Source organism: Choloepus didactylus, chromosome 17, assembly GCF_015220235.1.
Source record: "Choloepus didactylus isolate mChoDid1 chromosome 17, mChoDid1.pri, whole genome shotgun sequence".
NCBI classification, from domain to species: domain Eukaryota; kingdom Metazoa; phylum Chordata; class Mammalia; order Pilosa; family Megalonychidae; genus Choloepus; species Choloepus didactylus.
The window spans coordinates 76101041-76241329 of record NC_051323.1 but is presented as its reverse complement, the minus strand read 5'-3'; the positions used below and the strand labels follow the sequence as shown (position 1 = coordinate 76241329).

Sequence of the window (140289 nt, the reverse complement as noted above, 5' to 3'; positions counted from 1 at the left end):
TTTGCTTTGTGTTGCTTTTAGAAAGGGGAAGTTCTCTTTATAATTGAAAAGAAAGCTGATGGTTGGTGGATGGCTAAGAATGCCAAAGGAAAGGAAGGTCTGGTTCCCAGAACCTACCTGGAGGTTGGTATTTTTTGTTTGCTCTTTCTTTTTTCTTCAAAATTTTTCATTTTTGACAAAACATTAGTCTGTGTTCTTTGATCAGTTGACTAGGAATGACTTGAGATGGAGAGTTTCTTTAATTTTAGAGGGACAGGACATGGGGAGAATACTGTGTGTCTGTGGGCCTGGGATCTGCTCAGTTCTCGTGAGAAGACTTTGTGATTTATGCTGGCCATAAAAGCCGATAGGTTTTATTGTTCACTGAAAACATGCCCGCAGTTAACTTTGTGCTAGCTTCCACAAAATCAGGATTCCCTTACTAAAATGTGAACATATGCCTGAGTGAGTTTTTGTTAGCCTATTTTTTATTTCATAATATAGCATGGTCATTTTCTATGACAAGAAATATAGCTGTCTGTCTAGGTCAGTGCTGCCCAATAGAAACAGAATGCAAGTTGTGATTTAAACCTCCCCCGTAACAGCCTTAAAAAAAAGTTAAAAAAAAACAGGTGAAAATATTTGTAATCATATTTTTATTGTACTAGTATATCCAAAACATTACCGTTTCAACATATAATCAATATTAAAAAATTATTGGGATATTTTACATGGATTTTTCATACCCAGCCTTCAGAATCCAATGTGTGTTTTAGCTGACAGCACATCTCAGTTTGGACCAGCCACATTTCCGGTGCTCGGTGGCCACGTGTGGCCAGAGGCTCCTGTATCAGACAGCTCAGGTTTACATCGTCTTCTTCAGAAGCGGCGTGGTGTTCCCGTCTCAGATAGCTGGACATTTAGGGTGTGTCCAGCCTATAATCACAATAAATTATGTTGCAAAGTAGCTAGAGTTAGCTTCTACTGTGAGTTACAAAAGATTCCCCAGAGCATGGCTTCAGTAAAGTAAAAGCATATTTCTGTTGCACATGGAAGAAGTGTGGAGGGAGGCTCCAGGCCCCACTTAATACTTTACTCCATAGTTAGATGTAAGGCAGCTCTTCAGTTTAATTTGACTGCTGGATCATTTAGTGATTCTAAGCAGCAAAAAGGTAAAAAGGGAAGGAGTCGAAAAAGAGTGAGCTGCTACCTTTTTAAGAAGGTTTCCTAGAAGTCACACAAAAACTTCCATTTATACCTTTTTCAGTGGCATTTAGTTCCATGGCCACCCTTAGCTGCAAAGAAGGTTTGGAAAATGGTAGTCTTTCCACTGGCTCTGTGTTAAAAATCAGGGATTCTGTTGAAAAGAAGAGATGTAGACAGCCGGCCACCCCTCTGCTGTGACTGATCGGCACGTCCTGACTGGCACGTCCTTGTAGGCTTGTCTCTTCCGCCCCTTACCGGTAAATTCCTAGGTGCTCATTGCTGCATTTACATCTTTAGGTTTTGGTGTGTTTTGCCAACCTGCTGTTTTATACTCCCACCCACCAGATCTGAGAGAGCTTGTTTCCCCACATATTCTTCCAGCAATGGCTGTCATTAGTCTTTTTAATTTTTGCCAGTGTGAGAGGCAAAAAGAGTCTCGTTTTTATTTGCGTTTATTGTACTGCTAATGAGGTTGAGTATTATTTCATATGCTCTGTTGCGAAGAATATTTTTCTCATGGATTTATAAGAGTTTTGTAGTGCTTAATAATAAAGATATTAACCCTTGGAAATTTGCAGATTTTTTTTTATTGTCTTTTAGCTGTGTTTATTTCTAAATCTATCACTTATGTTTTTGCTTTTTGACTTTGGCATCATAATTAGAAAGGACTTCCCCTTCTGAAGTTTATTTTATATTACTTTTCTTTCTTTCTTTCATTTTGCATTTTAATAAATTCCAAAACTCCCTCTGGAATTTATTTTGATTAAACTTGATCTCTGCCCCAGTCCTTGTAATTCTTCCAAAAAGTGAGGTTTCCACTCATACGCTAAAAACCTTTTGATCCTGGATATGCCCCTCATTCACTATATTCCCATCGACACTTGGATGTATATCTGAAAGTACTGGTATTTTTATTGGCTGGCTTTTGTATCAGGTAAAAAACATTTCATATCTCAGTGATGTTTTCAGCCCTATAATAAGGAAGGAGGACAAGAATCGAGTGGAGAAGGCAGTGAGGAAGATGCGGAGGTTGGGGAGACAGCGGGTGGAGCAGAAGTGAAGCACGGGTAAGAAAGCCTGCGAGGATATACAAGTAGGTTTTGGGAACCTCTTATTTATTTGATTTTCACTATTACAGATGAAGCATTTCTTGAAAGGCAGATAGCTTGTGCCTTGAGAGCAGTACTTTTCATGAATTGTTTTGCTTAAAGATCATTTCTGCTTTAATTTTGGGATTATTTTTAGTGCATGATGGTATTCTATCTTGGTTTCATCTAGAGGCTGTTAGGTTTTCAGAACTTATTGACAAAAAAGTACCTTTTTCCTTAATTAATGAGGTTCCCTATTTGAGGGATTAGACATAACCTGTCCTTGCGCTCATCATGCTATTTTGCCTTGCCAGAACTGATTCTCACTGGAGTGCTGTTCGAAAAGCTATCTCAGAGGTTAGTAGCTCCCATCTTGTTTAAAGGTATCGTGTCTTGTTTTGTGACCTAATGTTTCTGATTGGGTTCAGATTCAAAAAAGGCTAGAGACTTTGGAAGATGGCATTTGATCTTAAACAAGATGTAAAACATGGAATGTACAGAGCATGCGGCTTGCCTGTTGCTGTTTTAGTGAGCCTGTTGTCCGAGTAACACTTCTCGTTGGGTCTCCCGTGTAAGCAGAGTAGATAGTCTCATACATGCTATGATACAAAGGCTTGGAAATATCTTTCACTGAGTCTGCCTGAATTTCCTGTCATTTGGGTGAAGACTAATGTTCAATTTCTGTTAAATATTTTAAAAAATGCCGAAAAGCTCAAAACAAAAATTACCTGTGGTCCTATCATTTTAAAAAAAATGCATAACAAAATGAAAGTCCCCCCCCGTACTTTCTCTGTCTCTAGTCCCATCCCCATAAGCAAGCACCGTTAATGGCTCAGTGAGTGTCCTCTTGACCTGTTATTCTGCTTATCGCTTATGTGGATATATGTGTGCAAGTAAGTGTGTGCTGCACATGCACGCACATGAAAGCTGCAAATGATCGCTGTGTATGGGTTTATGCTGGAGCATCTGCTGCTTGCCAGCCGCTGTGGAGTGGGTGGGAGCAGGCTCGTTCTGACACAGGGGCCTGGGAAGCGGCTGGTCTGGGGTGCCGGGCCCCACACTGGGTGCTGCACGGGGGTGCAGTCTGGGGGGCAGGAATCAGTGAGTAACGGGAAGTCCTGCAGAGGTGTGGAGAGTGACTGAAAAGATGCGGAACAGCTTTGCTTCTCCCTCTCCGCAGCAGATAAGCACTGTTGACGCGCTGGTGGCCATGGGCGCCGTCCCTGCGGGCTTCAGGCCTTCCACGCTCTCCCGGCTCCTGGAGGAAGGTAACGCGCTGCCAGCCGCCTCGCGGCCTGGTGACCCTCACGGCCCGGGTGACCCTCACGGCCCAGTGACCCTCACGGCCTGGGTGACCCTCGCGGCCCGGGTGACCCTCACAGCCCAGGTGACACCAGCAAGGCTTAGGGTCAAGTGTTCTGAGTAGCCAGAGCAAGTCTCATCGCAAGTCTCTAAAATGTCAGTGGAACCTTGTAGAAATAAGATTTTGTGAAGTCTGCTTTAATGGGAAGAGGTGTAGTAGATGAATGACTGAGGGCTCTGGATTTATAAGGGAGTATTTTAGGAAATCGCAAGTCTCTCTGTCGTTCCTTGATCACACAGCCACCGTGGCTGACATTTTCAGTGTAGGTCTTTGTTTTAAAGAAAATGTGGACTAAGGTTACAGGAATATTAACTTAAGGAAATTCTCTTTTCTCTTTCTCTCAGACTTCTCCTTCTTAAGGAATAAATTCCTTCTTAAGGAATAAATACCCATATTGATTTAAATTATAAGTTAAAATTTAAAAATATATGTGTACTTTTCTAGCTGGAAGGGATCCTGGAGATGGCATCTATAGGGAATTGCTAATTGATGAAATAAGTAAGATGATGGTTTATTATTTATAGGCAATTCCTATTTTAGTCACTATAGTTGGAAAAAAACCGTACAATTTCAAAGGGGAAAAGTAAACTCGGAGTACAAGTTCTGTGCAGTTCTTCTTTTGTACATCTTTCGGATTGCTAACTATCCTATAATTTATCTTGAGGTCAATTACATTAATTCCAAAAAGAGAACAATGATCCTTTTCTGAAATCAAAATAGGTCAGACACCAAAAAACAACTGATTCTTGTTCTGGGTGGTTCCGTTCTGTGACGTTACTGTGGTCACTGACTTAGCGAATGCGGGATGCTTGCTTCTGGGAGGTGATGCGGGGTTAGGCTCCTGGGCCTCTGGACACGTTTTCATCAGCTGGTCAATATATGACCTTGTTTTGTATGCTTTCTTTTTAAAGACACCTGTTTAACACATAGTGTTGGTTCGTTAACGTTGAACTTGTGGCCAGTGGCACTCTAACGCATGCCTCAACACAGCTTGTCTCACACGGATTTTCTCCATAAGGCACATCCCAGCCTTTTTGCACTTAGGAACACTAGATAGCCCCTAACAAATAACCAACAAAAAGAACAAAAATGTGAAAAACATGGCACTAAATATACCACAAAAAGGGCATTGTTCATCATAAGTCAGACGAGAAGGCACTGTGTCACCTCGTTTGATGTCAGCTGGGAATGTCAGCATCGGGCCGTGCAGATTTGCCTCCACTTGCTTATGTCTGCAAGTGACCTTGAAAGTGCTGCACCTATTGATTTTGAGGGTACAGGTGAATTTTGATGAGTAGGTGAATTCGCAAATGTGGAATCCATAAATGATGAAGATTGACCGCACCTAGCATTTTACACCGTGGCCCCACACACCCACAGCATACTGGAGGATGTTGGTGTAAGAGCCATGGCTCCTGCACACCCACAGCATGCTGGAGGATACTGGTGTATGGGCCGTGGCTCCTGCACACCCACAGCGTGCTGGAGGGTGTTGGTGTAAGGGCCATGGCTCCTGCACACCCACAGCATGCTGGAGAGTGTTGGTGTAAGGGCCGTGGCTCCCACACACCCACAGCATGCTGGAGGATACTGGTGTAAGGGCCGTGGCTCCTGCACACCCACAGTGTGCTGGAGGGTGTTGGTGTAAGGGCCATGGCTCCTGCACACCCACAGCATGCTGGAGGATACTGGTGTATGGGCCGTGGCTCCTGCACACCCACAGCGTGCTGGAGGGTGTTGGTGTAAGGGCCATGGCTCCTGCACACCCACAGCATGCTGGAGAGTGTTGGTGTAAGGGCCGTGGCTCCCACACACCCACAGCATGCTGGAGGATACTGGTGTAAGGGCCGTGGCTCCTGCACACCCACAGTGTGCTGGAGGGTGTTGGTGTAAGGGCCATGGCTCCTGCACACCCACAGCATGCTGGAGGATGTTGGTATAAGAGCCCTGGCTCCCACACACCCACAGCATGCTGGAGGATACTGGTGTAAGGGCCCTGGCTCCCACACACCCACGGCATGCTGGAGGATACTGGTGTAAGGGCCCTGGCTCCCACACACCCACGGCATGCTGGAGGGTGTGGGTTGTAAGGGCCGTGGTGCCCGCATGGCTTTGGTGCTTTGCTGTTCCTTTCCCACCCCTCCCCGTGACCCTGGAGGAAGGACTCCTGGTCCAGTCAGGGCCTCTCTGTGGTCTGGGCCCCTGCCTGTTCCCTTTTTTCAGAACCCAGCTCTGTTCCTCAGCTCCATGCTGCCTGTCAGCCTGTCCGCCTTCCCGTTGCTGGCTCCGTCCCACCTGCAAGGCTCCCACCTTCCAGGGCCCGCGCCTCCACCCTGCCCCCTGGCAGCCCAGGCTTCCCTTCCTCTGCTCCTCCTCCCGCTAGGCCTTCCTTCTTCATTCTTGGATTCCCCGGTACTTGGCACCTTTTGTCTGCAAGCTCACTTTCAGAGGACTCCCGAGCCTGTGGGGTTGCTGAGCTGCTGCCGCCCTGAGGACAAGGCCCTGCCCTGTCGAGTGCCCAGCTCCTTCCCAGCCCCAGGGCCGGGCACATCTGCCTGCTCGGAGGCACCTTCCTGGACTGGTGTGGATTCCCCGTTCCGCCTTCCTGAGCACCCTTTGTACCTCTCAGTCATCTGGTAACTGTCTTACTCATTTTGTTTTTACTGCTGTCCTCGCTCAGCGGTAAGCTGCCCAGGGCAGGGGTTGGGTCCGGGCTCACCACTGTGCTTCTGGCTCCCCACGCAGGACCTGGCACCCAGCAGGGGCTGAACGTTACTCCTGAATGAATAAATAAAGGATTTTGTAGGAAGTCTTCTTCATGACTAAAGTGTGTGAAGAACTGGATGAAAATGCTTTTCCGTTAAGAACTGAAACTAAGGACTGGATGTTTGGGTTTTTTTTCCTAAAATCTCCACAAAGTGTTAACAGATTTTCTGCATATAAAGACATATTTGAATGGATCATCTGCCATAGGGCATGCTATTGGCCTGAAAGCTTGTAAGGTCTTCCGTAAGCTATTTTGATATCAGCTCTTACACGCTTGGGACTTTGTTTCCTACTGCTGTGGTTTCATGTATAAATCTATACTGGTGCACCTGCCTTGGAAAGCAAGTTCTTTGTAAGCGGCTTGCAATTTTGGAAGTGTGTAGTTCCTAAATTTGTACCATAACATCATGGATTTTTGGTTTTGAATTTCGTTAACTTTTTTGTAAGAAAATAAAGGAAACATAATTTTTTTTCAGGGAATCAATTTCGAGCCAGTTATTTCTTACAACCGGAGCTCGCTGCCTCCCAGCTGACCTTCAAGGACCTGGCGTGGGACGCTGACGCAGGCGGTGTGAGTGTCCCCGCAGGCCGCGCCGGGCCTGGGAAACGGCGAGTGCGCTGCTGTGCTGCACTGTAATCTCTCAGCACTTAGGGTTGCTTTAATAGACAAAACAAAACTCAGGCTTGTTGCCTTGACTTTATCTGTTTTTCTTCTCCATTTTTCTCTTCTTCCATTGTTACAAAGGGGATAACACCAGGTTCCTATCTTATTCATGCCCTGCCTCAATTTCCTCATCTGTAAAAAAGGAATAACAATAATAATGTTGCCAGTGTCATTAGTAGTAGTAGGGGTAATATTTTAATTCGGTCGGAATGAGGAAGTTGCCAGTACTTAATGACCATACTTTCTTGGGGAGAGCTAAGAGTAAGTACGAGTTTCAGGTAGAATTAATTCTGCCCTCCTGCTTTTTAGCAAATATAAATCCTGTCCTGTTCACCTTCTCCTCACTGTTGTCCCCCACCCCCAGGGCCTCAAGGGACAAGTGAGAGGACCAACTGGGTCAGGTTGGTGGGGAGAATTTTAATGTCCTTTTTCCTCTCAATCCCAGCATCGCCTGGAACCTTCTTCATATTAATCATCTCTTATTGCAAGCTAACAAAGATGTTGTATTTGGTCTAGGGTGTGCTAGTGCTTGAATAAATAGCATTTAATTTTATGAACGTGTGTCCAGAAAACTAAATAGTCTGCCCTCATTTCTTAAATTGACAACCATTAGCTATTGTATTGTTTTTGGGGTTTTTTTGCAGTGACATAAGTTGTTTAAATGAAAAGGTCCATGACCATAAAGCAGAATCTGAATCTTAGTGAATTGAAGCTATTCTTAAAAAATAAAAAAACAATGCCAATTTATTTATTCACCATCTGAAATTTACCTGGGAACTGGATCTGAATAATTATATCAAATAATCAGTATATTCTCTGTCAAAACATCCATAGAAGAAGCCAAGCAAGGAACAGACAGATAATTGCTCAGTGTCAGAACAAAGAGGAGTCAGCTGGGCGCCACCAGGGATGGCTCAGTGGTTATTACACCAGGGCACCCTCAGGCACCTCAGGAACTCACCCCCGTGCTGCGAGAATGTGCTGGGCGTGGGCACACAGTGGCCAGGGCAGTCCTTTTATCTGATGGTGCTGAGTTTTCTTTTCATCACAATTTTTTGGTATTTAAGAAAAAAATGAAAATATTTCAAATATAAAGATTTTTTTTTTAATTTACCTGAAATGACTGAAGTTTTGATTTGAAACTTTTCTCTCATATGTATAAAATTTCCCCCTTGTTCTTTTCTACTGTGTACATTTTCTTAAGAGGTGTTTACAAAAGACGCTTAGGAGAATGAAAAGTCATAGATGCAGGTCTTATTTATAAACAATTTTTCTCCCAGATTAGGTCAAGACCAAGTCGCGTTTCACTGATCCTGACCCTCTGGAGCTGTAAAATGATCCCGCTTCCCGGCACGAGTGTACAGGTCCTCAGCCGACACGTGCGCCTCTGCCTCTTTGACGGTGATAAGGTGAGCTTACGAGGAATCAAGTGCATTCACATCAGGATGGAAAAACCTTGTTTAATGCTGCATATTAAAAATATGCCAGTCTGGCTGTCTCTGTGTGTGTGTGTATATGTGTGTGTGTGTGTGTGTGTGTGTGTGAGAGAGAGAGAGAGAGAGAGAGGGGGAGAGAGAGAGAGATTGCGGTAGAGAGCAAACCTCGCTGGATCTAATGGTCTAGGCTTAACCCCTGGTTCTGTCCATTGCTGAGTGTATGACAGTGGTGAAGCCAGCCTACTCCTCCGAGCCTTAGCCATTTGTCCTGAGAAAAGGTACTGATGTCGATCGCTTAGGGTTGTTGTAGAGACTTCGGGTCTCACGTGTGCAGAATATTGCATTTTTCACAAATGTCCCCATCTCTATAGAAACTGTTGCATCTTTGAAAATTGCCCACACCTGCGTAGCCAATATCCCAGTCAGACATGGAGCCTTGCCATCACCCTGGAAAGTTTCCTCATGTCCTTTTCTGTTTTACTCCTTCCTAATTCCCAGAAGGGAATTTCTTACCCAGTACCAAAGAGTTTAATTGACTCTTAAAGCATTAATTGATTTGCTTGTGGGATATGGCTTAAACCCTGCTTAAAAGGAAATTAACAGCATCTAGTGCATAGATTAGAAAAGAAGAAAGATTTAAGATCAGAATCTAAGCTACCAACTCAGAGCTAGAAAAAGAAGAGAAACCCAAAGAAAGTAAAAAGAAGGAAATAAAGATGAGTAGAAATTAATGAAATAGAAAACAGATGAGAGAAAGAAAATCAACAAAGGCAAAAGTTGATTCTTTGTTAAGTGTAATAAAATTGAGAGAAATTTTTAAAAGGGAGCAAAAAGAAAACACAAATTGTCAATATCAGACATGAAAATGGAGCATTACCACTGACTGCACAGATGTTGAAAGATGACAAAGGGATATTATAAACAACTCCATGCCAGTGAATTTGACAACTTAGGTGGAACAGATAAATTCCTTGAAATAAATAATCTATTGAAATTGACACAAGAAGAAATAGAAAATGGGAATAACCTCTTCTAAAGAAATTGAGACTGCAATTAAAAAGCTTCCCACAAAAATAACTCCAGGCCCAGATGGCTTCACTGGTGAATTCCTCCAAACATTTAAGGAAGAAATAACAATCTTACACAAACTCTTCTGAAGAATGGGATAAAAGGATATGATTCCCAACACATTTCATAAGGCCAGGAAGTGCATGATAGCACAATCTAACAAGACATTACGAGAAAGAAAAAATACGAGACCAGTATCCCTCACAAATAGAGAAACTAAAATCATAAATAAAATATCAACAAATTCAATCTAGCAATATATAAAAGGGTTAATATGTCATGACCATTTGAGGTTTATTCCAGAAAATCAAGTTCATTTAATATTTGAAAATCAACCATTATAATTCACCATATTAACAGAACAAATAAGAAAAATCATGTGACCATCTCACTGGATGTAGAAAGAATACTTGACAAATTTCAATACCCATTCATGTTTAAAAAAAAATAAAAATAAAAACTCAGCAAACTAGGAATAGAAGGGAACTTTTTCAGTTTGGTACAAGGCAATGAGAATAACCTATAGCTGGCTTCATACTTAATGGAGAAATATTGAATACTTTCTCCATAAGATCAGGCACAAGTCAAGAATGTCTAATAAATAAAAAGATAACCTAATTTTTTAAATAGGGAAAGACTTGAACAGGTACTTCAAAAAAGAAAATATATGCAAAAAATAATAGGCACATAAAAAGATACTCAACATAATAAGTCATCAGGGAAATGCAAATTAAAACCATAATGAGAGAGACCAAATATATGCTATGTATAAGAAACCTACCTTAAATATAATATAGGTAGTTTAAACTTAGAAGGATGGAAAAAGATATACGTGCAAATACTTTTCAGAACAAAGCTGCAGTGACTGACTGTCTTTATGTCAGGCAAAGTAGAGTCCAGAATAAGGAAGATTCCTGGGGATGAGGAGGATATTATATACAGACGAAAGGAGCAAATTCACCAAAAGACTTAGCGGTCCTAAATGTGTGCATACCTAACACCCTTGTCTCAAAACACATGAAGTAAAAATTGGAAAGGAGAAATGGACACATCCACATTGTAGTTGGAGACTTTAACATTTTCTTCTCAAGAATCAATAGGATAAGTAGGAACTCAGTAAGGATATAAAGAGCTGAATAACACAATCAACAAACGGAATCTAATTGGCAGTTGTGCAGCACCTCACCCGAAAACAGCACAGTACACATTCTTTACAAGTGTACTGGGACATTCACTAAGATTGACCATATGTTGGGTCAGAAGACAAACGTACACCAATTTAAAAGAGTTGAAGTCATGTAGTATATGGTCTCTGATCATATGGGATTAAATTAGAAATCAGTAACAGAAGATAATCAGAAAATCCCAGATACTTGTAAATTAAACAACAGATTTTTAAATAATCCATAGGTTAAAGAGAAAATTTCAAAGGAAACTAGAAAATATTTCAGACTGAATAAAAATGAAAATGCAGTGTATCATCATTTGTGGAATGGAGCTGAAGCATTGCTTAGAGGGAGATTTACAGCACTCAGTGAGAACCTTAGAAGAGAGGAAATCACTCCAGGCAGTGATCTGCGCTCCTTCCTGAGGAGCTGATGCTTAAACTGAGCTCTGAGGACCACACAGTCCCTGCCGGGGGTGGGAAGAGAAGAGGCAGAGAGAGCACAAGCCAAGGGCCTGTGGTGGGGAAGGACCCGGCAAGTGGGAGGCACATGTGGCTGAGCAGAGGAAGCAGGAGGAAGTGTGGAATGCGTGAAATGGGGGGTGTTGGGGCATTCAGTGAAAGACGCCATAAGCTAGGATTTTAAGGAGTTTTGTCTTTATCCTAGAAACAGACAAAGTCACTGACAGTAGTGACCTGATGAGAGTTAGGTTTAGGGAAGATCTCTGGTTCCTCTCTGAAGAAACGGTTAGAGGGGGTCAAAGGGAACAGGAGAGGAGCATTTGAGGGGTTGTGCTCAATGTCGTCTTCAAAAGAAGGAAATCTGGAGCCACACTGCCCGGGATGAGCCCTGGCACCACCGTTTGCTGCTCTGGGAACTCGGCCACATGACTTGCCCTCGCTGGCCCCATCCTCATGTGCTGGGGCACATGGTTTAGGGTGGACATAGAGCCACTTGTGGGACAGATGAGAGAGGATGTCCCTTCCATTAGAGAAGGAGAGGTGGGGATGAGAGAAGGATAGAGATATTTAGGAGGTAAAAACGCATACAGCTCGCTGATGGCTCGGGCCTGCCAGGTGAGGCCTCTGACGCCTGCATGTGGAGGGTGGCGCCAACCTTCCTCGTGTCCAGGACGTTGGCAGAGGGTCGCTTTGGAGGAGCCCGCGGTGCATTGGCTTTGCCCATGCTGAGGACATGTCTCATCCCAGCTTGAGGACGGTGCCTTCCCTCCTTTCTTTCACCTGAGCCAGGAGAAAAGCCAGGGGACCCACGCCCTCACAGGGCCCTCCCTCACCTCAGCACCACGAACGAGCCGGCGGGCACCACAGGGCCAAGGGAAGACGAATGGCTTTTCCCCTTGGATTAGGTTTAATTGATTTTTTCCTTATACCTCTCCCTATTCCTAGATAAGAGAACATTAAAAAAAGATTGGAATTCTATTTTGATTAATATGTTCAAGTCTCTATATCAAAATAATAGAAGTTAACATGTCAAATTTCCAAATCAAGACGTTGTAGAACATATTTAATAGTTATTCACATATTCACACTGTTTACTTTTTTAAGAGTGCTTCCTTAATAAATCTAAACTTTAGTACAAATTAAAAGACTTATTAAAACTAATTAACGAGGTGCCACTTCAGTGATTGCTCACACACTCCTTGGAGCACCCCTCCCGGAGAGAGCTCTAAACCCTGAACTCTGGCACCAAAGCGCCTCCAAGAGCAGGTGGGCACTGGCAGGGGTGTAAGTCCTAAGTCTGCCCTTTGGTTTTGTGTTCACTCTTTGACCCTCCATTTTCGTTTTTCTGTTCTCTTTTTCTACTTTCCTGTGTGTTCCTTGAACACTTTTTAGAGCTCTGTTTTGAATTGTTTGTAATGTCAGAGTGGCTCTCTTTGTAGAACTTGTTGGTGTTGCTCTGGGTGGGGCTTTACACATTCACCCCTCCCCGCAGCCCCTCGATGCGCACCTTCCCACCAGGTGACACAGCTGCCTCACCTCCCTCCAGCTTTCCGCGCCCTCACCATTTGTAATGCGATTTTCTTAAATACGTCCTCGCCCTGCACTGAGAACCACGTCACACAATATTATAAACTGTGTCAACCGTCAAACGTAATTTAGACAACTCAAGAGCAAATCTTTTGTGTTTACCTATATTTGTATTCTTTTCATTCTTCCTGATGTTCCAAGATTCCATTTAGCGTCCTTTCTGTTTGGAGAACTTCCTCTAGCCGTCCTTTTAGGGTGCGTCTGCTGCGGACAAATTCTCTGAGTTTGACTTGACTAAGAAAGCCTTTATTTTCCCCTCATGCCTAAAGGATAGTTTCACTGGGTATAGAATTTGGGGCTGACAGTTCTTTTCTTTCAGTACTTGAAAACGTTGTGCTGCTTCCTTCTGGCCTTCATGATTTCTGATTAGAGATCTACTGTCACTTGAATTATTAACATCACTTAATCTGGGTGTTGTTTCCCCTGGCTGCTTTCATTAGATATTTTCCTTTGTGATCAGTTTTCGGGCGTTTATGATGTCTTAGCCTGGATTTCTTGGATTTATCCTGTTTGGAGTTTGTTCTCTCAGCAATTCATAGAAAAACTAATTTAAAAAATCTGTAAAATCATAGAGGATCTGAACAATATCATCAAACATGATGACCTGATATTTATAGAACACCACAGCCAAAATCTGCTGAGTATGTATTCTTTTCAAGAGGAAACGGTGTTTTCACCAAGATTGATTATATGTTAAGACTCACTAAATCTGAAAAGATTGAAATCATATGGAGTATGTTTGCTGACTACAATGGAAATAAGTTAAAATTAACAATAAATCTATTAGAAAATACCTAGTTAAAAAAAACATACAAAAGAAATTACAAATACAAAGAAAATCCTAAGGAATCTACAAAAAAAAACTGCTACAGCTAGTAAGTGAATTTACCTAAGTTCAGTATAAAAGATTAATGTAAGGAAACCAATTGCATACTTATATATTAGCACCAAAGAACTGAAAAATAAAATTTAAAAACAATCCCATTTATAATATCATGAAGGCATAAAATACTAAGGAAAAATGTATCCAAAGATATTCAGAACCTTATTAAGAAAAATTAGAGAAAACCTAAATGAATGGAGAAATGTAGCATGTTCATGATTGTTAAGATCTGTCAATTCTGGTTCTGAAATTTACGTGGAAATGCAGAGAATCTGGATTATCCAAAACAACCTTGAAAAAGAACCATGTTAGGGGACTTAACTTTCTGGCCTTAAGACTTATTAAAAACCTGTGACACTGGAGGAACCTGGAAAACCCTCCCTTGGCCAAGTGACCATGGTCAACATCAACCATGATCGTTCACGTGGAGAGCAGGCTCCCTGGACGTGACGGGGTGAGAACGGTACGTTACTGTGGTCTTCTGCCCGTGAACCTGTAACTCCAGTCTAGTCATGATAAAAACATCACAAAACAAACAAAAAAATCAGAAAAACGTCAGTTGAGCGATGGTCTACAATCTGACCAGTGTGCCTCAAAACTGCCCAGGTCATCAATAGAAGGAAAGTCTGAGAAATTGGCACAGCCCAGAGGAGCCGAAGGAGAGGAGTAAGAGAAAAGGACATTAGGTTAAAAACTGAGAAAATCTGCCTCAAGTGTGCGCTTTCTTTAATTATAATGTATTGATACTGGTTCATCAGTGATGTTAAGATGTTAACAATAGGGGAAACTGGGCATGAGTTGTAGGGGGACTCTTTATACTACTTTTGCAACTTTTCTGTAAATCTAAAACTATTCTAAAATAAAAAGTTCATTAAAACAAACAAACAGAAAGCTACAGTAACCAAGTCATACGGTACTGGTATAAGACATGACAAATAAATCAAAGGAATAGAATAGAAAGCCCAGATATAGATGCACACTTAGAAATTTATTTTGTTTTTGACAAAAATTCCAAGAAATCCAATGAGAAAAGGAAAATGTTCAGTGCTTAGCTGGATCTCCTCTTGGGAAAAAAAAAGAATCTCAGCACCTAGTCAGATATCACATAAAAATTAATTCACGATACATAATAATAAATGTGAAAGGTTAGACCATAAGACTTTCAAGAGAAAACATATGAAAATATCTTCATGAGTTGGGGACAGGTAAAGGTGTCTTTGACAGAACAGAGCAATAACCCCAAAATAAAAAAAAAATTAATAAATTAGTTTGCACCCAAGTATAAAACTTATATTCATTGAAAAACAGTGTTACAAAAATAAAAAGGCAAGCCACAGATGAGAGAAAGTATTTGCAAAACATCTGACAAAGAACCAGCTATAACAGGCTAATTAAAACAGAATAGGATAAACTCCCCAATTAAAAGATATAGATTCGCAGAATGGATCAAAAAAAATGAACCATCAATATGTTGCATACAAGAGACTCATCTTAGACACAGGGACACAAAGAAACTGAAAGTGAAAGGATGGAAAAAAATATTTCATGCAAGCTACAGCCAAAAGAAAGCAGGTGTAGCAATATTAATCTCAGATAAAATAGACTTCAAATGCAGGGATGTTTTGAGAGACAAAGAAGGCCACTACATACTAATAAAAGGGGCAATTCAGCAAGAAGAAATAACAATCGTAAATGTCTATGCACCCAATCAAGGTGCCACAAAATACATGAGAGAAACACTGGCAAAACTAAAGGAAGCAATTGATGTTTCCACAATAATTGTGGGAGACTTCAACACATCACTCTCTCCTATAGATAGATCAACCAGACAGAAGACCAATAAGGAAATTGAAAACCTAAACAATCTGATAAATGAATTAGATTTAACAGACATCTACAGGACATTACATCCCAAATCACCAGGATACACATACTTTTCTAGTGCTCACGGAACTTTCTCCAGAATAGATCATATGCTGGGACATAAAACAAGCCTCAATAAATTTAAAAAGATTGAAATTATTCAAAGCACATTCTCTGACCACAATGGAATACAATTAGAAGTCAATAACCATCAGAGACTTAGAAAATTCACAAATACCTGGAGGTTAAACAACACACTCCTAAACAATCAGTGGGTTAAAGAAGAAATAGCAAGAGAAATTGCTAAATATATAGAGACGAATGAAAATGAGAACACAACATACCAAAACCTATGGGATGCAGCAAAAGCAGTGCTAAGGGGGAAATTTATAGCACTAAACGCATATATTAAAAAGGAAGAAAGAGCCAAAATCAAAGAACTAATGGATCAACTGAAGAAGCTAGAAAATGAACAGCAAACCAATCCTAAACCAAGTACAAGAAAAGAAATAACAAGGATTAAAGCAGAAATGAATGACATAGAGAACAAAAAAACAATAGAGAGGATAAATATCACCAAAAGTTGGTTCTTTGAGAAGATCAACAAGATTGACAAGCCCCTAGCTAGACTGACAAAATCAAAAAGAGAGAAGACCCATATAAACAAAATAATGAATGAAAAAGGTGACATAACTGCAGATCCTGAAGAAATTAAAAAAATTATAAGAGGATATTATGAACAACTGTATGGCAACAAACTGGATAATGTAGAAGAAATGGACAATTTCCTGGAAACATATGAACAACCTAGACTGACCAGAGAAGAAATAGAAGACCTCAACCAACCCATCACAAGCAAAGAGATCCAATCAGTCATCAAAAATCTTCCCACAAATAAATGCCCAGGGCCAGATGGCTTCCCAGGGGAATTCTACCAAACTTTCCAGAAAGAACTGACACCAATCTTACTCAAACTCTTTCAAAACATTGAAAAAAATGGAACACTACCTAACTCATTTTATGAAGCTAACATCAATCTAATACCAAAACCAGGCAAAGATGCTACAAAAAAGGAAAACTACCGGCCAATCTCCCTAATGAATATAGATGCAAAAATCCTCAACAAAATACTTGCAAATCGAATCCAAAGACACATTAAAAAAATCATACACCATGACCAAGTGGGGTTCATTCCAGGCATGCAAGGATGGTTCAACATAAGAAAAACAATCAATGTATTACAACACATTAAAAACTCGAAAGGGAAAAATCAATTGATCATCTCAATAGATGCTGAAAAAGCATTTGACAAAATCCAACATCCCTTTTTGATAAAAACACTTCAAAAGGTAGGAATTGAAGGAAACTTCCTCAACATGATAAAGAGCATATATGAAAAACCCACAGCCAGCATAGTACTCAATGGTGAGAGACTGAAAGCCTTCCCTCTAAGATCAGGAACAAGACAAGGATGCCCGCTGTCACCACTGTTATTCAACATTGTGCTGGAAGTGCTAGCCAGGGCAATCCGGCAAGACAAAGAAATAAAAGGCATCCAAATTGGAAAAGAAGAAGTAAAACTGTCATTGTTTGCAGATGATATGATCTTATATCTAGAAAACCCTGAGAAATCAACGATACACCTACTAGAGCTAATAAACAAATTTAGCAAAGTAGCGGGATACAAGATTAATGCACATAAGTCAGTAATGTTTCTATATGCTAGAAATGAACAAACGGAAGTGACACTCAAGAAAAAGATACCATTTTCAATAGCAACTAAAAAAATCAAGTACCTAGGAATAAACTTAACCAAAGATGTAAAAGACCTATACAAAGAAAACTACATAACTCTACTAAAAGAAATAGAAGGGGACCTTAAAAGATGGAAAAATATTCCATGTTCATGGATAGGAAGGCTAAATGTCATTAAGATGTCAATTCTACCCAAACTCATCTACAGATTCAATGCAATCCCAATCAAAATTCCAACAACCTACTTTGCAGACTTGGAAAAGCTAGTTATCAAATTTATTTGGAAAGGGAAGATGCCTCGAATTGCTAAAGACACTCTAAAAAGGAAAAACGAAGTGGGAGGACTTACACTCCCTGACTTTGAAGCTTATTATAAAGCCACAGTTGCCAAAACAGCATGGTACTGGCACAAAGATAGACATATAGATCAATGGAATCGAATTGAGAATTCAGAGATAGACCCTCAGATCTATGGCCAACTGATCTTTGATAAGGCCCCCAAAGTCACTGAACTGAGCCATAATGGTCTTTTCAACAAATGGGGCTGGGAGAGTTGGATATCCATATCCAAAAGAATGAAAGAGGACCCCTACCTCACCCCCTACACAAAAATTAACTCAAAATGGACCAAAGATCTCAATATAAAAGAAAGTACCATAAAACTCCTAGAAGATAATGTAGGAAAACATCTTCAAGACCTTGTATTAGGAGGCCACTTCCTAGACTTTACACCCAAAGCACAAGCAACAAAAGAGAAAATAGATAAATGGGAACTCCTCAAGCTTAGAAGTTTCTGCACCTCAAAGGAATTTCTCAAAAAGGTAAAGAGGCAGCCAACTCAATGGGAAAAAATTTTTGGAAACCATGTATCTGACAAAAGACTGATATCTTGCATATACAAAGAAATCCTACAACTCAATGACAATAGTACAGACAGCCCAATTATAAAATGGGCAAAAGATATGAAAAGACAGTTCTCTGAAGAGGAAATACAAATGGCCAAGAAACACATGAAAAAATGTTCAGCTTCACTAGCTATTAGAGAGATGCAAATTAAGACCACAATGAGATACCATCTAACACCGGTTAGAATGGCTGCCATTAAACAAACAGGAAACTACAAATGCTGGAGGGGATGTGGAGAAATTGGAACACTTATTCATTGTTGGTGGGACTGTATAATGGTTCAGCCATTCTGGAAGTCAGTCTGGCAGTTCCTTAGAAAACTAGATATAGAGCTACCATTCGATCCAGCGATTGCACTTCTCGGTATATACCCGGAAGATCGGAAAGCAGTGACACGAACAGATATCTGCACGCCAATGTTCATAGCAGCATTATTCACAATTGCCAAGAGATGGAAACAACCCAAATGTCCTTCAACAGATGAGTGGATAAATAAAATGTGGTATATACACACGATGGAATACTACGCGGCAGTAAGAAGGAACGATCTGGTGAAACATATGACAACATGGATGAACCTTGAAGACATAATGCTGAGTGAAATAAGCCAGGCACAAAAAGAGAAATATTATATGCTACCACTAATGTGAACTTTGAAAAATGTAAAACAAATGGTTTATAATGTAGAATGTAGGGGAACTAGCAGTAGAGAGCAATTAAGGAAGGGGGAACAATAATCCAAGAAGAACAGATAAGCTATTTAACGTTCTGGGGATGCCCAGAAATGACTATGGTCTGTTAATTTCTGATGGATGTAGTAGGAACAAGTTCACTGAAATGTTGCTATATTATGTAACTTTCTTGGGGTAAAGTAGGAACATGTTGGAAGTTAAGCAGTTATCTTAGGTTAGTTGTCTTTTTCTTACTCCCTTGTTATGGTCTCTTTGAAATGTTCTTTTATTGTATGTTTGTTTTCTTTTTAACTTTTTTTTTCATACAGTTGATTTAAAAAAGAAGGGAAAGTTAAAAAAAAAAAAAAAGAAAGAAAAAAGACAAACAAGGAAAAAAATAAAAAAGATGTAGTGCCCCCTTGAGGAGCCTGTGGAGAATGCAGGGGTATTCGCCTATCCCACCTCCATGGTTGCTAACATGACCACAGACATAGGGGACTGGTGGTTTGATGGGTTGAGCCCTCTACCATAAGTTTTACCCTTGGGAAGACGGTTGCTGCAAAGGAGAGGCTACGCCTCCCTATATTTGTGCCTAAGAGTCTCCTCCTGAATGCCTCTTTGTTGCTCAGATGTGGCCCTCTCTCTCTGGCTAAGCCAACTTGAAAGGTGAAATCACTGCCCTCCCCCCTACGTGGGACCAGACACCCAGGGGAGTGAATCTCCCTGGCAACGTGGAATATGACTCCCGGGGAGGAATGTAGACCCGGCATCGTGGGACGGAGAACATCTTCTTGATCAAAAGGGGGATGTGAAAGGAAATGAAATAAGCTTCAGTGGCAGAGAGATTCCAAAACGAGCCGAGAGATCACTCTGGTGGGCACTCTTACGCACACTTTAGACAACCCTTTTTAGGTTCTAAAGAATTGGGGTAGCTGGTGGTGGATACCTGAAACTATCAAACTACAACCCAGAACCCATGAATCTCGAAGACAGTTGTATAAAAATGTAGCTTATGAGGGGTGACAATGGGATTGGGAAAGCCATAAGGACCAAACTCCACTTTGTCTAGTTTATGGATGGATGTGTAGAAAAGGAGGGGAAGGAAACAAACAGACAAAGGTACCCAGTGTTCTTTTTTACTTCAATTGCTCTTTTTCACTCTAATTATTATTCTTGTTATTTTTGTGTGTGTGCTAATGAAGGTGTCAGGGATTGATTTAGGTGATGAATGTACAACTATGTAATGGTACTGTAAACAATCGAAAGTACAATTTGTTTTGTATGACTGCGTGGTATGTGAATATATCTCAATAAAATGATGATTAAAAAAAAAACAGAATAGGAGCATGGACATAAACAGTCGTGTTATCTTCATACGATGGAATACTACTCACCAATAAACAGGAATAAACACCCAACTCCACGGATGACTCTCAGAAGCACCATGCTGCGTGGAAGAGCCAGACCCAAAAGAGCTCCTACCGGATGAATCCATTCTGTGACATTATAGAACAGGCAAAAGGAATTAATGGTGCAAAATAGAACAGTGGTTGCCTCTGAAGGCATTGACGGGATTGACTTGGGGAGACCTTGAGGAAATCTCTGAGGGTGCTGGTGATGTTCTAACTTCAATAAGGGTTTGAGCCACACAGGCATCTTCCTTTGCCAGAACTCATCAAGTGGTACAGTTAAAATTTGTGGATTTCGTTATGAATATTGAATTTTACATCAGAAAAAACTACAAACAAATAATGAACTCCAGTTAATGATATGCATGCTAAAGTATTTAGGGAGAAGTCTACAGATGTCTACAAATTTGCAGTAGGTGAATTGAGGGATGGATAGATGATAAGGCAGGTTTAATAAAATGTCGGTGATAGAATCTAGCTGATGAGCATCTGGTGGTCACTACAAGACTCATTTAACTGCTCTGATACATTTGACACGTTTCATAAAAATAAACCACTGTCATATGTTTTTCCCTCTTAAAAATTAATTGAAAACCCTTAATTACTCATTAAAAAATAATTTAGTCACTAATTACCAATCTGTTTTGCCAACAAGAGAAAATAGAAGACAAGCCTAAATCTCACACTTAGGATCTTTAATAGAACAATGACAATTTTCCAGTTTCTGCCTATTCTTTTTCTTCTATATCTATTTTATACCCCTATGTGATTTTTTATTAGAAGTGTCAATGTTTTTAAAATTATGAACTATTTCAAACGTACAGAAACATTTGGAAAATGGCATAACAGACACCCACGGCCTTCTCACCAGGCTCTCTTGAAGCCTGCCATTTGCAAGCCGGTTTGCAATATGTACTTGTGACTTTCTTTGGAACGAATTCCTCCTCCACCCTGTCTCTTTCTTCCCTCCACAGATGTAATCACTATTCTAGATTTTGTTTTATCACCTTTATATAGCCTAATTTTTGTTTTCAAACTTTATAAAAACAGTGTCAAATGCTTGTATCCTTCTGCAATTTTCTTTATCCAAGTTGATGAATTTTGCTCTTGGTCAATAGAATAGGATGGTATTCCATTTTATGGATGTGCCACAATTTATCAGAACATATCCATCATCACTGACAGTCCTGTTGGACTTCTAGGGGACAGCACTGGCTCAAGGGGATATCACTGAGTAACACATTGAAATTATGACTTCTAAAGGTAGCAAAGCATGACGTCAAGTTGGTAATAGATTGACGTGGTTATCATTTCTAGCCTCCTCTTGCTTTTTCATTTAAAATCAACTCTATATTAATGAAATTTTTCAGTTCACAAAAGTAAAGAGGTTAGTGTAATTATCAAGATTTTATTTCACTGGTTAATCTTTCCTCAATTTTTTTCATTTTTAATGGAAGTGTAATGAAAAGCTCTGCTGTTTCATTACTCCTACATACGTCTTTACATTCATACATCTGTCGAAATAGAAACTTTTTCTCCTATGACCTCCATTATCACACCCTGCAGTAGTGTCTGTCGTTGTTTCCGATAACAGTCCGTGTTCAGATTCCCGTCTTACCTCAGGAATTCCTCTTCTAGTCAGAGGGTTGGAATCAGGTGGTGGCCTGGGCCCCAGTGCTGCACTTGGCTGCCCCGTGCCTTACGTCTCTTCTCACCTGGCAGCCCCCTCTGCCCACCTGCTATTTTCGTGCCCCGGACTTGTTGAGGGAAACCAGGTGAGCTGTCAGGGAGCACGTGCCACGCGCAGAAGGAGCACTGTCCACAGAACCTTCTGCGATCCTGGCCCTGTTCCAAGACAGCAGCCGTAACCCCGGGGGCTCCTGGGCCCTTGAGAGGTGGCCAGTGTGACCGAGGAGCTGAACTTTTAAGTGATTTAAAACTAGCATGTGGCTAGTGGCTACTCTGTTGAGGGCAGTGAATTGATTTGACCAAATATGGCATGTTCACGATCACTTTAAATTATCTTTTAAAGCGTAATTTTGGAAGGGTTATATTAAAATATTTTTATGGAAAATAAAATTAAATAATATCTATTCATTTGAGAGATGCCCATTTTTGGCCATAACTTTACAGAATTTGAACCCTTTTTCACAGAATTTTTGCTAATTTTGTAGATAGATAGATTTGGGCCTAGATCTCTTAAAGAAGAATGTAACTGTGTATCTGAGCTGTAAGCATTGTCTGTCTTAGTGACAGGATAATGACTATATATGAAACACTTCTTTGTGTAACATTTCTTAACATATCATCTTTACCTGAAATTTCACTTACTTTTTTGGTTAACCTATTTAAGGTATCAAGTATTTCACTTAATATAATTAAATTTTTTTTTCTTTATTAGAGAATTTTTGGGTTACAGAATAGTCATGCACAAAATACAGGATCCCCATACCCCACCCCATTACAAACACCTTGCATTGGTGTGGAACATTTGTTACAATTGATGATAGCACATTTTAATAATTGTAAAATTAAGTAAAGTCCATGGTTTAACTTAGGGTTCACTGTTTAGGTAGTGTACTTCCATGGATTTTTAGAAATATTTTTATTCTGTTACCATATATACAATCTAACATTTCTCCTTAAAATATTTTTTTGTTAATGGCAAGTGTCCAACTCTGGATTTATTTCATCAGTTCCTTCATTGTTTTATTAAGTGTTGTAACACTTATTTTTGTTAATTATTATTAAGTCATGCATACTTGATTTAAAAAGAAAAACACATTATGGAATTGCACAAAGTAAAAAGTGGAAGCCCCTCCCCATGCGCGCCAGTCCTCGCAGCCTGATAACTGGCCTTTGGAAGGTCAGCATCCGGAAGCACTTTCCACACAGTCTCACCTGGGAAATTCTCATTTCAGGTTCTGAGCAACATCCACGTGGTCAGGGCCACATGGCAGCCCAAGAAGCCCAGGACGTGGACCTTCTCCCCCCAGGTGGGCCCCACTGAGCGAATGGAATGAAAATGAGCTGCTTTACCTGCTGTCAAACAGGAAGCATGTATTCCTGAAATAACATATTTGCAATTAGCACAGTGTATGTGGAGTCAGGTTTGTATTTTTAGATTCTTCATGTTCTCTAAGGACTTTAATAGAAATTCTTCATGTTTCTGACTTGGCAAGTTATAATTCCTATGAATCATCTCATTCATTGGACTTTAGGGTTTAATTATTGAAAACGTCCATTTGATGAAAAATAAAAATCAAAAGATAAAATTTAGGAAAGGAGTATTTTTTTTTAAATGGAATCCTCATCTGTGCTGCTGAGAGCTGTGCTTTCCTGTGATGAAATCAAGTGACGCCTGGGCCTGGTAGCTTGGACCCAGGTTCTGTCAGGACTGGCGTGAGTTGGTGGCCACTGAGCTGGTGTCCTACAGATGCCGGCTTGCTGCAGTGATGATGAAGATGTCGTTAAGCTCCTTTTATACTGTTACTTGTCTGTAGTTTACTTCTCTTTTTCGCTCCCTCCGAAGTTGCTCTGCGTTAGTACTCATTTCCCTCCTGCGTCCCTTGGGTGCCCCCTTGCCTGGCCTCCGCCTCTGGCTGCATCGGCAGGTCTCGGAGCACCGCGTGCTCAGGGAGGGCCTGGGTGTGCATGTGCCCGCACTCGTGTACGGTGCCAGCCCTGAGGGTCCGTGGTCCTTCACAGTCCTGGCATTGCGGCTCCGTGTGTCCAGGGTTCGGGTGGAGCTTTGTCCTCTTCTCCCGGGATGTAAAGACGAGCCGTTGGTGGGGTGGGGAGTGGATGAACAATGCGCGGGCCTCTCTGTTGAATAGATCAGGCAGCTCTTACTGGGAGGGAAGAAGAAGCACGTGCGTGTTTCCTGGTGACTGTGCCCACCCGTGGGGCTCCTACCAGGCGAATGTTGCCGCCTTTGATTCTGGGCACTGCCTTGCAGGGTGGGAGTGGGGCAGGATCCGGTGGTCAAGGGGCTCCCGGGGCTGTGGGAGCCCAGAGGAGGGAGGAGTGAACTCGGGCCCTTGGGCTCAGGGAAGCGCTGTAGAAGAGAAAGCATGGATGGGCTTGTGCAGGCGAGGCAGGCTGACACGGCTGTCCCTGCAGAGGGGCTGGAATGAGCAAACGGGCAGGCAGGGGACGTTTACCTGGCGCTTCCGGAGGGCTGCACAGGCGTGTGTGCCCGGCCTCACTTTTGTTCTGGTTACGAAGAACAGTGCTTAGCGTATATGTTTTACTGTAAATGCAGACTAGTTTTTGCAGTACTTCTGGGGACCTAGGCATTCAGTCCTTTTTTTACATCATCCTCTCCTCTAACAGAAGAGGAAATAAAGGTGCGGGTATTTCCCCTCAAAAGAGACGTTACGTTTTTTTATTTGAAATTATTGGTATAACTGAGAACAAATGTGGAACCTCTCAATCCATTTGCTTTTCGTTTCCTTTAAAAGACTTACATTATGTGGCACAAGGCATAAATACCATTTACAGAAGAGTAGGATTGACACTCCCTTGCAATTTTTATTTTTATTGTAACTTTAGTTTCTTTCCTATTCCAGGTTACTGGCATCTTGCCATGCTTGCTTGATGGTGATTGTTTTGTCAGATCCAATTCTTCATCACCAGATCTTGGAATACTCTTTGAACTTGGAATTTCTTATATTCGCAATGTATGTCAGTAGAAAGATAACGTTTTCTAATGTATCAATTAAGAGGGAAGGGTATGTGTGTGTGTGTGGTGACCTATGTATAAAGGGATGTTTTAAACAAATTGTGTATTTATAAATAAAATAATTGCTATTTATTGTGAAACGAACTTACTCCCTTGCGGAATGAGAATGACAGTGATTCTAATTTTATACATAGTGCTGCTTCTTCAGTAGCATTTAAAATAAAGGGTATTTGTTAACATTTATAGCTTGTGCACCCTAAAGTGCTTTTAAAAATGAAGATTCAGAAAGGACAAGACTTTGCAGAAAGTGGTAAATGCAGCTCAGTGAGATCCCAGCACTCATCTCACCTCCATCCTGGGGGAGCAGAGCGAACTTAGGGCTCTGGATAAGGGGCCTGGTCGAGTGGCCATTTTCATAAAGGAGCAGAGTGAAGTTGACCTTGTAACCGAGGGCTCTGGGTAAGGGGCCTGGTTGAGTTCATTTTCATGAAGGAGCAGAGTGGACTGGGATTAACTTGTGTCACCAGCAGGTGCAGGTCTGTACTGGGAATTGGCTCCACATTCTCATAACAGCTTAGGAGCTGGCTTGTATCCTTGACCTCAGGGTAACCCGGAGAGCCGAGAGCTAGAGAAGGGTACTGCATGGTCCTTTCCTTTATTCAAGGAAATGCATCCTGCCCAGCTGCCGGCAGGTGGGACAGGGACAGGAGCAGCTCCTGCAGGCGAGCCCACTCGCCTCTGATAATGGACGCTGGGTAAAAGTTCCAGACAAAAAGACCCTTGAATGATTTCTGTGTTTGATGTCTCAAGAAACAGCCTCATCATCTCATGTAGTATTGATATAATTTGAGATATTCCGTGAAATGGTTATGTGACTCAAGAGTGGCAGCAGTTGCCACATCATCACATTTAAGTGATTTTCAACAGCAATTTCGACAAAAGAGGATTTTCACTTTACATACTGCCTTTAACACCTGACTCCACTGCTCTTATCTTAATTTCCTGTGAGAAATGTTTTCATTTTGAAGGCGAATACTGATTTTGTTGTTTTAAAAGGGTTTGGTATGTACTTATGATTGGACTAGCTTGGATATTAAGTTTCGTGTCCTGGTTTTGTTTCCTAGTCAACTGGCGAAAGAGGAGAGTTGAGTTGTGGCTGGGTGTTTCTTAGACTTTTTGATGACAGCGGAGTTCCTATTCCAGCAAAGTAAGTTGGCTGTGCATTACTTCCAAGTGAATAATTGTGTGGATGTTCATTTTTGAGAATCGAGGAATCTCAGGTTTTCAGAGTGTAAGTTCTATTAGCATTTCAATAACCTTTTGGTTTTAATTTTAACCTTGGTGTTAATATTCTTTAAGGTAGTCTAGGAACACCGCATGCATCATCATTACTTTTGAAGTGAGTTTCTTGTACACAGAACATAGTTGGTTCAGGTTTTTTTAATCTACTCTGCCAATCTCAGGTTTTTTGTTTGTGTTTTCAGGCCATTTATATTTAATGTAATTATTGATATGATAGGGCTTACATCTGCCATTTTAGTTTTTGTTTCGTTTGTATTCTGTCTTCTTATTTCTTTGTCTTATTTTTCCTACTTCCTGCGCATTACTTAAATATTTTCTTTTTGTAGAATTCCATTTGGATGTATAGTATCTCTTCGTATAACTTTCTAAGTTGTTACTCTAAGTATTACATTTTATATATATGAAATTTATCACAGTCTACTTGTTTTGACAGTCTACCAGTTCAAGTGAAATGATATTTTACCACCCTTCACATCCCTTTGCCCTTCCTCATTTATAATTGTCTTAAATATTTTTTCTACATACATTGAGAACCACATCAGACAGTATTATGATTTTTGCTTCAACTGTCAAACATGATTTAGGAAACGTAAGAGAAAATCTATTGTGTTTACCCATATTTTTACTTTTTCTGTTGTTCTTTTTTCCTTCCGGATTTTCCAAAGTATATTCTTTTAGCATTTCCTTTTTCCCCAAGATCTTCCTTTAGCCAGTCTTTTAGGCTAGGTCTGCTGGCAATGAATTCTCTTAGTTTTCCTTTATCTGAGAATGTCTTAATTTCTTCTTCATTCCTGAAGGATATTTTCAGTGAATATAGAATTCTGGGTTGACAGTTCTTTACTTTCAGCATTTGAAAAATGGTGTGCTACTTCCTTCTAGCCTCATGGTTTCTGAAAACACAGCTAGTTAAAAAAAAAAAAAAAAAAAAAAAAGAAGGGATAGAGAGAGTTCCAGTTTGCTAATGCTGCCATGTTGCAAAATACCAGAAATGGATTGGCTTTTATAAAGGGGGTTTTATTTGGTTACAGAATTACAGTCCTAAAGCCATAGAAGTGTCCACGCTAAGGCATCAATGATAGGGGACCTTCACTGAAGAATGGCCAAACACATCTGGAACACCTCTGTCAGCTGCAAAGGCACGTGGCTGGCATCTTCTTCCTTTCCTGCCAGGTTATGTTTCAAAGGACGTTCTCCAAAATGTTGCTCTTGGGGCATTTTGTCCTCTCTTAGCTTCTTCAGATCCTGTGCATCTAAGCATGGGGTCCTCTCTTAGCTTCTCCAGAGCAAACTCTGGGCTAGCATTTCCAGACGTCTCCAAGCATCTCCAGGTGTCAGTGTCAGTGTCAGTTCTTAGCTTTTCTCCCTGTCAGCTGTTCTGAGCTCCTTCTGTTTGTGAGCTCTTTATAGGACTCCAGTGATTAAACCAAGACCCACTTGATTTACATTGAGTCACATCTCCATGGAGACACTCAATCAGAGGATTCCAACCTAATCAGTAGTAATACATTTGGCCCCAGAATATTGCATTAAAGAGTATGGCTTTTGAGGGGAAATGATATATCCAAACTGGCACAGAGAGGAAGGAGTTAAATAGAAAGAGCTAACACTGGAATTCAAGCTAAGACCCTTTACCTCTGCTGCAAGCTTCCTTTCAATTCCCAGCATAAATGATGTTGGAGGCTCGTTTCCACCCAATGGGACAAAACTCTTGGCTGCTTCTGTGGCCTTCTCAGACACCTCCCCATTGCAGAGGTAGAGTCACCCCGTTACAGCCCGTGGAGGGGGCAAGTCTAGGCTTCCTGCCAGGACTTTGCTGCCGGGAATCTGGGTGGAGCCGTAATTTTTTTCTGTAGTATTTGGCTTGGGTAGACCAGTTATTGTCTAAAAGTTTTTTTTCTTTCTAGGCTGCTCCTGTCCTGGCCCTTTGGCTAGAGAGAGTGGGCTTTGTTTATTTTTTTCTGCTCTCATTGGCGTCTCTGAGTTCCTGGCTTCTTCAGCTCCAAGTTGGGGGCTTGTGAGGCAAATAGAAAATCCGGAGAACTCAGTGCTGTGTTGTTCCCTGGGTGGTGTGCCTCCTTCTGTCACCCTTCTGTGTCTTATGTTTCTGGTGGTTTGTGTGTGTGTGTATGTATGTGGGTGCTGTGTGTGTGTGTGTGGGTATGTGTGTGTGTAAAATGCCCAGGGATTTTAGTTACGTTTAGTGGGAGAAATAAGGAAAAGTACCTCTACTCCATCTTTCCAGAAGTGAAAGTCATAGCTGTTTTTATAAATGAGATAGGGCTATATATAAATAAGAAGGATCTCCAAAGTAGAATATTATATGAAAAGAACAATTTGCGGAATAGTGTGACTACTTTTGTTAAGAAAAATTGTGTGGGTTTGGGTGGGTGGGCCTGTGCAAACTGTTCCCAGAGGTCACCTCTGAGGAGCAGAAGTGGGGAAGTGGGCAGTGGGATTTCAGAGCCTTTTACCTTTTACTTTCCATGTTTAGACATTAGGTAACTTTAAAAAAGAAAAAAAGCTTATGTTAGTTTTGGAATTTAAACTGTGTTTATTTGCAGTTACATGGAAAAAGATACATCAGGATACTCACTAAATTAGGGGAGAAGGAATGAGGAGAGATTTTTTGCTTTTTACTAATATTTCTATGCCACTCAAATTTTTTACAACAATCTACATGTTACTTTTATAAATTAAAAGTAATGTAAATTCATAATGGCTTTATTTTAAATGATGATTCAAAATATTTGAAAATACGTCGTGGAGGGACTAGTGAGGCACAAATGAAAAGTCTGTGAATGCATCTGTGCCAGAAAATGTCTTACTGCCGATTCCAGGGTTTATCAAATGTCCACAGCCTGCATCCATCATGTCCGTTCCTCTTTTACAGAACTTACGAGCTCGTCCTGAATGGCGGCACCCCTTATGAGAAGGGTGTTGAAGTGGACCCTTCCGTGAACCGAAGAGGTACAGCTCTTGGGCATTGCCTTCCTTTCCTTAAATAGTAAACAAATAGAAGATGTATTGGAGGTGGCTGTATTCTAATAGGTATAGCATTTTTCACTTGAATTCTGATTTTAAAACATATGTTATTTGATATTAAAATCCTAATCCTTTTCATCTAAGTGTTTATTTTTTGGTAGCTCATCTGAGACTCTCATGAAGCATGAGGACCCTGCATTCATTCCTTTTCAGTGACCCTTGGGCCAGCCCTTGTGACCACTACAGAATTAATCAAATAGACTCATTGAGAGATTGCCATTGCTAGTTCGAAGGGTGTAGGCATTTGAAATTGTGAAAACACATGCCAAGTTGCCCTCCAGAAATATTGAGCGTCTTCTAATGCACTCATTGACCAGGCTGTGTGCTAAACAGTGGAAAATGGGGAATGAGATGGATACGGGCCTGGCCTCATGGAGCCCAGAGCCTGGTAGAGTATAACTGCCTTGGTCTCTTCCTGGACATTCCCATCCTTGTTCCCCCATTTAGGACACATGCTGCTGTCCTCCTCCTTGGGGCCCGAATGCAGCAGTTTCACCTGGATTAAGCTCCCTTTGTTTATTCCTTTGTAACCTGGCAGCAGGATGCTGTCAGAGCATCTGACCTAGTGGTGGCTCTGGTCCAGTCGGGCCTTGAGGAGGTCACTAGGCCTCACAGCGCATCTTAGCTTATCCTCAGCTTTTCTGGGGTATTTGGGGCTCCTGCCTTTTGTACAGTTCAACATTACTGTGTGGTATGTGTTCTTAAAATATTTTGTTATCTTATAGTCACTGACCCTGACACTTAAAGTTTTGAGGTTTATTTTTCATTTTCTTTTAAAGCACATGGCAGCGTTTTCCATCAGATGATGGCAATGAGAAGGCAGCCGCAACTTCTAGTAAAACTGAGGTCTTTAAACCAAAGGTCAAGAAACATGCTAAGGTTGGTACCTGCTTTTACCTGTCCAGTGAATGCTAAATTGTTCAGCATTTGTTGACCATGTCTGCTTTTGGCTTCTTCTCTGGCTTGGTCATCTTTTGTCAGTTCTTATTTTCTTCATTAATTCTTCTGCCAAAGATCCGTAGGGGAATGAAATAGAAATAAAGCTCAGGTTAGCTTACTTTCCACTTCCTACGTAGCTCAAATGATAGATTTAGTCAGAACTAATATGGAAAAATTTGGCTAAATGGGGCTAAGTGATCCTCAGTCCTTACCCTCAGGGAGCCTTTTTTTATGTCCAGTTTATTAATGTATAATTAACATACAGTTTACGGATCTTTGAGTGTTGATGAATGTATACAAAATGTAACTCCCACCATAAGCAAAATGGAGAATATTTCCATTACCCTAAAAATTACCTCATGCCCCCAGTCTCGGGCAGCCACTCTTCTGGTTTCTTTCCCAATAGTGTTGCCTTTCTAGAATGTTACATGAATGGAATCATATGGTGTGTAGCCTCTGGAGTCTGGCTTTTTTTTTTGCATGGCAGAAGGTGTTTCAGATTCATCTATGTTGTTGCATGTATTACTGGTTTCTTCATTTTATTCTAAACAGTGTTCCATTTGATGGATATACCACAATTTGTTTATCCGTTCACCACTTGATGGACATTTGGGGTGTTTCTAGTTTTGAACAATGATGCATAAAGCCAATTTAGATATTTGCATGCAAGTGTTTTTGTGGACATATGCTTCATTTCTCATGGGTACAAATACCCAGGAATGGGATTACTGGGTCATATGATAAGTGTTTGTTTAACTTTATAAAAAAATGCCAAACTGTTTTCCAAAATGACTGTACCATATTACACTCTTACCAGCAATGTATGAGGTTCCAGTTGTTCCGTTTCCTTGTGAGACATTTGCTATTGGCCATTTTTTCTGTTTTAGCCACTCTGATAACTGAGTAGTGGTATCTCATGGTGATTTTAACATGCTCTTCCTCAGGGAGCCTTTACTCTAGTAGAATCACAGATGCTTCGATTTCTAACACTTTGGACAGGTCATTTCGCCATCTCTCCAGGGCCTCAGTGTTCACATCTGTAAAACAGGCACAGTAATAATCTCACTCATACAGAGCCGTAATGAGGCTTAAATGAAAAGAAAGCATGTAAACACTTAGCTAGTGTTCATAGCACCTGGCACACAGTAAGACAGTAAATGTTAGCATAATTATATTATTACTACTACAGTTATTATTGGTGTATATAAAAATAATGCCAGGTAGATGTTGCTATGTGTCCAAATAAAATGTCTGCGTAGACATGTGCTTTGTAGCTGGTGAGATCGGGGGAATCGGAAATCAGTTATGAAGGATGGGGGGATGTGCCCATGTGAAGATGGGGAAGAAAGTAGCTTTCCATCAGAGAGCACCCAAAGGACGGTACGGAGGAGACGAGATGTGTGAGAACAAGACTGATCTGGAAGCACCAGAACTGCTCAGGGCTTACGGATCATCAAGAAGCAGGGGAATAAATGAAGGTTTGCCATGCCCCCCACTTTTGTTTATTAGAGAAGTTATAGGTTTACAGAAAAATCATGCAGAAAGTACAATGTTCCCATAATCCACCACCCACCCACCCACCCACCCCACACACACACACAGTTTTCTGTTAGTAAACACCCTGCATTAGTGTGGTATCTTTGTAACAATTGACGAAACAATGTTATTATAATTATACTGTTATCTGTAGTCCATAGTCTACAATAGAGTTTGTTTGTGTTGTACAGTCCTATGGTTGGTTTTTTTGTAAATTTTTATTCGTTACATATACAAAACCTAAAGTTTCCCCTTTTAACCATATTCATATACATAGAGATATATATAACTCAGTGGTGCTAATTACAGTCACAATGTCATGCTGCCATCACCACTATTCATTACCAAACTTACCAGATATAAAATTCTTGGTTGGTAATAATTTTCTTTTAGTAACTCAAAATATTTCATCCCCTTGCCTTTTCGCTTCCATGGTTTTTGATGAAAAATACGCATTTAATCTTATTGGGGCTCTGTTGTACATAATACATTGTTTTTCTCTTGCAGATTTCAGGACTTTCTCCTTGTTCTTGGCATGTGCCAGTTTGATTACTGTGTGTCTAGGTGTAGTTCTCTTTGAATTTATCCAATTTGGTGTTTGTTGAGCTTCTTGTCTTTTGTTAAAATTGGGAAATTCTCTGCCATTATTTCTTTGACTGTTCTTTCTGCCCTCCTCTTTCTTCCACTTCTAGAGTGGTCTCATAATGCATATGTTGGTACTTTTGACGGTGTTCCACAGACCTCAGATTCTGTTTCCTTTTTTTTTTTTCATTCTTTTTCTTTCGGTTCTTCAACTGATCATTTCAATCGTCTTGTCTTCATGTTCACTGATTCTTTCTTCTGCCAGCTCCAATCTGCTGTTGAAACCCCCTAGGGAATTTTTTGTTTCAGTTATTGTGGTCTTCAACTCCAGTGTTTCTGTTTGGTTACTTTTTAAAGTTGATATCTCTTTATTGAGACTCTCATATTGTTCGTTCATTGTTTTCCTGATATCCTTTAGTTCTCTTTCTGTTTTCCTTTACCTCCTTGAGCATATTGAGAATCATTTTTTTCAGGTCTTTGTCTGGTATGTCCAAAGTCTGGTCATCTTTCTTGATGGTTTCTGGATTTTTATCTTTTTCCTTTGAATGGTTCCTATTTCTTTGTCTTTCTTGCTATCTTTTGTTGCACACTGTACTCTTAAATATTTTAAAGTGTTAACTCAGGGATTTATTCCTTGAACTGTCTGTTCCATAAGTTTGTATCCAGCTAGTAATTTGACATAGATGTCTTTCAGTGCTGGGAGCTAATGATAACAAACCAACCAAAGCAAAAATCACCTTTTACAGTTTGCAGATTGGCTGTGCATTGGCTGGTTTTCTCCTTCAGAGTTTCGTGCTTTTATCATCATCAGCCTGAGGCCAGAGTGCAGAGCAGGGTCCTCTCTGTCTTTTCTGAGGACAAGCTTCCTGGGGGCCTTTAGGACTCCCCTGTTTGTGGGAATCTGAACACCCCTGTACTCTCTGTGAAACAGACTTTCTCCCCGTCCTGTGCTCTGCTGTGGGACTCCAAGCAGGTGATCCTTTGCCCAGGGCTGTTTTGACTTAATTGTTTCTTGTACTGCTTTAGTTGTCAATGAGCTGTTTCTCCCTCAGAGTATCTTCTGGGAGAGCAAGCTGGAGAGTGTGTCCTGGTTCAGTCCTTCAAGCTGCCACCTGATAGAGTGGCACCGACACACAGGCACCCCAGTGTACATCTGGGGTGACTGGTCCCTCTAGAACAGGGACAGGGACATACAAGGGAAGCCGAGCCTGGCTCCACACTGGCAGAGTGGGGCAGGGGGTGGGGTGGGTGGGCCAGCAAGGGCTCCCTAAGCTTCTCCTCCTGCTTTTAAAGCTGCATTTTCTCCACAGCACTTGCCCAGGTAATGCAGCCCTTTAAACCTTTTCCAGAGTTCTGAGGAAGTTGGCTCTGCCAGTGATCGCTTGCTGTGTGCCGAGTCTGGGGGCAGCAGCCCCCTGCTGCATCTTGGACAGCACCCTGGCCCGCCTCTGTGTGTGGTCACCTTCCTCCTGGTAGATGACGCCCTTGCTGTAGATGACCCTGTTTCTTCTCCGGTACTGTAATTGTAGCGTTGACAGTTACATCTTTAACCAACCATTAAGCATTTGTTCATAGGTATTATTCATTCCTTCAACTTTTCTTCCCCCCTGCAGGTTCATAAAGCCTGTAACATTCCTTTCTGGGCAATCTTGCCCTGGAAAAATATAATTTTTCAAGATTTAAAAAAAAAAACATAGAGCAGTCATTGTAAAAGAATGGCTGGGGTCTCTTATGGCTTCTCCCTCCTCCTCCTCCTCGTTCCCCTCCTCTCCTGGCACAGACCCTGCCAGAGCCCCAGTGCTCTCCCAAGTGTGTTCTTCCAGCACAGCTCTAGCTAGTGTTTCTCTGGCCCAATACCGTTCTCCAAGGCTTTCTGTGCGATTGAGAGCAAGTCTGACGGGGCGGTGCAGAGGCCGGGAAGGCAGGGCCGCTCTTCCGGAAGCAGGGGACTCTCTTGGAACACGTGGCTCCCAGAGAGGGGCACCAGCCTGTCTTCGGGCCTCAGGAGCAAGCGCCTGGGGGTGTCTGGAACTGTGCTGGAGTGAGGGCTTCCCCAGGGTGGAAGGGCGAACATCTCAGCGCGCTGCCCTGCCTCCCGCAGTCCCGGGGTGCCTCCTCCCACCCCTCCTCTTCCCGGAGCCCACCAGAGGGGCATGTGTGCCGTCCTGGGCCGCCGCTCCACTCCACGTGACGCTGACCTTGCTCCTGGTGGTGTCGAGGGCAGCTCAGGGCACCTGCTAGCACTGCCCGAGGGCCTTGCTGCCCGGCCGCGGGGCGAGGCTGGACACCGGCCTGGGCACCTTGGGGCAGCAGTGCCCTGTGCCTGCGCTCCCTGAGGAGGGGCTGTAGCGGGGTCAGCCCCCCGCAGCATCCCTGGCCCCTGACTGTCGCCCTGGGGCTGCGGGAGGCCTGGCAGAGGCACCGGCAGCCTCCCTCCTCCCTTCTTTCGGAGGTGCACCCCACCCTCCTTTGCTCGAGAACCTCACCTTTGTTTAGCCGAAGCTCTGCTCAGAGGAGAAGGGAGAGGGGCTCTTTCCCTCCGGCCAAGGGGCAGACGACAGTGGGGGCAGGGCCAGGGCAGGGGCCCCCCAGAGTTCGTGTCATTGCCTGCTCACACCCACCTCCCTTGCCAGGTGGCTTTATCCTGCCCTCGCAGCGCCAGCACTTACGTGCTGTATCCTTGGGTGCCTGCAGCTCCCGTGGAGATGTGCCAGCGGGTCCGTCTAGAACCACGTCCACTAAAGAAGGGCGTCCACGTGCCAGCTGTGGAGCGCAGCCTCGCTTTCCCGAGACCCGTTACCATGGCAGCCCTCCCGGTTTCAACAAGACTCAGTTTCAGTAAGACTTGCCTGTCTGACCCTGAAGCCGCTTTCCCAGGGGGCATCCCTGGCTGGGTTGGGGCCGCGGGCAGCATCTAGGCCCCGTGGGGGAAGGCCTGGGCGCAGCTCTCGGGCCCGAGCACTGGTTCTGGAGGCCAAGCCCAGAGCGTGTGCTTCGCTGTGAATCTGCTCGGTTCCTTTGCCTCTGCGGCATCCCACCTTTTCTCGTTTACTTCCCCTTTATCGTTGCTGGAATTCAGTGAGGCCGCGCACCACTTGCCTGCAGCCCATTTGCTCCTTTAGTGTTGCTGCATTTCTGGCCCCAGGGTTTGCTGGTCTGCAGGGGAGGTTGGAAAGCCCTTCTCCGTAGTGTCGCTCCTTCAGCCCCTTCAGCTCCTTCAGCAGCTTCGAGCTTTTTGGTTGTCTTGGGTTTGGAAAAATCAGAGGAGTTCCCAAAGAAAATTCAGGCAAGCAGCAAGCAGCATTGCCTTGTGTTGTGGAAGGGCTGAAGGCCCCTGGTGGAGGCTGGAAGTGGTGCCTGCCCTGCTCACAGAGCAGCAGGCCTGTGAGAGAAGGGGGTGCAGAGGGGAGCGGAGGAGGGCCCCATGGCTCCCCTGGCAGAATCGGGCTGTCTCCACATGAGCCGTGGGCGTGAGCACGCAGCGAGACCCCACTCGTGGGCTGAGGACCTGGGGGCGGGATGTGGAACCGTCCTTGGGAAACGCGGCTGGCGGGGGCTCTGAGGCAGCCCAAGTGGAGAGGCCTCCCCTGTGTCCTGTCTGAATTCCAGGTCAGGGGTCAATAAGATCAGAATCGAGCAGGGTTAGAAAAAGATGACTTCTGGCTTCGTGGACCGAATGCTGTATTCGTGTGTTTCATGCTCGTTAAAGGTGTGAGTGTCAGTTGGTGAAGGCACCTGTCTTGCATCTTTGGGTGTTTAAACCTCGGACATTTATCACATTATGAAATGGAAGCTCAAGAATGACAACCAGAGTTGAGAATTTTAAAGGTCTCCTTTTTAACCTTTCTTGGTTTTCCTTAGCCCAAACGCATCTCTTTGATGGAAGACTTTGTTTGCAAGCTTTTGGAGCTTTCCTGTATGGTCATTTCTTTGTGCCTGGTGACAGAGTTCATGTGTTGCTAAAGGACATTTATAAGATGTGTGTTTAGAACAATTCAAGACATTTTCTTAAGTATCTTCTAAGGTTAACGTTTGTGCTCAATACATTCCCAGTAAGCATTTAGTATGTGTCATGTGTCAGGATTTTACATAATTCCTTTTCATGTTTCCAGAATATTGTTTTGAAATTTTAACACTGAATTTTTTTTAATTTTTGAGACCTTACCATGTAGCAGGTGCTGGCTGCACCAGTCTCTCCACTCTCAGCTCATTTCAGTCCTAGGAGCCTCTGAAACACACGTCCTGCTGCCCACCTCTGACAAAGGGGGAGACCAAAGCCCAGGAGAGTAAGCAGTTCCCCCAGGAGGCACCGCGAGGGGCAGCCAGGCCTGCCGCACCCTCCAGCTCCACCCGGTGCCCGGGATGGGACCCCGTTTCCTCGGCCTTCGCTGCGACAGGCAGGCAGCAGCCTCAGTGCTTGTAGCCGGCTCGTCCCGTTCTTTCCAAAACACGTCATCTGCGACCGTTCTTTTTTGTTGACATTTAACTCAGGCGTTGGCTGCTGACATGGAAGCCCAGGGATGTCCAGAGAGCTGAGATGGGAAGGTGTCTGCGTGACAGATGTGATCTCTGAAGCACAGCGGGGCCAACTGTGAGGGAAATGTGCCTTTAGATCGTTGAACGTTTTTCCAATAATGAAGCAGAACTTGGAGCTATTCATTTACATAAATATCAATGAAAATGACAGCGTATTCTGCATGTAGGGAGTTTTAATGAATGTCTTTCTCCCTTCTTTAATAGTCTCCTGCCGGAAACATTAGTTGGGAGCATGTGCTCCAGTCACTTGCTGGGGTTCCACCGGCAGATTCTCGGGGAAGTGCTCCTGAAAGGCAGGACGAGCGTGCCGAGTGCGGGTAAGGGTCTCTCTCGCCCACGTGCAGCGCCCCCGTGCGCCTGAGCGGATGTGCCCATGCTAGCCGGGTCTCCTGTTTCCGAGGGGCACCTGGGGTGAAGCGTTTGGACGCGCGTCCGTGCCAAACTGATCCTCGAACTCTAGCACTGTGGTCAGCTTGGCCAGTGCCAGCCAAGGCCCTCCCGTCCTTTCAGATGGGCACATCTCCACATGCCCAGCGCTGGAGGTTTAGGGTCCTAAGTTCAGATGTGCTCCGAGTTTCCCTTAACATCACCAGAGAGTCTGATGAGTTCTCCCCATGGCTTTGGTGTGTGCATCATCTTTTCAGTAAGAGTCCAAAATCATCTACGGCAGCAGGCTTTTAATGCATGAAGCTTAAAAAAAATCAATGAATTAAATTAAAAATAGGGGAATCTGGGTCATGGATGTTCAGATGTCTTATGTAGTTTTTATTCGTGCAAATGTTTGGTGTGTTTGACATTTTTCAAGGTAATATGTTAAAAAATAATTTAGGAAAATGTATTTCCCACACCTGGTTGAACTTGCTGAGCAGAATGCTTGTATTGTAAGAATTGCTGACCTCTGGGAGCCAGCGAGCAGAAGTGCAATGTGTGCCGGGTGCTATGCCAGGCTGTTTGTGCTGGGCGCTGTGCCGGGCTGGGGGCAAGGAAGGCAGGCACCCCCCTCCCTGCCCCGTGGAGCCACAGAGCCCAGGCCCGTGAGCGATTCCGTCCAAGCGCTAGAGCAAGGGTCTGAGAGCACGCACGAGGGGTCCTGGATCCATCTGTCAGTCAGGTACCCAGGAAGAGACCCGAGGGGGCAGGGGCAGAGGTTAAAGTTTGCTGCGCGGCTGGGCCCAGACAGGAGGGCGAGGGAGGTCACACCCAGGGCTTGGCAGAAAGCTGGAAAACTTCCATCAGGGAAGCCCAGAAATTCCCCAGGAATAATTGTAACTCTCAGTCTCTCCTGGTCACTGCCTGTGGAAAAGCTTCATGAATGACAGGTCTCTTTAGGAGACACGGCTTGTCAGTTGTTTCTGTCAGGAAGGAGGAGGCTTTTCTCCCTCCTGGGTCACAGGCCCACGGGAGCTGTTGCCTGCACCATTCCCTATGTCCTCCCAGTGGCCTCTTTGCCTTGGTCCTCTGCGTGCTCTCGCTGACTGTGGGGTGCATTTGTCCTGTGGCTTGTACCCCAGCTCCTGCTCCCTGGACCCTGGGGGCCCCGCATGAGACCTCAGCTGGACCAGGCTCTGCCCACTTCCTGCCCAGCCCTCCAAGAGCTGGGGCACCCCTAACTGGAGGGTTCCTTTTACCAAACCATAGTGAGAGGAGAAACAGAGATTGGGGAAGACCAGAGAAAGAGAAACAAAATCTACTTGTATTCTGTTCATAACCACTTCACCTCTTGCCTAACAGCTCCGTCTGTTCTGTACAAGACTCATTTCAGAAGTCCTTGGGGTGTGGATGTTGGGGCAGATGGTTTGGGGGACAGCTTGGAACTCTCCTGGAATGTTAAGTGTGTAGACTGTGTTGTCAGTAAGTCATTTGGTGCAATAATTTTAATCCGAACGAATGTACAGAAACATCTGTTGCAGTAGAATACGTGGAATGACGCTTGTGTAACACCCTTTCTGTTCTTTTGCATTTCAGATTTAATCAGTAACCCCGTGCTGGCCACCTTCCCCCAGCTCCTGGAGCAGCCTGACCTGATGGACGCCCTCAGGGTGGGTGGGTGCGCCCTGGACCATACCCACTGTGTCCCCGCGGTGTCTGAGCCCACCACCTCGGGGAACTTTGTCACTGCTCCGGGTTGCTTTTCCTCGAGCTGATGCCCCCCCGGCCCTGCCCGCTGGTCCGGCTGACTCAGGCCCCTCCCTCCAGTCTTGGCGTAAACATGCCCCCCACCCAGGGCTGCTTCCAGGCCTCACACCAGTGCAGCCTCTTGCCCATTGCTTATACCCTGACCTCAGATGGCCACTGATTTTGTCTTAAGGGCAAAGATTCAAAATGGTTTGTTAGCTAAATCAGCTGAACATTCAGGAGTGACTCAAGCCATGCCTATCATTTTTTAATGGTGCTTTAATAATAGTAATGGCACCAGCCTGTTTGGTAAAATGATCTGTCTCTGTTTGGGTAGCGTTTCGCCCCCAGGATATTCTTCTCACTCTCTGAAACCCACCGGTGCCACCGTCAATAGGGTGGAGGACCACAGCCCACTGGGCGGTTATCTCACACTATCAGCTATCAGCGCTCCATGACAAGGCTCACAGATGGCACAGCCTGTGCTCTCTCGGTGGGAAACTGCCCTTCGTCACACCCTTCCTTTCTTAGAGAGTCTGTTGGCATCATGTCGCCTCTACCTCAGGCCTCCCTACTAAGGAGGGTCTGATGCTTCCCCAATGCCGACAAAATCAGCTCCAGCAGGAGGCAACCTGCACGCGAGCCCCAAGCTGAGGCCCTGGGATGTGAGCGCCGAAACTTGCCACGTCCTCCGCAGGCCTGGGGTTTGCCGGAAACTGGCACTGTGATTCATACTTCTGCTGGAATAATTGAGCTGTGGGCTTTTTATTTCTTTAAAGAAGCTCTGGAGGAGCCTTGTGGGCAGATCAGAAACATTTACTTGCAAACCCTCACTTTAGTCTCCCCGCCCCAGTCATTGTCACTGCTGTGGCAGGGACGGTGTAGAGAATTGTCAGTCAGTATTTTTTGCATTCATTTTTGTCTTACCTTAAAGGCTTGCTACTACTGTGTATTTAGGTGCTTTTTGAGCCGTTTACATGGATACATTCATGTTTCACAATCATGTTTTTAAATTGTTCCAATTGACAATAATCATGGACTTCCAGGGTGGCTTTCATGGATACATCCTGCCTGTCTGCTTGTGTCTGGATTATTAGAGAGAGATTCTTGATAACAGATTCACTTCTACACCTGCACATTTTGTAAAGTGTTTTAAACTCTTTCCATAAGTGGATACTATAGAATGGAGTTGCAAAAGTGTGGCAAAGACTTGTGACTAATCTGAGTAATATAATATTTTTGCTTTGTAGAGTGCGTGGGCTGAGAAAGAAAGCACGTTAAAAAGATCAGAGAAGGTAATATGATTTTCCATGACAGACTTACCCCATGTTGCAGTGCTCAGTGTCTGCTGGCTGACCTGACGCCTCTGGGCTAAAGTAACTGTGGCCGTGATCCCTCTTAACGAAGTAAACTGTGTCATTATGTTTGCAAAGACATTCCGCCAAGGGTGTCTACTGTAGGAACCAGTTCTACGGAAAGAAACACTTGACCAAAACAGTCCTTTCATATCACTGAGTTTTATTTAATTGAGGGAAGTTTCTAAACCAAAGTCTCCCAGTTAGCTATCAAATTTCCCTTATTTTTAAAAAATTCCTTTACTTCTGAAAATCCATATCAGGTGAGGAGAAGGGACCAGCAAATCAGCCTGAGCTGTTTCATCTAGTGAAAAAAAATGCACGGTTCGTGCTTCTATTGCCAGAGACCCACAGTGATTCCCCAACAGGGCTCACAGGACTCAGCAACTCAAGCTTGGTGGGTTACAGAGGGCCAGATGGAAACATTTTGGGCTCTGTGGGCCGTGTTAGCTCTGCCACAACTACCCAGCTCTGCAGATGTGGTGCAGAGGCAGCTGCAGATAATATATAAAGACAGTGTGGCTGCATTCCTATAAAAGTCTGTTTGCAAAAGCACCTGGTGAGCTGGATTTGGCTGACTCTTGATCTAAAGTGTTAATTATCTGCAAGGAACTTGGGAGAACAAACTGAAAATGCTAAAATTTAAAAAAATAATGGTTATAGCAGTTGTGTCATTTATGCTTCCATTTGACCCGCGGCATCTACACTTGACCTTTGCTACACCTGGCCATTCTAATGCGGTTCTGGTGTGAGTGGGCCTCGGGCCAGTCCCCCCTGTGGTGGGAGGAACCCCAGACTCTGCTATGTGGAGGCCTCTCCACCCTCCGCAGCCTGTCAGCTCCAGGGGTTGCCCGAGAAGTGGACGGTGCCGTTTCCTTGTTATCTGGGGAGAGTCTGACACCCATTGAACCGAGGACTTCCTCCCAGGCGTTGCTGGAGGAGACGAGCCAGCAGAGCCTCATCCCTCGGGTCTCTTTTCCTTGGATTTCCTGCAGAACTCTTGCCCCCGTCCCTTAGAACAACGTGATGTTTCTCTCCGATGTGCTGTGATCGAATTAAGTTGGTTACAGCGGAGCTCACGTTGTATTTTAGTTATATTTACCTAGGACCTCACCCTTGTTGCTGGTCCCTTTTGTGAGATGCTCTCGGGGGAGCCGCTCGTTGCTGCCCGCGCTGCCTCTTGCTGGCTTCCACCGCGGAGGGTGCTGTCCCTGGCCGAGGGCCCGCGCAGAGCCACGCACCTGCCGCCACAGGCGCCTGGGGGGGGCGGTTAGTTGACGTCGTGACTCTACTCAACGGTGGTGTGTGTTGGTTGTGTTTCCCCAGAGAGACAGCGAGCTCCTGAAGGCCGCGTTTCTCCTGGTTTACCACGACTGCGTGTACCCCCTTCTCCACTCCACGCTCCTGCCCCCGCTCAGGTGGGCCGAGGAGGAGGCCGAGGCCACCCGATGGCGGGCGATCGCTGGCTTCCTGCAGCAGAGCCACGACAACCAGGGCGCCCTCCCCGCGCTGCTGTCGCCAGAAGGCGTCCACCACCCTTTCGACCTCTCAGAGCAGGCCTACGACTTCTTAGGCGAAGTAAGAAAGAACACGGCCTGACCCTGGCTGGCTGTGACACTCAGCTAACCATGGAATCTTCTGGAACCACAAGTAACTGTCACATTATAATTTAGGTTTTACTTTTTTTTTGTACAGCACATATTTTGTCAGAAATATTTAACCAATAATTTGAATATGTTTTTAAACAAATTTAATTTTTATAAGAAATACTGTTCTGTCTAAATTTAAAGAGAATTTTTTTTCATAAATTAAAGGTTTAAAGCTAAAGTTTTAAAGTGGCTGTATCTGTAGATTTATATAAAAGCAAGATTTTATAAAAAATTAAATTATGGTTACTCGGGAATGTGAAAAGACGACCCACAAAATGGAAGAAAATATTTGTAAATCATGTATCTGATAAGGGTCTAGTATCCAGAATATTTATGATTACTGCTGACAAATGTATTCTGTGGAGTGAAGGGAACATCAGAGTAATCTATGTATGTTCTTAGTCACTTAATTCAGTCTAGTATTTGAAAGTGACTTATCTTAATTAGGTACAAAGGGAAAAATCTAGTTTTGCCTTTTCAGATCCATGTAATAAGTGCTCATTAAAAAAACCGCCTTTCAGTCATTGAGGAATGGGGCTGGCTCACCCTCTGAAGGAACTAACGAGCTGATCAAGTTGCGAGGGGTTCTCCATGAACCCGAAAGGGTGGCCTTGTGGCTGGGGTTCCTGGAGGCCTCCCGGAGGCGAGTCCGTGTCCGCCGGACACAGTGGCCCCCACGACCCCGGGCGGCAGGCGCCCCCTCTGCTTCACTGCTGAGCAAACAGCCCAGCTGGGGTTTGGCCATTTGCCAAAGGTGAGTCAAGAGCCGCATCTAATTCCCACATCTTCAGAACTCCAGGCAAACTGTTAAGAATTTCACATGAAAAGAAAATACCAGAAGGCCATTTGAATGAGACGAAAATAGAAGGACTTTGATCTAAATAATCAGGGCATCATTTGAGGTGTCTTTTTTATGGTGGCCTGCCCTAAGAGGGTATTTTCTTTTTAGAACCATCACACTAGGGACCTCTGGGCTGTGTCTTAGTGAACTCACCCCAAACCTCGGCCCAAACTTGACTCAGGCCTCAGTCTTAGAAATTAATATGCACAAAAGTGTTCCCCACCATGATATGCTCAGTAAGAGCTTGGCCTCAGAGAAGAGGCTGCCCCGTGGCTCCAAGAGCTGGTTTCGGTGAGCCTCTTCCTGCACATTCTGGGGTGCTGTGGCCTGGACCCCATTCCTTTGCTCATCACGATGTAGCTGCCGGGGTGCCCTGCTCAGGAGGAGCCTCCCCAGCCTCCCCACTTAGGTCTTTGCTCAGCGGGAGAGGGTTCTGCCTCTTTAAATGGGGAGGGGGGGTCGGAGGGTTCTGCCTCTTTAAATGGAGGTAAGAAGTGTGGGGGGTTCTGCCTCTTTTTCTTTTTTTAATGCAGTTTTATTGCGATATATTCACATACCATACAAACCATCTCAAGTATTTAATCACTGGCTCACAGTATCATCACATAGTTGTGCATACAACCCCAAAATCAAGTTTAGAACATTTTCATTACTCCAGAAAAGAAATAAAAATAAAAGAGAAAACCCAAATCCTCTTATACCCTGTATGCCCCCATAATATTGACCCATATTCTTGGTATAGTTTATTTTTTACTGTTGATGAAAGAGTATTACAATGTTACTGTTAACTATAATCCACAGTTTGCAATAGGTACATTTTTTCCCATATACGCCTCTACTCTTAGCTCCTTGGAATAGGGTCATACATTTGTTCTAAATCAGGAAAGAACTTTTTTATAATTGTACAGTTAATCACAGACATTGTCCACCACAGGATTCACTGTGTTTATACATTCCCATGTTTTAATCTCCAGCTTTCCTTCTGGTGACATATAACTCGAAAATTTCTCCTTTCAATCACATTCACACACAATTCAGTACTGTTAATTATTATCACAATAATGTGCCACTGTCATTTCTGTCCCTTTCCCCAAATGTTTAAGTTCAACCCAGTTAAACATGCTGCACATATTCAGCAACTGCTCCCCAGTCTTTAGCCTCATTCTATATCCTGGTAACCTACACTCTATATTTTATGTCCGTGAGTTTACATATTATAATTAGTTCATATCAGTGAGATCATACAATATTTGTCTTCTTATGTCTGACTTATTTCAGTTTGCTTAATGTCCTCAAGATTCATCCGTGCTGTCACATAGCTTCAGGACTTTATTCCTTATTACTGCTGAATAATATTCCACTGTGTGTATACACCACATTTTGTTTATCCACTCATCAGTTGATGGACACTTGGGTTGTTTCCATCTCTTGGCAATTGTGAATAATGCTGCTGTGAACATCAGTGTGCAAATGCCTGTGCATGTCCCTGCTTTCAGCTCTTCTGGGTACATCCCGAGTAGCAGGATTGCTGGCTTGTAGGGCAGCTCTGTACTTAGCTTCCTGAGGAGCCACCAAACCATCCCCCACAGCGGCTGCACCATTTCACGTCCCACCAGCAGTGAACAAGTGTTCCAGTTTCTCCACGTCCTCTCCAAGTTGCCTGTTTGTTTAATACTGGTGAGATGATATCTCATTGTGGTTTTGATTTGCACTTCCCTAATAGCTAGTGAAGATGAGCATCTTTTCATGTGCTTTTTTAGCAATCTATATAAAATGTCTACTCATGTCTTCGCCATTTTTTAAGTGGGTTGTATGGTCTTTTTATTCTTGAGTTGTAGGATTTCTTTGTATATTCTGGATATCAATCCCTTTTCAGTTATGTGGTTTCCAAATATTTTCTCCCATTGAGTCAGTTGACTTTTCACCTTTTTGACAGAGTCCTTTGATTTTGTATTTGATTTTGAGGAGTTCCCATTTATCTCATTTTTCTCTTGTGCTTTGGGTGTAAAGTCTAAGAAACTACCACCAATCACTAGATCCTGAAGTTGTTTCCCTATAGTATCTTCTAAGAGCTTTATGGTACTGTCTCTTGTATTGAGGTCTTTGATCCATTTTGAGTTAATTTTTGAATAGGGTGTGAGGTAGGGGTCTTCTTTCATTCTTCTGGTTATGGCTATCCAGTTTTCCCAGCCCCGTTTATTGAAGAGAACAGTCTCTGTCCCAATTGAGTGGGCATGGGAGTCTTGTCAAAAATCAATTGACCACAGATCTGAGGTTCTATTTCTGAACTCTCAATTTGATTCCATTGATCAGTATGTCTGTCTTCATGCCTGTACCATGCTGTTTTGACCACTTTGGCTTTATAATATGCTTTCAAGTCAGGAAGTGTGATACTTCCAACTTCATTTTTCTTTTTCTAGATGTTTTTAACTATTTGAGGTCCCTTACCCTTCCAAATAAAATTGATAATTAGCTTTTCCATTTCTGCAAATAGGTCTGTTAAAATTTTGATTGGGCTTACATTGAATCTGTTGATCAGTTTGGGTAGAATTGACATCTTAATGACATTTAATCTTCCAGTCCATGAATTCAGAATGTCTTCCCATTTATTCTGATCTTCTTTGATTTCTTTTAGCAATATTTTGTAGTTTTCTGTATACAGGTTCTTTACATCCTTGGTTAGGTTTATCCTTGGTCTAGGAAGATATTTGATTCTTTTAGGTGCTATTGTAAATGGAATTTTTTTCTTGATCACCTCCTTGGATTGCTCATTACTAGTGTATAGAAACACCATTGATTTTTGCGTGTTGATCTTGAATCCTGCCAGTTTGCTGAACTCAAGTAGCTTTGTTGTCATTTGTTTCTGGATTTTCTAAATATAGGATCATGTCATCTACAAATAGTGACAGTTTTACTTCTTATCAATTTGAATGCCTTTTATTTCTTTTTCTTGCCTAATTGCTCTAGCTAGAACTTCTAGCACTATGTTGAATAGTGCTGGTGACAGTGGGAATCCTTGTCTTGTTCCCAGTCTTAGAGGGAAGGCTTTCAGTCTCTCACCAATGAGTATGTTAGCTGTGGGTTTTTCATATATGCCCTTTATCATGTTGAGGAAGTTTCCTTTGATTCCTACTTTTTAAAACGTTTTTATCATGAAAGGATGCTGAATTTTGTCAAATGCCTTTTCTGCATCAATCTAGATGATCTGTGGTTTTTCCCTTTTTATTTGTTATGTGGTGTGCTTCATTAATTGACTTTCCTGTGTTGAACAACCCTTGCATACCTGGATAAAACCCACTTGATCATGGTGTATGATTCTTTTATTGTGCTGTTGGATTCAACTTGCAAGTATTTTGTTGAGGATTTTTGCATCTGCATTCATCAGAAAGATTGGTCTGAAGTTTTCTTTTCCTGTACTGTCTTTATCCGGCTTTGGTATTAGAGTAATGTTGGCATCATAGAATGAGTTAGGCAGTGTTCCCTCTTCTGCAGTTTTTTTAAAGAGTTGGAGCAGAAATGGTATTAATCCTTCTTGGAATGCTTGGTAAAACTTGCCTGTGGTCTTGGGCTTTTCTTTGTTGGTAGGTTTTGTTTTACTTTTAAAAACTGTTTATTTTTAAATACTTAACAGATTCACTAGAAGTTATGAAAAAAATCTGCAGGGAAATCCCATGTACTCTTCACCGAGTTCTCCAGTGGTAACATCTTGCATAACTATAGTACATTATCACATCAGGAAAGTGACATCATACTCTTCACCGAGTTCTCCAGTGATAACGTCTTGCATAACTATAGTACATTATCACATCAGGAAAGTGACATCAGTACAATCCATAGAGCTCATTCAGATTTCAGCAGTTTCATATGTACTCATTTGTGTGTGTGTATATAGTTCCATAGTTTTTTTTTCAAGTTAGGCAGCATGGTTTTTTCTCATGCATGTCTTTATTTTATTACTCTTCTACCCATACACTGGATAAAGGGAGTGTCAGTCCCAAGGTTTTTACAATCACATGGTCACAAGATAAAAGCTATATAGTCATACAATCATTATCAAAGATCAAGGCTACTGGATTACAGTTCAACATTATCAGGTGTTTCCTTCTGGCTACTCGAATACACTAGAAACTAGAAAGAAATATCTATATAATGAGTCAGTAGTCATAATCATTTGTTAAGTTCTAACTTCTCTGTTACAACTCCTCCCTCTCATTTGATCATTCTCTCAATCTTCAGGGATATCTGGGCAATGATCATTCTAACGTCTTCATGCTGAAAAGGGGTGTCAAGATTATGAGGTAGAGGAATGAAACTAGTTGATGTTCTTGGAGAGACGGTACTGCTGGGTTTCAGGGCTTATTTGGTATAGGAACAATCTGGAGGCTTTATGTTTCTGAAAAAAATAAACTTAATAAGTAAAACTTTTATAGAGTCTTAGATAGAGCCCAGGGTATTCTTTAGGGTTTTCAGGAAAACTGTTGGTTGGGGCTTGGCACACTGTGGCAAATTGCAATATCTTACTGAAGAGTAATCTCCAGAATGGCCTCTCAACTCTATCTGAAATCTCTTAGCCCTTGAAACTTTATTTAGTTTCATTTCTTTTCCCCCTTTTGGTCAAGAAGACTTTGTTAATCCCATGATGCCAGGGCCAGGCTCATCCCTGGAAGTCACGTCCCATGTTGCCAGGGAGACTTACACCCCTGGGAGTCATGTCCAATGTAGGAGGGAGGTTAGTGAGTTTATTTGCAGAGTTTGGCTTAGAGAGAGATGCCACATCTGAGCAACAAAAGAGGTTCTCCGGGAGTGACTCTTAGGCATAATTATAAGTAGGCTTAGCTTCACCATTACAGAAATAAGTCTCATAAGGGCAAGCCTAAAGATCAAGGGCTTGGCTTCTTAAATTGGGAGTCCCTAATGCTTAAGAGAATATCAGGAGTTCCCCAAGTGGGGAAGTTTAATAGTTCCACATTTTTTCTCCAGTCCCTCAAGGGACTTTGCAAATCCTTTTTTTTATTTTCTGCCCAAAACACTCTGGAATATATCAGGGTATTATATTAACCTGCACAGAATAACAAGATCTCATTCCCTATTCTAGGTTCCGTGTAATTAGGTTATTTAAATAAACTGACCAGACAGGTTAAATTAGATGGTGTGCTACAGAGTTTTAAGTTTGGACAAAATCTTCCTTTGGTTTCATACAGATGCTGAAGTTTTAACATACAGACAATATCATAGACCATACAATATTTGTCCTTTTGTTTCTAGCTGAACATAATGTCCTCAAGGTTCATTCACCTCGTTGCATGTCTCACGACTTCATTCCTTTCTGTAGCTACACAATGTTCCATTGTATATATGCACCACAGTTCGCCCTTCCTCTCATCAGTCGATGTACCCTTGGGCCACCTCCATCCCTTGACAATTGTGAATAATGCCACCATAAACACCAGGGTGCAAATGTCTGTTTGTGTCACTGCTTTCAGTCCTTCCATGCGTATACCTAGTAACGGGATTGTCAGATCGCATGGGAACTCCACACCCAGCTTCTTGAGCAACCGCCGCACTGCAGGGGGCTGCACAATCCCACCCCCCTTGTTAGTAGGATTCGATGACTGATTCAGTCTCTTGTGATTGGTTTGTTGAGGTCTTCTATTTCTTCTCGAGTCAGTGTAGGTTGTTTGTGTGTTTCTAGGAAGTTGTCCATTTCATCTAAGTTGCCTAGTTTGTTGGCTTAGTAACTTCTTATGATCTTTTTTATTTTTCAGGGTCTGTGGTAATGCCCCCATCTCATCTATGATTTTATTTATTTGTGGCTTCTCTCTTTTTATTTCTTTGTCAGTTTAGCTAAGGGTTTGTCAATGTTGTTGATCTCCTCAAAGAACCAACTTTTGGGTTTATTGATTCTATTGTTTTTATTCTCCTTTTTATTAATTTCTGCTCTAATCTTTGTTATTTCTTTCCTTCTACTTGCTTTGGGATTCGTTTGCTCTTCTTTCTCCAGTTTCTCCAGTTATTCAGTTAAGTCATTGATTTTAGCTCTTTCCTCCTCTTTAATGTTGGATGTTTAGGGCTATAAATTTCCCTCCCAGCACTGCCTTCGCTACATCCCGTAAGTTTTAATATGTTACGTTCTTGTTTTCATTCATCTCAGGATGTTTACTGATTTCTCTTGCAATTTCTTCTTTGACCCACTGATTGTTTAAGAGCGTGTTATTTAACATTCATATATTTGTGTATTTTCTGGTTCTCTTGTTTGTTATTGGTTTCCAGCTTCATTCCATTATGCTCAGAGAAAGTGCTTTGTATAATTTCAATCTTTTTAAATATATCAAGACCTGTTTTGTGCCCCGGCATATGGTCTATCCTGGAGAATGTTCCATAAGCACTTGAGAAGAATGCGTATCCATCTGTTTTGGGGTACAATGTTCTATGTAGGTCTATTAGGTCTAATTCATTTATGATATTATTTAGATTCTCTGTTTTCTTATTGAACCTCTGTTTGGTTCTGTCTATTGGAGAGAGTGGTGTGTTGAAATCTCCCACCACTATGGTAGAGACGTCTGTCACTCCCTTCAGTTTTGCCAGGGTACAATGTCATGTACTTTGGGGCACCTTGATTAGAGCATAGATATTTACGATTATTTCTTTTTGGTGAATTTTCCCTATTATTTTATAGTATCCTTCTTTGTCTCTTATAACATTTTTGCATTTAAAACCTATTTTGTCTGATATTAGTATAGCTACCCCAGCTTTTTTTTTGGTTACTACTTGCAAGGAATATCTTTTTCCATCTTTTCACTTTCAACCTATTTGCATCTTTAGGTCTAAGATTACTCACTTGTAAACAGCATATAGATGAATCATATTTTTTAATCCTTTCTGCCAGTCTGTGTCTTTTCATTGGGGAGTTTAATCTGTTAGCACTCAAAGTTATTACTGTAAAGGCAATTCTTAATTCAGCCATCTTATAATTTGGTTTTTATTTGTCAGATCTATTTTTGTTCTCTCTCTTTTTATCCTTTAAGTTACCCTTACTGATACTCTCAATTTTGTACCCTTCTCCAGACCTCTCTCTCCTGTCTTTTCTTTTCAGCTGGCAGGATGCCCTTTAGTAGTTCTCCCTTAGGGCTGGTCTCTTATTAACAAACTCTCTCAGCTTTGGTTTATCTGTGAATATTTTAAACTCTCCCTCAGTTTTGAAGGACAGATTTGCTGGATAGAGAATTCTTGGCTGGCAATTTTTCTCTTGCAGTATTTTAAATATATCATACCACTGCCATCTCAATTCCATGGTGTCGGATGAGAAATCAGCACTTAGTCTTATTTAGCTTCCCTTGTATGTGGTGAATCGCTTTCCTCTTGCTGCTTTTATCATTTTCTCCTTCTCTTCAGCATTAGACAGTCTGATTATTATGTTTCTTGGAGTGGGTCTGTTCAGATCTATTCTGTTTGGAGTACATATTTGGATTTGCATATTTATGTCATTTATAAGGGTTAGGGAATTTTAAGCCATTATTTCTTCAAATATTCTTCCTGGACCTTTTCCCTTCTCTTCTCCTTCTGGGACACCCATGCTGTGTACGTTTGTGCACTTTGTGTTGTCATTCAATTCCTGCTCAAATTTTTCCATTTATTTCCCAGTTGTTTTTTTGTCTGTTCAAATTCGGTTGATCTGTCTTCTAGCTCGCTGTTTCTTCTGCTTCCTCAAATCTGCTGTTCTATGTCTCCAATATATATATATTTTTTTTTAATCATCATTTTATTGAGATATATTCACATACCACACAGTCATACAAAACAAATTGTACTTTCGATTGTTTACAGTACCATTACATAGTTGTACATTCATCACCTAAATCAATCCCTGACACCTTCATTAGCACACACACAAAAATAACAAGAATAATAATTAGAGTGAAAAAGAGCAATTGAAGTAAAAAAGAACACTGGGTACCTTTGTCTGTTTGTTTCCTTCCCCTCCTTTTCTACACATCCATCCATAAACTAGACAAAGTGGAGTTTGGTCCTTATGGCTTTCCCAATCCCATTGTCACCCCTCATAAGCTACATTTTTATACAACTGTCTTCGAGATTCATGGGTTCTGGGTTGTAGTTTGATAGTTTCAGGTATCCACCACCAGCTACCCCAATTCTTTAGAACCTAAAAAGGGTTGTCTAAAGTGTGCGTAAGAGTGCCCACCAGAGTGATCTCTCGGCTCGTTTTGGAATCTCTCTGCCACTGAAGCTTATTTCATTTCCTTTCACATCCCCCTTTTGGTCAAGAAGATGTTCTCCGTCCCACGATGCCGGGTCTATATTCCTCCCCGGGAGTCATATTCCACATTGCCAGGGAGATTCACTCCCCTGGGTGTCTGATCCCACGTAGGGGGGAGGGCAGTGATTTCACCTTTCAAGTTGGCTTAGCCAGAGAGAGAGGGCCACATCTGAGCAACAAAGAGGCATTCAGGAGGAGACTCTTAGGCACAAATATAGGGAGGCCTAGCCTCTCCTTTGCAGCAACTGTCTTCCCAAGGGTAAAACTTATGGTAGAGGGCTCAACCCATCAAACCACCAGTCCCCTATGTCTGTGGTCATGTTAGCAACCATGGAGGTGGGGTGGGCGAATACCCCTGCATTCTCCACAGGCTCCTCAAGGGGGCACTACATCTTTTTTTTTTCCTTGTTTTTCTTTTTTTTTTTTTTTTAACTTTCCCTTCTTTTTTAAATCAACTGTATGAAAAAAAAAGTTAAAAAAAAGAAAACAAACATACAATAAAAGAACATTTCAAAGAGACCATAACAAGGGAGTAAGAAAAAGACAACTAACCTAAGATAACTGCTTAACTTCCAACATGTTCCTACTTTACCCCAAGAAAGTTACATAATATAGCAACATTTCTGTGAACTTGTTCCTACTATATCCATCAGAAATTAACAGACCATAGTCATTTCTGGGATGCCCAGAACGTTAAATAGCTTATCTGTTCTTCTTGGATTATTGTTCCCCCTTCCTTAATTGCTCTCTACTGCTAGTTCCCCTACATTCTACATTATAAACCATTTGTTTTACATTTTTCAAAGTTCACATTAGTGGTAGCATATAATATTTCTCTTTTTGTGCCTGGCTTATTTCGCTCAGCATTATGTCTTCAAGGTTCATCCATGTTGTCATATGTTTCACCAGATCGTTCCTTCTTACTGCCGCGTAGTATTCCATCGTGTGTATATACCACATTTTATTTATCCACTTGCGGGATACTGATTACGTGCTTCGACTTGGCGGGCCTGGGCTGGGGGACCTGATCAGCCCCTGGGGAGGGTGGTGGGCACGGGCGACAGCGCCCTCCACAGCCCCCCAGGCCTGAGAAAGTGAGGCCGGAGGCAGGCCCCATTTCCTCACCCAAAATACCACCGTTAGGGGAGGCTTGCCGGAGGGAACCGCCTTTTCCCCACCCCCTTATCTTGCCCGCACACCCCCCGTTGCCAGAGCAACTCCCGCCACCACCAGTGCGCATACACTGTTGCCAGACACCGTTGCCAGAGTAACTCCCGCCCCTTTTCAAACTACCTCCGCGCCCTCTTAGAACCAATCCTAACCTCCGCACCCTCTCAGAACCAATCCTAGCCTTTATCCCCTCAGCATTGGCTTGTAACAACCCCCGCCCTCTATGCCAGCCTATATAACCTGTGCTCACCCCTAATAAACGCTCTTGGCTTTACCCTCCTGAAAAAAGCGTCCCGCCTGTTCCTTTCTCGCCGCCCTCCATACCTTGCACGCCACCGCCGGGGACCTGGCCAAGTCCCCCGCCTCGCCCTCGCCTCCGGGAAAGAGCCCCCGCCGCCGGTACCCTCCGAGCAACGCCGAGAGCCGAGGGTTCAGCAACCGGCCGCCATCCCCCCAGACGAATTAACTGCGACCGCATCCACTCATCTGTTGAAGGACATTTGGGTAGTTTCCATCTCTTGGCAATTGTGAATAATGCTGCTATGAACATTGGCGTGCAGATATCTGTTCATGTCACAGCTTTCTGATCTTCCGGGTATATACCGAGAAGTGCAATCGCTGGATCGAATGGTAACTCTATATCTAGTTTTCTAAGGAACTGCCAGACTGACTTCCAGAGTGGCTGAACCATTATACAATCCCACCAACAATGAATAAGAGTTCCAATTTCTCCACATCCCCTCCAGCATTTGTAGTTTCCTGTTTGTTTAATGGCAGCCATTCTAACCGGTGTTAGATGGTATCTCATTGTGGTCTTAATTTGCATCTCTCTAATAGCTAGTGAAGCTGAACATTTTTTCATGTGTTTCTTGGCCATTTGTATTTCCTCTTCAGAGAACTGTCTTTTCATATCTTTTGCCCATTTTATAATTGGGCTGTCTGTACTATTGTCATTGAGTTGTAGGATTTCTTTGTATATGCAAGATATCAGTCTTTTGTCAGATACATGGTTTCCAAAAATTTTTTCCCATTGAGTTGGCTGCCTCTTTACCTTTTTGAGAACTTCCTTTGAGGTGCAGAAACTTCTAAGCTTGAGGAGTTCCCATTTATCTATTTTCTCTTTTGTTGCTTGTGCTTTGGGTGTAAAGTCTAGGAAGTGGCCGCCTAATACAAGGTCTTGAAGATGTTTTCCTACATTATCTTCTAGGAGTTTTATGGTACTTTCTTTTATATTGAGATCTTTGGTCCATTTTGAGTTAATTTTTGTGTAGGGGGTGAGGTAGGGGTCCTCTTTCATTCTTTTGGATATGGATATCCAACTCTCCCAGCCCCATTTGTTGAAAAGACCATTATGGCTCAGTTCAGTGACTTTGGGGGCCTTATCAAAGATCAGTCGGCCATAGATCTGAGGGTCTATCTCTGAATTCTCAATTCGATTCCATTGATCTATATGTCTATCTTTGTGCCAGTACCATGCTGTTTTGGCAACTGTGGCTTTATAATAAGCTTCAAAGTCAGGGAGTGTAAGTCCTCCCACTTCGTTTTTCCTTTTTAGAGTGTCTTTAGCAATTCGAGGCATCTCCCCTTTCCAAATAAATTTGATAACTAGCTTTTCCAAGTCTGCAAAGTAGGTTGTTGGAATTTTGATTGGGATTGCATTGAATCTGTAGATGAGTTTGGGTAGAATTGACATCTTAATGACATTTAGCCTTCCTATCCATGAACATGGAATATTTTTCCATCTTTTAAGGTCCCCTTCTATTTCTTTTAGTAGAGTTATGTAGTTTTCTTTGTATAGGTCTTTTACATCTTTGGTTAAGTTTATTCCTAGGTACTTGATTTTTTTAGTTGCTATTGAAAATGGTATCTTTTTCTTGAGTGTCACTTCCGTTTGTTCATTTCTAGCATATAGAAACATTACTGACTTATGTGCATTAATCTTGTATCCCGCTACTTTGCTAAATTTGTTTATTAGCTCTAGTAGGTATATCGTTGATTTCTCAGGGTTTTCTAGATATAAGATCATATCATCTGCAAACAATGACAGTTTTACTTCTTCTTTTCCAATTTGGATGCCTTTTATTTCTTTGTCTTGCCGGATTGCCCTGGCTAGCACTTCCAGCACAATGTTGAATAACAGTGGTGACAGCGGGCATCCTTGTCTTGTTCCTGATCTTAGAGGGAAGGCTTTCAGTCTCTCACCATTGAGTACTATGCTGGCTGTGGGTTTTTCATATATGCTCTTTATCATGTTGAGGAAGTTTCCTTCAATTCCTACCTTTTGAAGTGTTTTTATCAAAAAGGGATGTTGGATTTTGTCAAATGCTTTTTCAGCATCTATTGAGATGATCAATTGATTTTTCCCTTTCGAGTTTTTAATGTGTTGTAATACATTGATTGTTTTTCTTATGTTGAACCATCCTTGCATGCCTGGAATGAACCCCACTTGTTCATGGTGTATGATTTTTTTAATGTGTCTTTGGATTTGATTTGCAAGTATTTTGTTGAGGATTTTTGCATCTATATTCATTAGGGAGATTGGCCGGTAGTTTTCCTTTTTTGTAGCATCTTTGCCTGGTTTTGGTATTAGATTGATGTTAGCTTCATAAAATGAGTTAGGTAGTGTTCCATTTTTTTCAATGTTTTGAAAGAGTTTGAGTAAGATTGGTGTCAGTTCTTTCTGGAAAGTTTGGTAGAATTCCCCTGTGAAGCCATCTGGCCCTGGGCATTTATTTGTGGGAAGATTTTTGATGACTGATTGGATCTCTTTGCTTGTGATGGGTTGGTTGAGGTCTTCTATTTCTTCTCTGGTCAGTCTAGGTTGTTCATATGTTTCCAGGAAATTGTCCATTTCTTCTACATTATCCAGTTTGTTGCCATACAGTTGTTCATAATATCCTCTTATAATTTTTTTAATTTCTTCAGGATCTGCAGTTATGTCACCTTTTTCATTCATTATTTTGTTTATATGGGTCTTCTCTCTTTTTGATTTTGTCAGTCTAGCTAGGGGCTTGTCAATCTTGTTGATCTTCTCAAAGAACCAACTTTTGGTGATATTTATCCTCTCTATTGTTTTTTTGTTCTCTATGTCATTCATTTCTGCTTTAATCCTTGTTATTTCTTTTCTTGTACTTGGTTTAGGATTGGTTTGCTGTTCATTTTCTAGCTTCTTCAGTTGATCCATTAGTTCTTTGATTTTGGCTCTTTCTTCCTTTTTAATATATGCGTTTAGTGCTATAAATTTCCCCCTTAGCACTGCTTTTGCTGCATCCCATAGGTTTTGGTATGTTGTGTTCTCATTTTCATTCGTCTCTATATATTTAGCAATTTCTCTTGCTATTTCTTCTTTAACCCACTGATTGTTTAGGAGTGTGTTGTTTAACCTCCAGGTATTTGTGAATTTTCTAAGTCTCTGATGGTTATTGACTTCTAATTGTATTCCATTGTGGTCAGAGAATGTGCTTTGAATAATTTCAATCTTTTTAAATTTATTGAGGCTTGTTTTATGTCCCAGCATATGATCTATTCTGGAGAAAGTTCCATGCGCACTAGAAAAGTATGTGTATCCTGGTGATTTGGGATGTAATGTCCTGTATATGTCTGTTAAATCTAATTCATTTATCAGATTGTTTAGGTTTTCAATTTCCTTATTGGTCTTCTGTCTGGTTGATCTATCTATAGGAGAGAGTGATGTGTTGAAGTCTCCCACAATTATTGTGGAAACATCAATTGCTTCCTTTAGTTTTGCCAGTGTTTCTCTCATGTATTTTGTGGCACCTTGATTGGGTGCATAGACATTTATGATTGTTATTTCTTCTTGCTGAATTGCCCCTTTTATTAGTATGTAGTGGCCTTCTTTGTCTCTCAAAACATCCCTGCATTTGAAGTCTATTTTATCTGAGATTAATATTGCTACACCTGCTTTCTTTTGGCTGTAGCTTGCATGAAATATTTTTTTCCATCCTTTCACTTTCAGTTTCTTTGTGTCCCTGTGTCTAAGATGAGTCTCTTGTATGCAACATATTGATGGTTCATTTTTTTTGATCCATTCTGCGAATCTATATCTTTTAATTGGGGAGTTTAATCCATTTACATTCACCGTTAAAACCGTGAAGGCATTTCTTGAATCGGCCATCTTATCCTTTGGTTTATGTTTGCCATATTTTTCCCTCTCTCTATTAATATCCTTTATTGTACCCATACCGAATCTCTTTAGTACTGAACCTTTCTCCAAGTCTCTCTGTCCTGTCTTTGTTTCTCTGTCTGTAGGGCTCCCTTTAGTATCTCCAGTAGGGCAGGTCTCTTGTTAGCAAATTCTCTCAGCATTTGTTTGTCTGTGAAAAATTTAAGCTCTCCCTCAAATTTGAAGGAGAGCTTTGCTGGATAAAGTATTCTTGGCTGGAAATTTTTCTCACTCAGAATTTTAAATATATCGTGCCACTGCCTTCTCGCCTCCATGGTGGCTGCTGAGTAGTCACTACTTAGTCTTATGCTGTTTCCTTTGTATGTGGTGAATTGCTTTTCTCTTGCTGCTTTCAGAACTTGCTCCTTCTCTTCTGTGTTTGACAGTGTGATCAGTATATGTCTTGGAGTGGCTTTATTTGGATTTTTTCTATTCGGGGTTCGCTGAGCATTTATGATTTGTGTATTTATGTTGTTTTGAAGATTTGGGAAGTTTTCCCCAACAATTTCTTTGAATACTCTTCCTAGACCTTTACCCTTTTCTTCCCCTTCTGGGACACCAATGAGTCTTATATTTGGACGTTTCATATTATCTATCATATCCCTGAGGTCCATTTCGATTTTTTCAATTTTTTTCCCCATTCTTTCTTTTATGGTTTCATTTTTCCTTCTGTCATCTTCCAGGTCACTGATTCGTTGTTCAACTTCCTCTAGTCTTGTACTATGAGTGTCCAGAATCTTTTTAATTTGGTCAACAGTTTCTTTAATTTCCATAAGATCATCCATTTTTTTATTTAGTCTTGCAATGTCTTCTTTATGCTCTTCTAGAGTCTTCTTGATTTCCTTCATATCCCGTACTATGGTCTCATTGTTCATCTTTAGTTCTTTGAGTAGCTGCTCTAGGTGCTGTGTCTCTTCTGGTCTTTTGATTTGGGTGCTTGGGCTTGGGTTATCCATATCGTCTGGTTTTTTCATATGCTTTATAATTTTCTGTTGTTTTTGGCCTCGTGGCATTTGCTGAACTTGATAGGGTTCTTTTAGGGTTTGTAGACCTATTGAAGTCCTTATCTCTAATTTATCAGATCTACAGCTTCGTGGAGTACACTTTCTCTAACTAACCAGCAGGTGGCGTCCACGAGCCACCTGTTCTCCACAAGCCAGTTCTCCCCTGCTTAGCCTTTTTGGTGAGTGGGGGAGTGAGTCTTGTGGGGCCCAATTGGTGTACCAAGCTTGTGTGTGTAGTTGGTGTTGCCTGCCCTGTATGTGGGGCGTGTTTGTGGGCAGTCGGGGAGGGGGGGTGGCCCTAACAATCAAATCTCCCTGATGATCCTAGAGTTTTAAAGCTGCTGCAATAGTCTAATCCTTCAGTTCAGTCCTGCCACAGTTTGTCTCTGCCACTGACCCACAAGTCTTTGGTATTGGCGTATGGCTCCTGAGACTTGCAAGTGGGCCCCTCTTCCAGGCTGTGCACCCCGGGTCCTCTGTTGAGGGATGACTGTGCTATGTCACAGGTGAGTGCCGTCCCCCCAGGGCAGTTCTGGGCTGCTGGGCTGTGTAGGGAGGCTCCCAGTCTGCTGAAATGATGGCTGAATGGGGCTTTGTTAATTCACACTGCTCCACCTTCCCAGCTCTGGGACAATCAGCTGAGGTTGCAGGGAAGGCTAATGTCCACGCCCAGTTTTGTGGTGTGTGCCTGTTATTTGAAGCACTTCCGTCACACTGGGTTGTCTGGGGCAGCTCTGGACTATGGGGCTGGCGATGGGCAGGAGTGTTTCCTGTCCACCAGGATGGTGGCTGTGAGCGGACACCCCCCTTTTCTTGGGAAGTTGTGGTGTTTAGTGAATTTTCTCAGCCACTGGATTATTGCCTTTTGTCTCAGAGCTCTCTTAGTTCTGCTCTTGACTTGACGTGCCCAAATTGAAAGTCTTTGAAGCTTTCTGTATTGGGCTTCTTAGAGTAATTGTTTTAGAAAAAGAAAAAAGGATTAAAAAAAAAAAAAAAAGGCCCTCCTCAGAGATCTAATGGGTTATTGAAATGCTAATAGACAAAGCAACCAGGGCCATTAAGGAGAGGTCCACAGGGCAGAGAGATCAGCTTTTCTTCGGGATTTGCATATGCGCCTCAAGGCCTGAGCTCCGCCCTTCCCCTTTCTGTGTTCACCAGAACTCCAAAAATCCTCTGCTTTTATTTTGGAGTTTTTCGTGTTATTTTTTTTTTCTATGCCTGTCTCCTCTCTGCTGGGCTGGCAGCTCTCAGATTCTCTGGTGTCTGGTCTCAGTCTATATATGGTTGGAGTATGGATCAGTAGAATGAGTTTCCGAGAAGGGCTACCACTGCAGTTCTCCCTTCTCCTTCCAGGAGCTGGCAGCCCCTCCTCCTACGGGACTGAGCCTGGCAGGGAGGGGCGCGGGTCCCCTGGCCGCAAAAACTTACAGATTTCGCTGATCTCAGCAGTTCGACATTTTCATGAGTGTTGTATGAAGTATGCCCAAAGACAGATTGCTCTGTGGTGTCCAGTCCACGCAGTTCCTGGCTTTTTACCTACTTTCCTGGAGGAGTAACTAAAACTTACCTGCAATATATTTTTAATTTCATCCACAGTATCTTATTTCCATAACATCTGCTGTTTTTCTATGTATTCTTTCAAATTCTTTGTGCTCTTCTAGTGTCTTCTTGATAGCCTTTATCTCTTTATACATGTTTTCCTTCATTTCTTTGAATTCATTCAAGAAATTTGCTTGCACATATTTGATTAATTGTTCTAGATTCTGTATCTCCTCCAACTTTTTGATCTGTCCCTTTGGGCCATTTCTTCTTGAGTTTTAGTCTGCCTTGCGATTTTTTGCTGATACCTGGTCATCCGATTATCTTGATGGGTCTATTCTGAAGGTTGATTTTTCTCTCCTGTCTAGAGTTTAGTTGTTGAATAGGTTTGTATTGTGGCACTGCTTTGACAGTTGGGCTGTCCGTATTTCTCATCCCAAACAGGGCTGGGTACCTGTACAGGGGGTGTAGACGAGCTCCAGTGGGCCTGGGATGGGGTCTGGAGGGGCTCTGCGAAAGCCCTGCAGTTCCCTGCACTTTCCGGCCTGCCCAACAGATGGCATTGCTCGGTGATAAAATTGTCCTCAGCTGTGTACCTCCCAGACCCCAAGCTGCATCTGACCAGGAGGGGCTGAAACTGGGGTTCCTGTACCCTCACTTTGCCAGCCAAAATCTGATTCATTGTGGGCTGTGTCCCCCACTTTACCTGGGGCAGAGGGCTCACCCAGCCGCCCCAGCCTGCAGCCCCCCCCAGGTCCCGCTACTGTTTCTTCCAGAGTGGGAGACGGGCACCAGGATTCTGGGCTGGAAACACAGTCTCTGTCCACGTTTTCTCTGACCTGCCTTAAAGTGTCTTCCCCTGTCCCCCGGGTCCCTGAACAGTTTATTTTGGCAGTTTCTGCCAGCTACTTGCTGCTTTTAGAGAAGATTTTGCAGTTCCCTCCCTAATCCTCCATTTTGGAAAGTCTTCCTTGCTGCTGTTTTATATTCCATCCTTCCCAGCAGCTTGAGTCCTGCCGTGGGTCCCCGTGGGCTTGGGTCTGTGTCTGGATCCAGGTGGGCTCTGTCTCACTGCTGTGAAGGATTTTATAGTCTGTGTCCCCGGTGAGAGGTGGGAGGGATCCCAGCTGCCTCTGGGCACTTCCCGAGCTGCGTGGACTGAGTGAGGGGAGGGGAGGAGACTGGCGGGTCCAGGACGGAGGTTTCCTGCCTGATATTTTTCTTTCTTTAATTCAGCATTTGTGGGATCCTTCTCCAGTCTCCACCTTCCTCCAGGGTTCTGAACAAGTGAGAATTTGTCTGTTTTTTCACTGACTCTCTGGGGAGAGGTTTTCGGTGGCTGTCTTACGTGGCCATGTTGATGACGTCACTCTGGTTCTTCCTCTTTAGGTGGAGGTTGGGGGAGAATTCCCCCACTGTTGTTGAGTCGCCCCTCCTAGTCCCTTGCTGTCCTAGCTGAAGGAATTTGAAACCACATCACTCCCCGTTGTGAAGTTTTTTTTTTTTTTCTGTAGAAACTTTAATTTCTAATTTCTACCTTTTTGTTTTTATTTTTTAACAGTTTGACTTATTCTTGGCAATAAGCCATGGGTGGGGTATTTTGAGAGAAAACACTGCCTGAATTCCTTTCAGTGCATGTACAGCATGAAGGAAGAGGGTTTTCTTTAGAACATGTTTCCAAGGTCTGTCTTCCGTGTTCCTCTGAGAATGTGTCATGAGGTGACGAATGTGGACAGCGTCCTAGTTTCTGACCGGAGGAAAGTGTAGGGATGTGAGAGAAGGCAGCTCAGGGATGCTCAGTCCGAGACGCGAGCAGAGCCTCAGGCAGGCCGCAGCTGCTGGGAGACCCCAGTGTCTGTCTTGAGCCCAGAACATTCTTTTTTTAACAATGAAACCTCTCTGGCTTTTAAAATACCATGTTTTAGCTTCCAAAACAGGAAGAGGTTGTCAAGGAGCCAAAAACATCCTGGAAATGAGTCCTCGGGGGTCTGTGTCAAGGAGTGTGATTTAGCAACACACTGAATTAACCCCAAGAGCCCCGGGGGCAGTGAGGGGGGCTGCTGACCGGCGTCTGCCCATTGTCCACATGGTGGGGGTGGGACAAGGTGCCTGCCCATGCCAGGAGACTCCTCACATCAGATCCCCTCGGGGGTGGGGGTGGGGGGCTCTAAACTGTGAACTGCATGGCCGACTCCTCCCTGCCCTCCCAACCCCAGGTTCCCTTGCCTGGGTACTTGGGCTGGGTGGCCAGGGGACGAGGCGGGGGTCATAGAGCAGGTGCCATCTCACCTTCAGTGGCGTCTTGTACATGGTAAGCAGGTTTGACTTGCCAACCCAGTAACCTCTGGGAGGCCCATTCATTTAACAAAGGAGGGAGCTACAAGTATCATTTTGCAGGATTGTAGGGTATTCTCTGCCGTGGACTGGCTCAGCTTCCTCTTGTGTGAAGCATTCCAGGCTGTGCGGTTTCCTTCAGGGCGTGGAGGTGATCAGAGCTGGCCGTCACCTGGCCACTTTGTTTTCTGTTTCCTCAAAACAAAGAGACAAAATCCTCGTTCCTTAAGATTTGTAACTGCCCATCCGTCCATTCATTTGCTCAGCAGGTGTGAGTGGGGCACCTCCAGCACGCACCAGGCTTTGAGGCTACGGTGGAGTAGCACCGACACCACCCGTCCCTGACTTTAGGAAGCTTGGGGTGGGGAGCAGCCCCACAAAGCACAGACGCTACAGAGCCCATCGCTTTGTCTTTCTCGCTGTGGTTGCATTTTAAGTTCCATCAACACTGGTGGGCCCAGAGCTTGTGGCCAGTTTCCAGGCACTCCTTCTTCATGCTTTCCCTCTCCAGACTCCATTGGCTAAATATGGGGACCTACTAGATCCAGATACCCTTTGGATGAACCCCTCGCCTCTGAACTCCCACAACTTTCTCTCTGGAACAGGTGGACTTGATGACACGGTGTCCCTCTGTCCAGACCTGCTGTCTCAGTCCCTGGAATCTGAACCAGGACACGGCAGCGGTCTGCGGGGAGAGGTGGGTGCAGTGGCAAGTGCACTGTGAAGGAGGGGCTGCCCCTCCTCAGGAGAACAGAGACTTGGGATTTTCTGACTTGGGAATGGCTGGCGCCGAGTGAGGGCCTGGACAGGTGTGCATACAGCAGGGTGGCCTGGGGGGTGTCAGGGGCCACCACTCAGACTCAGGCCTTCTGTCTGTGCTGAGTCATCTCTCGTGCTCGGTAAAGCAGACTGCACCTTAACCTGCTCTTGCAAAGATGGACTTTGCAGAACTTTGTCCTTTCTAAGCAGACACATGAAGGAATGACAAAACAGGTTCCAAGTTTTCCGGTCCCTCCTCCAGGTAGGTATCTCTGAATGACCCAGATGTTATCCCATTGAGTCTTTCCTCTTTCCTAGCCACTCTCCTTTGACCCTGACATGTGCTGGGTCACATGGTTCCAAAGACACCCGGGACCCAGACTCAGTTCTGCCTGGTGGCTGCAGACACAGCACAAACCACAGCCATCTCCCTAGCCTTGGCCTTGGGTGTCTGGGCATTGAAGTGGCCTTGGTGTGTAAGGTGGAAGGTGCCCTCTGCTCCACCGGAACCAGCAGGCTAACGCTCGAGTGCCTGTGTCCCTGCGGTGCACACAGACAGCAACTGTTCTCTCTCTGTATTGGGAAGCTGTTGTAGTGGACACCTGGTTCTTTTTATGCCCAACGTCCACCCATGTCTCCCTCGGTCCTTTCTGGAGGCTGGGTCCCCCCACACGCACCTTACCTTTTATCCTATCCCTAGGAGTAGGCTCCAGTTGGCTTAAGCAGATCTGCATATCCCACTTCCTTGGTCACAGTGACTGGATTGCAAACGGGCCAACAAGAGAGAAACTTCCAGAAGATTTACTCACCAGACCTCTCTCATTCCCTGGTCAGTGTAGGGGGACATGAAGGATCTGGCACCATGTGAGTTTGGTGTGGGGTGTGGAAGGAGGCACCACATGAGGCTGAGAATAGAGCCAACTGCAGAGAGGGCAAAGCTGGCAGAGGATTTGGGGCTGTTCTAGTTTGCTAATGCTGCCAGGAAGCAAAACACCAGAAACGGATTGGCTTTTATAAAGGGGGTTTATTTGGTTACACAGTTACAGTCTTAAGGCCATAAAGTGTCCAAGGTAACACATCAACAATCGGTGCCTTCACTGGAGGATGGCCAATGGTGTCCAGAAAACCTCTGTCAGCTGGGAAGGCATATGGCTGGCTTCTGCTCTGGAGTTCTGGTTTCAAAACGCCTTTCTCTCAGGATGTTCCTCTCTAGGCTTCAGCTTCTCTCCAAAATGTCATTCTCAGTTGCTGTTGGGGCATTTGTCCTCTCTTAGCTTCTCTTGAGCAATCAAAAGACGTCTCCAAAATGTCTCTGTAAACTGCAGCTCCTCTGTCCACTCCCGTGCATTCTTCAGTGTCCCTCTTGGCTGTAGCAAGCTTGCTTCTTCTGTCTGAGCTTATATAGTGCTCCAGTAAACTAATCAAGGCCCATGCTGAATGGGCAGGGCCACACCTCCATGGAAATTATCCAATGAAAGATCTGACCCACAGTTGAGTGGTCACATCTCCATGGAAACATCCAGTCAAAAGTCTCCAATATGTTTCCTGCCCACACAAGACTGCATCAAAGATAATGGCATTTTGGGGGACATAATACATCCAAACCAGCACAGGGGCCTTGGGAGCATTGTTAGTGTTACTGGATCAAGCCTTACTTGAAGCTGACATTACCTCTGAACTTCTGTTACCTGAGGTAATAAATACCCTTCATTGTTAAAACTGGTTGGGATAGGTTTTCCTGACACTTATGATAAAAGAATCCTAATGGATTCGACTGTCTGTTCTCTTCGCAGCATCCCTGGCTTTCTCCTGGCCTGCCCCATGTTTATTAGGCAATCAGTAAATCTTTGCTGAGCACCCAAAAGCGTATAAATTAATTTATTGGTGTCGGGAGAGTTTGGAGAATGAGAGTCAAAAAGGAGATAATCACTTGTCTCTAAAGACCTTAAGACTGAGAGGGTGGATTCAGTCATTCAAAAACACTTATTGAGTGCCTGCTGTGTGCCCAGGCAGTTCTGAGGGTGGTGGAGCTGACTGTGGTCTACCACATGGATGGGACCATTGCCTTCCAGAAGCCTACATTCTAAGGAGGCAGGGAGACAAGCAATAGGCAGATGGACATATAAACAAGAAGAGTATTAGATACTGCTAAGAGCTATGCAGAGAATTAAAATAGGCCATCATAGTTTGGGTTCAAATGGAGAAAGATATTCTACCATCTCTCTCCCAGTGAATACTATGAAAAGCCCTGGACAGAATGCATGGGGCTGCTATCTGAGGATGCTTAGTAAATGGTAGCAGGCAAATTTGGGGAGGAAACCAAAATTTAAAATACCACCAAAACTAGTGGCAAGTTTCCCATTTTCTTTTCTCTGTGGCTCCTGCCCTGGACTCAAAGACAATCTGAGGCCCAGAATGGCACACAGGATGCAGACAGAAACAGTTCCAACTGAAGCCTTCTGATCCTGGCCCAAGGGTCAGAGAGGTGTGGGGAGCCCCTGTTCATTTGTCTTTCCTCCTCTCCTGCCACAGCCTGCAGGCTGTCTAGTGACAGCAGTAGCAGCAAAGGCAGTGGCAGCTGGGCAGGTGCCTAAAACTCTGAGGAAAGGAATCTCTTTGACCAGAGGAAACATGGTCCCAAGAGCATGGGATGGAGGAAACACCGTTACTTTTCTACCCTCTCTCTGTTCTATCCTCTTGCTTTTTTGGCCCTGGAGATAAACATTGTTGCAGGAAATGCACAGCAGAGAAGGAAACTAAAACCCTGGCTTTCTAGCCAGAAGTTCAAAGGGGGTTCTCCTGGGAGATGTAAAGTGTTGGGGAGATCATAGTGAAGAGGGAGCTCAAGAAAGTGATCCCGTAAAGTAGTGTATGAATGCCTGGACTCATCCCTAAGTGGACCCTAAACAGCATGCCAAAAGCTTTCAGAATTGAACTACAGGGTTCCAGACTGGTCCCAGAGCCAAGAATAGCAAACACACTGGACAGATCAAATAGCACCACAGAGCCTTGAAAACTGAGCCACTATGGAGCCAGAGCTCAGAAAAGCAGATAGGAACCCCAAACTCTTGATATTTGAATATCCAGGAGAGTCTCAACATTTCTCAAGGGAGAAGACAAAAAGACAATCAAGAGATACCAACTTGAAGATGACAGTTGTTGGAACTGAGACATTAAAGTGTTGCAAATATGCTCCAAGAAGTAAGGGCAAACCCTCCTGAAATGAATAGAAAGACAGACAAATAGATGATACCAAAAAAAAAAAAAAGCCAAAATGAAAATTTAGAAATAAAAAATATAGTAACCGTTCAGATGACAGAGGAAAGAGTCAGTGAACTTAAAGGTAAATCAATATAAGATGTCCAATATGAGCAACAGAGAATAAATAGACTAAAAAACAATTAACAGATCCTCAGGAACCTGTGGGACAATACCAAAAAGTCAAACATCCATGTCATCAGAGTCCCAGAAGAAGAAAAGTGTGTACTGTAGGAAAAAATTTTTGAGGAAATAATGGCTGAAAATTTCTCCAATTTAGAGAAAGACAAAATTACAGATTAAGAAGCTCAACAAGATCCATGCCTGGCTGTATCATAATCAAATTGTTAAAACTAAAGATAGAGAAAAAAATCTTGAAAGCCACCAGGAAAAAAATGCATTGCATATAGAGAACAGCAATTTGAATGACTATGGATTTCTTATCAGAAACTATAGAGGCCAGGAGGTAGTGGAGCAGCATCTTTAAAGTGCCGAAAGAAAAGAAAAAAAAATCAACCCAGAACTCTATATTCTACAAAGAGAAAGAAAAACTATCAACCCAGAATTCTAAATCCACCAAAAATATCTTCAGGAATGAAGGTGAAATAAAGACATTCTCAGATGAAAGAAAACTGAGAGAAGGCATTACCAACAGACCCGCTCCAAAAGAAACGCTAAAGGACGTTCTTCAGACAGAAGGAAAATGATACCAGAGGGGGCTTGGAACTTTAGGAATGAAGGAACAGCAGCAGAAATAGTAACTATTTGGATAAATATAATAGATTATATTTTCCTCTCAAGTTCTTTGAGATTTGTATGAGGTTGAAAGCAAAAATGGTAAGTGTCTGATGGGGTTTTGAATTAATGTGAATATAACACATGACAGCTATGACTTAAAGGCAAGAAGGTAAAGGGACTAGTGATGGTGAGGTTTCTACATTCCACTTGAGGTAGTAAATATTAATTCTGAGTAGATTGTGAAAATTCACTATGTATATTTTTCTTCCCAGAGCAACTTCTAAACAAATAATATGAGATATAGCCAAAAACTCAATAAATGAAATGGAACACTAAAAATATTGAAAAAATCCAAAAGAATGAAGGAAAGTAAAAACAGAGGAATGAAATACAGAGCAAACAAATAGAAAACAAAAAATAAAATGGGAAATGTAAATCCAAGATACCAGTAATTATATTAAATGTAAATGGTCTAAACACCCCAGTAAAAGGCAGCAATTTTCAAATGGATTTTTCAAAAAGACCAAACTATGTCACATTCCCCACCACTACCACCACATACACATAAACATTATAAATATAGTGATATGGATAAGTTAGGAGTAAAATGATGGAAAACTATACCACACAAGCATCAACTATATTATAATATGCATGCAAACATATTTATAAGCAAGTGTAACTTGCATAAATTGTTGGTGGGAATAAAAATTGCTCAATCAACTTTGGAAAACAGTTTGACGTTATCTGCTAAGAACACATACTATGTGACCACACCTCCATTCCCAATAAAAATGCATACATGCATGTACAGAGATATGTTCTACAATGCTCATAGCATTATTGTAACATTCATAATTACCCTAAATGTAAAATGGACAAATACAGTGTAGTACATTCATGCAATGGAATACTACAGAGCTGTCCGTAACTATAGCATCACATAACAACCTTGATGAGACTCACAAACACAGTGTCAAGAGATAGAAGTCAGATGTGACAGAACTCACACTGACCCCGTCCAATGACAGGCAAAGCCAACTGTGGGTTAGAAGTCAGGGGAGTGCTTACGTCTGCAGTGGGAGGGAGAAATGACTGGGAGGTGACTGGCGTTGTATTTCTTGATCTTGACAGGGGATTCATGGTCTGTCGATTTTGTGTAATTTTTCTGTGTGTTAGACGTCAACAAAATCAATTTTTTTAAATTGGGATGAAAATACTAACCAGAGAAGGTGTGGTCTTGCTGTGGAAAGGAAAGACAGCCAGAAGAGAAGTGATTTCAGGATTCGAATTAGATAAACAAGTACTTAGTGAGCGTGTGCCATACCCCCGGCCACCCCAGATGCTTCCCTAGACCTTGCTTAGTCCTCCCCAGCTCACAAATGAAAAACGGGCACCCCCAGTCAGCAGTGCCAGGCGCCGTCTACTGGGGTGTCAGGACAAGCCTCTAAGCCCAGCTCCAGGCAGTGGGGTCCAGGAGAACCTCCTGCCGGGCCTGGCCCTCCCCACGGCTGGTTCCAGCCTTTGACCTTGCTCCAAGGGCGTCCACATCCGCAGCCCCTGAGATGCCTCGACTGGCCAGAAGGCGAAGATGCTCGCAGCTCTGACCGCCGTCCCCCAACCCCCGGGACCTCTGCACCTCCAGTGCACTCTGTATCCTTGTAGGCAGCCGAGTCCCTGTGCTGCGCTTTGTCACATTTGGCCAAATGTAAACGTTTAAAGCATCCCAGTTTCTGATAGCCTTGTTCCCATCACATCTTCACTTCTTACTTCACTGACTGCCTCGCTGGGTGAAGGGGTGTGGGTCCCAAAGCCCCCGAGGCCCTGGCTTCTGTTATTTCCTCTGTTTCACAGACAAGAAACTGGCCGGAGGATGACGGTTTTCCTTCTTACTCTACCTTAAGATCTGCGCCCGCTGCGGGTTTCCCGTGGTCAGGTCCGAGGTGTCCCACCGCCCTGGAGAGTGGCCCAGTGCTTCTGTCAGCCTTTACAAGAGGTGGTAAGGGCTGGAATTCCTGGGAAATGCCTGCTTTGTTGGGGGGATCGTGTAAAAAGGTGGGGCCGATGGCTGGTGGGGTTGGGGCAGCGCCTCCTTCCAGGGGACGGGCTGCTCCCCACCTGGAGCGGGCCCTGGATTCCCTGCTCTTGCTCCTGAACGAAGCTGCTTGCTCCCCAGGCCTCTCGTCGGCCACCCCGAGTGTGATCCCCCCGCGCCCTGTCCACACCGGGGAGCAGGTTCCCAGGTGGCCGCTGAGGCCGGGCTGGGGGGCGGGGGCGGGCAGAGGGGCCGCGAGCCCTGGGCCGCATGTGGGGCGCCTCTGCCGGGCGGGGCGGGAAGCGAGGGCGGGAGAGGGCGCGGTGCCAGAGGGCGCGGGGAGCCAGGAAGGAACCGCCGGGCCGAGCCGGCTCCTGGCCGCCAGGCTGCGGGGTGGGCGCCGGGGAGGGAGGGGCCGCGGGGTCCCCGCCCGGGGCTGGGCCCGGGGGTGCGGGTGGGCGCCGCCCTGGCCGGGGAGGAGCCGCCGGGTGCGTCCGGCGCGGGGGACCCCTCGCGCGCCCTCTGGGAGGACCCCGAGGCTCGTCGGGGGAAGGGCAGGGGGTCCGGCCCGGGGCGCCCCAGTTTCGCCGCCGCCGACGCGGGACCTGCCGGGCGGTCCTGCCCTCCGCGGCGACGTCGGCGGGTGTGTCCCCGGGAGGCTATTTGAGGGCCGGGCGGGCGCGGCGCAGTGAGGGCGGGCAGGGCGACAGCATGGCCTCCCGGGACCCGCCCGCCACCACCTTCGCGGGGCCCGACGTGCCCTCCGGGGTCGCGCTGCTCACGACCATCCCCTTCGCCTTCATCGTGCCTGAGCTGGTGAGCCCCGCGGTGGGCGGAGGGGAGGGAGGCGGGCGGGCCACCACCTGGGGAGGGACAGGGACAGGGCCGGGGCCGGGGCAGGAGAACAGGAGGGGTCCCGGGGCGAGACCCAGGGAGGGACCCAGCCAGGCAGCTGGGGGGCTGGGGGCACCGCGGCTGAGACAGGGGCCCGGGCAGGGGCCCGGGGAGGGGGCCGGGCTGGTTGGGCCGCCTGCAGCGCCCGGTGGTCCCCACCCCCCTGGGCTGGGAGCCGGGGAGCGGGGGGTGCTGTTCCCCAGAACCAGCCCTGTCCGGCTGGGTGCTGAGCGTTTCCTTTCTCCAAAGCAAATGCCCCTGGGGGCGGGGGTCTCCGGGTTCTCCGGAAGGTGTCGGAGGGCTGGTCGGACAGGATTTCTTTCCTGACGCTCAGAAAAGGGGGTCTGGCCCCCGAGGGGAGGTCTCCCAGGTTGTCTTAGTTGTCAGGTTGGCTGACATTGAACTTTGGCTCATGGCACCCGCCAGGCAAGGTGGCGAATGACAGTGTCTGCCATAAAAGAGCGGGAGGCTCCCAGGGCAGGCCAGGGCCTGTCGCGGCCGCCCTGGGGCGTGTCCCCGTCCGCAGCAGGCGCTCGAGTGCCCCTTTTCCTGACGGGGAGACGGAGCCGGCGCCATCAGGGCGAAGGCAGGGCTTTGCGGTGTCTCGGGAACACCTTCCGGAACACCTGGCTCCCCGTGATCCTTTCCCGCCTGGGAGGCGGCCCCTCAAGCGCCCTTTGGGCTCCCCGGCTAAAGGGCGCCCGCTGATGTCCACGAGAAAGGGAAGCCGGCGGGGCGGGCTGCCTGGCCTGGCCGCAGCTGAAACCCCACCCGAGCGGCAGGTTTCTGCCAGGGCTGCCCAGGGACTCAGCACGGGCGTGGCGCCAGACCCACATTTTTGAGCGTTTTGTTTTGAGGGAATCATAGAATGATGGGGGAGTTGCGAGGATGGTGCAGTGAGGCCACGTGTGCCCTCACCAGTGTCCCCAGGGGTCACATCTTACATAATTATAGCACGACGTCAAGACACGGCCACGGTGTCCGACTCGGCCAGTGTGTGCGCTCGTCTGCGCCGACTTATCGAGCAGTGGGTTCCTCAACCAGCAGCTCGCCACGGAGGACCCCTCGGGCCGCCCTTGCTGACCCCTGCCGCCCCCAGCCCCACTGACGCGCCCCTCTCTGTGGCCTTGTCGCCCCGAGGGGTGACGTGGCAGCACGGGTGGCGGCCCCTGGCCCAGTGCCCTGACATCCTCCCAGGCCCTGGCGCCTGCAGTGGTTGCTCCTTTGTTGGCTGAGCTCTGCTCCCTGGCGCGGAGGCACCGTGTCGTCCCCTCGCGGCTGAGGGGCACCGGGGCTGTTCCTGGCTCACGGCTGTTGCGGATCGGGCGTCCGGGCGCCTGCGTGGATGGAGCCTCCATCTCCGGGATGAAGGCCCGGGTGGCCAGCGGGGGCCTGGCATCCTGCCGTTGGGCCCCCAGAGCAGCTGTGGCACATCTCATTCCCACCACAACACAAGGCTTTAACAGTGCGATTCAGATTTTATTTCAGTTCTTGTTGAATTCAGATTTGTCATTTGAAAGTAGTGTTAATTTCAAAACATAATCTCCAAGTGTGAGAAACTTTTGAATTGAGAGATTTTAAGATGGGAGCAGACATTCATTTGTTCCTTCTTTGTTCCCTCTTTCATTCATTCAGCCAGTGAGCCTGGGTGCCGCAGCCTGGGCTCCAGGGACAGGTGTGATTCGTGACCTGAGCTCCGGGGACAGTTGTGACCTGTGACCTGAGCTCTGGGGACAGGTGTGACTCGTGGCCTTAGCTCTAGGGACAGGTGTGACTCGTGACCAGGTCCCGTGCTCGCAGACCCACCTGCACCTGTGGGTGCAAGTTCCCCAGGCACCTTTCTTACAAATGACCATGACTGAGGGGTGTCTTACAGATAGAATCCAAGAAAGTCCTTTAACTTTAACCTGTTCACTGGTTAACTTGTTGATTAGCTTTTGACTGAATAAAAAGAAACAGCCAAGAATATTTCTAGAGAGTCGCTAGTTAAAAGGTGTAACAATTCACACACTGTTTGGTGCTCGATGTTTTACTCTGAACTTCTTAAGCCGCCTGGGCATGGGCAGGGAAGGAACTGCTCCGAAGCGCTTAGAAGCACCTTCCAGGATCTTCCAGCTCAGAAAGTTCATCCTTATGTCTTATCTGAAGCCCCAGTTTCATCTTAATTTTTGCCTGTTTGGAACCTGCAGACCCTACAGAGGAGTCTCCCAGACCCCCGGGGTCAGCTCTGCTTTGGGGGAGCCGCACACAAGGGGGTGATGAAGGGGGTGAGGCAGGAGTGACGCAGCTGGCACCGTGGACATGTGGCAAGCAGGAGGCCGGGGCACGGGGCGGTGGTGCCACGAGTGCCCAGCGGCTGCAGGAGCCAGCAGGGCCGACAGGAGGGGCCTGGAAGCCTCGAGGGGCTTGGGTGGAGAGAGTAGTGGGTGCACATCAGCCCAGGGCTGACAACAAACAGGAAGGCACCTGGAAAGGGACGATGCTCCCCTCTTGAAGCCGTGGTCCATCTATCGGGCATTCGCTAAACACCTGGTCCACGCCAAGCCCGGGGGACACAGATGATGAGACAGACGAGTCCCACCCTCCGGGGTGTAAGGTCCGAGGAGGGAGGCAGTGAATGGGGGGGAAGACAAACGAGAGGCCTGTCTGGGAGAGGAAACTGCGGCCGCCGTAGGTACTTCACACAGAGGGGCTTCGATGTAGGGGTTGGAAGCTGAGAGCAGAGGGGAGCTGCCACGAGCCACGCCCCGAGAGTTGGGGGGACGGGGGCAGGCGTGGAGGCTCTCGAAGCCTGGAGGAAGCTCTGCCTGGCTGCTGTGAGGCCAGTGGTCAGCTCCAGAGGAGGGGATCCAGGGAGCTGGTTCTGGGGTGTAGGAGGAGCTGGGGCTGGAGCCCACCACCACCCCTCTGGAGTGACCTGAGGGGAGCTGGGAAACCCCTTCGGGTCTCCCTCCAGCCCCATCCATCTCCAGAACCCCACAAGGACCTGGCCACTGCTGGCCCTGGGCAGTGTGTTTTGCAGGGTCCGTCCCCTGTCCTGGGTCAGCGGGGAGCTGAGGCACTGGGGGCGACTGGGCAGCTGCCTCCGCATGGCCCCTTCCTCCCGTGTCCCCACTTCAGTCCTGTCCCCGGCCGTCCAGCCAACCCACAGCCTTCCACGGATCAGCGGCCTCTCTCAGTTCAGCCAAGACAAGACAAGCAAACTCACTTCTAGAAAGCCTGCCACCCCAGAGCCCTGCGGGAAATGCCTGGGTGCTCCTAAGAGGGGCTCAGGGAGGGCCTGGCTCATTCGGACCCATTGGACTGCGGGGGACCCAGATAAGGAGGCTCAGAGATAAGAGGTGCTCTCCGGGCACTTCCTTCTCACCACTGCAGCTGGCACCTGCCCAGGGCCTTACAGCTGGAGACCTTTCCCCTGGGGCAGGGCAGGGCTGGGTGGCAGTGGGAAACTGGGACAGGGTGCCTGTCAGGCCAAAGACCAAGTGGTGACAGGGCCCGGGCCAGTGACCGCCTCTCAGCTGTCCCTCCCTCGCGCCATCCATCCCTTACCTGTCTGCAGCCGTCAGCCCCGGGGTCGCCTGAAGAGAGCTCAGCTGTCACCCCCAGGCCTGGCCCCCAGGCAAGGCCACCTCACCCACGGTCCTCAGTGAGCGCCCCGAGACCTGAGCTGCACCTGCAAGAGACCAGGGGAGGCTCGGGGGCCCCAGCCTCTTCCCACCTACTCCAAAGAGACCCTCCCCAGCCCCGGTCCCTGCACCGTGGGTGGACCCCTCTCTGCCCCGGGACTGCTGCAGGGGACGGGGGTGGGGCTGTCTCGGTTTGAACGTTTCCTCCCTCAGTACGTCTTTTGTGGAACGCTTACTGGGTGCTGGGGCAGTGGGGTGTCCAGGTGGGGAAAGCCCCTCATCGGCTGCTGGAGGGAAGGTGCCCCCGAGCTGGAGACCTTCTGGATGGAGTGGGGGGTTCCAGGCTCCAGAAGGCTATTGGGGTGCCCCGGGTGTGGGCAGGGGAGGCAGCCCAGAGCCCCTGCCCACCCCTCCTGAGGAGCCAGCCCCGTGCCAGCCCCACACCAGCCTGGGGACGAGAGCTCCAGGCACAGTCCAGGGCTCTGGGTCGGGCGGAGGCACGAGTGTGACCTTAGGGTCCCCAAGGGGCTGTGAACTTGCTAACTGGGGTGGCCACCGCAGGAGGGGCCTGGTCTGCACCCCCAGGGTCTGGTGCAAGGTGGGCTGAGGTGCAGGAGCAGCTGGGACAGGTCATGGTTCTTGGTGCCCAGTGACAGGTGTCGGGGCCTCCTGGGGAAGGCGGAGGGACAGGGGCCAGAGCTGCGGGCGACGCCGGAGCCAAGGGGCGGGGAGGGCCCCCCGAGTCAGGCCGGGGCTCGCGGGGACTCCCGGGGCGTGTGGAGGGACACATTATCAGCAACGGTGACAGAGGGGGGCAGGGCAGGGGCCAGGCCTGTCCGCGGGGCCGGGGAACAGGGCCACGTTTGCCTCTAGACGTCTTTCTGGAATGTCCCAGCTTCTCTTAAGCACATCACAAAAAGAAAGTAAAAAATGTTTAGCTTTTAAAGTGCTCTTCCAAAGGCGGCAAGAAGGAAAAGCCCTTTAGACTTTGGATGGACGCAGATATTTTCCTCGTCCAGTTTCATGTGACATCGTAAAAGCGGTGCCATTTGGGCCGTAAAGCTCAGGGCCGGCCCGGGGGAGCGCAGGAAAGCGGGGGCCACGTGCCCCGCTGACTCACCGGCCCCGCCGCGCCCTTCCTGCCCCTCCCGGCCCTCGGAGGGGCCGGCGCTGCCCTCTCGGCGTGTTGCCAGCCTGTCGGGGGCACGGGGGCCCCTGGGGGCGCGTGCTCTGCGAGGAGCCGCCGTGGCGGGGACTGGCCAGCACGCTGTTCCGGAGTGGCCGGGTCAGCCAGGGGCCCCAGGGGCGGCCGGGCCAGCGTCTCCTGCCCACCTTGAAGCCTCAGAGGACCCGGACGCGGCCATGCAGTGTCTGGGCACGTCCTTGATGGGATGACACCGTCCCCCGGGGTCTGGGATGCCCGCCCAGCCTGCCACCCCAGAGGCCTCCGGGGACGGGGCTCTGCCCCTCAGGGCCGGCTCCATCCCTGGACAGAGGGGATGGACGCTGCCAAGAAGCTGCCCCAGGGAGGCCCCCAGTCAGGAGGGCCTGTCAGAGGCACCCGCTTCCCAAGGTGGCCTCGTGTCCTTGGCCCCCCAAGTGGCGGGCGAGGGAGGGAGGAGGGGTTGGGGGGCACCGGCTAAGGCAGAGGCCCTCGGCTGCGGAGGGACGGCAGTCAGGGCCAGCTCCCCGCTTGGGCTCTGATCCACAGGAAGAAGTGTTTTTCCTGGCAGCCAAGTCCACATATACGTGTGAGTGTGCAGAGATTTCCGGAAACGGCGTGGCCCTTTGCGGTGGGCACTGCCCACCTGCCACGCTGAGTATCTGGGGCTCTTTGGTGCCCACCGTGCAGGTCTCAGGCCCCTCAGGTCCCCACCTGCAGTTTCCCCGTTTGCAGCCCCAGACGTGGGGTGGGACAGGGACAGCCCCAGGGAGCTCATGGCTGAACCAAAGGGCGACGGCCTCTGTCATATCGGGGATGCCCAGTGTGCGGGCAGCTTCCACGGTGGCTCTGTGGCCGCACGGTGCCCCCCACCCCACATCGTCGCTCTGACACCGCCTGGGACAGAGCAGGGCCACCTCCCTGCGTCTCCCCCTTAGGCACGAGGAACCCTTTCCCCAGGCCCTCGGGGGCCCCCCTGCACCTCACCGACATGTCCCCAGCCTCTGCACGAGGGGGTGCCTTGAGCCCCTGGCTGCCCTCCCTCCCGCCTCTGAGACACTTGGGGAGTTTGTTCAGACAACAGCTTGGAAGGGAAAGGGGGATCAGCTGGCCCCTGGCGGGCCCCCCACAAGGCCTGACGATGGTCCCCAACATTGGGGCTGTAACCCCGGCCATGAAAGGACAGGAGGCCACGTGGAGACGTGCAGCAGGTACAGAGGGGAGCACGAGGTGTTGCTCGCCAGGGTTCTGCACCCTAAAAGGACCTAGCACCCGTATTGCTGTCGTGGTTGGTGCTAGTTTTACAATGGAGTTTAAACTTGGGGTTGAAAAACAACAGCATCTCTCATGCCCGCCCTGCAGTTTCCACATGGGACGTTACAGGCAAACCTGCCTTGGAGACCTTTGGGGGTGACACGCAGCTCCTGGGGTGCCTTCCCAGGCCGTGGCCGCCGGGCACCGGGCTCACCTGTTTGGGGGGATGTGACTCAGTGCGTTTTGCACAGGAGCTGCTTGGGGGGTCCAGAGCACGGCCCCAGTGGGGGTCTCGTCTTGTTACCCCTTTTAAAGGGTGCGCAGTGGCCCTGAGACCCCAGCCTTAGCACAGGCAGTGGATCGCCAAGTGCAGAAGCCTCTGATGTCAGAGGAAGCCCTGAGCGGACCCCAGTTCACTCTGGGGGTGAGGGGCCTGCGGCAGGGTCCACCGGCCTCATGCTCGGGGATCACGTCCTCCAAAAGACCAGTCTCTTCCCACTTGCAGGGTTTAGGGGGTCGCCATTGCCCAGCAGCTCCTTCCTCTTTAAACCTAAAAGTTGTGCGTGGGGGTTGGGGAAGCAGGGGTGCCCTCCGCGCGGGCGGCATGGCTGGTCCCGGGGCCGCGTTTCGGGAGGGTCTGGACGTCGACCGACACACGCGTGGTTTTCTTCTCCTCCTGTGTAACCCGGGGCGCGCTGGGCCTGCTGGGCTGTGCCTTTAGCAGTCTTGGGGGTTGTTCCATTTTGGTCTAGGAAGCATTTCCTCGTTCCTTTTGAAGGCGCAGAGGAAATGACGTCTGTCCGTTTGCAGGCGTGATCGAGTTAAGTGGCCCTGTGGGTGGACATTGAGTGCAAACAGGCCGCAGTGGACAGCCCTGTACATTCATTATATCGATCAGGCGCAGTATTTGTAGGACAGAGTCCTAAAAGCAAAATCAAAGAGTAAACATCGTCAGTATCGCCAAAATAACAGAGCGGTTGATGGTCTGGTTATTTGATCTGGGGCCACAGTAGACGTAGGAGGTCTGTGAGTCCCAGGTTTATAGAAACATTTTTAGTGTGGACACAGGTGGATTTTCCCGGCTGAGCACAGCTCTCGGCTGTGCCCCGAAACGGTGTCCCGCTGCCCGGCCGACTGGGCCCCCGGTGCCCGGAATTGGACCCCCACTCCCCCGGGAGGACAGGCCTGGGCACGGTCCCCTCTGGTCTTTCTCCTGGAACTGGTGGCTCCGTCCCTGAAAAGGCTTCTCTTTATCCCTCTTCCCACCCAGGAATCTTCAGTGCGTCTCCACCGTCCGGCACATTGCAAATGGCAGGTTTGACACGCACAGCCCGTCCCCCACACTCACCAAATGCCGGAGTCGCGACCCCCCTCCTTTCCTTGCTGGGTGGGGACACTGAGGCACAGACGAGTTGAGCGACCCGCCCCGGGGGCAGAGCCGGGACTCAGACCCAGGAGAACGAGGCCCCGGCTGTGCGGGTCGGGGTGGGAGAGCGTGAAGCAGAGGTGCTCTCGGGGCCCGTCCTGGCTGCGCCCCAGAATCATCCGGGGACGGCCCCTGTTCAGTGGGGAGCCCGGGGCCGGGAAGCCCCAGGCAGCTCTCAGCTCCCCGGAGGGCCGCAGCCGTCGCCAGGACCCGGAGGGCTGCTGCCGTCGCTTCAGAAGCTCCTCTGCCCTTCTGGGCAGTTTTCACGATAATAAGCGTCGCCCACAAGTCACCAACGGGCTTTTAATCAAGTCTCATTTCCAACGTCGTTGATACATTCCAGTCCATCCGTTGTCCTCCTTGGAAGTCCCAGCTGCCTGGCTCTGGCCGCAGGGGCCTCCTGGTTCTTCTGATGCGACCCCAAGAGCCTCCAGGGCTTCCTCAGTGTCGGGGTGTCGGGGCATCCCCGCTCGGGAGCCGGCCATCCCTCCCAGCCCCCCGCCGGCCGTTTCTCCAGTTCCTCCGCTCTAGTTCTTTAACCCGCTTTCTACACGTGAAGGAGCTGGCGGAGGAGCAGTGACCGACCCGCGGCGTGCCCTCCCGTCCCCAGCGACCCCGCGCGTCCTGTTGCAGCCTTTGGAGGATGCGCCGCCGCGTCGCCTGGGCTTGCTCGTAAGGGAAAGACCCTGCAGCGTCCACTGGAGACGCCTTCCTCTAAATGTCTAACTGTGCTAAAATATTTCTCCACTTTGAGAGTCAGTTCCAACCATCTAAAAATATCTCCTGCTCTTGGGCGATAAGAAAGGCAGAGTAAAATTAGGTTGCCAGAAAAATTTGGAAAGCAAAATATGAGTTAAAAAAAAAAAGAAGTGAAGGGAATCACACAAGGTTCTCCTACCTGCGAGGCTCCACCCTTGGCTGTTGAGGCAGAAGCAAGACAACCTGCTCTGCCGGGTTTCAGTCCACCTGGAGCTGGTGCTTGGCCCTGGCCCTTCCACTGTGGAGGGAAGTGGAAATGAAAAGTAATAGCAAGCCTGGGCTCACCATCGATTACACAACACTAAAGCCGTTTCAGAAGCTCCCCGTGCAATTCGAGTCACTTCCCGAGCCCTCAGAGGCCCTTGGCTTCTCCTAGGGTGCAAGGCGGGGACAGGGGTCCCCAAAGCAGGCCTGGAGCAGGGGGCAGAGAGCTGCAGATGGGCCCTGTGGGGCTGGGGCTGCCACGAGACCCCGGCATCTGGAACCCAGCCCGCAGTGCCCTGCTGAGCCCCTAGCGCATCAAGGTGCCCCTGCCCTCAGGGGGAGACCTCCAGGTGCCTGAAACCATGCCCAGCTCCGGCGGGCGCTGCCTGCGTGGCCTCCGTCCCCTGCCTTGAGTGGCGGAGAACAAGTGCAGAGATACACTTAGTGTGCACGTGGGGTGCCGGCCCGAGCAGCCTCTGCTGCCAGGAGGAAGCAGGGAACCCCCCTTGCAAGCACCGACAGAGGCTCGGGAGGCTCAGGGGCCCAAGGCTGGGCGCAGGTGAGCTGGCGGTGAGCACTGTGAGCCCGTGCTCCTCCCAGGTCTCTCCTCTCCATCTGGGGGCCCAGAGGACATTGGAATCGTCACCCAGATGAAATGGGCGATCAGCACAAATGGATTTTATAAACTGTAAAGCACCCAGGATGAGTAAGGCAGGGGAGATGTTATCAGACATTTATTCAATCGGGGCTCCCAGAGCCACCCCCCAGCTGCCCTGCTCTGGCCCCTGGAATTCAGCAATGATGGCCGGACCTGAGCGTGTGGAGCTGTCACTCGATCCCGAGTGCCACCAGCCAGCCCTCGAGGTGACCACACGGGCAGACTTCCTGCACTTCCCATGGCACCCAGCGGCCTCAGCCTGCCCCTCCTCAGGGGAAAGCCGCCCCATCCACTCACAGGAGCCCTACAGCCGGGCCTCCATGTTCACTGGAGACAGTGTCTAAGGCCTGGGGAGTTTGCTCCCAGAGCTGGGGTTCTCAGGGGTGGCTTCTGGGGGCGTTTGCCAGCCCTGGGGGCGGGGCGGGGGGAAGGGGGCGAGCTGAGCAGCGGAGGAAGAGAGAACAGGGAGAACTTAGGAGTGAGCCCTGGGCCCCTGGAGGGGAAGCTGCCTCTCGCTGTCTTCTCACCCCAGAAACGGCCACCCCCCAGCATCCTGGGCCCCAGGGATCCTGAACTTTGAACAAGGAGCTTTGAGGCCTCAGAACTCTGAAAGCTAACCACGCGCTCCCTGGGATTCCAGTTATCATTTTATTATTTGAGACAACACAAAATCCCCACACATGCTGAAATGCAGGTCAGGTTTTTTTCTGATTGGAAAGTTCTGTTTAAATTCACCAACGCTGATCTCTATCACTTTTCTTCAAGCACCTGCTTAGTCTGCTAAGCAAATCGGGCACCTGTCAGGGCTCCCTGTCCTAACAGCCCCGGCTGCCCCAGACTAAAGCTTCTCACCCACAAGTGATCCCGCTCACAGTCACGGTGTTGGAAATCAGTAGCATCAGAGAGCCCCTCCCCAACACACACAGTCACACACACTCACAAACCCTCCACCCTTGGTGCCAGGTACAGTGTTGGGAGGGTTGCGAATGAGTTGAATTAACTCACAGGAATGATCAGCATTTCCTCAACTCTCAGAAGCATTTGAGTTTTAACCACAGGGACCTGGTGACCTCAACTAAGTCTTAATTTGGTGGCATCTTAGGCAGTGGCAAAACAAAAGGGAAACTTTACACTTAGGGGAAGATGGTTTGGCACTCGTCGTCCTTGTCCAGAGCTCTGGCCACACAGTCGCCCCCGGGAGCCTCCGGTGACGTCTCGCCTCCTCTCCATGTCCTCTCCGCGCGGGCTCCCAGCTCTCTGCACGCTCAGCGGGAGAGACAGCACCCATGGGAGCTGCATGGGGACGGGGTGATGGTCTGTTTCTCTGCACTGGTCCCAGGAAGCCCAGGGTAATAGCCATGAAAAGCCGCCCCTGAGTGCGTGCACCTTGCAGCCGGGTGGGAGAGAATGAGTCGTCTGGTCCCGACACCCATGAGCTCATGGACAGATGTCACTGAGCCTGGGGGAGACAGGCAGACACGAGGGGGGCAGCAGGAGCCCAAACTGCGGAGTCAGGCTAACAGGGCTGCAGTGATGGGTTGTCAGACGCCGAGTCCAAGGTGGACACCAGGCGGGTGAATAGAAAGACATCCACGCTCAGCACAGCTGTCACCAGAGCTCCAACCGCAGACTCGGGGACAGAGGAGATCTTCACAGCAGCCAGTGGCAGGGGTGGAGCCCCACGAAGGGACGAGTCACAGGAAGCAGCAGGAATGGCCACCGGAATATGACGGAATGACGAGGGAAAAGGCAGAACACAATGGAAAAGTGTCTCAGAAGTGCCGAGAGAAAATAACTGTCAGGAAAACTAGAGACATTTTGCAACAAATCAAACTGACTGCTCCCAGCTTCCCTGCACTAGGGAAACCGCTAACGACTGTGCTGCAGGAAGGAAGGAAAGTCGGTGATGCAGGATCGTCTTCACGACTCGAGGTAGGGAAGGGGTTCTTACAGGGGACGACAAAAGCACAGTTGATAAATGAAAAGATCAACATAGTCAACAACGGAACAATTCAGAACTCAGTTCATCCAAGAGACCACAAAATGCCTGCACCGCATGCTGGTGGGAGGCAGACGCAGTGTTTACAACAGCCGGTGAGATTAAGAGGGAAGAATTCCCACGAAGCAGTAAGGGAAAGAAAACCTAGAAGATATTTGTACCCAAAAAAAAAAATTTCCAAGAAGAGGAAATATAAATGGCCAATAAATATAAGAAAATAAGCACAATCTCATTAGTAAACATTAAAATTAAAATCTAGTGAGATACATAGAAAATGCCAAGGAATTTATTTCTTAGCAGTGAAAAACTAGCAAATAAAATTTGAAATAAGAAATACCATTTATAATAACTCTCCCCAAATGAAATACTTAGGTATAAATATAACAAAATGTGTGTGATCTGTGTGCTAAAAACTACAAATCATTGATAAGTCAAAGAAGACCTTAATAATCGGAGAGACATACCATGTTCATGGATTGAACTTGACCTGGTGAAGACGTCAGTTCCCCCAAGTTGATCTCGGCTTTGTCACACTTCCACCCTAAGCCCCAGGGGGATTCTGGACAGACGATGGCGGTCGAGGCCAGGCAGAGGTCAGGCTGTCTCCCGAGCTGGGCAGGACACTGGGCAGCAGTTTGTCCTTGTCAGACCTTGAGAGCAAGTGCAAGAAAGGAGTCCCCCCATCACCCCAAATTTCCAGGCGTCCCACAGTCTGGCAGCTGCTGCTGCTTTTTCTGTTATTTTACTGCTTTTTAAAAGATGGACATTCCCCGTGGGCCCACTTGGTGTGGACGTTACCGTCTGTGGAGGCCCCTGGGCACCCACCCCTTCCCCACCTGTAACCCTCCCCCAAGGTGCGTCCCTGCTCGGCAGGTGCTCAGGAGTGGGGGGAGCTCTGGAGCGAGTTGGGGCGCCGATGAGATAAGATCGTGCCTGTTGCATTTGAGGGGCTTCAGGGGCTGGGGCAGGACTCGGGTGGGGTTTGGGGGCCTAGGGGGAAAATGTAAGGAGGTGCTCCCTCTCGGGCCAGCACCTGCCAAGGGATCTCCAGGGGGCAGAGGCAGAGAGGGGGTGGAGATGGTTTCTGGGGTCACCAGCCCACGTGTCGCTCAAAAGCTCAGGTTTAATAGGAACAAGGGAGGGAGACTCGCACACGCCCACTGTTCAAGACGTCTGAAACACGGGTTTCTCATGTGAAATGTACTGTCTTAAGCATTAGCTCCTTATTCAGAAATGTTTTAGAAACTGTACCTGCCAACATGCTTTGAGCCAAGGAGCACTTCCTCGGCCCAATTTGGCCAAGGGGTCCTCAATTTGCAGCCCCTTGGGAACCCCTGGCATTTTGTGACCACAGGAGCTGTACGTGGGGGCTGGAGAGGCTGACCCTCTCCCTCTCGCCCTCATGCTCCCCACCCACATCCACCGTAGAGCTGCAACCCAAGCAGAGCAGAGAGGAGGCCCCCGCCAAGAGAACAGCACACGAGGCCCCTTTTCCGTTTCTCTCGCAGGTCTTCGGGTGCTGGGTCTGGATCCTGGTGGCCGCCACGCAGGTGACGCAGCCCTTGCTGCAGGGCTGGGTGCTGTATGTCTCGCTCACCTCCTTCCTCATCTCCCTGATGTTCCTCTTGTCCTACTCGCTGGGATTCTACAAGAAGTACGAGTCCTGGAGGGTCCTGGTAAGAGCCCATGGGCAGCCTCAGGCTGGGTGCTGAGGCGCGGTGGGGGCAGGGACCGGGGGCCCCAGGACTTTGTTTTTTAATGTGTTTATTACTGAACCAAAATTGAAGCCCTCCTCCGACAGAGCAACCTCTTCACCGCGTTCCATGTAAGCACATTCTGGTGTCTCCCCCTAAATTTTACTTATAGTGAAATCACTGGACCAACCCGAAGCAAATACTAGTAGGAAAACACCACCCCAGACTCAAGGCCTTATCGTCCTCACTGCTTCACTCCTCCATGTGTGGATTTAACACAAAATGTGTGTGTAAAGCACGCTGAACAAACAATTTAGGCTGCAGATGCTTTCATTTCGTAGTTGTCATTAATTTTTCCCATGTTGCCACGTCGCACTGACAGCCACTTGTGAGTTTACTGAGCAGTTTAAACGCACCCAGAAGCAGCGAGCACTGTGGCGAGAGCCCGCACGTGACCACGCCCGGCCCCGGCCTTAGCCACACTCGCTGCGGCCAGACCCCTTCCCAGAGCATGTCAAAGCCGACCCCAGACCGCCCACCTCCGTACGCCTCCCGAGAGAGAGCCGGCGTTCTTGGGCACTCCCCGGGGCCCCCCAGACCGGCCCGTGCTCACGCTGCCCGGCGCCCGTTTTGCCGCTGACCCGTCCGGTCCCCGCGGCGGCCTCGCCCTGCACCTGCCTGGCTGGCCGAGGGCTGGCGGGTCCAGGAGCCACCCCTGCCTGTCCCCACCGCGACCCGAGGAAGCGGCCCCCGAGCTCGGAAGCCCAGCGTTGGATTTGTCTGTCTGCTTCCTCCCGGTGTCAGCGCCTTTCTCCTCCTGTCCCGGAATTTTCTGTAAACCGGGCAGCCTTGTGCTGTTTGTCGAGCCCCTGTGTTTCCACCTGGATTGTTCCGGTAGCAATACTGCAAAGAACAGAGGGAGTTTGGGGGTGACGGGTCTTCCCGGACGTCCCTGCGTGGTGCCCACGTGGCGGCCGTGCCTCCGCTCTGCGTTTCAGGACAGCCTGTACCACGGCACGACCGGCATCCTGTACCTGAGCGCAGCCGTGCTCCAGGCCCACGCCACCATCGTCTCCGAGGCCCTGGAGCTGCACAACTACTTCATCAACACCACAGCCTCGGTGAGCGTGACGGCCGCCCGCTCCGAGAGCACAGCGTGGCAGAGGGGCAGCTCCCTGGGGAGCGGGCAGCCGCGAGGACGGGGGTGTGAGCCTGTGTGTGTGAGTGCAGGAGCTTGTGGGTGTGAGTACGTGTGCATGAGTGTGGGAGTGAGTGTGTAGGTGTGCATTGCCTGCGAGTGCGTCCCCCTGAGTGTGAGCAGGTGGCCGAGCTTTTCCAGTGCCCGGGGCCGTGTCCAGGCCTGTCCTCTTCTGTTCTCTCCACTCCGACCTTGTGCCCTCCGACGTCCACTGCACTGTCTTCAGGATAACTCTTTTCCCAAAACACGGGCTGGGACATGTCCGTCCCTCTGTCCAGCTGCAAGTCCGTCAATGGCACCCGCTGCCTGCAGAGTGACACCCAGGCTCCTTGGCACAGCTGAGCTGTCCGTATCCTTTCATTTCATTGACCAGAATCCAGGACAGCTTGGGCCCCGGGACCCACATGGCTGACGGAACCTGAGGGGTCCACATGGGGGGGTGGGACCCCAGCCCCCAGCCCCTGCTGCCCCCTGCCCCCGGCTCGTGGCCACGGCCTCCCTTTCTTGTCCTACCTCAAAAACTGACGCCCAGGCCGGGTCCATGTCCCCCCGCCCCGACCAGCCACGTGTGGCCGGAAGGTCCGCGCCCGGGGCCAAGTGTCCTGCAGGGGCCACCGGTGGGGATGGGGCCGGCGTGGGGCCATGCCTGGGCAGGGGCAGTGGCCCGCTCTAGGCGTCCTGGTGCCTGGAAGAAGAGGGGCGCACAGTGAGATCGTGGGCTTCCCTCTTCCGGAGGCTCCCTGCCCCCCGTGGGCAGTCGAGGGGCTCGGACACCGGCCCCCTTCTCCCGCCAGGTGCGCCCTCGTCTTAGTGGAGACTCCCGAGTGGCTGGAGCAGGGCCCCCCAGGCTGCCCCGGGACGGTGCATGTGCCGCTTCCCGGTGACGCGCATCGCGTGGCCCCTCCGTGCTGTGGGTGACCGCTGGCCGACCACCTCCCTCACGAGGCTGTGCTCCACGGGGCGGGAAGTGTTTCTCCAGCCGCCATCCCATTCGCTGGGGATTTGGGCGTTTGTTCACGGACTCAGCCACGGTGGTCCTTGAAATACAGTCGGTGCTTAAAAGATGTGTGTTGAAGGAAGGAGAGAAGAAAGCGAGGGGAGAGAGGGATGAAGTGAGGCTGGCTGAATGAATGAATGAATGAATGAACAAACTAAAGCAGAGCACAAGGGGAGAAGGGTGAGGTGAGGCTGATGGGGCCTCAGGCATGTGACGCCCTCTGGCCTCTGCCCCGAGGGAAGGGGCTGCAGGATCACCTTTTCCTTGGGGGGCAGTTAGAGGGGCCGGAGGGGACAGGCAGTGACAGGCCCCGGGCCCCAGGGAGCCGGAGCTTGACCGGAGCGGCTGTCCGGCTGGGGGAGAGCAGGCTCGGTAGGACTTCGGGGAACGCATTCCCGGGCCCTGGGGGTGCTTTGGATGGGGTGGGGGGCTCCACAGGGGCCGTGGGTTCTGACGTGGTTCCCTGGCAGGATGCGCCTATGGGTTGGTGGGAAAACATCTGGAAGTCAGTCTGAGCCCCCGAGAGCTGGGGGTGCTTCCGGAGCATTCCAGGGGAGCAGACACGCGGGCTCAGCATGGTCAGTCAGGGAGACAGAGGACGAGCCGGGGGTGACGGCCGGGGCAGGGGAGCACATGGCACCAGGGCTGCCTGGCACGGAGAGCTCCAGAGTCCAGGCTGATGGGGCTGCCCGGCGGGGGGTTGCTGCCCCCAGGAGGCAGGAGTGGGGGGCTCAGCCCTTCCCAGCACCCACCGACGCCCTCTCCTTCCAGTTCTTCGCCTTCATCACCACCCTGCTCTACATCCTCCACGCCTTCAGCATCTACTACCACTGAGGCACGGGGGACGAGGCCGGCCGGGGGAGCCCTAAAACCCGGGCGACAGGCCCCACAGGTGCTTCTGGACATTGGCCAGCTGGACTGGAGGCGCCCGCGGGGCCCACAGAGCGTCCTGCAGACTGAGATGCCCCTCGTCCTCTCCGTCTGGCCGTCTCCTCCCTGCCTGAAGTCCGGGCACTGGGGTTCCCTTTGGCCTGGGAGAGTCCTCACTCCTGGGGTGACCTGACAGGGAGCGTGACCCCGAAAACCAGTACCCGAAGCCAACGCTGCAGAGAACCCCTGTCCCAGGCTGCACCCCGTCCCGCCGCGTCACCCCGCCCCGTGCGTCACTCCATCACACCACAACACCCCGTCGGGGACGTCACCTCACCGTGGCCTCGTTTTCTGGGACGGAAACACGCCGTCCGCACCTGCGACCTGGTGGAGCCTCGCGCCTCAGTCCACTCCGTGGCTCGGCCTCGGCCCCCCAGGACGCGCCCCCTGCCCCCGCCCCCAACCTTTCCTTCCCATTCTTGGGGTCCAGGGTTGCCCAGAGTCAGCCCTGAGGATAGCTGTGGGGGTGCGTGAGTGACCGTGCAGAACCGTCGGTGAGGCCGGGCTGGGACGGGGGACGGGGCGGCAGGGCAGCCCCTCTCCACACTCAGGCTTCCCGGGCAACCGCGCGGCGTCCAGGCACCCCGAGACCCCCGCCCCAAGGAGGGGGAGCCACCTGGCCCTCCGTGGAGGCGACGGATGACATGCCCGAGGTCTCTCCTGGAGGAAAGCGTTGGGACGGCTCAAGTGGAAGCACCGCATCCTGGGAGGGGGCTCCCCGTGGCCCCCCACCCTCCTTGCCTTCCGCTGCGGGACTTTGCTTTGCCCGCTGAGGCCTCTGGGAAGTGGGGGCCCCAGCTGGGACCGAACGCGCCTGGGGACCGTCTCCAAAAGCTGGCCTCACTCACACCGAAACGGGAAACCCAGGGGCTTCATTTAAAGCAAACGTTTCCCAGAGCGATGCCCTTTGGGGTCCCCTGTGGGGAGGGTCACCTCCTGCCATCGTTCTGCCCTGTCACTTAGAGATGAGGTACATGGTTGTGTGAAAGGGGGCAGCCTCACGGCCTCGGCGCCTTCCGGAACTGACTCGGGTTTGCTCTGCCCTGGGCGGCCGGGGGCCCGGGGGGTCCCCGAGAGGAAACCGGCTCCGCTGCCCTGCACTGCTCGCTCTCCCGTCCCCCCATCGCTTATCGCCTGGCAGCTGTCTGGGGGCTACTGTCCCAGAGTCACCCAGTAGCCACATCCAAATAAAAGTTGTTTGTACAGTAAAGAACTATCGGCTGGGTGGCTTTCGTCGTTAGCCTTTGGAACTGGCCCATTACTCTGCAGGGCCGACCCTGCTCCGCTGAAAAGGCCCCTTGGGGGACTTCGGGGCCGGGTCGTCCCCAGGGCTCTGGGTGCCACTGCCCCTTCATGAGGGCAGTTTGGGTGACGTTTCAGGGCCCAAACCCGCACTGGCCTGGTGGGTTGTGGGTGTCGGCCATGGGGGGAGAGGCTTCCGCAGGAGGTGAGCAGCCAGCCCGGCCACCAGCACGGACCCCACTCACGGGCCGGACCCCCACGCACAGCCGTCCTGTCCCCGCTGCCCCCCAAGGCCTCACCCGGTGCCGAGGAACAGCAGCCCTCTCCTGGCCGCCCGGCCCACCCCCTCCCACCCCCACCCAGCTCACCTGCCCCCGCCCAGCCCCTGTGCCCACCTGTGCTGCCGCCCCACATGCCACCTTCTCCCACCTGTGGCCTCCATCGAGGGCCGTCCAGGACCCCGTCTCCCAGCTTCACAGGGGCCCCGGCAGGAGGACACCTGAGAGGCCCCGCAGACCCCGTGCTTCTCTGCCTGCCCCCGTCTCAGGGTCTGCTCTTGGGGGGTTCACGTGAAGGTACCCCACCCCCGAGGCCCTCCTGCCTGCACGGGGCCCGCACGCCGGGAGGCCGAGCCCCTGCAGCCCCCAGCCCTCAGCAGGCACAGCGCGGCCACGGCTCCCCCGGCACAGCCAGGCTCTGCCTGAGCGATGACCTGGCCATGGCCCCTGGAAAGGTCGGAACAGAAAATAAAGGTTAAAACTTGAAGGGCAAACGACGCGCTCACCACCGGCCCAGCCTCGGCAGAGCTGGAAAACGCTCCCCCCATGTGTCGCACGTCTCAAGAAAAAGCAGATGCTGAATGTGGGGTGTGACAGGTGGCACCGCGCACCCCCCAATCAGCAGCACCCCCAGCCCAGGGTCAGCTGCAGGGTTCTCCCTCCGGGGGTTGCTGGAGGTCACCAGCCCCCGACCCCGTCCTCGGCCAGCCCCCGTCTCTCCGCTCTGTCCACGCCTGGGTCACCTCGCAGCACCTGACCCTTCGCCAGCTCCAGGGGAGGGGGGCGTTTCCATGGCGACCTGGACCCCCGCCCAGTGGCTTAGCTACCGCGGCCGGACGCGCTCTGGGCAGGGTCCACCTCCGCGCGCTCTGCCTCGGGGCCCAGGCCGGCCCTGAGTCACGGCCCCACCTCCACCTTCCTTTCCTTCTCGTTTTCCGGCCACGGTGGCCAGGAAGCGCCCGCTGCTCTCCGCACCCACCCCCGGCACCCACACCCCGGCCTGCCCTGGCTCCCAGTCCACAGAGGCTCTCCCCACTGTGGGGCGCAGGGACCCGGGCCCAGGCCTCCACCTGCTCGGGAGCCGCTGGCGCAGCCTCCGGGGATGTCCAGCACAGTGGGGCGTCTCCGTGCCCACCCTCCGCTCCGTGGGGCTCCGTCTCTGCTCCCCAGCCCCCCCCCCCATGCTTCCTCCCCGCCGGCTGCCCACCCTAAAGCCTGGCCCGACCCCAGAGGCGCCACCCCCTGACGGATCTGGAGTTGGCACCCTCCCTGCTGCCAGCGGACCTGGGGGCCCAGAGCCAGGCACCCCCCGGGAACACCCCACCCCACCCCAGCCCCAAATCGGATTCTGGCACCCCCTGCCCTAAAATCCCTCAACATGCAAGTCCCTTGGGAAACGGCCCCTGTCCCCTCTCCAGTGGCAGCCCCAGCCAGCTCAGCCCTCGGGGCGCCCGGGGGGCAGCGGGCAGTCTGTTCCCTCTCCCCGGAGCAAGGAGGCCCCGGCCCTCGTTTCTACAGGACAAACTCCTGCTTGTCTGTCAGGAAGCCTTCCTCAAACGCCCCCAGCACCCACGCACCCCTCCCCTGGGGCGCCCCAGCTCCCGGCGGCCCCCTCGGACCCCCTGGGGGCCCTGTGATGCCCGGAGCTGCCTGCCCCTGGAGGCCGCGTCACGGCCAAGAGACAAGCGCCGAGTGCCCTGGAGCCCGAGGGGTCAAAGAGGCCCCCCAGGGTCAGAGGCCACCGCGGAGGCAGGTGGGCTTGGGGCGCCGTGGGCCCTCCACTCCCCCTCGTTGGTGTCTTTCCGTGGAGACCGTCCTCGCTTTCAGGACGGAGGCTGCTCCGGAGCTGCGGGACCCAGGCTGTGGGACCCAGGCCCGGAACTCCGGGCGGCCGGGCAGGAGGGAGAGGGCGGAGGGGCTGCTGCTTCCTGGGGACTCGGGCAGGTCGCGGCACTTCCTCGCTTCCATCCCGCAGGAACGGGGCTGCGTGGAGGTCCGACACCATCGTGTCAGGGGCAGTTTGGCCAAGAGGAATCAGGTTAAAGCTGAGGAGCTGTGAGCTGCCCGGACAGCCTCGTCAGCTGGGGGCTGGGGGCTGGGGCCTCTGGGGTCTTACTAGTGACCCACACAGCCACAGCGGGCAGGCAGGAACCCGGGCGGGCGGCGCTGCCAGAGGTGACAGGAAAAGTCCCTCTGCCGTTAAGAGCGTAGGGCCACCGCGCGTCCCAGAGTCGAGGCTCCTCTTGCGGGAAGTGACCGGGGGCCGAGGTGGGCCTCGCTGGGGGGTGCCCACGGGAGAGGCCTCCTGGGAGCAGCTGGTCAGAGCTGGGCGAGCCCTGGCACTGCCCGGGAAGGCAGGAGCAGGCGCCCAAGGCCGTCCCTGCTGCAGGAGGTGACAGAGATGCCCCCACCCTTGGAGCTCACCCGCTGCTCCTCATGTGGAGAAACTGAGGCCCACGGACGGGGCACGCCTTGGCCCAGGTGGCCTGAGCCGGCCTGATCTCCCTGAGGGTGCCCCAGTGCGGGACACTGATTACGTGCTTCAACTTGGCGGGCCTGGGCTGGGGAACCTGATCAGCCCCTGGGGAGGGTGGTGGGCACGGGCGACAGCGCCCTCCACAGCCCCCCGGGCCTGGGAAAGTGAGGCCGGAGGCAGGCCCCATTTCCTCACCCAAAATACCACTGTTAGGGGAGGCTTGCCGGAGGGAACCGCCTTTTCCCCACCCCCTTATCTTGCCCGGACACTCCCCGTTGCCAGTGCAACTCCCATCACCACCAGTGCGCATACATTGTTGCCAGACACCGTTACCGGAGCAACTCTCGCCCCTTTTCAATCAACCTCCGCGCCCTCTCAGAACCAATCCAAGCCTTTAACCTCTACAGCTACCCCGCCCTCTAACCGCCCGATATAAGCTTGTACTCTCCCCTAATAAAGCTCTCTCTCTCTTGGCTTCATCACCCTAAAAAGAACCGTGTCCCGCCTGTTCCTTTCTCGCCGCCCTCCATACTTTGCACGCCACCCCGCCGGAAACCTGGCCAAGTCCCCCGCCTCGCCCTCGCCTCCGGGAAAGAGCCCCCGCCGCCGGTACCCTCCAAGCAATCCTGGGAGCCTAAAATTTAGCAACCGGCTGCCACTCCCCCCCAGACGAATCAACTGCAACCGCACCCCAGCCCTGGGATGTGTCTGCCCTGCCCGATGGCCCCTTCCGGCCTCTCCACTATCAATGCATCTGGCCCGGGTCCCCCGGGAGAGCAGCCGGGGCAGGGGGCAGCTGGTGGGCAGGGGCGCCCAGGCCTTGGGGCAGAAGCTGAGCTCACTTCAGCCGGGCTTGTGGGGTCCACGCTCAGGTTTCTGGGGCTTCGGAGGTGCCCCGACCTGCCCCCTCCCCAGGCTCCCCAAGAGCCCCCGTCCAGAGTCAGGTGTTCCGAGGGGCCCGATGCCCAGGGAAACCCCACCGCTGGGTGGAGGAGGCCCCGCTGCACCGTCCGCATGGTCTTGGGTCCCAGCTTGGTTTATACTCCATGGACCAAAGGGCCCGGAGGAGCCACCAACACAGGGAAAAGCCACCGAGGCCAGGAGGGGCCACCGAGGCCGCCACGCTCCCCGCCCCTCCCCCTCCTGATGCTTGACCCTAAGCCAGTTTGCCTTCACCTGGCACATTCCTATGAGGAATCTGGACATTTCTTGCCCAGTTTCATACAACATCATATTCTCCTTTGCAGAGGTGGGCCACTAGAACGGTAATTTTAAGTTTATTTAGGTACTTCTGTAAAATTATTTTGTGTAAAAATATTTATAACTCAGGAAAATGTCATTGTTCTCACCACTGTCCCAATTTTAGCCTAGGAAATTACAGTGTGCATAGTGCGTGCACACACACATGTGCACTCACACATGTGCACACACACACTCGTGCACACATACACACACACGCATATGCACTCACACATGTGCACACATGCAGCACACATACACGCATATGCACTCACACTTGCACACTCATGTACACACACTTGCGCACACATTCGTGCACACATTCGTGCACACGTATATGCACACGCATGTGCACACTCATGCACACACACTCACGCACACATGCACGCACACATACACGCACAGACGCATATGCACTCACACATGTGCACACTCATGTACACACACTCGCATACACATGCATGCACACATACATGCACACACGCATATGCATTCACACATGCACATGCTCATGTACACACACTTGTGCACATGCGTGCACACATACATGCACACACGCATGTGCTCACACATGTGCACACTTGGGTGCATGCACTCGCGCACACATGCACTCATACATGCACACATGCATATGCACTCACACATGTGCACTCATGCACACATGCACTCGCGCACACATGCATGCAAACACGCATATGCACTCACACATGTGCACACGCTCATGTACACACACGTGCACATGCATGCACACATACACACACGCATGCACACGTGCACATACACTCACGTGTGCACATGCCCGTGTACACAGCACTCATGCACACATGCATGCACACAGGCACATGTATGTAAACATGCATATGCCCTCACACACACACACACTCGTGAACACGCGTGCACTCATGTACATGCATGCACACCCTTGCACAGCACTCGTGTACACTCGCACACATGCACTGTGCAGGGTGCTGCCCACAGTGGGGTGCCTTGGGCCCGAGTCACACATGTGGACACCCATGGCCTTTTGGCTCTGGCCCCAAGCAAATGCCGAAAGAGCAGCCATCACTGCTGGTGATGTCAGGTTGTGGGAACTGGCTGGAGACTGCAGGGCACCTGCTGCCTCTGAGGAGAAGGGAGAAGGGGCCGGTGGGGTGAGGGGGGCCCAGGAAGTGTGGAGACGTGTCAGAGGGGTGGGCATTGGCCAGGCAGAGCCACGTGTTTTCCAGATGCTTCCCACAGGCTCGGTTGCCTGCTCCCCGTTTCCCTGGCTGAGGCTTTGGCCCCTGCTCTGTTTGGCCTGGGGTTTCTTCCAGGGTGAGGGGAGCTGGGAAGGGCCCTCGGCGGGCCAGATGCTGTGATGTCCACCCGCTGTGCCCTTGTCATGGCCCTGGGCGGTGGTGCCCTCGCCCCCTTTTACAGCCATGGAAACTGGTGCTTGCAGCTTGTGAAGGAGGCGGCCCAGGGGGAGCGCAGGCCTTGGCGTGGACAGGCAAAGCCCCCCATAGCCAGCAGTGCTGGGGGGAGGCTCAGAGGGGCGAGACCCCCAGCTGCTGCTCTCCTGCTGCTGTGGTGCGCGCTCTCTGACCCCCGGGGATATCGAGGCACGGAAACATAAGACTGGGTCTCCACCCCCACGCTCCGAGGACCAGCGCCCGGGGCTCAGAGCCCCAAGTGAGGAAAGAAAAGCTGTGATCTCGGGGTGAGGACGCCCAGAAAACCCGCCTGTAAGGGAGAAGCTGGATCCACTCCACGGCTTTAAAAACCAAACCAAACCAAATATCTGTTCACCAAAACTGGGCAAAGATATTTATATGTGAAGGATAAAACCATGCAGGCCAAGGACCAGCACACGAAGAACTCCCCCTCGGATGGGTGAGAGCTGAAGAGCTCGACACGCGGGCGTGCGGCGTGCAGAGCGGAGAGACCCTGGTGCAGGGGGCCGGCTGGGCAGCCCAGCGGGGGCTACGGGCACCCGCCACATGTGGGGACGCCCCTCCTCGCCGCAGGAGGCAAGAACCTGCCGGGACGGGGCCTCTTGATCGGCTTTCCTGGTTTCTGTTTCCAGGGCTCCTTCCTTCGTGCAGCAGTGCACGGCGGTGACAACGTTTCCTTTTACAGTGGGTGTCGGGCTCCAAAGGAGGTGGGACGTGTGGAACAGCGAGACCCAGGAGCACTTAATCAGCAAGTAACATGTAATTAGCACGAGCTTCCCACACTGCGTCATCAGAAGAAAGATGCAAATGTTTTTTGTGAACCCCAAGAGATGTCACAGGGGATGAGAACTTAACTGCATGGGTACTGGGAGGCGCCTGGAGGCTGAGGGGCTCCACAGATGGTACTGGGGGGCCAGGAGGGAAAAGTGCAAGCAGGGTGTGGGGGCCAGAGAAGGGGAAGGCAGGCCCCTGCCCCCTCCAGCTCCCCAGGGAACACTTCCAGACGCTGCCTGAGAAGCCTTCAGGGTCCCAGCCCCTCGGAGCTCAGGTGAGAGGTAACGCAGGGGCCCAAAGCAGCCTCTGGGTTTGCAGCCACCCACGGGGGCCCAGGGAGCCCGGCCTCCCCTCGCAGTATGAGAGCTCTGGAGCAGCCTGGCCAGGAGGATCCGCTGGCTGCTGACGGGCAGTGGGAGCAACAGGGAGGAGCTGGGTGCTCGGTTTGCTAAAGCTGCCGGAATGCAGTACACCAGAAACGGGCAGGCTTCTAACAATGGGATTTATTAGTTTACAAATTTACCATTCTGAGACCATGAAAACGTCCACATTAAGGCATTGACAGGACGATACCTTCTCTGAAGACAGGCTGCTCAGCATCTGGGTTCCACCTGGCTGCATCTGCTGGTCCTTCTCTCCCAGTGTCATTGCTTCCGGCATCTGGCTTTGGTGGCCACCTCTCTGAGCTCCTGTGGGTGTGTTCTCAGGGCTTCTCTCTCTCTCGGCTTTTCCTGTCCTTCATCCTCTCACAAAGGGCTCCAGCAAAGGATCAGGACCCACCTGGAACAGGTGGGTCACATCGCAATTGAAAGAACTTAACCAAAAGGCCCCGCCCACAGCAGGTGTGCCCCCCAGGGGCGGGCTAAGGGCAGGGCCTTTTCTGGGTACGTGGCGGCTCCACCCCAGCACAGGGCTGCCCGGGCCGGGCCTCCAGTCGGGGCCAAGGGAGCCCCGTGGGTCCTGAGCGAGCTTTGTCCCCGCACTGCAGAGCTCGCTCGGCCGATGCTGCCATTTCCGCGGTGGCGGCTGGGTTTTGGGCCTGACTGCTGACAGTGGGCAGCCCCACAGCCTTCCATGGCCTCCGCGTCCCGGTGAGGGCCCCCACAGCAACCAAAGCGGGAAATTCTACTTGCCAAAGGGACAGGAACGGAAACAGCCTTAGGCCGAGGCATGGCTGCCCAGGAGGGAGAAGGGGGTGCAGTGTGCAGCTGTGGGCTAGGGGGTCTCCTGGGGCAGCTGCACCCAATAGGGGAAACTTATCTCCGGGCAGTGAGGGGACCCGAAGTGGTGACTCCAGGGGTATTCGGTGAGCACCTGCTAAGGCTCCTCGTGCCGGGCCCCGAGCGGGCGGTCAGCACACGCATCACCTTGTTTCATCCACACAGGGCCCCGGGAGCAGGAGTTCCTGCTGTCACTTCACGGGCAAGGAGACGACGCCGTGGTCAGGCCTGTGTGGGCAGGGCTGCTCCCAGGCCAGCAGGGCCAGTCCCAGGGGCCCCAGCCCCTCCCTCCCCACCCCCAGCCCTGGCCCGGCCCAGCTCACCTCGGGGTGCCCCACTCTGGGACCCCTCCTCGGCCCCTGGGTGGAGCAGTGCAGTCCCCTCCCTTCCTTCCCAGCCGAGTACCCTGAGTCACGCACAGGCCAAGCCCAGGGGCAGCCAGGAGCCTTCCTGCCCCTTCCTTTAGGCCCTGCAGCTGGAAAAACGGGTCTGTGTGTCCTGACAGAACTGCTTCGCCCAAAGGACACGCCGAGGGCCTCGGGTGGGGAGTTCAGGGACCGGGCGAGAGCATGCCCTGCAGGGTCTGGGGGCTCCTCGGCCTTCCAGAAGACACCTGCCTGCCCGTGTCCCCCCACGTTGTCCGCCCCCATACAGCACCCTGGGCTGAGCTCCAGGCCCCACAAGCTCCTACACTAGCCACAGGAACATTCGGTTCTTCTGCAGCCAGGCCGGCCCGGCCTAGGCTCGGGTTCTGCTCGGCTGAGGTTTTATGGTTTTATTGCATTTTCTAACTTCACGCTCTTCTGATCTCCAGGGTCCCTGGGCCCCAGGCCTTGCTCTCGGACGGTGCTTTAGGGCCTGTCCCAGGCGCTCGGCACCAGCCGGCCTCCCAGGGCTGGGGAGACGCGGCTCCTGCTGACTCGGCCCCTTCCTGGAGCCTCCTAACTGGAGAATCCACTGTGGCCTTGACGAGCCTGGAAGGCCCCACGCTCGGATGCCCCAGGTGCCACAGCCTCCCCCACCCAGAGGCTGCACACGCACCCCGTCTGGAGCGGGCTCCTGTGCCCACAGTGGAGGTTCTGAAATGTGACATGCAGAGGCGAAGGAGACTTCGGGGACACTGGTGCCGATTTCCTTCTCCGTTTTCCAAGGGCACCTGCATTTTTTCCCAGCAGAACTTGGGAGTGCCCAGAAGCGTGTACAGCTCTGGCTGGCTGGAGATATTTAGGGATCTGTTTTCCTGCTCTGGGCGCTGTGCTTGGGGGCTCCCTCCCACCCCTGCCTCGCGTGCCCGTGGCTGCACCCGAGACGGGTTCCTGGGGCGCCACGAGGGGCGCAGGCCGCAGGTAGAAGCCGGGTTTGAGAGCGGGGAGTCCTGGGGCAGAGGTCACCCCACGCCTAGTGGCAGAGCCTATCGGGGGGTGTTTGAGCCGAAACCAGGGAGGAGGGCGGGGGCTCCCGGGGGCGCGGCCGGCCCGGCCCCAACCTGCCAGGGCCACATTCCGAGGGCCCCGCCCCGCCCCGGGCGCCAGGGCGCTCCGTGACAGTTTCAGCCAACTCGGGTCAATTTCCCCAGGCAACTCGCCGGGCTGGTCGTGCGCTCTCGAGGGCAGGCGCAGGGCTGCTCCGGGGCAGGGGGGCCCGACCGGCGAGAGGCGGCGGGGGGGAAGGCCTGGAGCTCCAGCTGCGGCCACTTCACGGCCCTTCGCGTTCTGCCCCGTCCCCAGCACACGCGGCCGAGGTGCCCGGGGCCTGGCCAGCTCTACCTGTGGAGACCCCTGTGCCCCCACACAGCAAGGGCTTCCCTGCCCTCCCAGCCCTCCCGGCCCTCCTCAACCCCAGTCCCCTCCTTCCCTCTTCCTGGGCCCCCGTCCTTCTGTCCGGGAGTCCCGAGGCCACTTGAATTCCGCCCCCTCCCCTCCCACGCACGTCTGGACTCCTCTGAGCTCGCAGCCCCCATGGAGGGTGGTGGGCCTGGCCCTGCCCCGGGTTAGGTTCTGGGATCGGGAAGGCTCCCCCCCCAGGTGGGGTCACTCACCCGACCCAGCCAGGCTGCCCAGCAGGTGCTCTCGTCCCCCTTCCCACACCCCACATGGCAGGTGGTTGCGCGGGGATCTGCGGTGGGGACTGACGTCTGCCCTGCACCCCATGGTAAGCCTGGAGGGGCAGGGGCCCCCCTGCCCACTCCTTCCTGAGCGTGTCCGTTCACTGCTCTGCCTTCCGGGCAGGCACAGTGCTGGATCCCCAAGAGGTGCTCAGAAACGGGGGCCCTGGGGCTGTGCCCACCCCACGTGCGGCAGGAAACAGGCACACGTGCCACCCCTGGGACCAGAAATGCACCTCATACCCGGCCCAGAGGGGCCCTCACCAGACTCCACCGACTCTGGACGGGATGGAACTCAAACGGGGAGCAGGGACGCCCCTCAGCCCCGTCCGCACGACACCCAGACACCTTGCGCTCGGCGACGGCCCTCTCAGGCGGTGGCCGGTGCCACGTCTGCCCGGCCCTAGGAGAGGGCTGCTCGGCTCAGAGCTGCTGGGGGCCTGGGCACCCCCTGGCCCATCGGGGCTCAGCCTGCTGGGCAGCCGCCTCCTCCGCTTTTCATGGTTGCAGGGTTTTTTTTTGTTGTTGTTTTTTTCATTTTTATTGAGATTGTTCAGATACCATACAATTATCCAAAGATCCAAAGTGTACAATCCCTTGCCCCTGGGTATCCTCATACAGCTGTGCATCCATCACACTTAATTTTTGTTCAATTTGTAGAAACTCTTCACTACTCCAGACAAGAAACAAAGTGAAAGATGAAAAAAAGAAAAGGAAACTCTAATCTTCCCCATCCCCAACCAACCCCCCTCAATTGTTGACTCGTAGTATTGATATAGTACATTTGTTACTGTTTATGAAAAAATGTTGAAATACTACTAACTGTAGTATATAGTTTGTAATAGGTATATAGTTCTTTCCTATATGCCCCTCTATTATTAACTTCTAATTGTATTGTCATACATTTGTTCTGGTTCATGGAAGCGATTTCTAGTATTTGTACAGTTGATCATGGACATTGCCCACCACAGGATTCAGTTTTATACATTCCCATCTTTTGACCTCCAACTTTCCTTCTGGTGACACATATGACTCTGAGCTTCCCCTTTCCACCTCATTCACACACCATTCGGCACTGTTAGTTATTCTCACATCTTGCTACCAACACCCCTGTTCATTTCCAAACATTTAAGTTCATCCTAATTGAACATTCTGCTCATACTAAGCAACCACTCCCCATTCTTAAGCCTAGTCCTATGTCTTGGTACCTTATATTTCATGTCTATGAGTTTACATATTATAATTAGTTCCTATCAGTGAGACCCTGCAATAATTGTCCTTATGTGTCTGGCTTATTTCACTCAGTATATTGCCCTTGAGGTTTTGTCATCAACCCATTTTTTTTTAATATGGTTTTGTTCACTCACCATACATTCCATCCCAAGTAAATAATTGATGGATCTCTGTATGGTCATATATTTATGTGTTCACCACCTTCACCACTATCTATATAAGGGCATCTACATTTCTTCCACAAGGCAGGAGGGAGAGTCAAAGAAGGTAGAGAGGCAAAAGAAAGAGGAAAAAAAAATGACAGCTAGGAAGCAGCAAAAGGAAAAATAACCTTAAATCAAAGTAAAATAAAGAATCAGACAATACCACCAATGTCAAGTGTCTAACATGCCTCCCCTATCCCCCCTCTTATCTGCATTCACCTTGGTATATCACCTTTGTTACATTAAAGGAAGCATAATACAATGATTCTATTAGTTACAGTCTCTAGTTTATGCTGATTGCATCCCTCCCCCAATGCCTCCCCATTTTTAACACCTTGCAAGGTTGACATTTGCTTGTTCTCCCTCGTAAAAGCACATATTTGTACATTTTATCACAATTGTTGAATACTCTAGATTTCACCAAGTTACACAGTCCCAGTCTTTATCTTTCCTCCTTTCTTGTGGTGTCTCACATGCTCCCCACCTTCCTCTCTCAACCCTATTCATAGTTACCTTTGTTCAGTGTACTTACATTGTTGTGCTATCATCTCACAAAATTGTGTTCCAAACCATGCACTCCTGTCTTCTGTCACCCTGTAGTGCTCCCTTCAGTATTTCCTGTAGGGCAAGTGTCTTGTTCACAAAGTCTCTCATTGTCTGTTTGTCAGAAAATATTTTGAGCTCTCCCTCATATTTGAAGGACAGCTTTGCTGGATACAGGATTCTTGGTTGGCGGTTTTTCTCTTTCAGTATCTTAAATATATCACACCACTTCCTTCTTGCCTCCATGGTTTCTGTGGAGAGATCCACACATAGTCTTATTAAGCTTCCTTTGTATGTGATGGATCGCTTTTCTCTTGCTGCTTTTAGGATTCTCTCTTTGTCTTTGACATTTGATAATCTGATTATTAAGTGTCTTGGCGTAGGCCTATACAGATCTCTTCTGTTTGGAGTTCGCTGCACTTCTTGGATCTGTAATTTTATGTCTTTCATAAGAGATGGAAAATTTTCATTAATTATTTCCTCTATTATTGCTTCTGCCCCTTTTCCCTTCTCTTCTCCTTCTGGGACACCAATGATACATACATTATTGTACTTTGTTTCATCCTTGAGTTCCCGGAGACGTTGCTCATATTTTTTCATTCTTTTCTCCATCTGCTCCTTTGCATGTAGGCTTTCAGGTGTTTTGTTCTCCAGTTCCTGAGTGTTTTCTTCTGCCTCTTGAGATCTGCTGTTGTATGTTTCCATTGTGTCTTTCATCTCTTGTGTTGTGCCTTTCATTTCCATAGATTCTACTGGTTGTTTTTTTGAACTTTTGATTTCTGCCGTATATATGCCCAGTGTTTCCTTTACAGCCTCTATCTCTTTTGCAATATCTTCTCTAAACTTTTTGAATTGATTTAGCATTAGTTGTTTAAATTCCTGTATCTCAGTTGAAGTGTACGTTTGTTCCTTTGACTGGGCCATAACTTTGTTTTTCTTAGTGTAGGTTGTAATTTTCTGTTGTCTAGGCATGGTTTCCTTGGTTATCCAAATCAGGTTTTCCCAGACCAGAACAGGCTCAGGTCCCAGAGGGAAGAAATATTCAGTATCTGGTTTCCCTGCGGGTGTGTCTTAGAAAATTGCTCCACCCTTTGATGCCTCGGGTCACTGTGCTTTTCTGCCCAGCAGGTGATGCCTGTTAGCCTGTAATTCTTGACTGGTGTGAGGAGGTGTGGCTGTGTTCCCCCAGGCTCTGGGGTCTGGTTCTTAATGGAAAGGGCCCCACCCCTTTCCTCCTAGAGAAGACAGACCCCCCAGGTGGAGGTCATTAGCATTTCAGTGGTCTCGCTCTCTGCTTGTGTCTCCACCCTTCCCCGAGTCACAGCCCTGGAAACTGAATATGACTGGGGCTTTCTCCACTGAGCCGAAAAAGAAACAGATAGCCCCCTTCAGACCCAGTCCAAGGCGACCCTCTGGCTCTCCAAGGTCAGTAGTCACCCAAAGCCTCTGTCTGTTTTTTGGGCTGCGTACCTGTAGTGAGCAGTTCACACTCGCTACTTAAAACCCCAGTTGGAGCTCAGCTGAGCTGTATTCGCTTGCTGGGAGAGAGCTTCTCTCTGGCACCACGAGGCTTTGCAGCTCGGGCTATGGGGGAGGGGGTCTCCCGACCTGGTTCCGCAGGTTTTACTTACAGATTTTATGCTGTGTTCTCGGGCATTCCTCCCAATTCAGGTTGGTGTATGATGAGTGGATGGTCTCGTTTGTCCCCCCGCAGTTATTCTGGATTATTTACTAGTTGTTTCTGGTTTTTTGTAGTTGTTCCAGGGGGACTACTTAGCTTCCACTCCTCTCTATGCCGCCATCTTGCCCTGCCTCCACGGTTGCAGGTTTTTATGCAACAGGCACCGAGGCTGCAGGGACCTGCCCGCCACTCGCCCGCCCGCCATGTGCCCGGGGGCACGTCCCCCAGCTGGGGCTGGATGCTGGCGCGAAACCCCCAGGGTGGCTCTGTGCTGCAGTTAGCGCAGTGTCCAGCAGGGGTCCTCACTGCTCCACTCGAGGGACCGGGGACACAGGAGAGCGTCTGTCACGCAGACCCGACAGAGTCCCTGGGTGCAGGGCCACTCCCTCGGGGCAGCCGTCCAGCCTGGGCCTGCACGCCCCTTCCCCACCCGTAAACGGGGCAATGGCCATCAGCTTCCTCTGTGCTGGTGGTCATCCAGGGAAGAAACTTCTGGAAGCCTGCGATGCGCAGCCACCCTCCTTGAGCCCAGTCTCAATCATGCACACCTCCTCGGGTTCAATCTGAGCTGCCCCCGGTGGCTGTGTGGCCTCGGGCAGCTTACCTACCCCTTCTGAGCCGCCCATCCTCACAGGTGAAACAGGGCGTCCTGCCCCCCAAGGGGACAAATCTCACCTGCTGTTAATTGCTGGCACTTCCGGCCTCCCCGGCCACCCTCCCGACACGCGAGCTGGGGACACCCCTCGTCCCCTGGGCTGGCAGAGCGCACGTCCCTTCCACATCGCAACTTCCCATCATGGTTTTGATGTATCGTGGGTTGGCCTAAGAAATTGAACGAGAACTTTTGGGAATTTTGTGGAAGCTTCTGATGATATGCGAAGGCCAGCAGATGACACAGGAAAAGTTTAGAAACTCAGAAATGCATGAAATATTTATGCAGTATTGTATAATATCAACATATCTTATAACATCATAAATATGCACTAACAACTGCAAAGCATTTGCATAAACCACGAGATCTGCATGTCTCTCATGGGGAAAGTGCAACTTTCTTTTGGGTGCAGGATTGTTACAACAAAGGCATTCTGGTAGACTCTGGCATCCAAGAGAAAAGGCTAAATCCCTACATGATTCCCCAAAGGAAAACGAAGGTGAAGGGTCTACCCCAACAGATTTTCAGGCCAGCAAAGGCAGGTGTGAAAATTAAAAACAAAACAAAAACAAAAAAATGTTCAGCTTATGCAACGCAAAGTAACGGAAGAGGCACCTGGGTTGTCTCCCGGAACCCTGGAGAAAGTGATTGAGGGGAAAGGCTGCAAACTGGGACGGATATTCAGTACTGATGAAGCTGTGCTTTATCGGAAAAAATGCCTCAGAGGACACACGGCAGCCAGAAGAGGAGCCAGCCCCAGGTTTCAAAGCCTCAAGGGATGGGGTAGCCCCGTGGGGTTCATGAAAAAGAGCCTGGGGTGTCCAGCTGCCAGCCCTCGAGCTTGGAAAGGAAAGGACGGGTTCCGGCTGCCCACCCGCCGGCTGTTCAGGGCTGGACATTAGAAAACGCCTCACAGTCGAGGGGTCCCCTGTAAGGTGTGACTGCCCCCCGACAGTGCCCCCAGCCACCCAGAACCCCACAAATCCCACTTCAAAGGCACTGACGTCATCTCCATGCACCCAACACAGCAGCTCTCACTCAGCCTCTTCATCGGGGGGTGACACAGACATGAAAGAAAAAGAAAAAACGCAAACTTCTTCTCTGGTGCAAAAGAAGGGCCAACACATTTTTTGTGGATTTTGCAGATCGCGGGGCATGGCGCCTGGTACCCCTGCCACGGGCCGGGATAGCTGCACCCTGTCGGCAGCGGCCCCAGGCCGGGCGTTATTTCCCGGGAGGCCCCGGACCACCTGGATCAGGAGCCGCCGGGAGGCGAGGACAGCGGACGGATTGCTGCTGGCCGAGGCGGTTTCTCCATCCTGCTGGAGACCGACGCGGAGTCCTGGGCCTCTCACAGATGAGCATCATGGCGCTCAGCAGGTGGCTCCGAGGGCCCAGTGGGGGGACCCTGCTGCGGGACCCAGAAGGGCCCCTCTCGGTTACGGGTGCCCTTTACTCTCTAACAGGTCGAGCTGCGCCCTCCTCGGCGGGCAAGGGCAAAGCACTTCTGGGCGCTGACATGGGCCAGGCCTGGGGGGGGGGGACGGTGGGAAGGGGTGGGTGGTGGGGGGTCCGGTCAGGGAGGCGAATAGCAAACAAAGGACCACGGATGAGATGAGGGGTCACGGCGGAGGACAAGCCCCCTCCACCTGGGCCACGCCGCCTTCCTAATCCTTGTCACCTCCGAGGATGGTCCCCCTTCCAGCTTTCCAAGGGCACTGGAGCCAGGGCAGTGACATGGGGGCACCAGGGGCTTCCCTTCCCCAAGCCGTGGGCCCAGCTCGATGGAGCTCAGCAGAAAAGGATTATGAAGTAGTTAGCACAAAATCAAACAAACCAACCCTAACAAATCAAAAATAACACAAAGCGAAAAGCAAACAAACCAGAAATCCTCGAGACCTGGAAAACGGATTATGTTGGACCTTTTCTGTCTTCCTCTTTCTGAAAGAAAACTCCCCGAGCAGATTTGGCTGGACTTGGGGAAGGCTGACCCCCTCAGCGGCTGCAGCTGCCCCCGACGGCCTTGCTTTGGTGCTTGTCCCACAATCACGTCTCCCCGGGAGGGAGAAGGCGGTGCTGGCTGCCAGAAAGCCCCCGGGTGGGTTTGCAGACGGGGTGGGGGAGCAGCTCAGCCAGGCAGAGGCTCCTTCCCAGGGGAGCTGCTGGGGGCAAACGGGCCCTGACCCCAGGCACACCTGGGGGCAGGTAAAGCCAGCGCCCCACGGAGGCTCATGGGCCAGTGGGGGGGTGTCTCACTTCACTACCCAGAGCCTCTTCCTAGGGTCAGGTGCCCGCTCAGAGGCGTGGGCTTTTGCTTTAGAAAATGTTCCCGGGAAACTTGCAGGCCCTTTGGCAGAGACTGGGGGGGAGGAGAGCTGTGTGGAGGGGAAGGGGGAGATCCCGCCGCTGGGGGGGAGCAGGGGTGGGGGGGTGAGGGGTGGGGCTGGGGCTCTTTGCCCTCGGGTGCCCTGAAGTGGGGGCAGAGCTGAGGCTCCAGGTTTTGTCGGGTTAGGAAACAGCAAAGCATCTAAATTTAAGTAAATAGGCAACTAGTGGAGCGTGATACTTGCTTAAAAGTACAGACAATAAAGAACAAGGTTTCTGCTTGAGACAAGGAGAAAGTTTTGGTAATGGATGGTGGGGATTGAGCACAAGATGTAAACGTAATTAATACCACCCAATTGTACACAGTGGTTAAAAGGGAAAAATTTCTGTTGTGTATATGTTACCACAATAAAAATAAAAGGAAAGAAGGAAGAGAAGAGGAAAGAGAAAGAAAGAGGAAGGAAAGGAGGAAGGAGGGAAGGAAGGGAGGAAAGGGGATACAGGGACAAAAAGAAATAAAGACAGATGGGGGGAGGGGTCGTGGGGGTGCGGCGCACAGACGGGTCAGGTGCATGGCGGGGGCACGGGTGTCGCCCACCCGCAGGGGCGCCAGGCTTTCTCCCCGAGGGCCCGGCGGACCCCTGGGGCCGCCCTCTCGGTCGCCTGGATTGAACCCCGAGCTGCCCGCGCCCCTCGGGCGGCCCCGGCGGGGTACCCTCCCGCCGCAGACCCCCAGCTCCCGCCCGCTCACGGCCCCCGGGGCGCGGGGCTGGAGGGCCGGCGGGCGCAGTGTCCGCGGGGGCGCGCTGATGGGGCGCCCGCGGCCAGGCCTCAGAGGGTTAAAGCCCCGACGGCCGGCGCCGCTGTCCCGCGAGCATCAGGGGCGGCATCAGCCCAGCGCCGGCCCGGAGGTGGGCGCAGGGTCCGGCGGGCCCCCCGCTCCTTGGCGCCCAGGCCCGTGGCGCGTCCTGGCGGGTTCGGGGCGGCGGTCCCCGCGCTGGGCCGGTCCCGGGGCACTCCTCGGGCTCGGGGAGGGGGGCGGGGTCCGGGGCTCCTCCCCCACCCCGCCCCGGGCTCCCCGCTCTTAACCCGCGCGCGGGGCGCGGGGCCGTGGAGCAGCGAGGCCGGACCTCCGCAGCCGCCGCCCGATGGCCCCCGCCGCGACGTCGAGGGGCAGCGCCCTGCCCCGCGGCCTCCGGGTTCTCGCCACCGTTCCCGACCTGCTCTTCACCCTCGAGTTTGTGAGTGGGCCGGGCAGGGGGCCGCGGCCGGGACACACCCGCACCGCCCCGGGGCGCCCGGTCCCCTGGAGCAGCCCGCGACGCGGAGCGCAGCCTCGGGGGTAGGGGGGCAGCGCCCGCTCGGCCGCGCGGCTCCGGGTCGGAAGCGGGTCGGGGTCCGGGAGGCGCCCGCGGTTCCTGAAGCTGCGCCCGGGTCCGTCCGCTGGGCGCCGCGGGGACGCTCGGGGGCGCGGGGGGCGCCCACGACCTCGTAGGGGCGACTGGCTCCTGCCAGGTGCAGGGTTTCGCTTAAAAAATATTGTGCGTGTGCGTGTGCGTGTGCGTGTGCGTGTGTGTGTGTGTGTGTGTGTTTGTTTTAACGACAAAAGAGGTTTGCTGTCACCTCCGAGGTTTGGCACTTCGCAGGAGGCGGTCTGGAGCGCGCAGGGGGAGCTGGATCCGGTTTCCTCTAGGTCTGTTCTGTAGCTGCACAACTTTGATCTGGAAACCATCAGAGAGGCCATTGTTTGCGGGGCCGCGGTCACTCCGCCCTGCGTGGGGCTGGGGGTGCTGGCCGGGGAGGTCCCCGCGGCCGGCGGATGGCGCGACCCGGTTCGGGCCCAGGTCCGCGCTGCGAGGACTCCCAGCGGTGGGCTCCCCGGAAAGGGCTCGGGGTCGGGGGCGGCGCCCTCAGCCCCAGCTCCCCGGGGGACCCCCGCCCAGCCTGGGAAAGAGGGTTCGTTTATTCTGTGGGTGCGGCCACCGCGGCCTGCGGGTGCCCTCCCCTTTCCCCACCCCAGACGGCCAAGACGATGTGGGGACCCAGCTTTAAAAAGGGGACCCTTCCCAGATTGGAGGGGGAAGCCCAAAGGAGCAGAGGGCTCTGCAGACGTAGGTCTGTGTCCACACGGGGCTTGGGGGACAGGGAAAAGGGGCACAGGTGCCTGGTAGCCCGGGTCTTGCTGACCCTGAGGTAAGACTCACATTGAGCCCAAACCCGGGGGTGTCCAGAGGAATCCATCACCCCGGGCAGCCACGGAAGCGGTGCCTGGAAGGACCCCTTGGGAGCTGCTGAGGTCACGCCGACCGTGAACACGTGGGGACACCCCAGGCCCGGGGTGGGGGTGGGGGGCTTGCCCAGTGCCCCCCCCCCGCCTCAGTTCCTTCCATGCCCAGGGCCGCTGGGCGGAGGCTGGAACTGACCAGCTGGCCAGTGTGTCCGGGCCCATGGCAGGTGCCAGAGCCTCCCCCACCCCAGGGCTGGCTCCCACCCCTGAGCCCGGGAGCTCGTACTGGAACAGTCTTTCCCCAGACGGGACGTCTGGGGGCTTCTCTTTATGAACTCATAGCCCCTGCTTGCACAGAGCTGGAGCATCCGTGAGCTGGGAGAGAGGGATGATGGACAGTTCTTTCTGAGCCCCCTGCATTTAAAAAGCCATTTTTCGACCGAAAGAGAGGATGGTTGGTGGTGAGATGTGAGGGGGCAGAGGGACTTAAAGCAAAAACGTCTTCCTGGTGCCTCAGGCCTCCCTGTGTAGCTGCTTGGCGCACAGGAGAAGGGTCGTAGTGGAGTGTTTATTCTTGGACTTTGGGCTTTTGCAAAAGACCCTCCCAAGAGTGGGCTCAGGCAGCGGGCAGGTGCCCGGGCCCGTGTGTCCCCCCTGAGAAGTACAGCCGCGGGGAAGGAAGTGAGGGCGCGCAGGCTGGGAACTCAGAACCGAGGGCTCGGGAAGCTCATCCCCCAGGGCGGGCTCCTTCTGGACGGAATCTCTCCCCCTCGCTGGAACCCTCCTGCTCCCTGACCCCGATGGCGTGTCTCCTCCATCCCGGGCCCTCTTACCCCACTCCCCTCTGCCCCGACCGCCTCGGACTTTGGAGAGGTCCTGTCCTCTCAGGATCTCTTTCTTCTCTCTACATTTCCTCCTGTCCCGGGATGCCTGGGAGAGAAGACGAGAGAGCGGCCATCTGAGTTTTCTTCTGCCGGGTCCAAAACCACAGAGCCGTACGTGGCCGTGATGTGTGGGTTAAATTAGAGCCTGAGGGGGTTTGTAAAATTATGAAAGGTCTCAAATGCTACAGAAAAGTGTACGTGTCAGGCTTTCACAGGCATCTGCGTAACTGTCACCTGACTGTCAAATCTCAATATTTTGCCTCATTTGCTTTTATGTCCAGGAAGCAAAGCTTCACAGATGGCGTCTGAGCTATCATCCTCTTCTCCTCCGTCAGCCCCAGGGAGCCCCTAGGCTACAGGGGGTCCCGTCCCCCCTGCCTGCACGTGTGACACCTGTGAGCCTCACCTGGCGGTGCTTCATGTTTTCACACCTGGTGAAATAGCATCACACTGCAAGGCCCTTCTGCAGCTTGCTCTTCATGCACGTTGGGTTTTGAGATTTATGCCCGTTGCCCCTGCTCCCCATTCTTTGGTTGATGGACATTCTGGTTATTTCCAGTTTGCTGCTGTTTGCCATTGCCAGGGACACTCTCACATCAGGTCTTTATTGAGTGCTGGGGTTTTCTCCTGGAACCCGGGGAGCCTCTGGCTGGCTGGCCCTGGAGAACGCACCTCCCAGCTCACCCCCCAAGGTCAATCCCCTTCACAGCACCCTAGATGGCCGTCCCGGGAGGCCGAGGACACTTCATCTCAGGACCCCCACTTTCTCAGGCCCCCTTCCCAGGCCCTATTTAATTTTGATTATTTTATAAAGAATGTCCCCCCAATTGCATACACTCCAGGCTGAATTAGAATCACCCCAATTCCCACCAGCAGGGCATGGAGATCCCCCCGCTGCTCAGCCCCTCCGTCGACAGACTTTATCATTTTCTGCTGGACTCATGGGTGGGAAATGCTTGATTATTTTGTGAATCTGTGGTCGGGGAGTCACTGATTACTCACAGGTCAGGGCCCAGGCGTGATCTCCCGGTAGCCTGGGAGGTGCCCCTGCCACACCCAGACCCACATCCTCCCGGGCCCAGCAGCGCCCAGTGGAGCTGGTGGGTGGGGCTCAGGGTGGGGGGTGCACTGTCACCCATTTCCTGGCCCCGTGGGGGGTGACCCCCAGAGCCCCCAAGGTCGTGCCGAGGTGCCTGGTGCCCTCCCCGCCCCGGCCGGCGGCTCTGCTCCTGGCCTGGGTCCCGCCCCCCACACTGGGGACTTTTCCTTTGGGAGCACCGGTTCCCCCTCCTAAGCCGGGGGTCCGGGACCCTGAGGTCACCATGCAAGGAGCGAGCTGTTGGTGTGGACACTTCCTGCCCTGCTCTGACCGGAGCTCCCAAGGCTGCTTCCCCTACAAAGTGCCAGGAGCGACCCCCTTCTGGGGCTCGAGATGGAGGGGCTGATGGCGGAGTAGTGGGGGGCTCTTTAACTTGGCTCCCCTCTCCCAGCCCTGCCAGGTGCAGCTGCTGGAAGGACGGTGAGGAACTAAGGGGGGAGGTGTCTTTGGAAAGAGTGTGCTAGGGGTGTCCCCTGGGGTGCGTGCCCCCTCCCTGCACACACAGAGTGGGGGGTCTGCCGCCCCCTGAGATGTTTCGTGGTGTGGCAGGGTTTTCAGACACTTAATTACTGAAATGAGACCATGTCCGTGACCGGAAGGGATCAAAGACTTTTATTATTTAACGGCAACCAGACAAGCCCCGAGACCAGCCCTGGTGGCCCCTGAGCCAGGGCGAAGGGCACGGGGAGCGCCTGGGCTGGGACGATGACGCCGTGTGGGATGATCCACATTGCGGCTACGCGGGGAAGGGAGCACCAGCAGCTGGGAGGGAGCCCCGGTCTCCAGGTCCCCAAGGACCCCGCTTCCATGAGGTCACAGCAGGCCACGCCCAGGTCCCCCCCAGCAGACAGGATCACGGGAGCGCGGCCCCCAGCCCCGGCCGCCCTCGCCAAGGCCTGGTGCCCTTCTCTCCTTCCGGGAATGGAGCTGCAGCCCCCAGCCCTGGGCACCTCACCGCCCCCTGGGCCGGCTTGCCCAAGGCACACCCCGGCGTGAGGTCCCAGCTCCCGGGCCGGTCAGGAACTTGCATCCCCCAGCCCTGAGGCCCCCCAGCTGCCCCCGCGATGCCGTGAGGTTCTGAGTGGTCACCTGCAGGCCGGGCCGGCCCCCTCGGCTTTTCTTGCAGGGGTGGAATAGTGGGGGCAGTTCTCAGTGAGAGGCTGGGCAGGGAGCTGGGGGTCCTGCAGTCCCACGGGTTCAGGGCACGGCCCCTCATCTCCTGATGCCCCAGCCAGGGACCCCTCACCAGTGCCGGGGTGGGGCTGGCCCCGCTGAGCCTGCCCTGCCTGCTGCCCCTTCCTGGGTCGAGGGCCTCGTCTGTGGCCGTTTAGAAACAGCCAAGGCCCCTGGCCCCGTTTTCTCCTTTCCTCCTCTCTAAACGAGGGGGAAGATCTAGAGGTACATGTCCCGCAGGGCTTTGTTTGCCAGGTTTGAGAAGTAGCTTTTCCAGTTTTTCAAGAACCAGAAGGCAGCTTTGATTAGGAGTCCATGACTTTGGGCTGCTGTTTGGAACCTCGGAGGGGATGATGGTGGCCGATGGCCGGCTCCGCTGGCCCTCCCGTCAGCACGGCACCCATGGCGGATGCACCAGAAGTCACCACGGCCGAGCCGCATTGAAGAAGTGCTTTTTGGCTTTTCCCAAGCCCCCTCCCGCGTCACGGCATCCCCTCCGCCTGCCCTCCAGATGCTCCTGGGGCGACCCATGCCCAGGGTGGCCAGACAAGGGCTGACCGTGTGCACCGCCCCTGCCCCTCCAGGGGCCTGCAGCCCCCCAACCCTCACCCCACACCCCACACCCCGCACCCCACACCCCGCACCCCGGGCCGGATCTGCACAGCCTCTGCCACAAGCCTGTCTGAGGGTCTTCAGGTAGCCCCTGGACCCGGAGCTTGGAGCCAGAGGTGGCCGGGGCTGGTGCGGATGGGTCACCCAGGTTCCAGGCTGTTCCCCGGAGCATCCCCTCTGGTCAGGGGCTTGGAGCAGGCCCTGGCACTCTCTGAGTGGGGTGGGGTCCAAAGGAGGGGTGCTGTGCTCCAGTCCGACCCCAGCCCAGAGCCAGCAGTAGGGTCCCGTCCTGGGTGGGGCCATCCACCCCAAACCAACGTCCTCACAGCCTGAGGCAGGGTGACCCCGTGCACCTGGTTTAACGCGCCAAGGCTCTGGGGCCTGAGAAAAGTGCAGAGGACCTGAAAGGAAACCTTATCACCAGCCGTGACACGTCGGTGGAGGGCGATGGGAGGAGGAAGGCCTGGGGCCAGCGGCCAGTCTCGGCTGACGGAAAATTCCCCACCAGCTCCCCCGTGCCTGTTGGGTGCAGCCGGCCTGGAGGGGCGGCAGAGATGACAAGGGAAGCTCCTGGATCCAACTCTGATGGAGGCCCCAGGGTGGGCTCTGGGGGGCGAGTGCCAGGAGACGGCCAGTGGGGACGGATGGAGGGGGCCGACTGCCTGGGCCTGCTGGCAGGGGGAGAGGGCACCCCTCATCCCAGACCCCACGGGGGACCCTGGAGGGGAGCACAGGCCGGGCCCAGGGTGCGTGAGGCCCTGCTGTGCACCTTCGGCTTGGTTTTTGGTCCTTTCCTTGAAGGACTGAGCTCCTGACCGCGCTGCCCAGAGCAGAGGGTCAGAGAGAGAAGCGTCCACGGCCGAGCTCACAGGCTCAGCTCGGCCCCCCCATGGCGCTGTAGTCTCCTGGGCTGGTGGCCCTCCTGCCCCGTCCCAAGCCCACCCGAGACACAAGGCTGCCCACCCATGGGGGCTCTGGCCCGGGCCCTGGGGGCCGACACAGCAGGGCAGGAGCTCACCAGCTGCAGGAACGGGGCAGGCAGCCAGGCCTCAGTTCCCCCTGCACGGGGTGCCGTGTGGGTGAAGACAATGCGGTATTTATTCACTGAGCCCTTAAGCAGCGCCGTGCACGGTGACTGCTCGGCCGCTGCTGGGACGATCGTCGTTCGTTTACTGACAACCCAGGCACCTGTTCTCACAGCAAGCGGCCAGTCCGTGCTAGTGGGGGGCAACCACCGGAGGGGTGAAGGGGATCCCTCACCACCTTCCGCCTGGCGTGATCCTCTCCTGTGCTGTTCGTGGAGATAGGTGGGGGCTGAGTGAGATTTGGGGAGCACGGGGCTGTTGAGGGCTCCCTCGGCTGCCCCCCTCTGGAGCCTTCCCAGCGTTTCTTCTCTCCCGAGGGGGACGGCTGCGAGCGGAGGTGTGTCCCCTCTGGGCACTGCTCGAAGGCTCGGCACCCTCTCCGAGGTGATTTGTCACCCGTCTCAGGGCGTTGCTGGTTGAAAGCAGGGACGGCTTCCAGCACCCTGTGCCCCACCACCCCAGGCCCGGTGACAGGCCGGGCACACCTGGTGCTTCCTGCAGGATTTAGGAGGCCTGGGGGATGGGAACCCCCAGCTTTTGTGTCATAGGCATTTTATAAAACCAGCCAGGTAGACTTCACTCGTCTCCACCCCAGCTGGGGGGTGTTGGCTTGGGACACTACACTCCAGAGAAACGTGTTCGTAACCCTAAGCCCCCCGTGGTTGTGCACCAGTGGTGAGGAGGGCCTTCCAAGGGGGCTGCGTCAGCTGAGGGTGGCCAGCCGAGTCGGGAGGGTCTCCACCCCGTCACCGGAGGCCCTGTGAGGAAGGGCACGGGGGAGGAAGCCAGAGGAGCACCAGAGCCGGGGGTCAGTGGGACTCAGGAGCCGGGCGAGGCCGCATGAGCGCACCACGCGACGGACGAGCCAAGGGTTGCCGGCAGCCAGCCCCAGAGCACCAGTTTGAGAGAAGAAAGTGTCTCCTGGCATGGAAACTGTGAGCCAATCAACTCCCACTGGCTAAGCCGGCCATCGGCGGCATCCACTATGGCAGCCAGGAAACTGAGGCGGGCGTGGGGGGCTCCTTTGGAGGAGGTGGAGGGAGCTGCCCATCCACCCCTCAGACCCAGACCTGACCGTCATCTTTGCCCCTCCCCGGCTCTCAGCCCCTGCCCGTGGCCACCTCCTGCTGGACAGTGGGTCTCCCCAGCCCCGGCACGGACGAGGCGCCAACACAGCTGTTGTCAGCAAGAGGCCAGCACTGGTGCAAGGCCGTGCGCCCCACGTCTGTGTTCTCTGGTCACTAGGCAGCCCTTGACCTCACGTGCAGCTGAGTGTCAGGCTGACGTCCCACCCCGTGGAGACCCTTCCCGAGACACCCCCAGGCCTTGGAGGGACGCGCAGGCAGGGGTGGGACCGTCCGGTTTGCTCGCTGACCCCTCGGCAGTGCCCGCCAGCACCAGCTCCGCCCCCGCCTGGCGTCGGGTGTCCACGGAGTCTCTCCTTCACGGCTGCCTGCCTGACATTTCTCGCGGAAACTTCCTGCTTCTGCCCATCCTACTGGGTGAAGCCAGCGGGTACAGGAAGGGCAGGCAGAATTTTCCATGCCGACGTGCAGGTGCTTGTCTGAAAACCCAGCTCTGCAGAGCTGAAGGAGCTTTTGTTCATTCCGGAACCTGTGACCATCCTCTGCCTTTGAGGGTGACAGAGGTTAAATCAGTGACTGTTGGTCACGCAGCCGGGGTGCCGGGGTGCAGAGCCGAGGGCCGTGCTGCAGAACAGATGCCCCCTGAGCTTCAGGGCAGGTTGGGACCGGGCAGGGGTCACTGACGGAGGGAACAGCAGGGCCACGAGTGGCCTCCCCCAGCCCACACCCGCCTGGCCCTATAAGCTATGGACCCGACTCAGCGCCCGTCCCTGGGGATCCTGAGTCTCCATCCCTCTCTTCCCGAACAGACCCAAGGACCCCCGAGGCCAGGGCTTTCCTTCCAAGTAGGTCCGGGGGTGCTGTCTTCACCTGCCGGGGAGGGCCGAGGGCGTGACGTTCCCCTGGAAGGAAAGGGGTCAGTGGGCAGAGCGATTGGCATAGGTAAACCGAGTCAGGGGCTGAGTGCCACTTCCGATGTTCTCCCAGAAAGCTGTCTGTGCGGCTGGCAGAGGGAGAGGAGGCCCCTTCTCAGAGAATCTTCTGATCTGCCCCCTTGAGCCCTCAGGGTGGGGGTCCGGGTCGGGAGGCAAATGCAAATGTCGGTGAAGAGGCGGTCAGCTGGTCACCGGCTGGGGTCCCCACTTTTGTCTCCAGGGCCTGAATCTACTGGTGGACACCGACCTGCCCCAGTGGGGTCTAGTGGCAGGACTGGGAGAGAAAGGAGGGAGAGAGGGGCCTTTGCCGAGCGAGGGTCTCGGAATAAAGTCCATTCCAGGCTGCACCGGCCCCGTTGGCACTCGGGGTGTGGTGGGTGGGCGCGCCAGGGAGGGAGTCTCTCCGCCGACTTGCTGGGGTGGGTCCTGCCCACGAGGGAGGCCTGGAGAAGCTGGCGGATGCCCTGCGGTTGCTTCCTGCGTCTCTGCCTCGGAATCGGAAACCCGGCCTCAGGACTGCCCTCAGACCCGTTTCCTGAAGGGGGGCACCAGGGGGACGGAGGGGAGTCTGGGGAGGCCTTGGGTCTTCCCATCCGACCTCCCCCTGTGCACCTTCTCCTGGACCCCAGCCACCTCCCCCGCAGGGCTCAGCTGCCCTCCCTCCACCTAAGGCACAGAAAGATTCATTTTTCTCAGTCAACAAAACCTTCTGCAGGACCGGCCTTCTCCTAGAACACAGTTACTGTCTGGTCTAGGCACCTGCATGAAATGTCCTCCTGGTGCGGAAATAATGCGTGATGGCTGGCACAGTGGTTGCATTGCCAGCCACGTGAGTTGGGGTGCTGCTCTGGAGGGCGCGTGGAGCTCCTGGCATCCGAGGCGAGCCAGCACATGCCTTTCTTTTCCTTCCTGTGGAGAAGGGTTCTCCCCACTTGTGCACACTGGAAGGACAGCTTAGCACTGGTGCACAGACTGTGCTCTCAGCCAGTGCCTTTATTTCTCAAGAATCTGAGGCACAAACCCCTGCTCACTCACAGCTGTGGGGGTGCCCTCAGAGCTTTTGGGGTGTCTAATGCAGGGGCACACCACCAGGTGTCTGTGACTCTGAGTGGGAGGCCCTTTGGGGGCCACATTTTCAGCTGTTATTGGAAGCACTTTTGTGGGTATAGACCCCTCCATTTTAATAGGGGGGTCCCAAAAATCCCCAGACCATTTGAGCAAACCCTCTGCACTTATGGCAGCAGTGGCAGAAGCCCTGGGGACTGTGGCAGGGCACTTTTGGGCATTCAGCCACACAAGCCACGCCAACTCCACGTGAATCTCAAGAATGTGCCAGAGAATTCCTGACCCCCCCACCGTTAAACTGAGGCTCCTTGTTTAAAGAAAGGCTTTCTCATATTTTTACGTCCTTTGTGTTTCCTTCTGCAGAGTCAGACAGATTTTTCACGAGTTTGGTTTCCAGGGGATCATGGGTTTTTCTCTTTTTGATGCTTTTGAGGCAATCTTTAAATTCTGGGCCCCCCAGGGTTTGTGTTGGGTAACTGTGCCACGAGCGCCTGCCCCATGGGGGTCTGCACGCGGTTAAGGGCCAGACTTTTCTTCAGCAGCCGAGAGCCGGGGAGCAGGGAGCCCCCAGGTGCCACCCGGTCTGTGGATGCCAATGCGTCCAACCCTCCCCATGGCCTGAGGGGCTCGGCCACGTCACTGTTTCAGAGGAGGGGCTCACAGGTCCCCGGGGAGGCATCCGAACTCGACAGCCCTGGCTGTGAAGTGTCCTCTTGCCCCCCTCACCTGCCCCCCCATGGAGGAAGAGCAAGATGTGTCCCCGGGCGGACGTGGGGGCTCCCCTGGGCACCCTCAGAAAATTCACAGAACTCGTCTGACCAGGTGACCTCAGATGCAGATGCCTTTGGAAAGACTTCTGGTCCGGCTTGTCTATCACTCCTGATTCTTGGAGAACCTCCACTCTGCTTGGCTCCCAAAACTGGGTGGAATTAAGACATGACTCCCCAGTTCCTGCCCACATGGTGGGTGGTCTCCAGAGGTGGGACCCTGGGGGGCGGGGTCAGCACCTCAGGTGACCCCAACCCCCAGCCATGGGCGGACCCCAGGGCCCAGGGAGGGTGAGCTGGCTCCTGTTAAGGCGAGGCAGGTGGCGGGGGGGCACGGTGGGCAGGCCCTGGAGAGGCCTGTGCTGCACACCAGGCGGGGCCTTGGCGATAGAGCATATCGTCTTGTTTGACGTGAGTGGCCAGGTCTCCCGTAGACTTGTGCCATGAGAACACATCGCGGGGCCCTTGGCAGGGGCTCGGGGTGCCTGTTGCTTGTCTATCAGCTCTGCTGCCCTCAGTGAGTCAGGCTCCGGGCATGAGCCCTGGGCACGGGCGGTTTTAACAGATTTCCCGGGCGATAGGGTGGGGAACCGTGGAGAGGCGGCCCGAGCCCCACCCCGTCTTCTGGCTCGGGGCCCAGGGCCCACGTGGGCTCCTCCGGCTCGGGGGTCCCTGTCCAAGACCAGCCTTGCCAGGTGCGCCGTCTCCGTGGCGATGCTGTGGCGGGGGACAGGGTGGGGGTGGCAGGAAGTCTGACTAGTCGACAGCGGACGGGAGCCGGGGGCTGCGCCCCGACTTGGTGAACATCTTCAAATACTTGCTCCTGGTGTTTGCTGCCTGGAGGCTGGGAGCCACCCGGGGTTTTCTTTCCAAAGGGAAGTGCTGAACCCTCACCTACCCTTTGGCTCTTGACAAATATTTGGCCAGGGGGCCGGGGGCCGGTGGGGCCTTATCTCCAGGGCGTGGGTGCCCTGCCCACTCCCTCTGTGCCCTGAGTAGGCCTGACTCACGCCAACCTCAGAGCAGGGCCCGGGGGGCTGCCCGGCGGTTCCCCCCACGGAGGACATGGCCCCCTGGCCTTCCAGAACCTTCTCAGGGGCTTTGGCATCCTCTCGGTGGACGTGCTCGCCTTCCTCCACCGGGAAAGCACCCCCGCCCTTCGGCAGTTGACCGGGTGCGTCGCCTCCACTGAGGGCAGGCCCTGATCCGGCTGCTCTGCCCGCTGGGTGCTGGCAGCTCCCGCGCCACGATCAGCAGTGCAGGCCTCTGTTTCCACCGTCTGCTGCGTGCTGGTGTTGGCCCCTGGGTGACTGGGCAGGCTGGGGCTGGAATCTTCACTCTCACACCCACGGTCCCGTTGGGCCCCACGGGCCACCGAGTGGGGCGGCCTCAGGACACTGCTGCCCTCAGACGAGTGAGCCGAGGCCCCGGGGGGAGGCGGAACTGGCCGCAGCCTCCCCCGACTCAGTGGGAGCAGCCTGCTGAGCGCCCTGCTGAGCGCGTCCCAGTGTGCTTCTGTCCTGGTCTCTCGTGACGAGGACGTGCCCCAAAGGGAAGGGACAGGCCTCAGGGCACGGCTGGGCCATTGGGCTTGGACGTCAGGCCATGGCTAAAATCTCGTCTCCCCTTTGGCCTTGTCGTTCTTGCTTCCTCCTCCTCATCCTCTCCAGGAAGTTCTGTGCCACCCTCCCCCGGCACCCACCTCCCAGGCCTCCCTGAAGCCCCCTCCCTCCCTTCCTCTCCTGGGCCCCCCCGGGAGGGTGGGGAGGGTGAAGGGAGGAGCCCTTGACCGTCCCGACGGCAAATTTTCTGGTTTTTAACAGTTTCTTCTGTGCCGAGGATGTTGAGGGTGTGGAGCTTCTGTTGTGTTTCTGGAGCAGGTGGGACGCGGTGCAGCTTTCCTGTGAGGAGGAAGCCAGTGGTCGTGCAGCTGTGTCTGGCCAGAGGCTCCTGAGGGATGAGATGCAGTCACTGAGGGTCCCCCAAAGGGTGGGGTCGCATGGCCCAGGGATGGGGGCTGTGAGAGCAGAGGTGCTTTGTTAAAGTCCTTTTAAAAGATTTCTCTTCACCATCTCACTATGAAACCGACTGCTGTAGATAAACGAGCAAAAGGGAAAAAGAATAATTTCTTAAAGATGCCTGTGCAAGACAGTGCACAGACACGGGGCAGGGGCTGGGGTGAGCACAGGGTGGGCTTTGTTCTGCGGACAACCACCAGCAGGGGTTCTTAGCATGGGCACCAGGCATGAAAGTGTGTGTGCATGTGTGTGTATGTGTGTGCATGTGTGTGCATGTGCATGTGTCTGTGTGTGCCTTGTGATGTGTGTGCATGTGTGTGCATGTGTGTGCATGTGTCTTGTGTGTGTGCATGTGTGTGCGTATGTGTGTGCATGAGTGTGTGCATATGCCTGTGTGTGTAGTGTGTGTATGTGTGTGCATGTGTGTGTTCACGTGTGAGTGTGCATGTGCGTGTGTGTGATGTGTGCGCATGTGTGCGCACATGCATGCATATGTGTGCGAGTGTGTGCATGTGTCTGTGTGTGCATGTGCATGTGTGTGCATGTGTGTGAATGTGTGTGCGTGTGTGCATGTGTCTATGTGTGCGTGTGCTTGTGTGTGCATGTGTGTGCATGTGCCTGTGCCTGTGTGTGCCTTGTGATGCGTGTGCATGTGTGCACGTTTGCGCATGTGTTGCATGTGCATGTGTGCGGTCGTCGTTGACTTGTCTATTGGGGGGGAGTGGCGGCCGGTTGCTAAATCCTAGGCTCTCAGGATTGCTCGGAGGGTACTGGCGGCGGGGGCTCTTTCCCGGAGGCGAGGGCGAGGCGGGGGACTTGGCCAGGTCCCCGGCGGAGGCGTGCAAAGTATGGAGGGCGGCGAGAAAGGAACAGGCGGGACACCTTTCTTTTATGATGAAGAAGCCAAGAGAGTTTATTAGGGGAGAGTACAAGCTTATATCGGGCGGTTTAGAGGGCGGGGTAGCTGTAGGGGTTAAAGGCTTGGGTTGGTTCTGAGAGGGCGTGAAGGTTGATTGAAAAGGTGCGGGAGTTGCTCCGGTAACGAAGAGGGTGGAGGGTACGGGTAAGGCACGGGGGTGGGGTTTTTCTCCGGCAAGCCCTCCCCAACGATTGTACTTTGGAGTGAGGAAATGGGGCCTGCCTCCGGCCTCACTTTCCCAGGCCCGGGGGGCTGTGGAGGGCGCTGTCGCCCGTGCCCACCACCCTCCCCAGGGGCTGATCAGCTCCCCCAGCCCGGCCCGCCAAGTTGAAGCACGTAATCAGTGTCCCGCACATGTGTATGTGTGCACATGCATGTGTGTGCATGCATGTGTGCATGTGTGTGCATATGCCTGTGTGTGGTGCATGTGTATGTGTGTGCGCACGTGTGCATGTGCCTTCTGCGTGTGTGTAATGTGTGTGCGTGTGTGCGCATGTGCGTGCATGTGTGTGCATGTGCATGTGTGTGCGTGTGTGTGTGCGTGTGTGTGCATGTGCCTGTGTGTGCGTGTGTGTGCGTGTGATGCGTATGGGTGAGAGCAAGCGGGAGGGGAGGGCTGAGGGAGAGCGTCTTCCGTGGATCCGGCCTCGTCCTCAGCAGCCGGGAGACGCCCAGAAGCCAACAGGCCGAGCCCCGGGCGCCAGTGCCTGCGGGAAGCTCTGTGCGAGCTGGGACCAGACTTCACCTCTGCTCTGGCTTATCTTTCCTGCCCTTATTTTCCCCTCACCCTAACTCCTTCGTTTATGTTTTTTCCTGTGCATATATTTTTGTAAGCCCTTTTGTGAATGCACGGCTGGGACAAGACTGGGTATTGATCGATCGCTCAGTCCAGCCACAGTGTGGCAGGGGACGCAGCAGGGCCTGGTGGGCGTCCCCTTACTCTGCACGACCCAGGATGCACATGCCGGTGGAAACTGGGGGCTTGGATCTCCCGGGTCTGGGCTTGCACGTGCCCGCTAAGGGTCCTGCCTGGCCTCCCCTCTTTAGACGACTGTCCTCAGGGGCTCAGGGATGCCGGGGACCCTGCTTGGAGGAGAAGACTCCACGGCAGCCGGCGTCTCTCATTGTCATCAGCCACAGGTCTGAGCTCCGACATGCAGGTGGCCATAGTGGGCGGCCACAGTGAGCGGTCACAGCGAATGGTCACGGTGAGTGGTCACAGCAAGTGGTCACAGTGAGCGGCCCCAGTGAGTGGCCCCAGCGAGCAGTCGTCGCCCAGCCTGTGTGGGCCGTGCCTCTGGGCCTGGCGATGCCACACGCCTCTCCTTGCCCTGTTGGTCCCTTTCCCAGCACGTTTCCGTGTCTAAGCCAAGAAAGCCCGTGGATTACTCTCTCACGCTGGATTCAATCCAGAGAATGACTCGCAAACACCCAGAGTGTTGTCTTCTTCTGCCTCCCCTTACAGAAGAGGATTTTCTGGAGTTAAGGGGAGTCATCTCCAAGATACAGGGCAAGGGGAAAGAGCCAGGTGCAGGATAACCTTCACAGATGCCACCATTTGATAGAAAATGGACAATTGAAATTGACGTTTAATGGGTGCGGGGTTTCCGCCTGGGGAGCCGGGGGGTTCCGTGGCCGATGTTGGCGAATGCGCACGACTGCACTGAAGAACACTCTTGAAAGCGGCTGAAATGGGCAACGTTCTGCTGTGTATATGTGACCACGAGAAAAAGGCTTTAAAAAGTCGGGGGGAACATACAGGCACACCCAGGCACCCCGAGAAACCCCCGACCCTCCGGGGGAAGGAACGGCTGGTGAGGAAACAAGGCTGAGAGGGAGACTTGCTTTCCTCCTGTAAGCTTTTGCCACTAACTGTTTGATTACTTTTAATGAATTGGAGTCTTTAAATAAGAGAGTAATTAAATTTAAATTCCTCCTGGGAGGGAGGGAGGCTGCACCCCGACGTCCGCGGATCTGAGCGCAGACCCCTCCACACGTCGGCCCGCCACCCCGCCGCCAGCCTCCCGGGCCTCTCCTTGCTCTGATCTGCTGTTGCCCAGAATCATTTCCCATCTCTGGTTCCAGCGCCGGAGTGGCCCAGCCCTTCTCCTCGCCTTGGAGAAAAGGAAGAGGGTGAAAAAGGGAACCACTTTCTCCCCACGGCACGCGGGATTCCCTGGCCAAGGAGCATCTTGGCGCCCGAGGCCCTTGCAGGGTTCCGGGGTGCAGGGCCCTGTCTGCCCTCTTGCAACCCCAGTCTGCTCCTTTGGGGGTTGCTCCGGTTTGGCCCTGTCCGACCAGCCATGGACAGATGGCTGATCCACCAACACGGCTCGGACGCACTTCTGGACGGGCTGCCCCAGGTTCCCGCCCAGCAGCGAGTCAGACGGACCCTGCCCTCCGCTGGGGTCAGGGGACATCCAAGTGGATCCGCCTCATCGCCCAGGTCGGCACTGGGCTGAGCTGGTGCCAAGGCTGCGGGGAGAAGGGACACTCTGGGGCGTTCAGACAGGGCCCTCCTGGGCTCGGTCTTGCACGCTGGGGCCTCCCGCCCGCGTCCTGGTCATCTTGGCACACTCATGTCCGCGTCACCCGAGAGGAAAAAGGCACAAGATGGAGCCTGTTTGCTCTCAGAGGCCCCCATGGGGAACTCACACGCACCCTCATGCGACAGCAGCCCGAGGACGGGACTGTGGGTGCAGTGACTGTACCCCGGTTTCTCAGGAGGTCTGGCGTGTGACCCCGTGGTTCTGCCAGGTGCCCTCAGGGAACCTGAGCCACAGGGATGCTTCTGGCCGGAGATGCTGGCATCCGACTCAGGAAGCACAACTCGGCCTTGATAAATCCAGATTCTTCATTGCACTGGTTTTCCCCAAATGTGATTGTCCCCTGAGGCTCTTCCACCAAGAGGCCAGGAACACCTGTGAGGCCAGCGGCCTGCCCCACCTGGGAGGGGGTCGGGGTGCAGGGTGCCCCCAAGTCCACGCTGCAGGGGACGCAGGACGGTGAGGGCCTGTTCTCAGCCGGGCCAGGCCCCGCCGAACCGTGGGGATCCCTGACGGCAATGCCCTCCCCCCGGGGTCCCGGTGCACCCCGAGAGCCGTCCTTGTCTGGGTGGGGGTGGAGTGGGGCAGAGCTGATTTTCCGCTGCACGGGGAGGACGAGGACGATCGGGAACCCCAGTTCGCTTTGTCCAGCGTGGCCTGCAGCGGACCTGCCGGGCCTCAGGGTGTTGCTGACCATCCAGCTCCTCTGGGAACACTGGGGCTCCTGGACCCCTGGGCCCCGAGGGCGTCTCTGATGCCCGGCCCTCCCCAGCCTCCCCACTCGGGCAGCCAGGTGCCACTTCCTGGACCCGGGGACAAAAAATGCTAATAACACAGTGCGGCTAATTTATTTTGCCAAACGAAGGTCAAAAACATAAAAGAAAGGCTGCCTTAGTATTTAAAATGTGGGCAGGAAACAATCCCAGAGCAGATAATATCACCATAATATCAGATGACAGAAGCCTGTCTTGGGCTGACAAGTTGCATAACATCTGTGTGCCTCGGTTTCCCCATCTGAAAACGGGGATGAAGATGGACCCTCCCTCTTGGGTCATTGCGAGGACTGAGAGTATAATATCTGTAAAGAGCTGGGCCTGCACCCGGCAAGTGATGTGCATGGTGTAGGTGTTTGCCAAAGAGAGAGAGAGAGAACCGTGTGGAAACACGGAGTAGAGACGAGCGAGCAGGGGACCTGGAGACGAGCCCGGCCAGCCCAGGCCTCGGGGAGGGGGTTTGGGAGGGAGACTCCCACCGCCTCCTGCTTCCCGGGCCCCCGGGACCCCCGTCACCGTGGTCCGGAGGCCCCGTCTGGGGCCCGAGCCACCCGCGCTGTGCCCTGCAGGTGTTCGGCGGCCTGGTGTGGATCCTGATCGCGTCGTCCCTGGTGCCCATCGCCCTGGTGCAGGGCTGGGTGATGTTCGTGTCCGTGTTCTGCTTTGTGGCCACCACGACGCTGCTGGTTCTCTACATGATCGGCGCCCACGGCGAGGCGGCCTCCTGGGTCACCCTGGTGAGTCCCGGCCGGGGCTGGGGCGGTGGACCCTCTCCCGGGAGGCTGACCCCGCGGTCCCGGGTGAGCTGCGGCGGCCTCTCCGCCACGGTCCGTGCTGCGCAGGCCAAGCCTTCAGCCCGGGGACGGCGAGGGAGAGGGCGGTCTCGATGCTCCCAGAGCCCGATCGGCACCTGCCCCGCCCCGGGGACTGCTCCCTTCGGGGCAGTGGGTCCGGGAGGCCCCCGCAGCCCCCGAGCCTCGGCCCCGCAGCCCGCACCAGGCCTGTGAGCCCGCGAGTCACCCTCAGTCCCAGCCCCAGCGTCACCCTAGGAAAACCCAAGCGGCCCCACCTCTCCCCGACCTCGGGGAAAGCAGCGCCCCTGCTCCACTGAGGCCCTCGGCCCTCAGAGCCCGAGAACTAAAACTCAGCTGCTCAGACGGCCCCGTGAGCCGAGCACCGTGGAGGGGGATGGAAGGGGGACGGCAGGGCGGGGGCGATGGGGCGTGGGAGTGAGGGGACGCAGCAGGAGACGGTGCAGGGCTCCGGGCCGCCCTGCTGGGATCTCGCCCCGGTCTGCGTGGGGCAGCTGCAGTGACCGCTGGGCCTGGGGTGTGTGTGTCCCCACGCCTCGCCCCGTCTCCTCCCGCAGGACGCAGCCTACCACTGCGTGGCCGCGCTCTTCTACCTCAGCGCCGCGGTGCTGGAAGCTGTGGCCACCATCCTGATGCAGGACGGCTTCACCTACGAGCGCTACCACGAGAACATCGCCGCCGTGGTGAGCGCCGTCACCGGGGCCCCGGCCAGGAGAGAGGGGGCACTGGGTGCCAGCCCTGCCCCAGGAACCCCGTTTCACAGAGGGTCACCGGGGTGGGGGGGCTCTGTGGCCCCCATTCCCGGCCCCAGCTTGGGGCAGCAGCCCTGGCAGCTCGGCTCTGCTGCCCGTCCTCGAGGCCAGGGCCGGGAACGGGCAGCCGTCCCCTCCACAGGCCGAGCCCCACACGTCCACCTGCTGACCCGAGGGCCCCGGGTGGGCTGCACCCACAGCAGGGTCTGAGCACACCTGCTGCACCGATGCCTGCAAGTCACCTGCACCCCGAGTCCTGGTTCCCTTGACAGTAAAGGGGGTGACGGTTCCTGACCTCAGGGGCTGTAGGGCTGAGGCCCCCACCCCGGGCGGTGGGGCAGGGCCTGGGTCTGTCTCTCCAGCTCTTTGCCCCTTTAGCAGAGTGGATGGGTGCAGGAGGGGGCTGGCACGCTGCATGTGGGGGGCACTCCTGCACCCCAAAAGGAGCTTTCTCCCAGGGCAGGGCCAGACCCCCAGGGTCCCTGTGACCCCATGAGGTCAGTGGGGCAGGTCGTGACCTGGGATTTCCTTCAGGGACAGGCTGGACGGGCCAACCTCCGACACTCTGTCTCCCGACGATCTCCTCAGAGTCGGGCCTGGGCGCCCACCCGGCCTGCAGACCCCCGGGGAAAACCGGACTCTGACCACGGGTCTCGTTTCCAAAGCAGGGAAAGAGAGAGTTTCAGGAACAGGCTCTTGGGACCTCTAGAAACCGCCTCACAATGGGTGCAGACCCCGAGGCCGAGCACAGGGCCAGCCCGAGGGGCCCCTCCTTCTCAGCCGCCAAGCAGGGGCGAGAGCAGGGCCGCAGGGACAGACGGGGTCTTTGCTCCCCAAGACCCAGGAAGCCCCAGCACCCCACCCAGCCCCAGCCGACTCCCCAGCTCCGTGAACACGGCCTCTCCATGCTCCCTGGCTCCCTGTTGGTCGCCCCCAGGACAGCTGGGCGTCCCCCAGGATGGCCGCTCTCCAGGCAGCAGCACCCCAAGACGGTGTCTGGGCTGCTGCCCCTCCCCTGGGCGGCTGGTGGCCTCCTCAGGCACCTCCAAACCTCTCTGCTTGACCCTCCCCTTCCTAGGAGAGCTGCGAGTCCCCCTCCCCAGGCCTAGAGGCCCCATCCTGACAACAAACACAGAAAACAATTTCCTGAACTTACTGTGGAAAACAAGCCAAAGGTGGACGGGCAGTGGTCAGTGTGTCGGCGCTTGGCTGGACCCTGAGGGGCTGAGCTGTGCCCTGCCCACTGGCTGGCCTGCAAGTAGGGTTCTCAGGGCCTGCTGTCCTCTGATGTCCTTCTCTAATTTGTCTGTAAAGGCAGCAAATGTTCCCAAAAGTGTACAGGGACCCCCCGAGGGCCTGGCAAATCCCCATAAAGAGAGTGTCCGGCTTAGCAGCCCCAAGCACCCTCGGGGCCTGCGCCCCAACTGCCAGTTCAGCCTTGTGGGCTTCCCAGCTCCACCTAAGTGGGGGTCTCGGGGGGCACAGATGCAGGTCTGCATGACACAGCTGGGTGTGAGGGGGGCATTTGTCCTGGTGGCCATGGAGCTCCGATGTCCGGCGTTACCCCATGGAGGGGGCCCACTGTTTTGGGGGTTGAGCCAGAGGTGTCCTGGGCAGGGGGGCACCGAGGGAGCCCCCAGGCAAGCACACGGCAGGGACCGGGGAGGCCGCAGCCTCCCTGCAGGACCCCGGGGGCCTCGTGTGTGGGGACGTCCCCAGGCTCTGCCCACACCAGACCTGCCCTGCAGAGGGGCCCCGCACCCCTGCCCCTTGGTGCCTTGTGGGGAGGGATCCCGAAGGCCACCGTGTGTCCACTCACGTCCCTGCCACTCACATAGGCTCGCTTGGAAAATCCTTCTCTGCTTCTCGTTCCCGGGGGCCCGTGGGCGACACGGCTGGGCCCCCCGCTGCCTGGGGCTGAGCGGGCCTGGATGGCCCTGGGGGCCCGCAGCGGGGAGGGGGCTCCTGTGCCGGCCCAGGCGGGGGACTGCGCACTCGTGTGTGACCGGGTCCCTACACGCTCCCCGATGAGTCCCCTCAAGCTCGTTATTAAATAACTCGGCTCCCTCGTGGCCTCTGGCCAGCGCAGGAGCAGCAGCTGGGCGGGTGTTTGTGCACATTTCCGGGAGTTGCGGGAGCGTGACCGTCCTCCAGGCGGGGTCTGGACTGGAAACGCTTGACCCCGCGCCCCGGGTCTCCAGGCAGGTGCAGGTGTTTGGCTCCGGGCAGGTGAGACTTTGGGGGGGCCGGCCCGGGTGGGGTGACAGGAACGGAGAGCACCAGAGCATGGGGGGCTGAGCTAGCCACCTGGCTCCCCGGCAGCCCCCGCCCTGGGACAAGCGGTCAGAACCCCCACTGTTCCCCCCCCGGCCCTTCCTCTGCCCCCAGCCCCAGGCCCAGCCTGTGAAATTAAGGACAACATTCTGGCCGGGATCTGGGGTGCGGGGCCTCGAGGCCTCCCCAGGGCTCAGGGTCTCTTGGCCGAGTCTGCGGGGTCCGCAGCAGGTGGACCCCGGCCTTACTGGGGTGGGGGGAGGGTGCCTCCGTGCAGCAGCGACTCTCCTCGGGGGGCTTCCCATTGGGGTGTCTAAGGGCCCCGTTTCCCATCAGCTGGCACCAACATAATGTTGGGGGGCGGCGGGTAGTGTCGTCTTGCTTCCCACAGCTCGAGAGGTGCCTGGAGCTCTGTGCCGGAAGGTTCAGGCCACCTCTGGGCCCGGCGGGAAGGGACATCTGCGGTGATCGTGGACGTGGGGGGTGTCCACACTCGCTGGGGGACAGCCCGGAGCCCCAGGAGAGGCCCGTGGGGCCCGCGCTGCGCCCTGTCGCCGTGGCTGATGGTCGTTTATCTCGGTTTCAGGTGTTCTGCTACGTGGCCACCCTGCTCTACGTGACCCACGCCACGCTCTCTCTCATCAGGTGGAAAGCTGCCTAAGAGCAAGTGCCCCTGAAAACCCAGCCAGGGTCAACCGACCCGCCAGCCTTCTGGCATAACTCCTTAGAACACTCTCGACGTTGGGGAAAAAAGGAAAAAAAAAAAGCAGCGTTCTGTTTCTCGGGGTGCTGTGTTTGCGCTCCCACATGCCTTCGTTTTGGGGTTCGCGGCTTGCTGTTTAACCTCCGGCTACTGCGCTCTTTCGTTTCCTGCTTGTGAAAGCGGTGGTGGGGGTGGGAAGTGGGGACTGTCGTCGGAGAGACCACGAAGCAAAGGTCCCCTGCTGACCCCGGCCGGGTCTCGTGGACCGGCTGCTGGACTGTCCAGGGCTCTCGGGGGCGCCCGGCTCGAGGTGTGCCCGCACGTCCTCACGGCTCCCACGTGTCACAGGGACTAAAACTCACCCAGCGAACGTCCGCGGCTGTCCGTGGTGGACGCTGATAAACCTTTGGAATACTTACTTTATAAAATGCCTTTATGTTCACCAGTTTTGTGAGGTGTTTTTGGGGTTCTGTTTTTGATTCCCCAGTGTTGGGTAAGCCATCACCCCATCTTTCTTCCCGAGGAGGCCTTTGGCTTAAACCAAATCTTTGGAGGCAACGTCAAACGGCAGTGCCGCGGGCGGCTGTGAGTGCGTGACGGCTTTGCGCCCCCCTTTCCCAGCGGGGTGGCCACTGCCTGGGCCGTCCCTCCCCGGCGAGCCTTGTCCTTGCTTCTGAGATGCCAAAACAGCCTGGCAAGGGCCCAGGGCACGTGGAGGGGCCACCAGAGCCCAGGGCCAGGCCACCTTCTGTACGAAACAGCAGAGCTTCCTTCACCAAGGGCCAGCCGGGGCCCCTCCTTTTCCTCCAGAGAAAGTGGTCTGTGCTCAGGTAGCATATCCTTGAGGCCGAGGAGAGCAAGGAGCACGAGTTCCTCTCACCCTCTGTAAAGCTGATCAGAAATGTTTGAGGCAGTGTGCTCCGAATTCCGCTTGGTGGTGTGGCTAATGAACAGGTTTTAGAATCTTTTTGGGGCCTCTCTGCATCAGACACAGGGTTGCAAAAGGAAACACACTGTTGGCTGCCGAACGCCACGTTTTGGCTGCGAGGTGGACATCTGGGTAGAGCGAGAGGGGCAGTAAGGAAGGGGGACCCAAAGTCAGGGACCCTGAAAGCCCAGCTCCCCCTTCGAAGAGGCTCCTTTATCCCAAGGGTATAGCGACAGTCCACAGGTGGGCCCCGGACAGGTGCCCCGGCAGGGCTGGGCCGCCCCTGGCAGAGCCGACTCAAACCTCAGGGGGAGGTGTTCGCCCCTCCCTCTCCCCCGACACCCCAGGATTAAATCCGGTCTCGGCAGCGGGTTCAGGAGGGGCTTCGTCATCAAGGATAGTCAGTCCCTGAAAGGGCCGTGTGCAGCGGCAGCCCTTAGAGCAGACCAAGTTTCATAGCAAATAATGAGCAAATGACTGGGGCTTTAGCCTGAAAAATTGAGCTACAAGTTAAGACATGAAAGGAAGCGTGTCACACATTTAACAAAATTTGCAATTGCATGTTGATGAGAAGTCTCATTTTTCAACTGAACTGCCTGGCAGCACAATGCTACGCCAGCAACACGATGCTAAAGAGGCTCATTTTTGGCCCCCACAAAAAAGGAAAAGAAAAGAAAAAAGGGAATCGAGGGCTTAGTAGAACTTCCCAAGGATTTCTCAAACTTCTGCAATTTTAATTATTCTCTTTAAAGAAACTTTCCTATGGTCTTTTCCTATTTTCTCTCTTTCCAGTTGCAAATGGGTCCAACTCCGATCCCCCTGGTCAGAGGCCCTCACAGACAGCTCTCTGGGGTCCGGGGCCTTTTGATTAACACCTGTTTGTCCCGTTCTGAGACCACTGTCCCTCGAGGGTGTGGGGTGTCACCTGCTCCCCAAAGCCTCTCGTGGCAGGCACCCCTCACCTCTGCCTGGGCTCAGGCAGGAGAGGACCCCCTTTCGGGCCACAAAGACCCTGGCTTGGGTCAAAGGTCAGACAGCACCAACAACCAAACCCGACTGCCCTGGACACCCACAGTCCATACCCGTGTAGCCATCACACTGGCTGTTTTTGGCACTGCGTGAGCACCTTGTGTATACAGCTCCCTGCCAGCCTCCGCAGCTGCAGTCGGGCACGATTTCCCAGGTGAGCTGCCCGGGACACACTGGGTGCAGGGAAGGGGCCAGACCGAGGCGGGCTCCTCTGGCCTGGAGCCCCGGGGCCCCCAGCTCTGCCCTGTGCGGGTCCGTCCTCTGCTGTCTCAGGAGGGGGACCCCCTCCTGCCTCCCATCAGGGGCTTTGGCGCCAACCGGGCGGGGCCTTGTGGTCTCTGCGATTGGCGCCAGGGCCTGGACGGTCAGCCCGGCTGTGACTGTGGACACGTGTGGCCAAGGCTGCATGGAACAGGAGGGCAAACGGCAGCGGCCAGCGGGGACCTTTGGAGCCCCCCGCCCATGGCTTCCCTGGCTGGGGCCCCTGCTTGGTGGGGGTGCTGGGGGCACCTCCTGGAGCCGCCTCGTGGTGGGAGGGGGCTTCTCACACACAGTCCGTCCCCCCTGGAGCCCCCCGCCCCCAGCTCGGCCTGGTCTGTCCCCTCAGGTCTGCCTTCCCTGGGGAGCAGGCAGGGCTGATCGTCACCCCATTCCAGAGCAGCCTCCAAGAGCAGCTCACCAGGCCCCGTTTCTGCAAAGCGCCTGAGCGGAGGGTTAAGGCCTCCTGACGCTGCCTTTGAGACAGCAAAGGGTCCGTGGCCGCTGCAGGCCACACAAGGGCCCATTGTTCCGGAAACGGCCGGCCCGGCCTGGGGTCACAATGGGCCTTTCAGGGGGACAAAGCGCCTCTTGCACGGCCGCGCGTCCGCCCAGGGCCTTTGGAATGGCTGATCTTAAAGCCGTCCCCCCACCCGTGCCTCAGTGGTCTCAGTCATCCCTCGGTGCCCAGTCGTGGCGGCCTGGGGCAGCTGGGCTGCTGGGCTGCCGACGCTCCTCGCTGTGTAATGTCCCTGGCCTCACTGCCCCGTCTGCAAAATGGGAGTATTTGTTCCACCTCGGAGCTTGGTGGGAGGATTGAGAAGAGGGGCCCAGGGGCTCCGTGAGCACCAGCCGTGGGCCTCATCGTGGACGAAGGAGGTAACGTCGAGAGGGGCCTGAGGCTCTCACCTGGCTGCTGACCGTGTTTAGTCACCAACCGAGTTCCTGAGGTTCTTTCGTCACCTGCGACGGATACTTTTTCTTTTCCCCCCAGAACTGGACGTTCAACCTGCCATGACCCAGGTGTAAAATAACCCACTTGGTAAACCACATTCTGGGCCCTGGGGAAGGAGCCACACCTGCCGAGCCCCAACCCAAGCAAAGGGCAGCGTGAGGCTGGAGAGGGTCGAGGGGACAGGCCAGGCCCCAGCTTCAGCAGCGGAGGAGGTCAGAGAAATTCACAGATGAAGAGCTTGAGGGTCTGAGAGGCCCAAAGACACCCCCACCCCCACTCCCAGCGTCCAGAAGCCCCTGCTGGGGCCGGCACTCAGCCTCGGGCCCCATCCCCGCCGCGGCCTGTCTGCCAGCTGCCTCCCTCCCCCTGCACCCCCTCTCCTAGGACACCCCCTGCCTTCTGCCACACACCCCAAGGCGAGACGGAGACGAAGCTGAATGAACACAACCCACAGCGAAGACTGGTGAGGGGTGACCCAGCCCCGGGGCCCTCAGTGTCTGGGTGCAGACCCCACAGGACGCGTCCACCAGGTGGCTGGGGCGAGGGCACGGCGGTCCCGGGCACCAGGCCCCAGCAGCACATTCAGGACGCAGGGTGCAGAAGGAGGAGGGGAGCTGGCCCCGGGGCCCCTCCTGTGAGTCGCTGTGCAGCAGGGTTGGGAAGGGCTGCCCGGGGAGTGCAGGTGGACACACGGCACATTTCACGGGACTGTCCCTTCCCTGGCCCGCCCGTGCCCCCTCGGGAGTGCCCACAAGACAGGACACCCGGCCAAGCCACCCGAGGCCAGCGGTGCCAGGACCGCCCTCTGCCCTCCGACCCCTGACCTGGGGTCCCCAGTCCAACAGGCGAAGGACGCCTGCCCCTCGGGCTGGGTTTCCGGGCGCCACTGGCCTTCCTTCCATGAAGGTATCTGTTCCGGGTTGCTAACGTTCCACTGAAGAGTGGCCGATGGCGTCCGGAACACCTCTGTCAAATGGCAAGGCGCGAGGCTGGTATCTGCTGGTCCTTTGCTCCTGGGTGGTGTTTCCAAAAGGCTTTCTCCAGAACGTCTCTGGGCTCCTAACTTCGCTTCTCTCTCTCAGCTCCTGTGTGTCCTTGCTTGTTCTCCTGGGGCGTTTCTCTCTAAGCGCCTGGGGGTCCTCTCTTAGCTTCTCTGGGGCAAACTCTGGGCTTCATCTCTTAGCTTAGCATCTCCAAACATCCTTCTGTCTGCATCTCCAAGCATCAGCAACTGTGTCAGCTCTTAAACTCTTTCAAGTCCTCCAGTGAACCAATCAAGACCCACCCTGAGTGGGCAGGTCCACACCTCCATGGAAATAATTCAATCAAAAGGTCTCGCCCACAGTTGGGTGAGTCACATTTCCTTGGAAACAGGGAATCAAAAGTTCCACCCAACAAGATTGGGTTAAACGATCACGGCTCTTCTGGGGTCCAAAACAGCTTCAAACCGGCACAGTATCCTCTTGTGGATGCCTTAGTTTGGACCCTTTTATGGCCTTAGAATGGTAAATTTGTAACCTAATAAACCCCCTTCATAAAAGCCAGCTCCTTTCTGGTCTTGTGCGTAATGGCTGCTTTAGCAAACCGGGACACTGGCCATTGCTGGGGCACAGGCCACCTGACGGTCACCCCATGGGCCACCTTGAGCCTCACCTGTATCCGTTTAGAAGTCTGTTGGCTGATGCAGGTGGGCAGTTGTGGCCCCTATAAATGAGGCCGGCTCTGTCACTGCCCGTGTGTCCTCTCGGCCGGCTGTGCCGGAGCACCCCAGGCCAGCACTGAGGTGGCAGGGGGGTGGGGTGCAGGCATGGCCCGGTCCCTCAATGGGAAGGAGCTCTTCTGAGGGTTCACCATTAAGTCCCAGCCTTACTCTGCAAGTACCGTTTATCACATGAAGAAACTTCTCCTCTACTCCTCAGTTGCCAGGGGAGTTTATCAAGAATGGCTGTGACTTTTATCAATTTTTTTTTTGGCCTCTCAGTGTGATCACAAGGTTTTCCTCTTTGAAGCTTTTCCTCTGGTAAATTACAATGATAGACTCTCTGTTGTTGAACCAGTCCTGGGGCCACTGTTAGGGCCCCCTCTGGACACCCTAACCCCGTCAGTGGTGCTTTCTCCTTCTTGGGGGAGCAGACGGAGAAAATAAACCAGCAGCCTGTTCTGAAGCAGCTTTCATCGGTACCTGGGAACCCCTTTCCTGGTTTCCTTGTCCTGTTGGTGTTTGGTGATCACACCTGTTTTCTGTTGGGAACAGATTCACACTCACACCTCAGGCCCCGAAGGAGGACGGGGCCAAGCCCGTGGGTGACCCAGACGGGCGATTTCTGCTTAAAGGACCCCCCAAGCTCTCAGAGCACCCTCTTGCCCACCTGGCCGTGCCCTCAGAACCTGGCTGTGGGTTGCGGCCAAACCCCTGCGTTCACCTCCGGGACCAAGTGGACAGCGGTGGATCACAGTTCTCGGGTCCAGAAGGCTCAGGCTGCGGGGGAACTGCACCCAGGCCCAGGGCTGGCCGGGGCAAGTGGCCTTTAGCTGGTCTCCAGGGACCGGTGTCTTGAAACTTCAGCTCACAGAGACCAAAAGGAACCCAAGTGACAACAGGAATACTGCCTAAATCTGGCAGGTTCCGACATTGTAGTGTTGCAGTGTTCGTTAAATGTGCTGTCGTTTATTAGGGATTTGGGATCGACGTGTAGTTTTCTTTTGGTCTGCTGCCTGGACTTGGGGACCCAACCCCTGGAGATTCTGATCTGGTTGTCCTGGGGTGGACTGAGAAATATGCATTTTTAATGTTTCTATGAACAGCCAGGTTTGGGAACCAGTGGCTCAGAAGGTGCTGGAAGGTCCTGCCCCCACCTCATGGGCCTTGAGAGCTGGTGCTTTAGGGGTCGATGGGGGCGTCGGGGGGCTCTGCTTTCACGAGCCTGTGACCCCAGCCTGAGGGCCCTGGGGGCGGGACCTGAGTGTCCATCTGTGGCCCCAGCACCTGTGTGTCCTTTATTGCTACTTTTCAAAAAAAGACGTAGATGTGTTTGTGAAGCCCACACGACATCATGATTTAAAAACATTTAACTCAGAGCAGCAGGAAATAGGTTTTGTTTTCTCACCTACTAGTATACGTCTTAGGGAGAGGAGCAGTCTGTGGTTTATTTTTTTTTAATTTTTTTTTATTTTGTTATTGTGGTAAACTATACATAACATAAAAATCACTTTAATCATTTTAAGTGTACAATGTGACCTTTTTTTAATATTTAAACTGGGTCGTCCCAGAGAACAGTCTGGGAAACCTGGGGAGGGGCCTCCTGGGGCCAGCAGCAGCCTTCGAGCACACGAGCTGGACGGCTGCCACCCCAGCCCCTCGGCGGGCGGCACCCCACCCTACCCCACTCGGGGGGCAGCTGGCCGGACACTGCCAGGACCACAGTGGTCGCCGTCTGTGACAGCGAGGGTTCCCGAGGGAGGGGGCTCCCGATGGACGGCGCTCCCAATGGAGGGGGCTCCTGAGGGAGGAGGGCTCAGGGCGGCGTGAGCCTCTGGCCGTGGAACAGCCGGGGCGGGGTGCTGTGGCCCCATCGCAGCGGCCCCTCCCCACCCCCACTTTGGGCTCCCAGTTTCTTCGGGGATTCCTTAACCTGCTGGACTTTGAGAGGAAGGGTGCATGTGCAGACGGCTGCAGAAGCTTCTGGAAGGCCTGGGAAGCCTCTCTGAACAAGCCCTGTACACCCAACGAACCTCGTGGCCCTTCGCTGGGCTTCGGGGTGGCAGGCGAGTGTGCGCGTCACGGGCTCCAAGCCCACAGCCACGGAGCGTGCGGGCGGCTCCTCCCGACTGGAGGGCAGACGCCGCCGTGGGCCCCGAAGCCGCCACCCTGGTGTGAGACAACGGGCTGCGCGTGCCCGGCCATCCCGACACCTGTCCTCGCAGCGCTGCCCCAGGCCCTGGTCACGGCAGCCGGGAGCCCCGACCCGGTGCTGAGTCAACGCTGATTCCGAGGAGTCGCTGCCCCTTCTCCGGATGCCTCGGGGTCTTCTCCAGCTCCTGCCAACCAGCACCCTGTTTTGCAGAAACCGACATGACAGAATGCCACAACCTGTCCGTTTTCAGAGCGCTCGCCACTGGTTCTCAGGGTGACCGATCCCCAAATCTCGTGCAATCCCTCCCCTGCCCCACCGCGCAGCAGCAGTTTCTTCCGAAGCTGCCTTCCCGCTGCATCGACACGACCACCAGCAATTCCTTCCACCCTGCGCCCTCAGCAGAGGGAGGGAGGGGCCAGGGTCCGGGTCCCATGGCTGCTGTGACACACACCGCGCACCCCGGCTGGCTTCAACGACAGCAGCTGACAGGAGCGCGCCGGCGCTTGGTCTCGGAGGCCGGAGGGCCGGCTTCCCCGGGGCTGGGGGCTCTCACTGCTGGCGACCCTCGGGCTCCTGGGCTTTCCCGTCACGTGGCGATGTCCTCTCCTTTCTCTTCCGGGTTCTCCCGGCTTCTGGCTGCTCCCTGGAGCCTCTATTCCTGCGTCCAGTCTCCCCTGCTTGTAGGGACGTCAGCCACACTGGATCCAGGCCCCCCGAGTTCAGTTTGGGCACCTGAACTACAGACACCTCCCGAGGCCCTGTTCACAGATGGGCTCACACCCCCAGGGCCAGGGTGGCAGGCAGGACTCCGTCCCTGGCAGATGGGAAGGGGCCTGGTGAAGGGAGAAGGGTCTCGCCCCCTTGGAGGCTAAGAACTGCCCACCTGGGGGCCGCTAGGAAGCCTCTGGGTGGGAGCGAGGCCCTAACCGAGCCTGGGGGTCAGGGAGAGCTCTTGGAGGCCCCAACCTGCACCTCGGGCTGAGAAGGGCTGTGCCCCCAAACTCTCTGGGGTCGCTGGGAGGGGCAGAGGCTGCAGATGGCAGGGGGGTTGCCACCTGGGGGGCGTCAGGAAGGGGTGGCCCCAGGGTTAGCCGAGGGCCTGCGTGAGGCTTAACTCCCCTTTAAAGGTCAGAGGCATCAAAGGGGTGTCCTGAGAGCCATGGGAGGGGCCCCCCCTCCTGTCTGCCTCCAAGGTGCCATCTTGGTGGTGCCGATGGCAGTGCTCCCCGCCCCACACCCGCCTTGACGCGCCCCTGGCATCGGCCCCAGGAGCCTCCTGCCCACCCGGCCTCGGAGGCAGAGGGGACCAGCTGAGCCCCAGGATGACATGGTCTTGGGTTGGTGACATAAGTCTTGGCGAGTCGAGTCCCCAGAGGCGAGCGGCCAGCACAGTTCTTGGAGCAGCAGCCACCCCTGTAGGAGGAAGGCCTCACCCTGAGTCGTCAGTTTCATCTGCGACATTCCTGAAGTCTCCTGGTCTATCTTCACCTGACAGCGACTGAGCTGCTCCCCAGGGATGGGGTAACAGAAAAATACCACGGCCCTGTGGGCAGGGACCCCAGCTGGCCCCCAGGCGGCCAAGGGCTCTTTCCAAAAGGTGAACCTCAAGCTGAGGGCTGACAGCCACCACTGATCCCATGGCCCATTCCCTTATTTACAGATGGGGAAACTGAGGCCAGGCAGGATGGTGAGCAGCACAGGCCGGAGCGTCCTGTTTTATTATCCGCTCACTAAGTGCCCAGAGAGGCTGGCATCCCTGGGTGCCCCGTGCACCCCCAGCCACTGCTGCTGCAGCACCCCCTTCCCTCGGGTAAGACAGACCCTGGGAAGAGGGCAGCCGGCCACGGAGGGCCTTTGGAACCCCCCACCCCCACCTTGGCTCCTGCTATCCATTTGCTCAAACAGTTCCGATGAGGGGCCATCCCGGGTTGATCCCGGGCGCGCTCACCCCGAGTCCCCCGGAACCTCCCCCCTGGGGTAGATGGAGGTCCTGGCCCCGAGTCCCCTGACCCGGCACGGCTGCTCCCCCTGATGCCCACACTTTGCCCGTGGGACAAAGCCCATCACCCCAGGACCCCGCATCCAGGCTGCCCAACTGGGGTGACTCACCTGATGCGGTAGCGTCAGCTGCAGCAGGGGTTCCTCCGCCCAGCCGGCTGGAACCCACGTTTCTTCTTTAAGGTTTCGGTGAAGTTTAATTAATATGAACTGCACGTGTTTAAGTGTGCACTCTGCTTGGTCTGGCACATAAACACATCGTGAAACCATCACACAACCAAGAGTGAACATATCCCACACCCCAAAGCTTCCTCCCCTCCCTTGTGGGCCCCCTCCCGCCACTCCCATCCCCAGGCAATCACGCGTCCTTCTGTTCCTACGGATGAGTTTGTACTTTCCAGAACCTTGTAGAGAAGGAGTCACACAACGTGTGCTCGTGTTTCGCGTGGCTGCTTCCACTCAGCCTGGCTGCTGTGACGTCAGCACCCCGTCCCTGTTCACTGCGTAGCACCCACTGTGCAGACACACGGCGACGTGTCTATCCACTCACCTGTCATATCCCTGCCTGGTGTGCAGACTTGCTTTCCTTTCTCTTGGACACACACCTGAGAAGGGAAGACTCAGGTTTTATGGTTAAGGGTGTCTTTAATCTCTGAAGAAACTGCCAGGCTATTTTCCAAAGTGACTGCACCATTTCACATTCTCACTAGCAATGTGTAAGAGTTTCAGTTGTCACGTATCTTTGCCAGCATAAGGATTTTTAGTTTTAGATATTCTAATAGGTATGCCAGTGGTATTCCTTAGTGGTTTTATCATACATTTCCCTAATGATCGATGATAAGCATCTTTTCATGGGCTTATTCACCATCTTTGTAGCTTCTCTGGTGAAGTATCTGTTCAAAACTCTTGCCCATTTTTTAACTTTTTATTTTGAAATACTTTCAAGCTAAGAAGACAGTTACAAATATAATGCAAACTCCATAGAATTCCAACATACTTCTGTCTCCCCAGAGACTGAGATCCACCAATTCTAACATTTTGCCACATTTGCCATATCCACCTATCTATCCATCTACTCGTCTGTCTCTGTCACTGATTAATCCATTTTCTGCACACTTAAGTATAGATCATATACATCATGCTCCTTGAACACTTAATACTGTCATGTTCAGTTCCTAAGGAAACTATCCATGTTAAGTGCAGTTATCAAGTTCAAGAAATTTAACAATGACATAAAGCTTTCCATCTTTATCCACATTTTTCATATGCCCCAATAATGTCCTTTTGAACCGTTTCTCCTCCCTTATTAGATACCATCCAGGAGCACATACTGCATTTGTCATTGTCACTTTAATTTTTTTTTTAATTGTGGGAATTTATATACAGCATAAACTTTTCCATCTCAACCCCTCCCAAGCACACATCCAGTGAGGTTAGTCACAGTATTATGGTGCCCTCACCACCTTCCACTGCTAAACCTTTCTCATCTGCCCAAACAGAAACCCTACACCCCATTAGGCATTAACACCCCCTTCCCCCTGCCCTGCGTCCCTGACAACCTATACTCCAATTTCTGACTCCAAGAGCTTGCATATGTGTTATGGGTTCGTCTTGTTACACCTCAAACCCGTGACCTCTGTTAGAAAAGGCCTGAACTAATCAGGTCCTGATTCAATGGGTTTGGGTTTCATCAAGTAACCTCCCACTCAGTTAAAAAGTAAGAGCACTCAAGACACGAATGCAACTGTAACACATTGTTACTAATGGAGCACTTAAGGTAAAAGGAACAAGTTTACAATGTAAAAACTAATTGATACATTAACCAAGCCTGGGAGCCCCCGTTCAGCCAGGTGGAGCTGGATATGAGATCAGAAAGCTCCCCCTTGTCAGCGTTAACGAGAATTTATAGCATTTTGATATAGAGTACCTTTAAACCATATTCTGTTTTCACATTTCAACCATGAGTGTAAATGATGCATCGTGAAGATGAATGGTTCAAGATCAAAGAAGGATCTCCACAGCATTATCTAAGACTTGGCCTTGAATGCCTGTAAAACTCTATTAAAAATGTTTTTACTAATCAAGCTATGATTTCTGTAAGAGCAATATAACATTTTTACTTGTATAAAGTCTAAAAATAAGCAAAGAGATTAATATTACTTGTTTTTAACTTGTTAATATAATTTTTTCATTTTATTCTATGATTAGTGTAGCCATTACATCATATTGATAAACATACACTTGATTAGGACGGTATTCAACTTTGCTACATTATTTATGACTTATTTGTGATTAAAGTAACAGCTGCAGCCCATCCTGTTTTCACAGAGGACCAGGTGATTACATATTATCTCTAAGAACGTTGAGAGGGCCTTTCTGCTTTCCTGAAAATAGTCACAGCTTTTTAAACTGTTTAGCTGCTCCTTCAGTATAATCTCCTAATATGGGACTTGAAGGATATGAATCATCTGTCCCAGTTATTATAGTGAGGCCTTTGCATGTCTATCATTTGGAAATTGTACTTGAGTGTTTTTAGGTAAAAGTTCTGTTAAATCTGCTTCTATATCAGAAAGAATAACTGGTTCTTCACCATCAGAACAGAAAGCACAGAGAGAAGGAGTCAGAATCCTCATTATCCGATTCTCAGCAGAGATGTCATCCTGTGATATATATGCTCCAATATTTTCTTTGTAGTTACCATGGGGCTTAAATTTAACATCCTAAATCTATAACAATCCTGTTTGCTTCGATACCAACTTCAATAATGTACACAAACTATGTTCCTATACCCCCTCCCCCCATCTTTGCATAGTTCTTGTCACAAATTACATGTTTACACAGTGTGAGCCTCAAACCACTGATTTATCATTACATTTTATGCATTTGCCTTTTAGTTCCTGTAATAAGTGAAAAGTGGGGTTATTAAAATAAAAGCAAGACAACAGCACTGGCATTTCTCTTTACCCATGTCACTACCCACGGCAGAGGTCTCTATTCCTTCACGCGGCTCCAATCTATTGTCTTTCGTCCTTTCCTTCCACCTGCAGAACTCCTTAGCAGTTCTTGTACGGCTAGTCTAGTGGTGATCAACTAACTCCCCAGGCTTTTGTTTATCCAGGAATTCTTAATCTCTCCCTCATTTCTGAAACACAGTTTTGCTGGATATGGAATCCTTGGGCAACATTTCTTTTTGCTTTTGGCACTTGAAATACGCCATCCCACTGCCTTCTTGCCTCCATGGTTTCTGATGAGAAACCGGCTCAAGCTTATTGAGGTTCCCTTGTCCGTGACATGCTGCTTCTGCCTCGTGGCATCCACAATTCTCTCTTCATCTTTGGCATTCGACAGTATGATTGTTTAATATGCCACAGAGCGAGTCTGTTTGGGTTTATCTTGTTTGGAGTTTGTTGAGTATCTTGGATGTGTAGATTCACATCTTTCATTAAACCTGAGTAGTTTTCAGCCATTATTTCTTTGAACATTCTCTCTGCCTCCTTCTCTCTTTCTTCTCCTTCTGGGACTTCCACAATGCATATACTGATATGCCTGATGGAGTCCCACAGGTTCCTCAGGCTCCATTCACTTTTCTTCGTTCTCGCTGCTCCTCAGGCTGGATGATTTCAGTCATCTTTATCTCCAATTTTGTTGATTCTTCTGCCAGCTCCAATCTGCTGTTGAACCCTTCTGGGGAATGTTTAATTTCTGATACTGTGGACTTCAGCTCTGTTTGGTTCCTTTTCATAACTTTCATCTCTCAATTGATATTCTCTTTGCATCTCTCTCTCATTTTCCTGTGTTCTTACAGTTCATTGTCTGTGTTTCCCTTTAGCTCTTCGAGCATATTTAGGACCTCTTTAAGTCCTTGTGTGGAACGTCCCAGGTCTGGTCCTTTGCATTCAAGGTTTCTGATGTTTTAATCTTCTCCTTTGCTTGGGACATCACATCCTGTTTCTTTGTATGTTTTGTCATCTTTTGTTGAAACATCGGCATTTTGATATTTTAAAGTGTTGTTGCAGGAATTTAGACTCTGGTGTGTCTGTCCCTCAAGCTAGTGATATGACAGCTTTCCGTGAATGCCAGGTGCTAACTAAGAAAATAAAGGGGGGGGGGTACAAAGAGAACCCCTTTCCCCGTCTTTGCAGACTGGCCTGTGGAGTGCCTCCTTCAGGCTGAGCCACGCACTGAGTTTGGAGAGCAGACCCCGGCCAAAGCTCACAGGCCTCCCAGGTCCTTTCTGTGCATGTCCTGTCTTGGGCGTGCACGCGTGGCCCTAGGAACTCCCCCATTTACGTGGCTACGAATGTCCCCTCTCCCCTAGGAAACCGTTTCCTCACAGCCCGGGCACTGCACCGTCTGCCCTGCAGCAGCAATCCCCTGCCCAGGCAGCCCGACTGGACTCAGCCCCACGGCGTTCTGCAGCGCTCGGGGAGCCATCCCCTACACGAAGGGCAGCTCTGGGGCAGCGAGCCTGTGACATGTCCTGGCTCAGGCCCTCAGACGATGAGACTGGACCAGACACGCATGCTCCGATGTGTGCATGGGGGCTCCTCTGCTCCCTCCGGAACCGGGACCAGGGCGCACAGTGGGAGCGCAGGCCGGCTCCGCCCTGAGCTGGTGAGGGAGGGGCCACGAGATCCCACCACTTTGAAGTCGCCTTGTTCCGGATTTGGCACCATCTTGTCACTGCAACCCTTTAACTGTTTTCTGGAGCTCTGAGAAAGGCGTTTCTGCTGGTTCTTGTCGGTCTTTCAAAGCCGTTGAAGCATCTCACTTGACCATTTTGATGGCGCAGGGCTCTTTTGCCCATTTTTATTGGGTTGTTTTCTATTTCTGAGACTTTTAAATGTATTTTTAATACAAGTACTTTATTAGGTATGTGATTCACACAAATATTTCCTCCAGTCTGTGTCTTTTCCACAACTTTTGAAGAGCAGTTCTTAATTTTGATGTTTTTGGTGGTTTTCCTCTCTGGAAGTCTGATGGGGTCTGTTTTGTATCTTCCATACCCCTATTTGATATGTTTAATTTTTAAAATCTGGTTTCTTAAACATATGGAATACAGTTTAACATCTGTTTTATGTCTTCATCTACTAATTCTACCAGAATATCAAGGGTCAGTTTTCAATTTATTGAATTTTCCTTTTATTATAGGTTTTTTCTGCTTCTCTGCAAGCCTGGTAATTTTTTGATATGAGGCACTGTGAATTTTGCCTTTTAGGGTGTTAGACATCTTTGTATTATTATAAATACTCTCAGGCTCTGTTCTGGGACACGGCTAAGTTACCTGGAAACAGGTTAATCCTGCCGGGTCTGGCTTGTAGGCTTTATTGGCTGGGACCAGAGCCAGGCTGAGTGCAGGGTTAATTTTCCACCCCTGAGGTAAGACCTTTCTGGTGCTTTAACCAATGGCACCTGAACCGAGACTCCCCCTGGGGCTGCTGAAAACAGGCCTGTTGCCCTCACTGTGCCCTCGCACCCTCCCAGGGCTCCTTTCCCTGGCCGTGGGCCATTTCCGGGGCACGACTGGACACTGACGGTAGCCCACTGCGGCCTCCTTTGTCCTTCTCTGGGCAGCGCTGCTTCCTGGCATCCGCCAGCATGACTGCCCCCAACTCTCAGTTCCATCTCCTCAACCCAGGGAGACCACTAGGCTGACTGGGGGTGCCAAGGCCTAGAAACTTTCTCCAGATAGTAAGTGGGGTAACTGTCTCCCATTTCTAAGGGATCACTGTCCTTCTCACCTGAAGTCCAATGTCTTGAGCGCCCTATTGGAGGCCGAGAACTTCTACCACCCCCCACAGAGGGAGGCCTTTCCCTAACCTGGGATGTCAGGGGGTGGCAGCGGAGTCCCCGTGCGCAGCCCGAAGTGCCCCTCCCCACCCAGCAGCGGAGCACTAGTGGGAAACCAGACTTCTACTCTCGCCTGGCAATAACAAGTGACCTGCCAGTGACCCTCTGACCTGCTAAAACAACAGATTTAAGTTAACAGCCAGAGGTTCACAGCATAATATTCAAATGATACAAATGAAATCACACATCATACCAAGAAATGTTGGGGACGATTAAGGTAGCATGTATAAAATCCACCCTCAGCGATGCCGGAGATATGCAGCATGGCCGCTGGGGCTGATGCAATAGCGGCTTAAGTTGCCCTCAGCCTTCTACGGAAGTGATAGCCGTTTGCGCCTAAGATTCACATCTAGAGTGCTAGCTTTACTATCCCAGCAACAGTAGCCACCAATCCTGTGCTAGCCTTACATCTGCCATCCGCCCTAGCAACAGCAGCAGCCAATCCTAGGCCGCCACCCGTTCGTACTAGCCACTCCCTCTACCTTAGGGTATATATACCCTGCCTCTTCAATAAAGTTTTGCAGCTTGATCAGAAACCTGTCTTGCTGTCGTTCCTCGTGTCTCTTGTCCCATACCATTCCTCCCTCACAGGACTCGGAGGCTCCGTTGAACGTCCCGCTGGCCGGGACAAACTGGCGCCCAACGTGGGGCTCGGAGTTCTGTGAGAAACGGAACGCCGCACTCAAGGAGAGAGGTACCTCACACTCACCGCACCCGGGATCGCCGCGAATAAACTCGGTCGCGAGACAGATCCGTTCAGCAGTCAAAGAAAGAAAGAAAACCACACCAGGGATCACCGCGGGGAAGCGCGCTCGCGAGACAGATCCGTTCACCAGTCGATCAGTGCCGGCGAAAGGAAAGAAGAAGAAGAAAAGAAAGCAACAAAAGGTAAGCCCCCCCACCCTTATCATGGGACAAGGAATTTCCCAACACGAATTATATGTTAGTCAAGTTAAGCAATCACTCAAGGCACGAGGAACACGAGTTAAGAAAAAAGATCTCACGCGCTTTTTTAATTTCCTGTTACAAACCTGCCCTTGGTTCCCTCAAGAAGGTACTATAGATCACCAGTGCTGGCTAAGAGTTGGAGATTGTTTAAAAGATTATTTTCGAACCTTTGGTCCTGAAAAGGTCCCGGTTACTGCCTTTTCTTATTGGAACCTAATTAATGAAATTCTAAAAGTCCACTCTTCAGCTCCAGACGTTCAAAACCTCTGTAAATTAGGAGAGGAAGCTTTGAGAGAGCACTCTCGCCCTGCCTCAGCATGCGGCTCAGTAATTATTAACATGCCTGAATATCCTTTAAACGAAAATTCTAACAGGGATAGGCCAAATAC

The 140289-nt window shown here is 51.8% G+C and overlaps 4 protein-coding genes across 7 annotated transcripts in view; 3 read left to right on the top strand and 1 right to left on the bottom strand.

Moving 5' to 3' along the window:
- Window positions 1–42164, top strand: part of NPHP1 (nephrocystin 1) — a 65663-nt gene extending 23499 nt beyond the window's left edge. The window contains exons 6-20 of one of the 3 annotated variants that reach the window (XM_037807657.1): window positions 22–123; window positions 2155–2252; window positions 2588–2630; window positions 3457–3541; window positions 6879–6973; window positions 8347–8475; window positions 23193–23267; window positions 24843–24953; window positions 26080–26162; window positions 29148–29224; window positions 30079–30178; window positions 37097–37209; window positions 38858–38931; window positions 40258–40302; window positions 41689–42164. In XM_037807657.1, coding sequence (XP_037663585.1) covers window positions 22–123; window positions 2155–2252; window positions 2588–2630; window positions 3457–3541; window positions 6879–6973; window positions 8347–8475; window positions 23193–23267; window positions 24843–24953; window positions 26080–26162; window positions 29148–29224; window positions 30079–30178; window positions 37097–37209; window positions 38858–38931; window positions 40258–40302; window positions 41689–41961 — 1503 coding nt within the window. In that variant the 3' untranslated portion in view covers window positions 41962–42164. Of the gene's footprint in view, window positions 1–21; window positions 124–2154; window positions 2253–2587; window positions 2631–3453; window positions 3542–6878; window positions 6974–8346; window positions 8476–23192; window positions 23268–24842; window positions 24954–26079; window positions 26163–29147; window positions 29225–30078; window positions 30179–37096; window positions 37210–38857; window positions 38936–40257; window positions 40303–41688 lie in introns of all 3 variants that reach the window. The other 2 variants (XM_037807656.1, XM_037807658.1) reach the window with 2 other exon arrangements.
- Window positions 42165–68823: 26659 nt separating this feature from the next.
- MALL (mal, T cell differentiation protein like) lies at window positions 68824–86153 on the top strand. The gene is made up of 4 exons (XM_037807735.1): window positions 68824–68963; window positions 81638–81805; window positions 82822–82944; window positions 84790–86153. Exons 1-4 carry the CDS (start codon window positions 68859–68861, stop codon window positions 84850–84852), a joined length of 459 nt encoding a protein of 152 aa, XP_037663663.1. The 5' UTR covers window positions 68824–68858; the 3' UTR covers window positions 84853–86153.
- Window positions 86154–103436: 17283 nt separating this feature from the next.
- Window positions 103437–124525, top strand: MAL (mal, T cell differentiation protein). Its single transcript, XM_037807734.1, has 4 exons — window positions 103437–103592; window positions 120109–120276; window positions 120909–121034; window positions 123964–124525. Exons 1-4 carry the CDS (start codon window positions 103500–103502, stop codon window positions 124036–124038), a joined length of 462 nt encoding a protein of 153 aa, XP_037663662.1. The 5' UTR covers window positions 103437–103499; the 3' UTR covers window positions 124039–124525.
- A 5957-nt stretch (window positions 124526–130482) lies between these two features.
- LOC119512902 lies at window positions 130483–133385 on the bottom strand. Of its 2 annotated transcripts, none has more exons than XM_037807733.1 (4): window positions 133214–133385; window positions 132389–132517; window positions 131556–131778; window positions 130483–131303 (listed from the first exon to the last, which is right to left on the bottom strand). In XM_037807733.1, the coding sequence occupies exons 1-4, from the start codon at window positions 133370–133372 to the stop codon at window positions 131227–131229; spliced, it is 588 nt and encodes a 195-aa protein (XP_037663661.1). In that variant the 5' UTR covers window positions 133373–133385; the 3' UTR covers window positions 130483–131226. The 2 variants fall into 2 exon arrangements, with proteins under 2 accessions (XP_037663661.1, XP_037663660.1); XM_037807732.1 differs by having other exon boundaries at window positions 131563–131778.
- Between the last annotated feature and the right edge of the window lie 6904 nt (window positions 133386–140289).

Bases quoted from the DNA above. Each gene is read 5' to 3' on its own strand.
- MALL (XM_037807735.1), top strand. From the start codon at position 68,859: ATGGCCTCCCGGGACCCGCCCGCCACCACCTTCGCGGGGCCCGACGTG. The intron at 81,806-82,821 runs GTAAGAGCCCAT...TCTGCGTTTCAG, and splicing joins ACGAGTCCTGGAGGGTCCTG to GACAGCCTGTACCACGGCAC. The intron at 82,945-84,789 runs GTGAGCGTGACG...CTCTCCTTCCAG, and splicing joins TCATCAACACCACAGCCTCG to TTCTTCGCCTTCATCACCAC.
- LOC119512902 (XM_037807732.1), bottom strand. From the start codon at position 133,372: ATGGTTTCACGATGTGTTTATGTGCCAGACCAAGCAGAGTGCACACTT. The intron at 132,518-133,213 runs GTGAGTCACCCC...TTCCTCCTACAG, and splicing joins AGCTGACGCTACCGCATCAG to GGGTGGCTGCTGCTCCAAGA. The intron at 131,779-132,388 runs GTGGGCAGGAGG...CCCTACAAGCAG, and splicing joins CCCTCTGCCTCCGAGGCCGG to GGGAGACTGGACGCAGGAAT.
- MAL (XM_037807734.1), top strand. From the start codon at position 103,500: ATGGCCCCCGCCGCGACGTCGAGGGGCAGCGCCCTGCCCCGCGGCCTC. The intron at 103,593-120,108 runs GTGAGTGGGCCG...TGTGCCCTGCAG, and splicing joins TGCTCTTCACCCTCGAGTTT to GTGTTCGGCGGCCTGGTGTG. The intron at 120,277-120,908 runs GTGAGTCCCGGC...CTCCTCCCGCAG, and splicing joins CGGCCTCCTGGGTCACCCTG to GACGCAGCCTACCACTGCGT.